The sequence below is a fragment of the Hermetia illucens genome, chromosome 3 (assembly GCF_905115235.1).
Source record: "Hermetia illucens chromosome 3, iHerIll2.2.curated.20191125, whole genome shotgun sequence".
Taxonomy (NCBI): domain Eukaryota; kingdom Metazoa; phylum Arthropoda; class Insecta; order Diptera; family Stratiomyidae; genus Hermetia; species Hermetia illucens.
This window is the reverse complement of record NC_051851.1, coordinates 126,349,113-126,453,419: the sequence shown is the minus strand read 5'-3', so window position 1 is coordinate 126,453,419 and position 104,307 is coordinate 126,349,113. Positions and strand designations below refer to the sequence as shown.

Here is a 104,307-nt window from a genome sequence, read left to right as displayed (position 1 = left end):
CGATTCGTAGGCTCCCATAGTTTACATAGGTATACCAATGATAACGGACTGCGGATTATTCAATTAGCAGCATCGCACGGAATGGTTGTTGGATATACCTGGTTTGCGCGGAAAATGGCCCACAAACATACGGGACCACTTTCAATGAAATTGAGTACGTGCTGATCGAACGCCGTCACCTGTCAGCCTTGATGAATGTCAGCACACATAGGGGGGTCAATATAGACTCGGATCACTATTTCGTTGGCATAGTGCTCCGCGCTCGAATTACGACACCGCCTACAATCCACTCTGACAATCAGGTGAGAGTAAATACTGAAGCCATTTACAACACAGCCCTCCGCGACACCTACAAGTGGGAAATGGATGCCGCAATAACCGCAGTCAACGATCGATAAGCAGGAAATGGATACCGCAATAACCGCAGCTAACAGATGTCCTGGAGATGAAGCATCAAGAAATGACACACAACCACTTGAAGAACATTATCATTGATACGGTCAGAAATATATTTGGCCCTAGTCTGAAGAAAAGTCGGAACGGCTGGTTCAGCGATGGATGAAAGCTACCAACGGAACGAAAGAATGCTGCATACCGGGTAATGTTGCACTCTCAAAGAACGCGGCTTAAAAACCGTAAGCCTCCAGGAGCCGATGGAATTATAGACGAATCGGTTAAATATAGAGGCGACCAGTTACACCTTGGGATTCATCAACTGATGCTCAAAGTATCTGTCCCATACATAAAAAGGGAGATATCACACAGTGCAGCAATTTTAAAGCTATAACGTTGCTGAGCACCATCTATAAGATATCTTGCTGGGCCAGATAGCCCCACACGCCTAAAATATCGCTGGGCCATACCAAAGAGACTTCACTCCAGACAAATCAGCAACAGGTCAGATTTTCGCTCTGCGGCAAGTGATGGAAATGGCCATAAGTTGCCCCAGCTTTTCATCGACTTTAAAGCCGCCGTGTAGAGAAAAACTGTACATGGCCATGAGAGAATTCGATATCCCCACGAAATTCATAAGACTGATTAGGATGACGCTGACCAATGTGCGAGGCCTGATAAAAGCAACAGGATCTCTCTCGAGATCGTTCAACATCAACAACGGCCTTAGACAAGGGGATGTCCTATCATGCGGCCTCTTAGCTGGCCCCGAAGAAAGTGATTCGTGATGCAGATGTAAATGCGAGAGGCACCATCCTCTTCAAGTTCACCCAACCATTAGCCTACGATGACGATATTGACATCATGGGAGAAACAACCTCAGATGTACAGTCTACCTTCATCCAGGCGGCGTGAGTTCTTGGGCTACACATTAATCAGGGCAAGACGAAGTACATGGTGGCAACGTCAACGCCAAAAAAGAAGGAACAACATCGAATCGCACTGGTCAACGGAAAACAATAAAGATAGGAGACTTCAATTTGGAGTCCGTTGAAAATTTCTCCTATGTAGGGCCGAGAATCACCACTGATAGCAGCAATGGCAATGAAATCCGGTTGTTGGCAGCTAACAGAGCCTATTTCAGCTTACAAAGACTGTTTCGCTTAAAACGTCTCACCATTAGGCCAAAGCTCTTACTGTACAAGACAATGATCTTGCCAGTTCTTATGTATTCCTCGGAGACCTGGGTTCTTAGCAAACAAAAATTGTCCTTAGAAAAAAAAAAGTTGCGGGTCGCATTCAAGAGAAGAATTCTGGAAGAAATTTTTGGTCCCCTAGATGAGGTTGGACGATTCCGTAGCCGTAGATAACGACGAACTCTATGAGCGATACCACACCACATCTATGGTAGAAAAAGAAGACAAGGCACCTGGGATGGAGCGATGGCGTAGGCTAGGACCCCAGACAACCTTTAGGGATATCGAATTGGTGGACTTCGGCGCAAAACCGGATACCGGTTGTTGCGCCGTTGATAGTGATGATTTTGGTTTTGGATTTTGACCATCAGCGCGTACACATGGGAACGATAGCGGGAATAGTTATAGCAAATTTCAACGGAAGAATTTGTTGATCCTCCACTTCCAATTCCACCCGTCTGTGCCACTGTGCCACAAAACCTTTCATATCTGAAGCGTCCAGCTTCCGGTTTCCCGACTTGTTTATATTCAAAATGAAAAACAAACCCAAATCAATTTTGTTATTTCATTTCTGAGAAATTATCATTTTAAAAGCACTAAAGGCGCCATTTCCTTCGTCTGCTTCTAGATACTTTGTCGTTATGTGATCAGAGGGTTCGGCAAGAGTAACTTTTTATTATTTTTGCTTTTTGGAGGAAGCGAAAAGCTTTAATAAAAGGAAAGCTTACCTTGTCCATCCAAATATAACAGTTCACCGGAAGTTTTGGGTTGTAGTTTGAGATATCAACCTAGATCGCAGTGTTCACAGTCCACTTGCTAAATGCAAATAATACATATGTATACAAGAGTTTGAGTTTGAAATTTGAAAATTATAAACTCTTAAATAAAAAGCTCAGTACATATAATTAATTGTAAGCTTTTGCGGTCGGAATCGATACGAATATTCGGGTTTTATAACTATTCCTAACGGGTGACAACTAATATGCAATTAAGAGCATTACATTAAATAACATCAATACCCTTCCAGCCCAAATATACTCACATGGAACAATTAAAGTACTTCCGGTATCGTAATCTCAAGTCAAGAAGAGAAACAGTCTTTCTATCAGTCTAAATAAAAGGGAGGTATTCATCTGAATAGGAAAAACGAGTCGAAAACCTAAAATTCGGCACTTCAAATGTGAAAAGTTTTGTTGATTTATTATCTAAAAATATTTGCATATGCGTTGGTTTCATTTGTCACAACTCATAGTGTACAGCCGATATTCATGTATTGATTTTTATCTCTTAGGGAATAATTATTTGACGTAAAAAGGGAGTTTTGACTTGCTCTAACTGTTAATAATAGTAGGATTTGTACCACACGTTCCAGTTCGCTGCTTCACATTAAGACTTATTCTAGTGCAGTGTTTGACGGATTTTGGATGAACCTAAGGGAGGTTTCCATTAAATTTTCAAAATATGATAATATACTATAATTAAGTTAATTTGAACAGATTCTTAACGGCGCGTATTTTGGGGCCTAGCTACCATATATATGGACCATCAATTTCAATCTTTCAGTGGGGTGGTTTCTGAGAATGAATCTTTAAAGTAATTGATCCCTTACGCCCTCCGGCACTCTCTTCCGTTGCACCCAATGTCAAAATTAATACCTGCATCGAAAAGTACTAATCGAGACCTTTCATTTGGTATGTCGCTGGCTATGGTCGGTAAAAAAATGTATCCCCCTCGTTAAGTACAACGGGCAGTAACATAGTTCACCGCATATGTGAGGGTTCACAGTTCCAATCTTTTCACCGAATTTCGCGAATATATGTAGCTTTTAGAATGTGTTACTGGGTCATCAGAACATATTAGGATTCGGCCTCTGGAGAGTACTGGAGCAGAAGTATACTGGAGACCAAGGGACGATGTGAAACAACCCTCTAATGAAATTTTCTATGATGACAAATTTGAAATTGAAAATTACAGACAACGGTTAATCAAGCAACATACTAAAGATAAAATTGTGCCTATTGAGTGTAATATAACAATGCGAGTACTAAGCCACTAACTGTTGAACCAACAAAATCCCCAGCATATATTATTGTATTGCTCTGGGAATGAAAGCAAATCAAGAAAATTGTCCCCGAAACAACATTTTTGCTATACCACTCTGCAGATAAGTTGAAACAGGTCAAGCCAACTGAAACAGCCAAGTCAGGACAACTTCTGATTGGCAAACAAGAACTATAGTGGCAAGTTTTTTTTGCAGGTTATACTATCCCGGTGAGTTGGGCGAGCAAAAGGGATAGCAATTTGCATGCAAATTTTAAAATTACCCTGTCAACGAAACTTCGTAATCACCACTAAGACCTTGCGCTAACGAAAACGGACTATCACTGATTTCTGCAATATGCGCACGATCCTCGACAATGGTATTCACGGTCCCCAAAATGCTCATTTTCTCCAACTCGAGCGAAAATAAACTGGGAATTCTAGGGAAGTAAAACGGTGGGATCTTGGAGAATACGCGTTTCCCTTTTGCGGCAATGTGCTTTTATACTCTGCAAAGCCAAGTGGTGGTAGACGCAAACCCAGTTTCGTACTGTTACTGACCGGGGTCTGACAGATGGTCCACATTAAAAAGCATCAAAACTGTACTGTCCTATGCACCAACGGAGACTTCCGATATAATGGAGAAGAATGCGTAGTTCAAGACAGACTTCCTAAAGGTTAGATTGTGATCTCTGAGAACACGTTGCTCGAGTAGGTGATGTAGAAACACGGTCTTTAGGATCATAACGAAAATGATGGGAGGTTTGTGAATTTCTACAGCTTCCACTTTGTGAATTTCTGCAGCTTCCATAGCCTCGTCTGGAAACTCCTTTCAAGTGCCAAGCTATCTCTGGCGGATATTGAGGGATTATCTGAAAGACCGCTCCCTGTTCTATGAGACGCTAGAGGGCCAGAGGAGGATGGAAATCACGTCGGGAGTAGCGCAGGGATCCATCCGGACCTCTGGAACGCTTCCTACGATAGTCTGGCCAGTGCTCCGTAGTCTTGTACGCATTTGCACGCGTCTGGGCCCAGAGCTCTGGCGGTCTGGTTTTGTTATAAAATGGGCCAAATGCTCTTTGACTTGGCACAGGTTGTAGTGCGAGTAGATTCCGCCCTTCACAGTTTCCAGGGAGACACCAACCGTTCCCGCCGAAGGACTGCCCCACCTGGCCAATCCGTCAGCCCATTCATTCGCCTTTATGTTCACATGATCGGGAACCAGTGGTGGGTGACTCTGAGTTTGCCGCCCAGATTGTCCAGCGTGTTTCCACACTGCTCACCAGCTTGGAGCACGTCGTTGCTGAGTACAAGCCTTAATGGCCGCAGCCATCAACAGACTTCCAGTATCGTGAGTACTTTCTTGGAATACACTAGCGAAACCTGGGAAGTCGTTTGATTCAGATACCCTGTGTGTATTCGAGGAAGCTGCCACACCGACTCCATAGACCATCTTTGATCCATCGGTAAAAAATACCTTGCAACACACGGCGCACTCCTCGCTCATTCTGCTCCTCCTCTGGCGTTCCCCAGGGATTAATACTGGGCCCTTTGTTATTTTTATTTTTTATCAACGACCTCACCCCCCCCCCCCCCCTTACTTGTCCCTATTTGCTCTATGCCGACGACCGTAAGCTGTTTTTCGCTATATCGTCGCCTATGGACTGTGTTCCCCCATTGCCTCGAAGTCACCGATCTAGCAGCAAAATTGTCAAGCTTTATACTTCGTTCCTCCTCTGATTTTGACTCCATCCAACTGTCCTTAGCTCTCTTCAATTCCGCCGTGAGGAATACCCTCGAGTACTGCTCCGTGATCTCCTTGAAAATGTGCAACGCAAATTCTTCCGTTCCCTCTTTTTTAAGAAAAGCTTCCTTCGTGTGCACTACTCCTCCCGCCTCCGCTTTCTGAACTTTCCCTTCCTGCAACAGCGTAGATCCTATCTGAATCTACGCACGTTTTCTAAACTTTCCTCGGGTCTGATGGACTGCTCCGCCGCTAGCGACATCACCTGCCGTCCTGCGTCTTATGACACACGTGGTGCAGATATTTTCAACGTGCCCTTCGCAGAGCTCGAAGTCTACTTCCATTCCCCGAACCCTAGGCTTTGCCGAAATTAAAATGCACAACAGCTTGGTCCTTTTAACTTCTCTACTTAAAGTAGTTATTATTGCTTTCTCCTCCTCCTGTGGGCAATAAGTAATTGTGCCTCTGTTCACAACTCTGGTCAAGTGGTTGCCTCCCAGATCCAACTGGATTGTCCTAGTACTTAGCGTGGATATAATCCATTGTGTAAGATAGTTTCCAATCCAATACTGGCTTGTATCGTTTTGTATTGTACGTTTCCTCTTGACTATTTTATGAAGTACCCCATACTTTCAGTTTCTTTCCTCTTACCTCTATTTCTTCCTCTAATTTCTTTTCATTCAAACTACGCTTTAGTTTCATCATCGTTACATTTACCGCAGTGATAAGCCCACAGCAGCGAAACATCACAAAGAGAAACACAAGCATTCATGATGACCGGAAATCAAATCCGGGAGATCCTTTTCTATACATTACTATAGTACCCAGCATCTCTCTGTTTTCTGGCAAATGCTTCTTTCCCGAGATTTCAATTCCTCTGGAAGGTTTTCGCGGGAAGAATTAAAAATATGCAGTTCTGTACCATCTCACAGTGATTAAGGAGAGCTTCTTATACTTGCGTTAGGAACGCTTGTATATTCCGAGCAGCTCGCAATATGTTGATGGTTTATTTGCTGTCCTACTTTCTGCATAGTACGTAATGCTCACCTTGCTGACTTCCAGCCATGCATTTCATACTTTGTCACTTTTACATGCGGTCAATATGTCAACAAACTTAAGGTGTCTGTAGCATCGTTTTAATGCCATCTCTTTCCTAAACCGACACGTAGCTCAACCTAATTTTACTTTTAAACTTTTCTTTTTAAGGTTTTGTTGAAGACTCCCTTTCTAGGAGTTTCATTAGATTCGATCAAAACAAGCAACAGTCTTCCAGTACAATAATTGAGCGCGATTTTTACTTCAGAATCTTTTGACGAATCTCAAGCTACATCAGAATCTGCAACCACCTAAGAAGTATATCATTAGTATGGCGGTTCGAAATGAAAACCTCGGTACAACTTTTAATATTCCTAAGGATCGCCCAGCCCATATAAATATATACAAATTATTTTAAATCGTCAATTGATTCGACATCATGCAACTTTATTCTTTACTACTATATTATAGGAATATTGGAACTGTTCGCAAAAGCCGAAATAACTATTCAGTGGCGAAGTCCCTGCAGAGTATCACAGACTCACTAAGAGCAACGGGGATACTTTGCACACGCGACCAAACATTACATTAACTCATAAATGGTATTCTATCCCTCAGTATATATCTGACTAAAACACATCGCTCTTGGTTTCAAACTCAGTAGATACCAGCATTAGTAGACAGAGCAAGATAATAGTTAAATTTAGCTGGGGACGTGCTACTTTATTCAGGACATCTGACCTCTGAGGTCAAACCACAATTCCAAATACCAAAGCAATTGAAAACTGATAATTATTTGAAGTTCTGCTGCACCTGGGGTGGTTTTATCAATGCTCTTTCTATCAGTATCAAAAGTACCAGCTTATTGCCCTGGGTGAGTTGAATAGGAAGAAGGGGAGGGGGGGGGGGGGGCTTATTAAGCTGAGGATTCTTACTTAGAAACAATAAAGATTTTTTTTAATGGATTGCACAGTTTTTTTCATTTCCTCTAAACGCAGAAACCCAACTAAGCCATAATAAAAACCGAATTCATTGGACACATACTGATGAAATTATGTGAAAGATTTATAGCTCTAGCGAAAATGATAAAAAGTTTTACGGAAAAATTATTCCTATAAATACTGCATGGCACGTTCGTTAGGGCAGTTTCAACTTCAAACGCAATCTAAGCTAATATGAAGGTGATCGTTTTAGTTTTGGCAACAGTTGCTCTTTGTGGAGCTGCCCGTAGGTTTCATATGTTAATTTTTCGCTTAAACACATCTCGCTTACGTATTTTATTGATTCATGAATATGTTTCTATTTCTAGCCCGGCAGGAAGGTCCAGGATGCCGTGCTCCAAATGGTGGCGGTCTTGTACCGGTTCTTGATGAATTCCTCGCTTTAGTGCCAGTTGAAGAAATCTTGGAAATAGCTTTGACCGCTATCACGTCCGACCCAGAAGTCCAAACGGTCATGGAATACCTTTCTTCCTCTGAATTCTACGGAATAGTTCAATCCGTTCGGTTTGCTCCCGAGTTTGACGGCTTAGTCAAATTCGCTTGTCAAGAGTTGTACTTCGATGCTATCTACTATATCAACATCGCTAACGGCATTCTCGGATTCCCAGAAATAACAAAGAAAAGTGCTCCCCGCGCTGGTGGATTTAATGCCATGCTGCAGGAAATTTTGGCCCTTATCCCACTTGATACTTTGAAATCTCTTCTTGAGGAGAAGTTAGCCAGTGACTACTATGTTCAACTGGCCTTCCAAAAGATTAATTCTGATGAATTCGGCGCCATCATTGAAGGTCTTCAAGCCAATGTTGCCTACGTCGACATGAAGGATCGTCTGCGTGGCTTGGGGGTTGATATTGACGGCATTATCGAGACTATCGGTAAAATCTTCAAACCTTAGATGCAGTAATATCTACAGTAGATGATTTTTGAAAGAGGTTCAAATAAAGATAATTTTCATTAAAATGTGTTTTTTATTTTTTTTTTTATTTTTGTAATTCCATCAATTTGTGTATGTATTTTTAAAAACCTTTCCGACATGGTCCTCTCGGAAGTTTGAAACTAAAATATTGTCAAGGAATAGAATTGGCTCGTCATGAAACAGACAGACCGTCCAACAGTTGTTAGTCATCTCCACTTCATTCAAACGACAAATGAAGGCTATGCGGAGATCGCAGGTGTCTGAATGCTCAGACAATTCCCGACCTATTCCACTCATCCATGATTTCGCGCAATCACTTACAAACTACCGTATTTTCACGACCTTGGATCTAGTCAAGGCGTAACATCAAATCTCTGTTGCCCCCGAAGACATACCGAAAACGACTATCTGCACACCTTTTGGACTCTTCGACTTTTGGCTTCTGAAACGATTCGTAGACATTCCAGAGTTTCGTTTTCTCTGTCCTAAGCACTTAAACTTCTGTTTCGTATTCATGGATGATGTTTTGGCCGCTTCTGCTCCCGAATCTAAAATTTCTTGGTCACAGGAATATCCCTGACGCAGTCCACCTAACTCAGACAAGGTTGCAGCGATTAAGAACTTTCCCCTGCCACCCACGGTGAAGGATATGCGAAGGTTCTTGGGCATGTTAAACGTCTATCCTCCTTTCTTGCTCAAGGAGGCTCATCACCAAGCGATCCTCAACACTTAATTGTCTAGCCAAAACCGAAGACCCCCGAGAGGTTGCGTAGATTACTGAGGCCGCTCAGGCATTTGAAACGGTCGAACAACATCTGTTTTTATGCTACACTGCTGGCATTTCCTTAGCGAGATTATTAGTTGTGCTCGTCGATTCCTCAGACAAAGCGGTAGGAACCGCTCTTCATTAGCAGGAGGATCAAATCTGGCAAGTTTCTTTTCGAAGCAAGTCAACACCTGTACCTCTCCATCGGACACTTCCGTTTCTCCCTTGAAAGCAGGCCGTTCACATTGTTCACGGACCATAAGCCACTCACTTTTTAACCAAAAGAACGCCAAGCAACCTCAACAATTTCGGCACTTATGCTTTTTCAGCCAGTTCAAGAAAAGACAATGTCGTAGACGTAGACTCTTAGGCCAAACAGTGCATCGCGTGCCAGAAGTGCAAAATGAACAAGCACGTAAAAAAGGAAGTAGGCGTGTTCCCTCGGTCGACTAAGCCCTTCCACATCATCCATCTCGACATAATTGGTCCTTTGTGAGTCTCGAACGGATACAAGTATTGCCTCACAATCATCGATAGGTTTACACAGTGGCCTGAAGCAATACGTGTGACTAATAATACGGCACAATTATGTGCTGAGGCCTTTTCTCAAGAGTTGATCCCGCGCTTTGGTGCACTCACAGGCTCTCATTAAGGTGGATGCTGTTCGGAAGCCGCTGCAACCGAGGGTCCTTTTAGAATTCTAGAGCGATGAGAGAACCAGTTCAAACTCGACGTTTGGGCTGGATCTAAGTGAATCTCCTTGTCAAGACTAAAGGCCTTCGATGAGCCGCGGACGCTGCAAAAAAGAGGTCCGTCAAATGTCTGGTTCGCCCAACAACCCTATTGAGAGGATCACATGGTCGGTTTGCTCGGCTGAACCCGCACGGTTTCAGCGGGGGCGAGGTGATGTCGCGGCACATCGAAGGCGCGAACCAAAAATACATTGCCGTCGTGAATTCATCTCTGCCGATGCACTAAACTGCCGCTGACACAGCTGACGGCATAACAGGAGGTCGACCGCAAGAACTTCACTAACTACCTACCCGTTACAGCGATCAGGCGCAGAAAAAGAAAACATAGAGTATACACTGTTCTATGCAGATTGGGCGATTAAAAGATAATAAGAAGAATTTTTAACCCCCTACAAAAGGATGGACGATTCCGTAGTCTACACAATGATGAAATCTATGAGCGATACCATGATCGTCAGGTTGTGGATTAAATCTGGCTCAATAGGTTACAGTGGGCAGGTCACTTAATCCATATGGATGAGGATTATCCAGCCCGGAAAGTCTACAAGGGCAATATCTATGGTAGAAAAAGAAGACGACCCTGCCTAAGATGGAGCGATGGCGTAGGTCAGGACGCCAGACAGCTTTTAGGGATATCGAATTGGTGGACCTCGGCCCAAAACCGGGATGTCTGGAGTTCCCTATTAAGGCAGGCCTAGACCGGATACCGGTTGTTCCGCCGTTGATGATGACGAAGATGAATAACAGCGAATCTTTCGTGTTAAAAAATTGGATACCCTATACCAACTGGTATTCTAGATTTTGAATTGGGTAGGACTGGTAATTCTACCCACAGAACAATTCTTACGAACGGACCCAACATCGAAAAGAGACTAACGATTTCAGTATTTTCTCACGGAAAGTGTGCCGCTGAACAGACCAAGCAACAGATCGGCGTTACAAGAGTTGTGTATGACGGGGATCCGTTTCCAGGAGAAAAGCCACTACACCATAAATTATTGCGCTATCTAGTAAACCATAGCATTGGGATAGGTTTCCTAGTCAGCCAAAAAATTAAATCTGCTTTGAGCGGCTTTGAAAACGTTAACGAACGGCTAAACACTTTGCATTTGAGAGGCGAATTTCGAGGCATACGCCTCATTAACGGTCATGTCCCTGCAGAGACAGCGTGGAAAGAGGTCCACAAATAAACCTGGGCTTCTCCAAACAACGCCACTTTTAATCAAATTGACCACGCACAAATCGAGCACGCGCCAAATGAGCCTTGAATAACTATTTAGTTCACACGGTGCTCTGGACTCAACAATACCACTTCCGATCGCCTCTCTCATTCAATTGAGAGTGAACACTGAAGCCAATCATAATAAAGTCCTCTGCAAAACCTATTAGAGAGAAATGAATGCCGCAATAACCGCTGTCTAGAGAGGTTCTGGAGATGAAACATCGACAAATGGTCTTCACAATCACATGAAGAACATTATCATTGATACGTCACGAGCATACTTGGCCCCAGTCGCAAAAAAATTGAAACGACTGATTCGGCGATGAGTGTAAGCTAGTAAGCCCCCCGTTGAGCGATGAAGCGACTTTACAGACAAACAAGTCAGGAAACTGGAAGCTCGACGCTTCAGGTATGAAAGGTTTTGTTTGTTTCGTCTTGGAGTATATTTAAGAGCAGAACTGTCCCATTTGTACGCAACTCGTTCTGTATATGCATTTAGCATGTCAGACTACTCACTTTAGTGTGAAATTCATATTTAGTACTTTGGGTTGCAGTAAATTTACACGCCAAAGTCAACTTTCAGCTACTGTAACTTTGTTAATAATAGTACGATTTTAATCAAACTTGGAGATAACATGCTTCATACCATGATCTATATTGCAAAAAAAATCTAGGATAAATTTAAGGGTGGTTCTTACTCAATTCACCCAAAAATATAGTAATATACTATTATTAACTTAATTTGAGCGGATATCGATATGGAGAGTATTTTCAGTCCTGAACACGTATAGAAGCAGCTTAATGATTCTTTTTCAGATTTTTCGGTTGGGTAGTTTCTGAGAATGGATCCCTTAGAGAAATCATCACTTTCGACTATTTTGCAAACAAAACCTTAAAAAGGAAGCCTGGAAGAACCAATTGGTCCTTTAACAGGAGAAGTACAGGGAGCAGCTTTACCAGGAGCGAGAAATTGCGTCTTCAATAATACAGTGCGCTAATGAAAACTTACTAGTAAAAATAGGCTTAGACATCCAAGTAGATGAGAAAAGCAGCGATGCTTGATAAAGTGGATTTAAGAAACTTCACCTGAATGAAGCCCAAGTCCGAGAAAAGTTGGCAAACGCGATCTAGACAATCCGACCCTACCAATGAACGAAGCAAGGCTAAAGGAGGAGAACAAGATGCAATTTTGTTGTCAGCGTTAAGTTGTAGTTGCTTCAAAGCAATAGCCGCTATCAACAAGTGTGTAAGCTTTAACTTTACATCAATTCACATGTATGGCGTGTCACCAAATTACCCTTTCCTGACACAATATCTCCTTTAAAATCTTCCAGCTGTATGGATCAAATGCAAGAACAAATTACTTGCCACATAGTTTCGCCCTCAAGAAATTTCCCATTCATTCTTTGAATTATCAAATTATGCACAGTCGAACCCAATTCACTACGGAGCTATTAACTTTCAGAGTTATTTTCTCAATGAAGGATAAATCCCATACTAATGCATCGCTTTCTGATTACCTGCTTTACCGTACTAAGGAGGGAGCTTAGCAAGCATGGATAACCATTTAGGAGAAAATTTTGAAGCTAGATGGCAATCAAACCCCAAACGAAACTGTAATACGACCCGCGCTAACGGTGGAAAAGTGCAGGAATAAATGGTGTCATGAAAGAAGGTTTACAATGATCACTGGACACGTACATTATAAGATACTATTATGCTCATGGGGCCAAATATGGGAAACCAAAAAAACAAAAAGACGATGACAAGCATCCACAAATCCAAGCTTTTCCCAAGGTGACATGAATTCACGGCCCTAGCATGGTGAACAAAGTAGTGGCACACAAACTCTGCGGAAACCGGCATGCAAGCTGGGTGAAAAAGAGCAGATGACGAGGGAGCAATAAAGCAAGCGCAGTCAGGTTCACCATCGACAGTGCGCATGCTTAAAAGCTTCCTTTAAAAGACTGCGAGGCAGAGATAAAACCTGATGCATCAATAACTCGCAGAGAAATCTTCAGATAACTTTGTGCCCCTCTAACAAAATAACTCCGAAGAAAGTGAAAGCAGCTCAGGTGATTTGACTAAGATGTGCAGGTGTGAACTCTGCTTTTGTTTCACTACAAACTTCCTGTTCAGGAGATAATGTTCTAAGAGGATATGGACAGACATATGAAAAGCTATAAGGCCATCGTGCAAATAGGTTTCAAACATTTCAACTGGTGAGGGAAGGGGGTAGTCATCAGCGAAACCATGGTTCTCAGTGGGCAGGATATTGAAGACGTAGAACAATTTGTATATCGCGGCACCAAACTTGATGCAACTCCACGCATAAAGAATGGTAGATCCTCTTTCGCTGTTTCTCTAAAATGTGGAAATAAAGTTTTCTTAACATCAACGCAAAGTTGAAGCATTTCTGTTTTAATGGTGTTTTTGGTTATATTGGAGCAGCAATGAAAAGCAATCCCCACTATGACTCTAAAGTTCCAAGTCTTCATGAACACCTGTCTGCGACGTATCATCGGAATACGGTGACCTGATACTATTTCGAACCAAAAACTTAGTGAGCGCACAGCCCAGTTACCAGTAGACGTTTTAATCAGAAGGCGGAAGTGGTAATGGATTGTCCACTGTTGAGAAAGAGCAACTACTCCACTGCAGGTTACTTCATGCAATGGGCTCCACTATCCCAAGATGGCCACCAAAAACAGAACAGTGAAGGAGGGATGCAAATGGGAACTCACGGGGAGCGGAAAAACATCTCAACAAAATGTCATTGATAGTGCTTAGGGATGATTCATGTGGTATATACCATTAAGGGGTAAATGACATCCAATGTATTGATTACCTTAATAAATATAGGTGTAACATCGTATTTTTTCGATTTATCTCTCTTATTATTTTGAATATTTATTACTTTTTATACAAGGAACAAAATAGCCTTGTCTTATAGATAAACCAGATAATAATTTCCATCCTCTGAAATTAGCTCCGAGTTTTACAATCGCAGAACAGGTGTGGCAATTCACTTTTTAGGCCATTTTTCAACCTTCTAGGAGATGAGTCAATAGTATAAGAAGCGAAATAGGCCAGCGATGTGACTACTATGGTAATTACTAATATCAAAATACACAAAATTATCAAAAAAGTTAATCTATCAAGAAAGCAAGAGAACAGCCTTTATATTTTTTCTAATTGGAATTTGAACCAAACATAAGTCGATATATAACCCACAAATGAATGATTCACCTCAAAGCCACTTCACAATGTCTAACTGATAAGGGCCGATGTCAGGTAAAAGTTGGAGAGTACTTTTAGAATACTCGTTGTCGATTGAATGATGCTGAAAAGTCGAGAAATAAAAAATCACAGTGCAACAAAGGGAGATTGAGAGTAATACCATGATACCTAGAATCATAATAACCGACGACTTACTGACTTTCCATTTCTAAGAAATCGGATAAGAAAATCCACAAGCTTCTTTGATAAGTTCGTGTCTTGGAGTTGCCTAGCGAAATTATTTAGCGGGGGCCATGCTAAACAACCTTTCTAGATAGCGCAAATCTTAGCGTCAGATATTTTTAAAAATCAACTTAGCCATCAACAATGATTATTTATTATTATGCAGCAACAATGCCTATTTTCCTAGATCTTAGTTGCGACATCGGTTACACAATGAGTGAATATGGGGTAAAAAAGTACAAAAGTATGATATCAACGGCACAACACCCTTTCTAAGTCTAAAAGCTGTAAGGTATTCTGATCTAGAACTAACAAAATTATAGCAGGCTAAAGCTACCAATTTCATGCGAATTATCTTATACCATAGAAATGTGATTCTGACGTCATTATTAACAAGAACAGTTAACAATATATAGTAAAGTTCCGAAAATGAAGTACCTACTTTTCCCTAATTCTGTTTAAGGTTTTTTATGAAGCAAAACTTTACTAAAATCGTCTTATTATATGTCTGTCACATGCACTTTTTCCGGAACGGGTAATCCTATTCATAAGAATTTTGGTAAGAAGGTCGGAACTGGAACCACCATGCATACAGTGATTAACATCGTTCTACGTTAAGTTTAAGGCCCCCTAAATGCAACAGTTTGGTGTAAAGTTTGTTTATACCAGATGTGTTATGATGAGTATCAAATGAAAAGGCCTCTATTAATACCTTCCAAAGCTATGTTCCCAGTTCTGACATTTGATGCAGGACAGCGCGGGGACTAGAAAGTAGCCACATTTTTCACGGAACCATCCTCAGAAACTAGCCAACCAAAAAATCTGTGAGAAATTTGGAAGCTGGCACTATGTAGTACGAGTATTTAGGCCCCGAAATACCCTCCATATCGGTAACTATTCAATAATAGTATACTGTTGTATTTTTTTGGAAAATTATTGGGAACACTGTTTAAGTTCATCCCAGTAATATAGAGTATGTTTCTACCAAGTTTTAAGTATTGTACCATTACTCACAAAGTTATAACAGTTCAAAGTTGTCGCTTTTGTCCAATTTGAATGTCAGTATCACACACAAGCGAATTGTCTAACAGAATGCAAGCATACATTACAAGCTGCATACAAATGGGACAAATGCCAATGGTAAACTGCGTTATGAAGTTGCTTCACGCATCAGTGCAACTTGGGTGAAGTGGCGTTCCACAACTGGCGTTCGTTGTAATCAATGCATCAACGAATGTAACAATTCCCAAATTTGCCACAGTGTCGTCCGTACTGTTACCCTCTATGATTCTGTGTTCTAGCGGACTACTAAAGACAACGAATGGTGCCCTGCGCTAATGAGGACAAAGGTGTTGCGTTGGACCAGTGGATAAAAAGCCATGTTAAGTCATTCACGTTGTATTGATACCTGAAGTAATTTCATCACGCAATTCTCAACAAGTCATATGCTTGTTTCATTGGGGTCGATAGTCAATTTTTGACAAATTGTGCGAGCTCAGCTTTGTTATGAGACACTAGGAAAACATCATCTGCATAGATACAGTGAGCAGGGCGCCGTAACAGCTTCCATGATAACAATAAAGAGGAGTGAGGGATGAGGAACCGGATATGATATACCTACCTCTCTTTTGGCCACATAAATCACCGTTAGCTGAACATAATAGACAAATAAGAATTCAACTTCAACTCCGCGACACCTATAAGAGGGAAATGGATGCCGTAATAATCGCAGTCAACAGAGGTCCTGGAGATGAAGGATCAACAAATGATCTTCGCAACCACCTGAAGAACGTTATTATTGATACGGCCACAAACATACTTGGCCCCAGCCGCAAAAAAAGTCGGAACGGCTGGTTTGATGATGAGTGTAAGCTAGCTACGGAACGGAAGAATGCTGCATACCGACTAATGTTGCATTCTCAAAGAACGCGTGCACGCGCAGAGACTTATCACGAACTCCGGCGAGCAGAGAAGCGACTTCACAACCGGAAAAAGGAAGCCTGGGAGAACCAACAAATCTATGAACTAGAAAAGTACAGAGAGCAACCGCACCAGGCGCGGAAGTTTTATCAACAAGCCAGCAGGATGAAGCCTTATACACCTCGATGCTAATCCTGCCGAAACAAAGAGGAAAATCTGATTTCCGACAGAATGGACATATTGGAGTGATGGGTTGAGAATTTTGGTGAGCTACTGAACAACCAGAACATCGGCGATTTGGAGGTCCCCCAACTGAAGACGACGGACAAATACTGCCACCACCGAGCATAGGAGAAACAGCCCGTCGCCAGGAATCGCCGATAGAATTACAGTCGAATTAGTTAAATATGGAGGCGACCAATTACAACAAGTGGATCATCAACTTGTGCTCAAGGTATGGGACAGCGAATCAATGCCTGACGAATAGCAAAGAGGCATTATCTGTTTCATACATAAAAAGGGAGATATCACACAGTGCAACCATTATAGAGGTATCACGTTGCTGAGTACCATCTATAAGATATTCTCCACTATCTTGCTAGGCCGATAGCCCCATACACCCAAAACATTATTTGCCCATACCAAAGAGGCTTCACTTCAGGCAAATCAGCAACAGATCAGATTTTCTCTCTGCGGCAAGTGATGGAAAAACTGTTGGAATATGGGCACCAGTAACACCATCTCGTCATCGACTTTAAAGCCGCCTATGATAGCAAAGCCAGGGGAAACTGTACACAGCCATGAGAGAATTCGATATCCCAACAAAATTGATAAGACTGACTAGGCTGACCCAGTCCAATGTGTGAGACTAGATAAAAGCAGCAGGATCACTCTCAAGACCATTCGACATCAACAACGGTCTACGACAAGGGGATGCCCTATCATGCGTCCTCTTTAATCTGGCCTTCGAGAAAGTGATCCGTGATGCTGAGGTTAATACAGGAGGTACGATCCCCTTTAAGTCCACCCAACTACTGGCCTATGGCTGACGATATCGACGTCATGGGAAGAACGACCCGAGGCGTACAAACTGCCTTCATCCAGATCGAGCAGGTGGCAATCGGCGTGAGATCTCCGGCTGCAGTTCAATGAAGGCAAGACGAAATATATGATGACAACGTCAGCATTGAAAACCAACCAACCAACAACATCAAACCGTACTGATCAAACGGGAAGAATAAAGATAGGAGAATACAACTTTGAGACCTTTGAAAATTTATCCTATTTAGGGTTGAAAATCACAACGGATAACAGCTACGATGATGAAATCCGCGCACGGTTATTGGCAGCCAACAGAGCATATTTCAGCTTACAAAAACTGTTCCACTCGAACCGTCTCACCATAAGGTCAAAGCTCTTACTGTACAAGACAATGATCTTGCCAGTCTTCATGTATTCCTCGGAGACTTGGGTTCCTATCAGGAATTATCGCGAACCCTTGGCCGCGATCGAGAGAAGAATCCTCCGAAGAATTTTTGGCCCCCTACATGAGGATGGACGATTCCGTAGCCTACATAATGACGAAATCTATGAGCGATACCATGACCATCAGGTTGTGGATAAAATCCGGCTCAATAGGTTACTGTGGGCGGGTCACTTTATCCGTATGGATGAGGATGATCCAGCCCGGATATTCAATAAGGTAGGTAAGGTATCTATGGTAGGAAAAGAAGTAGACCCTACTTGGGATGGAGCGATGACGTAGGTCAGGACGCCAGACAACTTTTAGGGATATCGAATTGGTGGACCTCGGTGCAAAACCGGGATGTCTGGAGTTCCTTGTTAAGGCAAGCCTAGACCGGATAGTGGTTGTTGCGCCGTTGATGATGATGATGATGAAAAATTCATCTTTGTAAAGGAATTGCATGAAAAATTTTCTTCTTCCGAAACAGACAATGCTGGAAGAATTTGTACCCAATCAACACTCAGTTTTTCTCTTGTCTTCTATCAAAACACCAAAAAATTTCTTTTCTTGGAATCGTGACGGTGACGAAAGCCCTTTTCGTAAAGCCCACTCATAAACAAACAGCGACAAAATCTTCTTGCGTCGAAATCTCGGCATATGCAGCATCCAAAAGTGTCGATTTCAAACGTTTGCGTTGAAACATATTTACACTCTTGGATAAATTCGCCCGTTAAAAGATTTTTTTCCCAAGCTTCGAAATAAAAAGTTTTTGAAAGAAACTTCTAAAGTAAGTGACCAGAGATAGACTTTTCCCATTCTAAGACGACATTGAAAGCACAATGACCGCATAACGTCTTACTTTTTCCTAGAAAGATTGGAATTTAGTTAAAATAATCTGTAGGATTATTATTTGGAGAGTGTAAAACAATGATGATTTTGGATTCATACAAAATAGAGTAAATTGCGGCTTCGTCAGTGCACTTCTCCAGAATAGATCTACGCGCGGAGGTCTATCCTATATATATTGGCAGAAACTCCGCATGGAAGCTCGCGTTAGCGAAGGAACAACATGGCAGATTCTACCTGCTAATGCTAACCTTTAACGGAAAAGGCAGAAGAGACTTGAATGAATCAGCATCATACAGTCTTCTTCTTTTCTTCAGCCTTTGTCCCGTTCACAAACGGAGTCGGGTCGTCGTGATCCGTTTTTAAATCCCCATCTAGCGTATCAAACCACCGTTTCGGCCTGCCTTTTGGTCGTTTACCATCGGCTTTAATAGTCAGACCAATCTTGGCAAGTAAATTCTCGTTACCACGAATTACATGACCATACCATCGAAGACGTCTCTGCCGCGATTTTTCCACGATCGATGCAAACCCATAACGGTCACAGATATCGTCATTTCGGATGTGATCAAACCGTGTCACGCCACTAGTCCAACGCAACATCTTCGTATCCATTACCGCAAGACGTCGTTCATTGTCTTTTATAGTCGGCCAACACTCAGAACCATAGAGAGCGACAGGACGGACGACATTGCGGCAAATTTTAAATTTGAGACGTTCGTTAATACGTCGATCAGAAGGAACACCAGTTGTGAAACGCCTCTTCATCCAGGTTGCGTTAATGCGTTGACCTTAAATCGCTCAGTTCTGGGTAGATCACTGGTGCGGACAGTGATTGTGCCTGTTTCATGAGGATCGGTCGTCAAAAATTCAGTTTTGTTTAGATTTAATCAGAGACCGTGTTGCATGAGGTGATCATTTCATTTTTGGACAAGTTGCTTGAGATAATTTTTGCTATGTGATGCTAGGAAAACATCACCTTGTGTAGGGTGCTGGACGTTGGATATCCCGTGTGACGGTGTCCATAACAAGAACAAAGAGGAGTGGTGAGAGGGCGCTCCTTTTTGTTCTTGTTATGAACGCCGTCACACGGGATATCCAACGTCCAGCGTCCTACAATAATCCATCCAGTATCATACAGTAATCCATCAGAACCATAATAAGGTGGACTCATATAAACGGATTGGTGAATAGAAACATCTAATTTTTACTGTTTTAAGGTTTTGTTGTACACACAACATTACTGATTGTTTACTCTCTGTTTGTCTGTCTCCCTGTCGGTCTATCACACGCACTTTTCTCAGAAACCACCAAATTTGGTGTGGAGTTGGGAATTGTGAACGCCCACGCACACAGTAAGCTACATCGTTCTACGTGAAACTTAACGGGTGTCTTCATACAGGCGAAAGCAAAGTGTAATTTTTTTTGCACTAAATATAGTTATGCGGGGTATCAAATAAAAAGTTTAAATCAATACTTGGTGCAATGCTGACCTCCGTTCTGACATTTATTGCTAAAGAGCGGAGAGCGAGGGCTGAAAAGTAGTACTGACTGACCTAGAACCTACTTAACCGAAAAATCAGAAAAAAAACGCTGAAGCTGCCACTATATGGTGCCTAGGCTCCGAAATACCGTCCATACCAATATCTACTATGCTATAATTTTTAGTAATTGACTATAAAATCCCCTTTAGTTTATCTTAGAACCATGAAATTTCACAGTAACATAGGCTATAAATCCTAGCATGAGCCACCATGTGTGGTTTAGTTGGGTGGGAAATCACACTGTCACTGACCAAGTTGTAGTAGTTGTCACTTCAGTGTTAATTCTAACACTTTGAATATCAGTAACACACTAACATTACGTTCATTACGTGCTAGGTACAAATGAAAGAAATGTCTCCTCAAATATTTTAGAAATACACAAAAGCTTTCATGCCTGAAGGGCCCGGTTTCCGACTGGTGGCTATTTTTTTATTATTTTTATGTCAGTATCAATTACTTGAAGCATGAGTAGACCGTAGTGGTCCATTGTACTCGCAATCCCCGGATTATCCCAGATCCGTTTGTACATCACATGATTTCCGTAAGTAGCTGCGATGCTGCCCGCTACATTTACATATGCGTCCACAAGCCACATAGGAAATAATCCGTGAATTCCGCTTCCCCATTTAAAGATGAACACGTATCATTTTGGCGAATTCCTCTCCTAATAATATGTCCACCTAGTGAACTGGGGTCAGTCCGAATGACCACAATACTTCCGCAAATTTTCTTGAATAAACTTTTCAGTACGTTTCTCTGGTTCTTTCAGGAAAAGTTCGGTGTGTCAAGGAGCATTTAGGTTCTGCCAATTGCCCTCATGGGGAGATTGTTCCCAGTTTTTGATAGCAATATAAATCAACGCTTTCGACACACCAATCACTGATTCAATTTCCTTTGCACTATAGCTACCTACCAGAGTTTTGCCTCACTTTTACGTAGGCCTAAAGTTGGGAACATATATCCACTTTGCCGAATGAAGCCTAAACCCCATGTCAAGGCAAAGGTCGGTATGCACAGCCCATAAGTTGTGGAACTTCGTTTCTTTTTACCTCTACATATTTGTTCCAAAGAAGATTCTTACCATAAACTACCCCCAGTTTCCCGTTTTTGTAAATAATATCGAAATTTGACGCTTTATTTAACATACTTAGAATTATCCGATTTAAGTCAAATATGCACCGTTTTGTTGGCAAACTTGTTGCCTTATAGAAGGCAACTTCACTATCCCCCTTTACCACCAGGCCGAATTGAGGGTCTGACCATAGCTGAGCAGCTCATAGTGGATGATTCCCTTCCAATTTCACCAAACACACAGCAAAACCTTCCTGGTCGTCAATCCGGGCATGGCGATGGTTCGAGCCGGCTCGTCGGCTTCGACCACGATCTTTTTCGCTTTAGGCTGTCGCACGTGATCCACTTTTCATCACCAGTCACCATCCGCTTCAAAAATTCGTCGAATTCGTTCCGTTTCAACAGTGCATCGCAGGCGTTGATTCGGTCCGAGAGATTTTTTTGCGTGTCACCCAAACATCCAGCTGTTTTTGGAAACCAATCTTCTGGAAATGGTTCCAAACGGTTTCATGGTCTATACACAGTTCCTAGCCAATCAAGCGAATGCTCACATGCCGGTCTACTTGGATGATTTCGACGATTTTGCCAATTTTTTCTACGACGATTGGCCTACCAGTACGGGGTGTTTCTTCAACATCCACTACACCAGAATGAAATCAATCGAACCAACGCTGTGCTATGCGCATCGTATCGCATACAGTATCGGGCCCATAAACCTCACAATTTTTTTTGGTCGCCTTTGTTGCATTTTTACATCTCAGGAAGTAAAAACGTAAAATATGATGAATTTCTTGCTTGGTGGACTCCATCTTTGACGTGCTATAACTTGAGAATGAAACGTACGATCACAACACTGTCAAAGACAGATTAGCACAGATTGTCGTCTTCAAATTGCCGATGCGATAAGTACAACACAAGATATATTTAAGTGTCTCCATCTATTGACAAAATGCGGCATTTCTTTTTCCCTAATCCAATATTTCCACAAGCCGCTCCAAAGCCTCGACCAATAATTGGAATAGTCAATTCATCCGCATAAGCTTGACCGTGTACGAGCAGATTGTACAGTTCGCATAATAGTGTGTCGAGCAACATACTCCATGTTGCAATAGCACACTTCCTTAAGGATAACTTTTCGTTGCTTCTGGCCTCAGGTAACGATCAGCACCTTCCTCGGAACATAGCAATCTCTACTTAACTAAAACGTCATCAACACTGGGCTTCCCGCCGGTATGAATAAGTTTTTGGAAATGTGCATAATCAAAAACCCCTTCAATATTCAATAGCAGCCTCCATTGCTTTCCTCCTTTTTGCATCCTCTATCTTGAAAATCGAGGAATGAAGAGCAGACTTACGAGACCCCCACCCTGCAAGCATGTTTTTTATCTAGTGGCTACGATCTTAGCGCTTTCTCGCGAATGTGAGGCTCAGCAAATCTTTCCAGACCTTTCAACAGGAGTGATGTTGGGCCAATTTGTCTGAAATTTTTTAGGTTTGAATAATTACTTTGCCAAAATTATTATTCACTTTAACTCGAACTTTTCTTGAGGCTTAAATCATAAGTATGTAATGCTCTTTGGGTACATTGGATCCCGTGTGTATACATCGTAATTTTTCTGACGTATGTATCTTTGTGGTTAACTTTCTGCCAAGAAGTATAGATTCCTTAGAATACATTAAAGGTGTTTCATGCCCTTCTTCAGCATCGAAGGACAGATGCCATCCATGCCAGATGCTTTGAAATGCTCACCCGGACTCGGAATCGAAAACGGACTAGCAATTTCCGCACTTCCTCGTGGAACTTGCGCTTCTTGGACAGATTGGATGCTGCCCTACAGCTAGTCAATACCTTCCCCCAATATAAAACTAGTGCAACAGGGCATGCGATGGGAAGGAGGCGCTACATCATATATTGTTAGCGACCGCCCAGTAAACGATGAGTTCGGACTAGGTTTCCTAAACAGCCAAAAAATTAAAAATCTTTGAAAACATAAGCAAAAGGCTATGAACTCACCGTTTGTGAGGCTAATTTTGAAACATAAACCACATTAACGTTCACGTCCCTATAGAGGAGACTACAGAGTTGGACAAGGATACCTTCTGCGAGGTAGTAGAGTGGAGCTAGGAAGTTTGCCACAGTATAATATCAAAATTATACTTGCAGATTTTAAAACCCAACTAGGGATAAAGTTGGCTCCCATAATTCACATAAAAACACCAATGATAACGGGCTGTATTGTATTAGCAGTACCGTAAATAATGATTGTTGGAAGTACCTGGTTTGCGCGGAATGTGGTCCTCAAACAAAAAGGACCTCTCCAGATGAAACGACTTTCAACCAAATTGACGAGTTGTAGATTGAACGCGTGCCTTTTCAGCCTTGAACAAAATATACATATGAACTCGGATCACTATCTGGTTAGCAAGGTGCTCCGGGCTCAACAAAGCCTACAATCCCCTCTGACAATCAGGTGATAGTGAATACTGAAATCATCTACAACAAAGCGCTCCGTTGTACCTATAAGGAGGAAATAAATACCGAAATAACCGCATTTAACAGATGTACTGGAAATGATAAATCGGCAAATGATCTTCACAACCACCGCTATGATTGATATGGCCACAAACATACTTGGCCTCACTCGCAAAAAAAGTCGAAAGGACTGGAACGACGGTGAATGCAGGCTAGCAACGGAACTGAAAAGAGAAAAAAAGCCTGGGAGAAACAACAAGGCAGTGAACTCCAGAAGTACATGGACCAACAACATAAGGCGCGCAAGTTTTACCAACAAATGAGTATCCTTATACACGTCGATGATCATCTTGCTGAGATACAGAAGAAAATCTAGTCTCCGACTGTATGGGCATATTAGAGCGATGAGGTCCCGTCAACTAAAGACGACGGACAAATGCTGCCAAATATGGAAGAAACAATCCGTTCAATTCATCAGTTTAAAAACTATAAGTCGCCAGGAGCCTATGGAATTACAGCCGAATTGGTTGATTACGGAGGTGACCAACTATACCAAGTGGCTGACCAAATAATGGTCGAGGTGTGGGACAGCTAATTAATGTCTGACGTCTGGTATTATTTATCCTATACATAAAAAGGGGATATCATGCAATGTATTAATTAAAAAGGTATCACCGTGCTGCCATATAACTTCCGCTATCTTACTAAACCGGATAGCGTCATCCGCCCAGAATATCACCAGTCCATACTAGAGAGGCTTTACTCCAAGCAAATCAGCAACAGATCAGAATTTCCCTCTGTGACAAGCGATGGAAAAACCATTGGAATATGTCCATCAGTTGCAGACTGACTAGGCTAAACCTGACCAATATGCGAGGCCAGATAAAAGCAGCAGAATCACTTTTGAGACCATTTAACATCAACAGTGACCTAAAGCAAGAGTATGATTAGAGCTGCAGAAGTAAATGCGAGAGGAACCTCTTCAAGTCCACCCAACTACTGACCTACACTGATAATATTCACATTATGGAAGGAACAACCCGACATGTCTACCTTCATCCAGATTGGGACGGCAGGGCGAAATACAGACTGACAAAGTCAGCACCAGAAACCAAAGAAGCAACACTATCAAATAGCACTGGTCAAATAAGAACAACAGTTATAGGAAAATATAACCTTGAGACTGTTGATAATTTCCACTATCTAGGGCCGAAAATTACAACGAAGAACTACGAAAATGAAATCCGCGCGACTTTCCAAAGCGGTTACTGTTCAAGACAGTCCTCATATATTCCTTGGTTCTTAGCAAGAAAAATTGCGAACTCTTGGTCGCGTTCGAGAAAAGAATCCTCCGAAAAATTTCTGGCCCCCTACATGAGGGTGGACGATTCCGTCGTCTAAATAATGACGAAATTTATAAGCGATACCACGACCGTCTGGTTGTGAATAAAATCCGGCACAATATGGGGTTAGGATGATCCAACCCGGATAGGTAGCTTTTAGGAATATGGAATTAGTGAATTTTTGCGCAAAAGCAGAATGTCTGGAGTTCCTTACTAAAGTACCGTACCGGATACCGGTTGTTGCACCGTTGATGATGATGATGATCGCATTTGTTTGCGACAACAATGTCAAAAATAGTTTTAGTCGTGGGACAACTATTGACCAAATACATCGGTTGGTTTGCTCATTAAGAATTTTGTTAATGAGCGAAGTTCGTTACACCTTTTGGTACGGTTCTAAACAAAATAACAGATGTTCGCAGTGTTATTTTGTGAATATCTTTGAAATGTACCTTCGCCGGACTAGTATTCGGAACCTTTGTGTGTGGACTCCGAGATGGTAAATTAGCATCTCTGAAGCAAATCTTGCCTTCTTAGAAAAACCTCTTCCCACTTCGTCTCATTTTTAAGGCTTTGTCTAAAACAAAACCTTATTAAAATCAGTTTACTGTCAGTCTGTCCGTCTATCTGTCTGTTTGTCCGTCACATGCATTTTCCTCGCGACTGTAGCAGCGATTCACACCAAATTTAGTGGAAAAAAGGGAACTGTGAACGCTCACGCACATAGTTCATGCAAAAGAGGGGTGTAATTTTTTTTTTTCTCCAAATATAGTCATGTGCAGTATCAAATGAGAGGTCTCGGTTAGTACTTTCCGAAGCTGGTCTTAGTTGTGACATTTGTTAGAGAGGTCGACTTTTCGGGGGGTCGAAAATTATCATTTATTTAACGGGGCCATGCTCAGAAACTGCCCAACCGATATTCCTTCAAATAAAATTAATAATAGTATATTACCATAATTCTCAGTAATTGGCTGCAGAATCCCCCTGAAGTTCATCCTAGCACCACGAAATTTTGCAGCAATGTTGGCTATAATCCTGCCAAGTTTGGTGGAAATCGCACTATTACTAACAAAGTTATAATAAGTCAAATTTAGCACTTCTTTGGAAATCCAAGATTTTGAATGCCAATATCACCCGAAAGTGGATATCCTCATATAATATATGCGTATATTACCTGTCACGTACTAATAGGGCAAATTCACACTCAAATGTCTTTATAAAAGAAATACACGAAACCTTTCATACCTGAAGCGTCCAGCTTGCGGTTTCCTAACTGGTTTTGGTATGTTGAAAAAAAAAATCGGTTAGTTAGGAGAGGAAGAGCGAGATTACTGGTTAGTATAATTCCCAAATTGAAAATGATGAGATTAGATGAATGTCCCACAGTCAAGTGTGATTACTCAAGGACAATACACGATGCTGGAAATTAATCAAAAAGATAAGTACTACTCCCAAAAGAGAATATACGGGTAAGTCAAACAGATCTATTTAGCGACACATTTGCCGACACTCCCTTATCTACTAACTTAATTTATTTTTCACAGAGCCTTACTTGATGAGCAAAAAGCCACTTCCATTTTAAAACAAATTATACAAATGAAGGTAGATAAGAAGTCGGGAAACTAGAAACTGAACGCTTCGCATAAAGGAAGGTTTTGTATATTGTCTTTACAAGAATATTTAAATATATTTAAACAGTTATCGGTATGGAGGATATTTTGAGATCAAATTCAAATGGGTTAGATAGTTTCTAAGACTCGGCCCTTGACAGAAATGATCATTTTACAGCTCCCGCACTCACCCCTTTTGCATCAAACATCAGAGATGATACTGACTTTGGAACGTAGTCATTGAGACCGTTGACTATATTTGGTGAAAAAAAAAATCACACTTCTATTTTGCATGTATGAGAACCACCCCTTAAACTGCACGTGGAACTACGTTACACTGCATGTGAGGGTATTCCTGGTCATACGTTTCTGCCAAATTTCGTACCAATAGAATTAATTGTTTCCGAGATAATAGCTAGACAGACAAACGTGCTACATGTTTTATGTAACGCACATAAACTGAGTGCGCTCTACAGAAGAACAGCTTTAAAGCTGTGTTCTGACTTCAACGTTCGTCATCTCGAGAAAATTTTCAAATGCTGCAGCAAGCCCTTGGTGGTATCACGAGTGGTTTAAACGGTTCAAGGAAGGCAGAACATCAACGGAAGATGACCTTCGTTCAGAATTCAACCTCAACCTCAATTGACGACTTTCATGTTGGCAAGGTGAATGCTCTTGTGCATCCCAATTGTCATTCGACGTTTGGAGAGATGGCAGAGAAGTTGAAAAAGTTGAAGATGAGAGGGTTTGCAGCCAAGTTCATTCCAAGACTGATGACAGTGGATCAAAAAGCGCATCGCGTGGAAGTTTGTCAGGAGCTCTTGGAAATAGCCAACACTAATAGAAACTTCTTAAAAATCATCATTACATGTGACGAGTCTTGGACTGCTCCTAAAACTCATGTACCCAATGAGAGGACAGCGGTTCCAGACATTGAGGAGTTCAAGGAAAGAACGCTGGAACAGCTGAACAGCATCCATGAAATAGAATTTTCTAGATGCATGAAATAGTGGAAACACCGGTGGGAGAAGTGTATTCGCTTCCAAGGAGGGAAGGGATAAATTCGAACAATTGTCAACATTTGTAATAAAGAGTTACTGAGAAAGTCTTGGAACTTTCTAATCAGAACTCAGAGGTGTGTATATTTAATTAGATATGTATATGGAAAATACAATACATATATATGCAACCATTATATAAAAACAATCAATCAATTACGTTACTTGGAAAAAATCGGGGACTTTTTTCCGTTTCCCAGTCGATGTCGAAGCGACAAATCTGTCAATACTGTACATAATATCGAATGTTGCTTAGCCACTCAAAGAACATTAAAAAAAACGCTACAAAGTAGCTAAGCGTTCTTTTAGGTACTTGTAACTGCTTCTTCAGTGCCAACATCTTCCTCTTCGGAGTCTTCGTTGTCATCTGTTTTGTCACCAGTTACTAAAGCTTCACTGTGGACATTGAAGAAATCTTTAAAAGTAGGAGGTTTGGACGTATAGATGGGCAAGAACTATAAAGCATGTTGTCTTCGACACTTTTCTCTATAGGTTCGATAAACAGACCATCAATGAAATTATGGTACCCTGCTTTTTGTGCAAATTTTATGGCTTCAAGAATGGACACTTCTGGTAGTTTCAATGTGTCCTCTAGTTTCTTCAGGATGTAGTATACTACCGCTTTCCTGTACAAAATCTTGAAATTTTGCATTATACCTTGGTCCAAACGTTGGAGATTGCTGATGGTATTAGCAAGAAAAAACCAGAATTTTGGCGTACTGTAGTTCTGGCAAGTTGGTTTGCACCGAGCAATTGTCTATGAACAACAAGATTTTCCCTTTATCCACTCAATGAAAAGTTCCCGTATCATCCAATCTTCTTTATTGTTTTTATAGCTGTTGTCCCTTTAAAATACCTTGGTGATTTCGACTTACCAATGAGGAGCAAGGAAAATGTGTCCATGACAGTCGCATTGGCACATAACAGTAAAGTAACAACCTCTTTGTTTAGGTTACCCCTGTGATACTCCCTATTTTTTAAGGCAAATGTAGCATTAGGGAGGCATTTGTAAAACAACGCCGTTTCGTCAGCGTTCTAAATATCGTTTTGGGAGTAAACACTCAAAAGGGATGATAGGTGAGCAATCCATTATTTATACACGTCGTCGTCTACAGCTTCACTTTCCCCACAAATCTTTTTGAAGGCATAAATGTTCCTTCTTTTAAACCCCTCTAGCTAACCAATGCTACCAGCAAATGTTATAATGTTTAGTTTTGCCGCGAATTGCAAAACATTTTATGGGAGCATCACTTATCATTTCGCTATGTGCATTCCATAATCCACTCTACTAAGCACCTTTCTAGTTCGCGGAATTTAGCTGTGTGGGATCGTTTCACTTTACCGTGTCGCACGGTACGCTCAGATTCGATTGCGTTTTTCTCTGAATTAGAACAACTTTTTTCAAGCATCTTCAACTGACCCTTTCTTATACAGAGGTGAACGCTGGTAAAAGCTAGCGAAAACCACATTCTTATATAGAGGTAATACAGTTTCTAGTACTCTAGGTTTCGAGGTTTCTGCCCTTCAATGCAAGGGCGAGAAAATTTTTTTCCTGAGCAGAGGTTTTCCTTAAACAGAGGTTCACAAAAACTAAGTTTTGACTGGGGTATTTTTACACAAAGGATAATTCCTACAATTAGGGAGTGGCTGGAGAGAGAACATGAGGAGTTCAATTTTAATTAAAATAGATACCTCAACTGACTGTCCGACCGCGGTGGGGTTCTGGAGAAGCCAGCACACGTATTCTTCCAATCCCCGAGGTTCTTGGAAGAAAGGAGGCACTCTAGGTGCTACCACCGGAAAACTTTGTCCGGAGAATGGTAGTTTGCCAGGAGAATGCGACCAACTCCATAATCGTAACGATCCAAAGTAAATTTGGAAAAGCGGAAGAGATTAGGAAAGCACGGAAATTTAGCTAAAATTATTTAACTCCGCCCCGTGATGCGACACCTAAAGGTGGTTCCAGGGAATTGGAAGGGCGACTCCCTTTTTAGTGGATAAAAATCCCACACATTGGAGTGTCCAGGCCAGTGTCTTTAGAAGATTTCGACCTCTAGAGAGACAGTTAGTAAACCGATTTTAATAAAGTTTTTTTTATACAGAACCTTTAAAAAGAGAATGCTTCAAGGAGAAGCTAAAAACGAATGGATTCTGATAGGATGTCACTAAAATAGCAAGTTTTTATCGATACGCTGGGACTATATTATTGGATGTAGAATGGAATATGAAAAAAAAACTGTACAAATAGAAAAGGACAAGTGGAAGTTGAACATAGTAAGGAACAGTGGTTCGAAGGATTCACTATCATTGTGCATACGGAAAAATGATGGGGATCGATCAGAAGTTTAATCCTAGTTGAATATATATACGAAAGAGGCTAGAGCTGTGCTTCAATTATGAAGTGACAGCGATATTGATCTATCAGGTGCACCCGCGTCAAGTGCAGCTCTTCACAACATCTTGTTTTGCTTTTCGGTTTTTTTTTCTTCTTTCACTGCCATAAATATCGTCTTATCTCAGTTACAAAACACGTCAAACTCCTTTCTTTGTCACCAATATTGCAGTGCACAATATCCAAAATACTGGAATTAATCATTGTCCCCTGGGTCTATGTACAAAATATGCGTCTTTAATAAAAGCTAATGATTAAAGATATTAACAATAAGAATAATTTATTAATTAAGTTTTTTGTAAAGAAGAGATGTAGTAGGCAAATGGATTAATCTGTCCCGCCAATTTAACCCACAATGCTCAAGCGGTGTGATTGTAATTCAATCTAATTCCCAGGCTTATTGCTTATCGACGCAAGATTTATGATACTACGGAGATTACAGAACTGATTAGATAGTCTTCAAATATATAAAGAACAAAACAACTTTACGATTACTCCATTCCAGTTTCAACTTGTAAGGCGGAGTTAATCAATCATGAAGCGGTTCGTTCTTATTTTGGCAGTCATTGCGGTTTGCGGAGCCTATCCACGTAAGTCGAACTTAGATACGTGATATTCGAAGCAGTGAATCGAAACGACATGGAATACCTTTCCCCATGTGTTCCCGAATCATCGCACAAGTTTGCACTTAGCCGCTGGTATTCTTGGATTCCCAGAATTCCGGTCGCAGCGTACTCGCTCTGGTGTTGGTGGTCTGAAAGGCATATTGGATGAGATTGCAGCCCTTATTCCTTTCGATCAATTGAAGGAGCTCCTTGACCAGAAGCTGGCCACTGATCATTACGTACAACTAGCTTTTATAAAATTGAATTCGGATGAGTTCGGTTCTATTGTGGAAACTCTTCAAACTAATCCTGCTTACAATCGTATGAAGGATCGTCTAAGGGACATGGGAGTTCTTGACCAAATTAATGGTATCTTCAGACCATGGCAGTGAAACAAGTTTGGAGCATTTAAAAACGGATTCAAGTATAATTTTCTTGTATAGTCGTTGCGACAGAAATGTTTACTTTGAATGAAAAATAAATGGTCAAAATAAATAAATTCAGTTTTTTTGATACTGCAGTTATCTTCGTTGAGTTTTGTTTATGTATCATAGTTTATTGAACTTATAGTTCATGCTGCGCTTTAAGGAGGGGCTCATGAAACTTATAATGTTAGTCTATCTCCGCTACATGCCGGGTTTGCTCCGTGTTTTTCCAATTGACTTTCCAGAGGTGTATTCGCCTATGACCTTACTGCTAAGTGTAAAATCACTTTTGTCTCAACCAAGGGGAAGTCAATATCTAACATATGGATTATGGTGCGCTTATTAATTTCAGGTAGATTTACCTGGAACAAGCAAATCGAGAACTTGCTTAATTAGCTTAATTTCTTTCTTTTCAGCGAAGTGATCTTGTTTTTTTAAAATTACTCTTATACAAGTCATCTGATGAATTCTTAAAGTATAATGAACTGCCAACGTTGGTATTTGTGTAAACAAAGCGATCCATTATAGTCAAAGGGTAATAAAGGGGCCAGGATGAAACTTGGATTGGTATACACAATAAATCATAAAACCTGCAAAAGCCTGCTGAGCCAACAGCAACAGCTCTACAACGAAACCTTATCTCCATATCTACGTGGTGACTGCTGGAGTTCCTTCTCAATGAAAACTAGCAATTAGTCCTCTAGGTTGACCTATACGGAAAACCGAAGTTACAGAGTCATGAAAGGAACGTCGGACTGAACGGATTTTACAACGACGGACCCGGGAACGACGACGAACGAGCCATATGCGTATTTTGTCATGGAACGTGCGCTCCCGGTATATACCGAAAATTGCTCACCAGCTGGCCGATATCCTGCCCCTATATGCGGCTGAGGTAACAGCGATATAAGAGTGCGCTGGACAGGAATCGGTTTCCTGGAGAGGAGCCACTAGATAATATATTATAAAGCCATCCAGTAACAACGTGCTCGGAATAGGCTTTTTAGTCAGCCGAAAAATGAAACCTACTGATATCAGCTGTGAAAATATAAGTGAACCGCTATGCACTTTGCATTTGCGAGGCAGATTTCGAAGTATAAGCGTTATTACCGTTCACGCCCTACAGAGTAGACTGCACAGTTGGAGAAAGAAACGGTCCCACGAGTCAATTGAACGAAGCCTGCCCAAGGTATGACAACCATACTCGGAGATTTTGTCAACCAAGTAGGGGCGGAATTCAGGTAATACGTCGGCTCCCATAATTACCAATGATCATGGACTGCAGATTATCCGACTGGCAGCATTGCACGAAATATTTGTTGAAAGTACCTGCTTTATGCGAAAAGCAGCCCATAAACTTACATGGGCCTCTCCACTTTAAACCAAATTGACCACGTGCTAATTGAGCACTGCTACATCACAGCCTCGATGAAAGTCAGAACATATAAGGGGACCAATATAGACTCGTTGATATGGTGCTCCGAGCTTGAATAACAACACCACCTACAATCCCTTTCTGGGGTCCTAGAAATGAAGCATCGACAAAATATCTTCACAAACCGCTGAAAAACATTATTATTGGTACGGCCGCAAACATACTTGAGCTCAATCGCAAAGAGTTCGGACAAATTGGTTCAATATATTTATATCGCTCCGTCCTGGGTAGATCACAGTAATTGTGCCTGATTCATGTGGATTGGTCGTCGAAAATTCAGTTTTATTTAGATTCAATCTGAGATCTTGTTGTTATTGTTGAGGCGATCATTCCAATTTTGGAAATGTTGCTCGAGATCATTCTTGCTATTAGACGCTAGGAAAGCATAACCTACACACAGAAATGTATAGGACGCTTGACGTTGGATGTCCGGTGTGATTCTGATATACCCCCCACATTTCGAACTTTACTTTTCGGATAGTGGTAGAGCAATTGAACCCAGCGCACGAGCTCTTCTGGCACTAAGTGTTCTCGTGGGGCATACCAGACGAGTTCGTGTGGCACACTGTCAAACGGTTTCTCTAGATCCAGAAATGCAATGTAAAGAGGGCGATGCTTCTCACCGTGTTTCTCCATGAGTAATCGCGCAGCGTGTATTGCGCCTGTAGTTCCGCAGTTCCGATTAAAGGATTCATTGGGCCACAGTGTTAGGTGCTGGCTCTTCGCTGTCCAGAGCTCATATCCGATGTTGTCAGGTCCTGTTGCTTTCCTCGATTTCATTAGTTTTATTGCCTCCTCAACTTCAGTTGTGCTGACTGGTAGAACTGCTCGAAATGTCGGCAATGATTGTGGAAGTGGAGGATGAAGAAATTCTTCAGGTGCAATTTGTTCAAAATATTCTCGCGAACTATCCGTCGGCTCGACGATCCCTAAGCATTAACGCAACAGCAGCGTTTAATATCCTGTATGCGTTCGTTTCGGTTTTTGGCAAGTCAGTATAGATCTCCCTCGTCATCCCGTAAAAATTTTTGTAATGGACCGGTGGAGTGACAGAAATCGCTTTCTTTGCTTCCCGGTTGGCAATTAGCCAGCGTTTTATTGTCGAGAAACTTGTGGTAGAAGCGTTTCTTTTCACGGACCTTCATTTCAACATCGTCCTTCCAAAGCCAAGTATCTCGGTTGATGTACCGCTTACCTGGCTTGGTCACCCCGATGGTTGCAGAGATCGCTTTGTGGATCGTATCTCTAATTTTATTACACGATTCTTCCACATTCGTAATGATTTAACCGCGTAAGTGAGATTATTTCTTCTTTCTTCTCACGAAATCGCCGCCATTTATTTTGACGCGGGCTAGTTCGTTCCTCATCCTATTTTATTGGTGGCTTAGTTCACAGGACGGCAACCAACGATCGATGTTGAGATGCGATGGTCTCATAGGGAACGACTTTGCAATCGGTAACAGTGGTAAAGTGTCGGTGTTTTATGATAATATAATTGATTCGCGTTTTACTGTTCCTACTATAAAATGTAGGAAGATGTAGATTTGATGAACCATGTAGTCAAAAGTACAAAGTCGTGGGTGTCCGCAAAGTCGATTATACGCTCGCCACTCTCACTGTGCGCTCCATACTCCCATGGCACCTATTACCGTCTGCCTTTTCATCCACATTACCATTAAGGTCGCCGGCTATGACGATATAGTCATCAGCAGGAACGTTACAAGCATTTTCTTCGAGAAGTTGCCAGAAGGCATCATTCTCGGCTTCAAGTTGACCTGTCTGTGGTGCATACGCGGTGAAGAAGTGAATATTGCGATCAGCTGATATAATGGTGAGCTTCATCAGCTGAACATCATAGTCATATTTACCGCGTTCGGGTTCTATCTCGCTGGTTTTGGCACCAGACCATCGGGTTTCTTGCAGAGCGCAGATATCAATACGGCTTTTCCGAAAGGCTCTTACGAGTTCCTCGGTCTTATCAATTAAGATGCTAATATTTAGCGTATTTGTTTTGCTCCTAACTAACGTCCTGACGCGGTCCATGCATCAACTGAGGTGAAACCCTAGCTTTTTTCCGAGGATTGTTACCCGATCGGATCATCTTGTTTCTAACGACATTGGATACAGTTTATCGCGTGACCTATCACCAGAAGAGGTCAGGTATAATGGTGGTGGAATAAGTCCAACTATAGCCAATTTATCTCTTTCCCTGATCTCAGCATTTTATTTTTGTTTTACTGAGGATAGTACAAAATACTTTACCTTTAAATAGTACTTAATAGAGAACAGCTGAACATCTACGTTTCGATGTGTATAAGGTAAATCGCATCACTGTCAATAATGGCCATATTTCCCGTGCGTTGACAGTAGTCCCCACTAAACTCTCAACTCTCACTTTTCAAAAAAAAACATCAACGCATCAGTTGGTGACTATACAATCTGAGCTCTACAATGCACCTAATACTATGCAAGGGCTAACAAATTAAATTTATCACAGAAGACCCGTAACAGTTTACTTCTACGCTAAGTATTTCGGCAACATGAATATGAAAGTTTTGGATTTAAACTTTAAGTCATAGACTTCGAATCCACCCGGGATTATGAGCAATCAGGTCGCGGTCGAGGTATGGATTTTTGAGGCCTCACCAAATTCATATCCGCTAATGGAGAAATCTGTGGAAGGCATAGTTTTCAACTCAATGGAAAGCTTGCATTTAATGCCTACAGCGCAGGATACACACTTTCAGGACGTTGTACCGGGAAGTGATCAAATCCACGATAGAGATCTCAACGAAGCTGATCCCTCCCGTAGGAATACGGATAGGAAGGCGAGAAAGAAGTATGCGCAAGTTGCAGCCTCATTTCTGGCCACTGCCGTCTGAATTTCCTCCAAGGATGGTAAAATGTCTGATGAACAATTTACCATTCTTTGGGAGTATAGCGATGTGCTGCTTCATATGGAGTACACTGATAAGGCCATCTTAAAGTGCTTCTAGCAGGCAATCCTAACCTTGGGTTCTGGCGGTCAGCCCAAGTTCACCTTTGTAAATACCGAGCTGTGTAGGACAATACCTGGCGGTCAAAAGAAGGCAAGGGCATCATATGCATGCTGGGTGAACAGAACCCTGACATTGATATCGGGCACTGGAGGGTTTTCAACTTGTTGTTCGAGCTAGACCAAAAGAGTCTGCAAATGTTCAAGAATCAACGAAAGATGCTCCGCTTTTCCTGAGTAGATTGAAATTCAATCAGATCAGGAAACCGTAGAGTATCATTATTTTGAGAGCGAACAAGAATGATTGTCTTCAACTCAAAATACATCAAATTGAAGCCTCTACACAATGGAACTGGGCGTATACTGCGACACAACCCCCGTATAGAGAGGAGAGACACTGGCGAAGGGACTACCCGGTAAATCCTACCTGTCAGAAAATTCTCTTATACCTTCTACGGAACAAGCGGAAGAAAGGGAGAATAGAAGAATGCAAAACACAAGAATGTTCTGCAAGAGAGGGAGAGATCTTATATAGATCAGGACAAAGGCACTGTTGCACCTTCAATTCCGATGATGCGATACAGTGCAAGATAATTTAGTTCCACACCAGCCGTTGCATACGTACGTAATGTTCTCTATTACATATTACACTGAACTTCCGTTGAAAACATCAAATTTGGTCAAACTAACTTATAGCATGCCAAAACCTCCTTTCATTTACTGGTTTCAAGGCCGTAAAAGCTACAGGAGTTTTCCGGTAAGAGCCATGAGTTAGATTTAATAAAAACTATGGAATTCGATTAATAAGGGGGTAAGATTCATAAGACCGGGAGCTTGCTGTGCCTCTGCTTACTTACTCTTTGACTCTTTGTGTCCTTCATAGATACAAGAACTAAGGAATCTTATAGCGTATGTAGAACTCTCTCGAACTCTTAATAATATGCGATGCGGACGCTCAACATAATTGTTGCGGAGGTAGCAAATGCAATCTTTGGGGAGAAAAACTATTTAATTCCATGACTACAAACGAAGAGTACAACCCTACAGCCGCACGCAAGTGAAGTGAAGTGATTGACCTAACAACCTGCGCTGCAAAGGCGTTAGAGTGGATTACAAACTGGCAAGCGCTAGAAAAAGTCTCACTTTCAGATCACCGGTATTTAGAATTCAATCTAACTATTACATGTAATACAAAAGACTGGACAAATTTTAATGAATTTCTGGGCAATAAAGCTCCTTAGGTGACTAAAGACGCCTTGCCGATAGAATAGCAATTGGAAAATCTGAATCGCACATTTTTAGAGGGCTGTGATAAGGTTGAACCTACTCTCTGAGGCAGACGTGGTGAAACGTTGCCCAGTGAAACCGACAACTGCAAATACTGTGCAAATCCACCGGATGACTTCTGAATTGTGCTCGTAAACCCAATGGAAAGGAAACTGGTTACACTTCTGGAAGAACTGTTCCGCTCGAAACGTCTCACCATAGGTTAAAGCTGCGACTGTACAAGACAATGATCTTGCCAGTCCTCATGTATTCCCAGGAGACTTGGGTTCTTAGCGAGAAAACTCTCGAACTCTTGGCCGCGTTCGAGAGAAGAATCGTCCGAAGAATTTTTGGCCCCCTACATGAGGATGGACGTTTCCGTAGTCTACGTAACGACGAAATCTATTAGCGCTACCATCACCGTCAAGTTGTGGATAAAATCCGGATCAATAGGTTACGGTGGGCGGGCCATTTAATCCGTATGGATGAGAATGATCCCACCCGGAAAGTCTATAAGGGCAATATCTATGGTAGAAAAAGAAGACGAGGCAGACCCTGCCTAAGATGGAGCGATGGCGTAGGCCAGGATGCCAGACAGCTTTTAGGGATATCGAATTGTTGGACCTCGGCGCAAAGCCGGGATGTCTGGAGTTCCTTATTAAGGCAGGCCTAGACCGGATACCGGTTGTTGCGCCGTTGATGATGATTATGAATGCGTCTAGCGCCACCATCACTAGAAATAACGATACTTAGATATATAAGTTGTTCGTCGCCCCCAATATTCAACCAATATAAAAAGAGTGCGATGGCTAGTCACACTGAGAATCTTAGTTATTTTGGTATTTATCTTTAGTGAATTTATGAGAGAGCAGGCATATGTCACGGGCGAAGTGTTTGAGGAAGCGTGATAGCGTCCATTGTCCTCCATGTCATCCAGCCAAGGTAGCAAGAAGTATGTCACCAATAATGTTTAACTAACCAGCAACTTCCATCTGACAAGATAGTCCACATGGCAACCAGCAATGCGGAATAAGAGAGACAATAACATCCCCTCCAACAAAATCATCAGCTCATGATTGCTTGCCTTCTGTTGCGTATTGCGTCTAAATTTAACTACAGGAAGGAGCGAGGCCATCGAATATTGACACTGACCACGTCCCAAAAAGAAACCATAAGATGTAGGTGATTGCTGAAACTTGGAAGCGAATGGATGAACGTAAGGAACTGAAGACTCTTATTGCCGTTGGGAGTGTGGACCAGTACGCTGTGCTTGAACTTCAGCACTACAGCGTAGTATGCACCATAGAAAAAGAAAGTCTATTCTTACTTTTTTTTAGAGAGGCAGAAGCTGCGGCGAGTGATAATGTTTCAGAACCGTCAAGTCCTTTTACAGTCCAGTTAGGGCCGTTAATGTTTGGTTCTTCGTGCACTACGAGGAGCAGCTTAAAAGGTAGAAGGACATTTCACCCCAGTTCTAAACCGTATAACATCCGATTTGAAATGACTAGTCGCCGTAGTTTGCAAGTATGGACTGCTCTATAATTTTGAAGCCAACTTCGCTATTAATACGATTTTTTTTTATTTTTATTTTTTTGTATTTACGCATTTACGCACACAGTGTTCGGTACGTCGTCAGACTACCAACTAAACACCTCCCCATCGTCAGAGAGCTAGCCTGAAACCGTTTGTCGCACTACTTCGGATTAGTCCCCGAACCCTCCCACCTTGCGGAGCCTTCAAATCAGGGAATTCTTTTCACCAACGGGAGGGGAGACGAGGAAGGAAACTGCCAGTTCAAGGAACCCCCTGCCATCCGGCTCCTCCACCGGTCAAGCTCTATCTTCTTAGCAACGAGAAGGGCCCGCACGTAATGGGCAACGCGGCTCCACCTGTCAGCACTCCTCAGCATCTTTTCGACAATGTTGTCTGGACAGAAATCCTCTGTATTTAAATAGAGCTGCTGACGAACCCCATCCTACCTTCCACAAGAAAAAAAAGTGTGGTGGGCGTCGTCCACAACTCCATTGCAAAACACGCAACCCGGAGATCGCGCCTTTCCAATCTTGTGCAGAAAAGACTGAAAACTTCCATGGCCACTTAAAAATTGGGTAAGGAAATAGTCAGTCTCACCATACTTCCGATTCAGCCACGCACCTAAGTCGCCGATGAGCCGCGAAGTCCATCTGCCTCTAGTCTCATTTTGCCACGAGAGCTGCCACTCGTCTAGAGTGCGTTGCCGTTCTTCGCGAGCAACCACCTCCCTTGGCTCATCTCCCTTGAGCTTGTATATGGCTTGACGCTCCTTAACAAGAAGGGCAACGGAGATCACTCCTGCGATCACCATCACGGCCGGTTCAGAAACAGCGCGGTACGCAGACGCCACCCGCAAACCTCCCCATCTCTGTACTTGCGCGAGACGTTTACGATATACCTACTTGCTAAGATTGTCAGCCTATACCTCTGCGCCGTATAGCAGGACAGACTGCGTTGAACTCATCAGGAGACGTCGCCTACTAGACGTAGGACCGCCAATGTTTGCCATTAGCCTACTTAACGCCGAAACTCCAGCTGCAGCCTCGTTCGCTGCTGCTTTGATTTGCTCAAAAAAACTCATCTTTCAGTCAAGAGTCAACCCGAGGTACTTTACCGCCGATATTGACTCGATTATCGACTCGCCGAACGATATGGAACGCAGGGTCGGAATTCTCTTTTTAGTCAGGATGACTACTTCGGTTTTTTCCAATGCAAAGTTGAAACCATGAGTAGTCATCCATCCGTCGCATCCCGTCGCATCAATATGCTGAGTCTGCTCTGCGCCTGTTCGTGCGTCCAGCAACAAGCGCTGCGACATCATCTGCATAGCCGACCAGGCGCGACTCTTCTGGCATGCCGAGTTTAAGTAGACTGTCATAGCGTTCCAGAGGTCCGGCCCTAGGATGGATTCCTGTGCTAGCGCCGACGTGACCTCCATCCTCCTTTGACCCTCTAGTGTTTCATATTCATATCAATACGCTTTGCGTGTGACAATAGGAGCGGCATTTGTGGACTCCCTATCATCGCAAAGAAACTCGCTAAAATCCCCCTGGAACGTAAGAAGGAAAACTTCGAAAGTTTGATCGACATAAACCCTCCGGTACCAGCCACATTTACACCCTTCGGATCATTATGCAGCAGTCACTGAGAAAACTCTCGGCAGCATGAACAGATAAGAAGTTTATTTGGAGTGCTATGTGCTGGAGGGACCTTCCGGAGAAACTAACAGATGTTACTGAAGCGACATTGTCTCCGAAAGGTTGAATTTTTGCTGCCTTCTTGATGACGTTCTCCAAGCTGCTTCGTCCAAAAACACCTCGACTGCACTGTTTACTTTCAACGATTTCAACGGATTTTGGCAAAAGAAGTTAGGATTTGGAGAATACACCATTTTATCATCAAATAAAATGAGAGCTGCTTCAGCTTGGACATTTCACCCGGCATCGCCTGCATAATTAACCATAAGATTCTTCCACTGCCGTTTCAATGGTTCAATATCAGAATATGTTTCCTGTTAAGGTAATGATATAGAGTACACCAAGCTACTTCTGAATAAATTTAGAATGGAACCTATTTAAGGGTCTACAGTAGACGCTCTCTGCAATGTATACGCATTGCATATGTACCGAATATGGGGGCAATAGCTTTCCAATATTTGCACCAATTGTGAGTTTTATATTTCTAGCTCTCCACTAAATCGTAGAATTTCTGCAAAAAGGAGAATCTTGATTGATTCAATCTTGATTGTATTCAGAACAAATTCAATTTCATTTTTGTATGATCTCTGATTAGTGTTTTCATTTTCAATTGTGGAATTTCTTATCTAATCGAATACTGGTGAAGGGCAGGTATTATTGCATCGGAATTTCAAGATTCCAATAATTTGATTTATAGTATCAAAATCAAAATAAGTAATCTTTACCCTTGCCCTATTGTACCTTGCGATTGAGTAATCAAACCCTACGAAACGGAAGCGAGGTTTCTGAAGACTATAAATACGAAATGGGCAAGCGAAAAGAAATATTCAGTTTTGTTCACTAGCTAGTCATAATACCATTATGAAGATATTAGCCTGTCTTGCGGTTTTGTTCGTAGGCTCTTGCCAGGGGCATAGTTTGGGTAAGTCTCTATTTCTTTCTATCTTTTGAATTTTAATTATTTCTCTTAATGTCAGAAAAACTTCCAGCCAGAGCGACCCTAACACAATGTCAGGCGCCCAATGGCGGTGGATTGGAGCCAGTAATTGGAGAAATACTAGAAATGGTCATGCAAGAAAAAGTTCTCAGCATAATTCTCACGGCAATGACAAATGATAAACAAGTGCAGGACGTTTTGACTTACATTACATCTGATGATGGTCTCAACCACATTGAAAAAATTCTGGAATCTTATGAAATTCATCGAATAATTGACTTCTCGTGCAAGGAGTTACATTTAGATCTAGTTTTCTACATAAACGAAGCAGGTCATTACTTAGGTCTACCACCATTTGACCAGCGGAACATAAAGCGCTCTACTTCGACCATACAGCGGACTGGCATTCAGGGAGTAATCCGCGACGTTATTGATGCGATTGGAGTAGACAAACTTAAGACGTTTGCCAAAGATAAATTAGACAACGACGAGTATGTTCGTTTGGCTATAAAGACACTACATTCAGACGAAGGACAAAGAATATTCAAAAATTTGCTAGAAAATATGGACATAAAAAAGCTTCTGGAAGATTTAGTGAAATTAGGTTTGGATCTGCTTGCTGTTATTGAAGATATAAAAAAATTATTCGGATGGTGAACGACAAGCAATTTGAAATTTTATGTAATTAAGCCAAGAGAATTTCCAGACAGTTGTTGGGAACTACATAAATCAACTTTGCAATCCGAAATTTTAGCATATTTTGCATTTCTTTATTCCCGACACAATCAGGCACTATTAAAAAATCAATCGCTTTCTTTACTGAACAAAAGTTTTTTATTTGGTTCCAATTACGTTGCAACGCTATCGACAGAATGCTGCATATTTGGAAACAATTGTCTCTCTATCTGCTCTGGACAGTTAGGTGAGGCTACATCATATCAGAAGGTACTTCTTGTAGCTCGAAAGATAAGACACATCTGGACACAAGGGAAACATACAAAATACCGCAAGACTCAGACATGAGGATGTACACTGAGGAAGCCGAAAGAACTATCAACCCTTGTGTATGCAAGCATTATATCAGAGTGGCTAGACGGGTCCAATGTCCTGCTGTGGAATGTCATGTATAATACTCGCTTGATCTTGTCGCCTCAGATAAGTCTACTGGTTGTAGTTGTTACAGCAAAGCACCCAGAGGATATAGAGGTCTACCCGACGGATACAGTGGGAGGGAGAAGTGCTGGCCGGAAAAATCGTACTGAGTCTGGCGAGAAGAAAGATTCATAGAAAGAAGAACACTGTCAACGTGGAAGTCGGCAGACATACAGTGACCTCAAAGCCGGTTATCAAATACATACGGGTAATGATTGAAGCGAAACTGAGATTTAATATGCACCTACTGCAAACGTGTCAAAAAACAGCAAATGACACCGAGGCATTTGTAAAAATCTTGCCGAATGCTACCAGGCCGATTGCTTCTAGCTGGACTGGTACGATCCATTCTGTTTTACGCATCATCTCTGTGAGCGGAGACGCTGTCAGAGATGGACGCAGATAACTTCGGTTCATCAATTTATGACTTTGAAGGTTTGGAGCGGGTCTAGAATAACATCATGTGAAGCAGCAATGGTGGTGGCGGGCATGATCCCTGTCGATATTGTTGGGATACAAATCAGTGTGTTGTATCACGCAAAATGTATGGAGGGGCATACAGAACACAAGAATGCAACAAAGGCAGGGTCGTATGATCTGTCAACATAGATGAGACGAGTCTGCGAAGTGTCGCTAGACGGACTCACACACATCCCAACATGATTTCAGCGGAAACACGAATTGTCGTGGATGGGGTTTCACAGCGGAGGATTCAGAGCATGTGATATTTCACTGCACAAGGTCCGCGAAGAACAGAAGGAATCTGAATCAAGCGCTAGAGAATATATTTTTGAAGATTTGCATTTTTGAGATTTTTACACCTGCGTGTGGGGGTAAACATTGTTCTTCATTCGAAAGAAAATTAATCGTAAAGCTACGAAAGGAGAAACTATAAAGCAGATAGTAGATAAGGTTCAATTTATTGTTGTGGCGTGTATCGATAAGGCCTTCAAGAAAGGGGATTAGCTTGAAAGAGCTCCAGGGTACTCTTTTTGTGCAAAAGAACTTAAAGTCAAGGTTGAAATTCGTCCGGAAACATATTCGAGACGTAAATTGGGAAAAAGCACTTTGCCTCAACGAAACCAAAATAAATTTGTTTGTATCAGACGGAAAACACTATGTTCGGTATGCTGACGGTAAGGTGTTCGACCAAAAGCATACCATGGAACCAGTAAAGTTAAGCGACTAATCAATCATGATTTCTGGTTGCTTTTCAGCTGCTCGTACTAACCTTCTCTGTTTGGAGAAGAAGAGAACGCATGCTAGAGACTACCTACACACTCAGAAAAGAAAATGGTACATTCTGTCTAGAAAGAAATGATAATAAGAGAGAGTACATGTACGACAGTTTCGGGAGTACACTGTAAGTAAAACTGCTGAAAGCTTGGCGTAATCAATGAAAGTTCCATTTATGGAATAGTCCACCAGTTTTTAGACTTTAACTTCGTAGAACGCTTATAGGGTTCTTTGAAAAAGTCTATAGAAACTAACAGGTATAAAAATAAAGATGAATTGTGAGGAAAAGTTCAGTAATCATGATGCAGTATCCTTAAGGGGGTCATCCAGTGAGAAAGCCGTTTTTTGGCTTTTTTAGATTTTTTTTGTGAAGAACTGGATAAAGATACAAATACGAATTTTTCACCATAGATTTATTAATATCTTGAGCGTGCGCAGTAATTTTTCCACCCCGATCGCATAGCTCGTTGTTGAAATACAGGGCAATTTATACACCCATTTCCAAAAAAGGTGCTTTTCTGCTGCCAAGCTAGAGAGTACTGTGATCATCTTAAAGAAAAAAAAAGAAAACGGCATTTTAACGTATAAACTTAACTACGGTCCGCAAACTAGGATTATTAAAAAATATTAAAAATTGAATTTTTGTTGGCGTGTTAAACTTTTTTTTACGAATTCTGGTGTTTTTCACGGCTTCTTCAATGAATAAAAAAACAACTCGGGAAACCGGTAGCTTGACGCTTCAGGTATAAAAGGTTTTGTGTTTCCCTATGTGAGGAGCATAACGTAGTTCTCCATTGGCTTATAGCATTGACCGGAGATATTGAAATCGTCCAGTTCTGGCCAGGTTACTGCCATTGCCAGAACTGAGCGATTTAAATATCTCGAAGGGCAGGTTACCGACATTGCCAAAACTCAGCGATTTAAATATCTCGAGGGGCAGGTTACTGCCATTACCAGAACTCAGCGATTTAAATATCTCGAGTCAATGCTATCTGCCCATGGAGAACTGCGTAATGAAATTATTTCACACATTAATGCAACCTGGATGAAGTGGCATTCCCCAACTAGTGTTCTTTATGATCGACGTATCAGTGCACGGCCCAAATCTAAAATTTACTGCAATGTCGTCCGCGTGCCCCTCTCTATAGTTTTGAGTATTAGCCGACTGTAAAGGTCAATGAACGGCGTTTTGCTGTAATTGGGACGAAGATGTTGCATTGCACTGGCGGCGTGACACGTTTTGGTTACGTCTGAAATGAGAATTTCCGCGATTGCACGGGTTTGCACCGATCGTGGGAAAACTGCAAGAGAGGCGTTTTCGATGGTCGTGGTCACGTAATTCACACTAACGAGAATTCAACAACCAGTATTGGTCAGAACATCGAAAGCAATGGTAAGCAACCAAAAGCCGGCCAAAACAATGGTGGCTTGATATGTTGGATGGGGATTTAAAGGTCTCAAGATTACATCCTGATCAGGCATTTATAAAATGACGAAACCGATCACCACAGGCCGACCCCGCTTGCGAACTAATGGCTGAACAAAAAGAAAAAGATGTGAGGAGCGACGAGTGCACGACAGCTCCGTGTAATATAGCTAAAAATTCCATTGCCCTCTATTTTCTAGAAAGCGATTTAAATAAATCATTTGATGGAAAGCCCTGTGTTGTTAATGGTCAACCTCATACGCCTCACACCCTGAGTTTAATATTATTAGCAAATGCCAACAATTTAACCAACATCAAATATAATAAAAACCTTAAAAAGGGCTAGGGAGAATTAGATTCTTCTTGAATGGAATTTTAATATTTCACTCGAATTTCAATTATTCTCGTTAATTATGACGTCAGCATCTTATTTGTATGGCTTAGGATGCTGTTAATTAGCACGAAAGTGATAAGTTTGAACTTCTATAACTTTGACACTAATAGTTGGATTTTCATGGAACTTGCATGTGCATCTGTATGCACGAGACTGTCCTCTATGCCGGTGCAATTTGGTACACCTAGGATGAGCTTAAGGGGAGTTTTTTAGTCAATTTCTAAAAGCTGATAATATACTATTAGTAAATTTATTTGAGCAGATACCGGAATGGGACATCTCTCGAAGATTAGATTTCACATAAGTGTTTTACACAAAACCATAAAAAGGGCTGCAGACTCATAAATGCGACTTTAATATTCCACGCGAATGTCAATTATTCCGGGTAATTGTGACGTCAGCATCTGATTTGCATGGCTTTGGAAGCAGTAAACGCACCCGGAATTGCTAAGTTTGAACTGCTATAACTTTGGCGTTAATTGCCTGATTTCCATGAAATTTAGCGCATATATACGAAATATTGTGCCCTATGCTGGTATAGAAGTGCTAAAATGAATTTAAGGGGGGCTTTTCAGTAAATTTCTAAAAAGTAGTAATATACTATTAGTAAGTTTATTTGAGTAGATATCGGAATGGGACATACTTTGAGGCCTAGATTTCATCTAGACGCACCACCCTGATTTTTTTCGGATTTTTAGGTTGGGTAGTTTCCGAAAATAAGTCCTGTCTCACTTCAAGTGCGTACATTTTGACTCCTTACTCATGCACCTTACAATTTATGCCAAAACTAATGCCAATTTCGGAAAGTACAAATTGAGACCTTTCATTTGATACCCTACACAACTATATCCGGTGAAAAAATTTTTTAAATCCCCCCTTTGCATGTATGGGGAGCCCCCCTTTAAACTCCACCTAAATTTATGCCACTCGCCACTGCCCGAATATCAAAAAATCACTTTGCCCATATATTCTACACTATATCTAGATATAATTGATGCCAACAAAAAATTTGATTCCGCGAATTCGACACACGGGATGACCCCCTTAATGAAATAAGTCCCGAATTTGTCAATTGTATGTCGCAGCTCTTTGACATTTTCTAAGGCAAAAACTCCTTAAGATGAAGGGAATTAATTAATAATGTTTTTTTACTTAAATCAAAAGAATTTATGTAAATATGCCTTATTTGTTCACTCTGAAAAATATAATTATGTGTCCAATAGTTGCAAAGGTACAATGCCGGCAGTTTACAGTGTCACTGGAATATGATCTGGGGTTTTATATATACGCAAAGAAGCAGTAAATTTATGCAAATTAGACAATTTTGACCTACTGTGACACTGTCCTTTGAGTTGAAACTTAAAAATACACTCAATATCATCCATCCTTGCGGTAAGGAATGATGAAGGGATATGGGAATTTGTGAGCAAGTAACCTGCAAATTTTGAAATATTATGTCTATTGAAACACCAAAAAAGCCTAAGATACTTCACGCCGAAGACTTTTGGCTATCGAAAGCGGATTATTGGTTTCTTCAATGTGCACACAATCCTCGCTTTTTACCTAACCTAACCTAACCAGGAGTTCCAACGGTATAAGCTGGCTTAAGCGAAATAAGATGGTGGGACTCTGGAAAGTACTCCTCCCCCTCTTGCCATACTAATGGGAATGTGCTTCGCTAAAAGTACCGTTTGGGTTAGAAAACACCTTGCTCGGACAGGTGGTGGAGGACGACCGTAAGGATAATGGTGGGAAGTTTGCAGATTTCTGCAGTAACCATCGGGTCATCATTGCTGACTCAATCATGGAGCACCAAGCCTGGCGTAAGGCCAGTTGGTTTTTGCCTTGGGTGCTACGCAGGTTGTCGGCCAAGTCTCGAAGGGGAGTCATAAGAGCTGGTGGGCTGCGTAATCGTGGAAGCAGTTCGATGAACGGAAGTGGTTAAAAATTCTACTGGCCGCTACCAGTGGTGACGGGTGCGACGCGTTCGAACTCCAATACCTAGCGAAATCCCGGGTAGTGTGAGCCATGATAAAAGGGAATTTGCTATTACATGGATCAGGGAATCGGCAGATACGACAGAACACAACGATTTCAAAACTGTACACCGCATTACATCGGATGATGCGCTCCTTTTGTGGATGAAATGGTTAGCCATCATAACATGCGGATACGGACTGTTCCCCAAATAGAAAGAAATTATTTCGTCAATCAAACGCAGTAAAGCTGCAGAGCTGACGGTCTCTCTATAGATCTATCTATTTATCCCTGTATCTGCAGTTACTGTAGATCTGCTTCTTTCGCACACTTTTCGGAATCTGAGACCTTTCCAAGAGAATGAAAGAACGGCATGATCGTTAAGATTTCAGAGGAAGATTCCTTATAAAGATGATAGCTAAAATAATTCTAGAACACATTAAAGAATATCTCGAAGGCTTGACCGACAGAATGCAGGCTGGTTTCCTACATTGCCAAGGGCATTCCGGAGAAACTAATAGCTATTATCAGAGCGGTATATGATGGCGTAAAATGTCACATGCTACATCGAGGTAAAATCTCAGAGGATTTTGGGGTCCAGTTTGTATCTTGTCGCCGATATTATTTCTTCTTGCTATCGGTGACGTTCTTCATGCTGCCGAAGGACGTGGAGGAGTTCAATGGGGGATGAAATCTTTCCTCAAACATTTCGACTACGCAAATGACATCGGTTTGCTGTCACACCGGGTCATGGACCTTGACGAAATGGCTCTGGATTTGGGCAGAGAGGCAAATAGAGTTTGAATAAAGATAAATACCAAAAAATTAAGGTTCTCAGTCTAGCGGCTCATCCCATTCTCCCTATCTGCATTAATAGACCGGGCATCGAAGACGTCGATCAATTTGTATACCTACTGAAGATGGCACCGAACTGGATGTTGCCCCCCTGAAAATGTGAAAATGCAGTTATCTCAACAACAAGATTAAGTCGAAGTTGTTCTACGCTAGTACCCTCTTTATGTTCGTATATGGAAATAGCACTTTTAAAGTGACCCCCATTGTTACTCAAAAACTCCAAACCTTCGTCAACACCTATCTGTGTGGTAACATCCAGCTACACTGGCCTGAAACTATCTCAAACGAAGAATTTGATCGGTAATAGCAAATTTCCTGAAACGTGTACCCAATGCGATCGGAAGCCGAAAATGGCAGTGGATATATGATATATATAATATTATCTGTTAATTTTGTTTGCCTAGATATCGGTAAAACTGAGTAGTTCCTGCGAATGGCCCTATAAATTAGGTAAGCTCTGATAGACATACAAGCGCATAAATGGACAGTAAACCGATTCGAGTAAGGTTTTGTTTTGTACAAGGCTAAAACAATGAAAATAAGATATTCCCATACTCGTACATATGACCTTTTAAGTGTATATATATCGCAAAATGCCCACGAGCCCTGTTCCAGGTCAAACGGACCGAGGGGCTACCAACCTAAGGATGAACTGAAGGCAAAGCCCGCATCACAGCGATGATGCGTTTTGAAGCAAAGTTTGTGCGACCATGCAAAAATGTATTGCTACATTGCCGATTGTCGTAGACACTTCAAACAATCATGCGGTGTTTCTTCGCAACAGAGAGATGACAGTGCAAATCTAGATTAGAGCCCAGTAGACCATACTGTTACCGAACAACCCAAGCATCTTCAGCTCTCTACGTAAATTTTGCAGTACCAATCCTGCCGCTGAAATTATAACTACCGAATCTTTTGTAGCCTCCATGTTTGCTTTATGAGGTTTTCTTTGAGAAACAGTCCTCCACCCAATTAAATCAAGCTACCGTTGCCATATCCAAACTTCCGAAAAATGGCTCACTAACGGTATACTATTTGACGAAATAGAAGCATTTCTTACTTCAATTTGGGATCCTAACAAATTATAACAAATGATGTATATGACTCCACAATTACCAACTCCAGTTGTAGATTATGCAATTATGAAAAAGGTACCATCCATCCAGCAGATAACATCTCCGTACAGGATGCTGAGCAGTACCGAGTACACAAGCCATCATAACTCCATTTAGAAAATTTTCCATCAAAGTGTTGGGTTGAAATAAAATTTGGTGGGAAACTACCATCGCTTTTATAAGAATACACCGGAAGGAATAAAGGAAAATGGTCGGGTCAATCTACTGTCTCCACAGTTAGCGTTAATCACAATAAGCCGAATCTAGTACTGCTTCCCAAGTAAGAATAAGCATATTTCATAATGGTTGTAGCATTTTACAGGAGCATTGTTGAAAAACAACAAAAAAGATCCGGAACTACGGCCCTTTGGAGTGAATACACATGAAATAAAAAACTTAGATTCACTGTGATATTATTAGCAATGGGAGGATATCTTTCACGCTTCGCAGTATTTATTTATTTATTTGCCAGTTTATTATAACATAAGTAGTAGTAATAGTAATTTCTATTCCTATTATCATTTAAACTTATATTCCCAGGGTGATCCTAATGGAGTTTTTTGAGAAATTTCCAAAATATAGTAAAATACCAGTACAGTAAAGCTTCGTTACAACGTTCTTATACGGTTCAGAAAGATGAGCGCTTGAACTGGGAAAGCGTTATAACCGAGGAAAGAAAACCTGATGAGCAAAAAAAGAACAAAAATAAATTTGTTTCCCTTAAGTGTTACATATGATTACATTATTATCTATTTTATTTTGCTTAAGGCACTGTATCGATTTACTTAAAACGATGTTTTCCAGTTTCACAATTGCATTAAAAACATCGTCATCTTCTACTGCTCTATATTAGGAAAAGGGTACGGAATGTCTTCAATGCTTCCGTAGCATCGCTTATTAAGGTTTTATGTAAAACAAAACCGGTTTACTGTCCGCCTGCCTGTCACACGCATTTTTCTCAGAAATGGTTATATCAATAGACACCCAATTTGGTGGGAAAAAGGGAAGTATGAACGCCAACGCACATGGTTCTACGTAAAATTTGATGGGGGTTCTCCCCAAATGCAAAAGGAGAGGTGTAAAATTTGTTACACCGAATATAGTTTTACACGGTATCAAATGAAAGATCTCGATCTGTCATTTTCAAAGCTGGTCTCATTTCTTAAACCTAATGCAAAAAAGGCAAGGGCGACGGCTGAAAAGTAGTAATTTCGTTCACGGCCTCATTCTCAGAACCTACCCAACCGAAAAATTTGAAGAAATCACGAATCTGCCACTATACGATGTTTAAACTCCGAAGTGCCCTCCATACCGATATCTGTTCAAATAAAGTTAATAATATTGGTGTATTTGTTTTAGTAATATAGGTTATAATACAAAGCATGGTCCCACCAAGTTTGTTGGAAACCACATTATTAGTAACAAAGTTATAATAGGTCAAAGTTTCCGCTTCAGTGCAATTCTTACGACTTTGGATGTCAGTAACATGTGAAAGTGAGTATTCTGATAGAATATACACATAAGCTTCTCTATGAGAAATACACAAGACAATTTTTACCAGAAGCGTCCAGCTTCTGGTTTCCCGACAACCACTGTTTCATCTTATGATACATACATTTCAGGTTTTAAGGTTTCATGTAAACAAAATCTGGAAAACGCCTACTGAAGCAACACCGACAACTCTACCATCAAACCCTATCCTTTACCCTATTACAACAACGGAACCGTCAAAACGGTCGAAAGATTTGTGCATTTTCTCAAGGAACGTGCGCTCCAGAGACAGATCGAATATTGCCTAGCAATTAGCTAATACCCTGACAGTGTTACAAAAGATGCGTTGGACGGGGACCAGTTTCCTAAGGAAGGGAAACTACACCATAAATTATCGTCGTCATCCAGTAAACCATATGCTCGGAGTAGATTTCTTAGTGAACTAAAAAAATAATACCTTTGATTATCAGTTTGAGAACGTTTCCAAGGCAAATTTCAAAATATAATTAAAGTTCACTTTATTTTTATTTTTTTTAAAACAATTTATTTAACTGTCATGCGTATGTTTTAACTTAGTTTAAAGCAGAAGCAAAAGCCGTGACGAGATCTATTTTTCTTGCCAGACTCAGGCAGACTATTTATTCTACCTGGTTGCTCTGCAGGCCTCGCGACTGTCAACCTGTCGTCAACAGATAGGCGAGCCACTCAGGCGGAAGAGTTTCCAGCCGTGGTGAGTTTCGCTAACCTGGTGTGGAGCTCGGAACAATCTCTACTAAGCGGCTCCACACTATAGCGCCTTCACACTACCCCATACTGGGTTTCAACGATAAAACCCCGACTCCTGGCCCGCCAAATCTAGGGGTGCAGATCAAGTCTCACCCACCAGAGCCGGAGAAGAATACATTCCACGAGGCAATAGAATGTGCCCTCGAAGCCTGTCCCGAGTAGAGTATTAAGATCATACTTGGGCATTTTATCAGGCAAGTAGGGATGGTGCCCGTATTCAGGTGACACTGCAGCCTCCAGAGCTTACCTAAAAAGATCATTGATAACGGACTGCCGATTATTCAGTCAGACGTGTCGCAAGAAATCGTTATTGGAAATACTGTGTAGTGCACGGAAAGCGGTCCACAAACATACGTTGGCCTCTCCAGACAGGACACTTCCAACTAAATTAATCACGTGTTGATTACTTCACCGCCTTGAAGAATGTATGAAAATATAGGGGGGCCAATATAAAGTCGGATCATTATTTCGTTGGGATAATGCTCCGGGCTTAAACTACAACACCGCCTAGAATCTTGACTGAGTGGAAAATGGATGCCGCAATAACCGCCGTCAATAGAGGCCCAGAAAATGAAACATGGACAAATGATCATCATAATTACGTAAAGAACTTTATCATTGATACGGGTTGACAATGAATATAAGCCAACAAGGGAATGGAAGAATGCTGCGTACCGGCAATGCTGCACTCACGGGCACAGAGATTTATCCTGAACTCAGCGGGACGGAGAAGAGACTTAACAGACAGAAACAGGAAACCTTAAAGAACCAAGAAATCTGTGAACTCGGGAGGTACAGGGAGCAACCACACCAGGCTTGAAAATTTTACAAACAAGTCAGCAGAATGAAGTCCTCTACACGTCAATCCTCATTCTGCCGAGATAAAGAGGGAAATTTGATTTTCGACCTTACAAGTGCTTTGATGAGCTGCTCAGCAAGCAGAATATCGGCGAGTTGGAGGTCCTACCAACTGGAGACGACGGACAAATACTGTCAGTCCGTGCAATTCATCGGCTTCAAAATCATAAGTCACCAGAAGCCAATGGAATTAGAGTCGAACTAATGAAATATGGAGGCGATAAACTACACCAAGCAGTTTATGAACTGTTGCTCAAGGTATGGGACAACGAATCAATGCCTGACGATGCCTGGCAATGAGGCATTATCTGACCCATACTTAAAAAGTGCAGTGCGGCAATTATAGAGGTATCACGTTGCTGAATACCACCTATAAGACATTTTCCGCTATCTTGCTGGGACGGACAGCCCCATATGGTCAGAACATCATCGGCCAATACCAGAGAGGCTCTATTCAGCTCAAATCAGCAACAGATCAGATATTTTCTCTGCGCAAAATGAATATGACCATCAATGGCACCATTTTCTCATCGACTTCAAAGCCGTCCATCATGCATCCCTTTTAATCTCGCCTTGGATAAAGTGATCCGCGATGTTGGCGTTAATACGTGGGACACCATCCTGTTCATAGACATGAATGATGACATTATTGACATTATGGAAAAACAGCTTGTAATGTATAGTCTACCTCCATTCAGTTCCAACAGGGGAGATCGTGGGCTGCACATTTATGAAGGAAACATAAAAGTACCACGAAGCGCCAACAGCATCGAATAGCACAATGAAAACATTGAAGATAGGAGACAACAGACTACACTCTGACCGACCATAATTCATTAACTGGACATATGTTCAGAATGGGAATGGCTCAGAGGCAATAACTCCTTCCCTACCACAAAGAAACACACACACACATAGGGTCGAGAATCCCAACCAATAACAGCTACGACGATGAAATTTGCGCACGGTTGTTGGTTGCCAACAGAGGGTATTTCAGCGTACAAAAACTACTTCATTCCGAGCATCTTACCATAGGATAAAAGCTCTTACGGTACACGACAGTGATCTTGCCAGTCCTCATGTGTTTCTCGAAGGCAAAGGGTAGTATAGGTCTCAGGGCGAAATGAAGATTGGTACCCACGATGGAGCATAAAACCTGGGAAACGCCTGCTGTACCAAACCCTATCTCCACCTCCACGTGGTGACCGATGGAAACTTTCTTAACGAAAAGCTACAGACGGAGAATGATGAAGGCGAGTCTCCCGCGCCTAAAAACGGGACAAATTGTACCAACTAGTCCACGTTGGGGGTTGGGTAGGGCTGACAACCCAACACGGAAAACCGAAGTAACGAAGCCACAACAGGAGCCTCGGACTGGGCGGATAAGACAACGACGAACCCGACAACGACAAAGGAACAACAATTTGCGTATTTTCTCATGGAACGGGGCTCCCTATACAAAGATGAAGCTGCCAAGCAGTTAGCCGATACCCTGTTCCAATGTAGGGCTGATGTAACAGCGTTACAGGAGATGCGTTGGACAGGAACCGGTTTCCTGGAGAAGAGTCGCTACACCATATATTATAGCGGCCATCCAGTAAAACATCTGCTCGGAGTAAGTTTCCTAGTCAGCCAAAAAATGAAACCTGATGTTATCGTCTTTGTAAAGATAAGCGAGCGGCTATGCACTTTGCGCTTACGAGGCAAATTTAGCAATTTAAGCCTCATTAACGTTCACGCCCTTATAGAGGAGACTGCAGAGTCGGAGAAGGATAGATATGATATCAAAATCATGCTTGGGGATTTTAACAGCCAAGTAGGGACGGAGCCCGTATTCAGGCAATACGTTGGCTCCCATAGCTTACATCAAAACACAAACGATAATGAACTGCGCAAGCAGTGTCACACGAAATGGTTTCCGCGGAAAGCGATCCACAAACATACGTTTACTTCTCCAGACGGGACCATTTTCAACCAAATTGAACACGTACTGATCGAAAGCCATCGCCTCTCGACCTCGATGAATGTCAGCGCATATAGAGGGGCCAATATAGACTCGGATCACTATCTCATTGGCATGGTGCTCCGAGCTCGAATAGCAATACCACCCAGAATCCCCCCTCACGATCAGGTGAGAATTAACACTGAAGCCATCCACAACACAACCCTCCGCGACACCTATAAAAGGGAAATGAATGCCGCAATAACCGCAGTCAACAGAGGACCTGGAGATGAAGCATCAACAAATGATCTTCACAATCACCTGAAGAACGTTATCATGGATACGGCCACAAGCATACTTGGCCCCAGCTGCAAAAGGAGTCGGAACGGCTGGTTTGACGATGAATGTAAGCTAGCAACGGAACGGAAGAATGCCGCATAACGAGTAATGTTGCATTCTCAAAGAACGCGGGCACGCGCAGAGACTTATCACGAACTCCGCCGAGTGGAGAAGCGACTTCACAGACGGAAAAAGGAAGCGTGGGAGAACCAACAAGTCAGCAGGATGAAGCCTTACACACCTCGATGTTCATCCTGCCGAGACAAAGAGGGAAATCTAGACATTGGCATATTGGAACAATGGGTTAAGTACTTTGATGAACTACTGAACAACCAGAACATTGGCGAATTGGAGGTCCCGCCAACTTAAGACGACGGGCAAATACTGCCACCTGCAAGTATAGAAGAAACAGTTCGTGCAATTCATCGGCTTAAAAATCATAAGTCGTCAGGAGCCGATGGAATTACAGCCGAATTGATTAAATATGGTGGCCACCAATTACAGCAAGTGGTTCGTCAGCTTGTGCTCAAGGTGTGGGACAGCAAATCAATGCCTGACGACTGGCAAAGAGGCGTCATCTGTCTCATACATAAAAAGGGAGATATCACACAATGCAGCAATTATAGACGTGTCACATTGCTGAGTACCATCTATAAGATATTCTACGATATCTTGCTAGGCCGGATAGGCCCATACGCCCAGAACATCATTGGCCCATACCAAAGAGGCTTCAATCCAGGCAAATCAGCAACAGATCAGATTTTCTCTCTGCGACAAGCGATGGAAAAACTGTTGGAATATGGACATCAGTTGCGCCATCTCTTTATCGATTTTAAAGCCGCCTATGCTAGCATAGCCAGGGTAAAACTGTATACGGCCATGAGAAAATTCGATATCCTGACGAAATTGATAAGACTGACTGGGCTGATCCTGACCAATGTGCGAGGCCAGATAAAAGCGTCATGCGTCCTCTTTAACCTGGTCCTCGAGAAAGTGATCCGTGATGCTGAGGTAAACGCAAGAGGTACGATCCTCTTTAAGTCCACCCAACTACTGGCCTATGCTGATGATATCGACGTCATGAGTAGAACGACCCGAGACGTACAAACTGCCTTCATCCAGATGGAGCAGGCGGCGCGAGATCTTGGGCTGCACATTACTGAAGGCAGGACAAAGTTCGCAACATCAAACCGCACTGGTCAAACGGGAAGAATAAGGATAGGAGAATACAACTTTGAGACCGTTGGTAATTACTCCTATCTAGGGTCAAAAATCACCAGCGGTAACAGCTACGATGATGAAATCCGCGCACGGTTGTTGTCAGCCAACAGAGCCTATTTCAGCTTACACAAACTGTTCCGCACGAAATGTCTCACCATAGGGTCAAAGCTCTTACTGTACAAGGCAGTGATCTTGCCAGTCCTCATGTATTCCTAGGAGACTTGGGTTCTTGGCAAGAAGAATTGCGAACTCTTGGCCGCGTTCGAGAGAAGAATCCTCTGAAGAATTTCCCCACTACATAAGGATGGACGATTCCGTAGCCTACATAATGACGAAATCTATGAGCGATACCATGACCACCAGGTTGTGGATAAAATGCGACTCAATAGGTTACGGTGGGCGGGTCACTTAATCCGTATGGATGAGGATGAGCCCGGAAAGTCTATAAGGGCAATATCTATGGTAGAAAAAGAAGACGAGGCAGACCCTGCCTAGGATGGAGCGATGGCGTAGGTCAGGACGCCAGACAGCTTTTAGGGATATCGAATTGGTGGACCTCTTTGCAAAACAGAGATGTCTTGGGTTCCTTACTAAGGCAGGCCTAGACCGGATACCGATTGTTGCGCCGTTGATGATGATGATGGGTTCTTAGCGAGACAAATTGCGAACTATTAGCGGCGTTTGAGAAAAGAATTTTCCGAGGAATTTTCGGAAATTCGATACCACTATCGTCTGGTTTTGGATATCATTCGAGTCAATAGGTAGCGGAGGTTACTTAATCCATTTAGCTGAGGATGATTCAGAACGGCAAGTTTATAAGGGCAATATCTATGGTAGAAAAGTAAAGGTAGGAGACCCTGTGTCAAGTGGAGTGATAGCGTAGCCCGAGATGCCAGGCAGCGTTTAGACATCGGCACAAAACCGGGATGTCTGGAGTTCCCCGTTAAGGCAGACCTAGACCGAATACGACTTGTTGCTCCGCTGATAGTGATGAAGATGCTTTCCAACGTGGAAAATCCTGTTAGTCTGCTCTTCACACTTTGATTTCAAAGCAGGAAGACACGACTCTGAAAGGGGAGAATGCATTGAGGAAGTTCAGATATTGAACGGGTAACGCGAAGATTGATGTATGTTGAAGTTGGCGTTGGACGAAGGTATGAAATTAAGCTCACCCTTTAATACTCTAGACGAACCGGCTCTGTTACTGAACAAAATAGCGGCAAGAGGATGAATTGCATTCTCGATTGCGAGTATATTTAATTGTTGTGTAGCATTTTATCCACATAAATTACTTGGTAGTTATTTTGTTAAGTTCTTATTATACCGTGTAAACAGGTAGATTCATTTTTTGTAACCTTCTTGTTCTTTTCGTGATTAGGCACCCGCAAACGTTATTAGTCGGATGTTTTATTCAGTATAGATTTTTGATGTTGTTCCATAAACCAAGTGCCGAACTACCTTAATTTAGAATAAAAAATAAAGTTTAAGTAAGAATACGAAGTAAGAAAGCAATGGGTCAGTTTGATGTTTTTAAGCAAAAAATATTAGAATAGTAACCATGATGGCATCATATTCCAAAATGGGCCAGAAAATCAAAAATGGGTTACCAGCTGCAGCAGACAACTGTGTGGTAATCAGAATGTATAGGAGTATTAGGAAACCATAAAGAAAAAAATATAACTTCACAAGTTCCAAACAGGAGAGGACAAAACTCGACACAATTTACAAGAGAATATTTTAAAAAATTGTTATGACTTCAAAATTGGTAAATTTTTTAAAGGCAATGTTTAGTGATTGATGAATTGGTGCCTGTACAAAGGATACATTGTCGGGCCGCCGGGACTTATCGCGTTTGCGACCAAAGCAGGTTGCATTGAGGAAGACGTTGCTCAAACTTTGTGAGAAGATGCCAAAAAATGCCGTTGTAGATTCATATTTATCTGATCGCGGAATTGATTAAAACCAATATTAAAAAATCTTAATTTGAAATGTATAAGGGACAGGTCGGTGCATAGGTGGCCACCTAGTCGATCACCAACTTAATAATAATATTATTGTAAACACCCTTTGCAGCCGAACATAAGCTAGCATAAGAATATTAACTTTCGCAAATAAAATAACTTCAATTGGAATTGACATCACCCTGGGCACACACACCAACCAAAGATTTTAATCGAAATGAGAAAGCAGCACTTTGTGGATCCTCCTGAATGCTGACGAAAAAGCTCGTGAGAAGGAAATAGCCGCCAAAAATATTGCTCCAAAGTTTTCACTAAAAATTAAATTATGTTAGCTTTTTTTCAGGAAGTTTTTCCATCTTGACTGCTTCATTTTACATGTTGGACCTTCATGCACTCGTGCCGAGGTTCAAAATTATTCTTACGTTCCCTTTTGGAATTTGGCTTCAGCACGAAGAAAAAATGAAATTTCTTCCCCAGAGCAGTAGCAGAAAAAAATGAATATTTTGTACTTACCAACTTTACCTCGAACTCAAAACTCCGCCATTCCCAGTTCACTGTTACTTCACACCAATATTTAACACTCGCGTTTCAGTACTTCCGGCCATTTTGCAATTGAAAATAAACTCAAGAGAATTCACAAGAAAAAGTGCTTTGATGCTGCGCGTACCACACGACGATCGGTCAACTTCCTTCTGTTCTCGCGGCCGAGAGGAAGCGTCTATCACCGAAATTTCGAATTTCTCCCGAAAGCTCAGTTAAGCTCAGGATTTGGATAGGATTTCCGGTCCTGCCAGGAAAAGCTTTCGGCGTTGTTCACAGTCCACGAAAAAACGTGAGATCGAATTCGCCTTCAAATTCGAAAGTGCTCGCTATCTAAATCTTGTGCAAATGCACCGTAAATTCTCCACAAATTTGTGTAGCCCAACTAGCGTTGTCATCAGAGTCAAATAAACCAAAACCAGATTCAAGTTTCGTTGAATTTATTAAAAGTAGGTAGGCAGGAAATTTAGTGTATTTGTTAGTAACGCCCGTAAGTAGGCAATTAGAGGTCGGTGGTTATTTGGGAGATATTTGTCCGTTTTCCTTGATCACATACCACTCCTTTGAAGAATACGCTTTATTAATAATGAAGTAACGTCCGTGGCACCTTTTCTTTATTTGTTATCGCGCTACATCCATTTCTGGACTTTTATAATACAGTTATGAAAGGTTTTGTTAATCTTTCACTTAATAATAACCGAGGGGACGATGGTTTCTTTTAAACATAACTCGTAGGGCATATACGTCTATCGTACCCGATATTCAATCCACACAAAGTGCCGGACTCTTGTCTCAGACAGACTACCGGCTAACACACCGAGCTGAACCGGCTAGGACACTAACCGAAAACCGTTTGGCACATTACCTCATGCCAGGCCTATTCAGTACAGGAGCAAAACCCCAAAGATTCAGGGGGCCTGATATTCCTCCTATCCATCCTCCTCTTTCTCGCTCTCCAGCATGGCCTCAATTATGACATCGAGAGGCGCAAGGCACCCTCCCATCGAAAGGTGATGACGATGGCGTTCCCACCTTCTGCAGAAGAAAAAAGTGTGGCAGGCACCATGTCCTTCCAATAAATGTAGTGGGATGAACGTGATTTTCCGATTGTGAACAAGCAAGATTGAAAATACCCATGACCGCTGAGAAGCTGGGTTAGGTAATAGCCAGCCGCAACTTGCTTCCGATTGAACCACGGCCACACGTCTTTCATGTGATGCGCGGTCCATCTATGTATCTATCTGAAATCTCTTTCCCTAAATTTGCTGCCATCCCCAGAGAGTACGAGCTTCCTTTTCATAAACGACAGCTTCCTGATTTCCCTCACCTTTTCTGAGGTGTGCGCTCGGCAGCATGGAGAGCGATCGGAATAACTCCCGCGATCACCAGTACAGCTGGCTCCGAGACAATACGATACTCGAACACAAATACTTGTGCTAGGCGCTTACAGTACATTTCCTTACTGAGGGAGTCGGCCAATGCAAGGAACTGAACCGCGTTTATCTGCAAGCGGCACCTGCTGGATAAGGGACTTCCAACAATGGACATCAGGCGGAAAATTGCAAACATTCTAGCCTCAGCCTTTTCTGTGGTATTGCGAAAAAGCTCACCTTCCACCGCCGGCTTTGACAAGACCATGGTTTCACCCACCTGAATAAGGAGGACTGTAGGAACCCTCTCCTTGGTCAGCACAACGACTCCAGTTTTCTCCAGAGCTAGGAAAAATCCATGCTCAGCCATCCATCTTACCCACCGCATCACCATTCCTAGTGTAAGTTGGCCGTACCTGCGGTATCCAGTGCTTCATCCGTTTACCTGATAGGATGCAATTCATCAGGCATACGGCGTTCCAACGGTCCGGACCAAGGATAGATCCCTTAGTCGCCCCGATGTTACCCTCATTCGCTGCTGTCCTTCCCGGGTCTCGGAGAATAAGGCACGGTCCTTTAAATAATCCCTCAATATCCACGATGGGTGGCCACCGTCAAACATGCGTTAAATGCGTCGAGTAGTAAGTTTATACAAGTTCAGTACTTCGTTGGAAATACATCTCATCCTGGTGTTTTTTGTCCTTTATACATAGGACCGCCTCCTCTAGTTCTTTTGCAATGAAGAGTGGGCATTCCCCAGTGCTCATTCCTTCAACGGCAGCTTCAGTTCGGATGAGGTGCACTGGGAAAAGTGCCTGCAGAATTTCGTCCATTTTCGCTGCTTTCATAGAACAGAGTGATAGATAAGCACCGTGTTTTACCCGTGGTCACGTCGCTCTCTGTTTACGTTGTTGATTAGCTCCGCAATTCCCTTTTGGAAGCCGATGAATTTCTAGATGCCGTGATAAGGCTCATTGTTGAATTAACTAGCGATTCAGCTGCGGTCCTTCCGTTTGCGCCTGGGGCTTGTCGGTGATTTACCCTTCTTGTGAGAGCTTCGACAAATTTCGCAACATGGATTTTCTGGATGTTCTACCCGGTACGTATTGGCCGGACCGCAGAATATTGGGAAAAGCTGTTTGTCACTTCGAAGGAAATATGCTAATGATGAATGGCCGTGAAGTTTTCCAGTACCTTCCATCGTTGGACCTCCGGCATCGCTGCAACAGTTACGTGAAGGATAGTGCCTTTGCAAGAGAGAGAGCGTCGAAATGTGGGAGTGCTACCGGTATTTAGGACAATAATTCCTGACCTCCCAGTCATCTCCAAAATATGTGTGTCTCGAGAATCTGGTGGAGGCATACCCCATTCGAGGACTTTGGCGTTAAAATTTTCTGCGACCAGAATTCTCCTTTCTGTTTTTTTCTTAAATCTCGGCCTCCATGGCGGCGAACCTTTTCTAAAAACTTTTATAAGGTGTAAGGTAAATGCTGCAAAATGTCACTGCTCCACAACGAACCTAAACGAATCCGTCTCCTCGACCATGGGCCCGCACTCGCAAGTTAATCGTATCTCTCACCGAAATGGCAGCAGTGTCAGATATATCGGCATGCGACGATGGTGAGCAGGAACGAGTGACCTCTTTTTCCTTGCGCCATCTGCTTCATCAGGTCAGTAGGCAGTAGCACTCCTGTGTAACACAAAGTGTTCTGTCCTGCCCCTTGCAAGTCCCTGCTATATGTCGGTATTCCCAACATTTAAAACAGAGGGTTGGAACTGCGCAAGTAGACACAAATCCTTATGGGAGTTTGTAGTCAGAGCCGGGATCAGGCGCTAGTCAGGAATCTATCTCAACTAAACCTGCACTGCCAACTTAATGGTCTCATAGCTTTGAACGTGCTTGCAGACCTTCCCAGGTTATTATCGGGACGGGGGCAGCTGTAACATTAACAGGTAACAGAATTCCACAGCTATCAGCTCACGTGCAACCTATTTAAAAACTATTGCCAAATCATAAATCAATGCTATCCCCACTCGTCATCGTTGTCGCCGCTCACGTTAGTTCACCACCAGGTTGACTAGTGGTTATCAGCAAATATGCCCTGTCTGTCCGAACTCGTTTGGCCCCTCGCAGATACTGGTAGCCTTGAAATCATATAGAGGCGTCATTATGATTCAGATTTTTCAGATTTTTCTGGAGAATGGCCCCTTAATTTAAATGACCCTTTATAACCCTCTGACTCACCGCTTCGCAATCACCGAATGCTTTCATTTGATACTACATTAGTGTATACGCTGAAAAAAAGATGTTACACCCCCTTTCATCTTTTAGGCAATTATTTTAGTTTTAATATATCCATATATAAATCATGTAGGCAAACAATTTTTCGCCTTTAGGGGAGTATTGAATTTTATCAGTTGATTAATTTCGTCCTTTATTTTTAAGATTTCCAAGTCACCGTGGATATTGCACTTTCTGTAACTTCTGTACTTCATATAGTTTACCTCGGTGTGCTAGGTATTGCTATCCTACCAGAAATTTTCCACCCGAAGACAGTATTCTGCAGTACTGGAAGACCTCGACAAAACGTATTTGCCCCAAACTTAGTAGTTCGTAGTATATCTCTGTTCCCAGAAGTACGGCTTGGGTGGTTGAATTAGTGGTCAATATCTTTCGGTGTAGCCCAAGCTTATTGTCTATCTTGTGCGATGGTTGCGCTTAGATTATATGCGGTGGCACTACGGGATCTAACTCTGGCATAAAGGTTGCTAATCTTGATTTTGGAGTTAACTTGACCCTTTGTTGCGATTGCTGAGCTGATACCCCTCATTTCTGGTAGGCAAAAGCCATTCAACTTCCTCCTTTTATTATTTACAATTTATATGATTGAGGTTTTATTTGGATTTACTGGAACGTCATGTCTGAGGGACCAACTGTCAATCAAATCAACGGTACGCTACACATTTCTACACACCGTTCCGAGATCTCGACCTACAGCTAGCACAGCCACTTCATCCGCATGTGGTAAGCTTGGGTGTGTATTGACTAATTTTGCAGTTTGCATAGTAGTGATAATCAACATACTTTTCAGAAGTGCGGTAGAGGCAGCTTTTCCTTGCTTCTATTGTTAAATAGTGACCAACCCTTACTTCTGTAACAATCTCTACGTTAGCATTATTTAGATCGACTTGATTATAGTAGCATCGAAACCATGCTCTCTGGCAGCATTATAAAATTTCAGGAGAGGCTCACGGTCAAAGACCCCTTCAATATCCACGAACCAGCATCACATACTCAGCTTTCAAAGTTACGTCCGCTATCTTTGAAACAAAGAATGGATAACAGACTCCGAGACTTTCCACGCTGACGCGACTATCATTTAATGGGTTTCCTTGCTGCAAATATGAAGCTCAACCGATTCCTTCAAATATTTCAGCAAGAATGATGTTAAGCTGATTTGTCTGAAGTCCTTTGGATTGGAATAATTATTTTCGCTGGGCTTTAATATGAAAACTACCTCAACCTACAGCCGACAGGTAGGCATGCAGCGCAAAGCAAGATATATTCCAAAAATATTTCTTAGAATTTGCCCTAGTGCTTTATACCCCCCTTTAGCGTTGATACCTATATTATTCCAGTTTTGCTCTTATTTGAAATTTTTATAATTGCTTTAATTGTCCCGTAGATGTTCAGTGTGTATGGCACCTGGTAATTGAGGCTGAGTTTCGAGCCTTCTGGGTACGTTATACAAAGTCCAATTTTTAAAACAAATTTTCGAACAATGCTTCGGGTGGTCATATTTCTTCAACAGAAACTTGTCGGAAATCCCCAATTTTTTGTATACATGCTTTAAAAATTCTTTTCCAGAATGCTCAAAGAAACGAGTTTATCCATGACACCGCCTATAAATTCAAGGTTTTCCACCCCAGCTGCCACTATACAACCCCACACCATCTAAGAACTACCTTCAAATTTAACCGTAGGTTGTAAGTTTTCTTTGTCAATCTCTTGTCCTGGTTCTCTCCATACACGCTTGCATCTAGATGACTGAAACATTCGAAAAACATTTTCCCAATAGCCGATCGGTTAGTCTACATGTTCTTTTGCGGATGACATATGTTTCCCCCTACTCACTTTATTCACTCACGGTTTTTTACACAAAGAGCGACCACGAAGACCACTATTGCTTATAGTTCGTCGAACAGTTTCCACACCAACGCTTTTGCTAATAATTCCTTGCTCTCTCCTCTTCTTTACCTTACTTGGACAGCGTTGACGAAGTTAATATTTTTGAAAAGGGCTATAGCTCCTCCTAACGCCGTTTATGGATTAAGAACTTTTGCTCATTTCTTAATACAACGGCGGCCTGGACTGTCGCGTCGATCAAGGCGTGCATCCGTCTGAGGCTTGTTAAAAAGAATGACCAGCCTGTGTTTTCTGCACTGACATGTCACGATGGAGATTCAGTGGAGTTTAGCATCGTGAGGCAACTTCATCCCTTTATCTCTATCCCTGATCTTTATTTGGGAACATTTGAAACTTTCCAAGATAAAGGTACCAATGATTGCCGTGTGATTGAACTATTATACGTATATATAGGTTGCCACTTACCCGTGGGTGGTGTGTAGTACGTCAACCACGCCTACGCTCCATCGTGTGTTAGAACGCTTTATTCAAGACGGTACACTACAGAATTACTGAGGTACTCATTCATAACCAAGCCAATTGGTATCCGAGCTCAAATCACGATACAAATTCCACTGCTACCAATGAGATTTGAATCGCGACCTTACATACGGTAGCCTTGTGCTCTAGCTGCTCAAATCCGAGTGCCGTGATTGAAAGTGAGGATCCCCGACGGATCACATCCTCGATATTGGAGGAAGTGCTCAAGTCAAAGAGATAAGAGAAATAAATCATGTCGAAAGGGAATATTAATTCGTAAGGAAATAAATCAAAATAATGAAAAGGAAAACAAAAAATAAGATAAAACAAAAAAAAATTATATAATCGAAAAATTATTTAATCTCCTGAAAAGACTGAAAATCCCTCATCTAGGGCTCAAGGATTGGTTTACACAAATCTAATAACATCACAAACTAAACGAAAATCTAGCCGAAAACCTTAAACAATAAAAACGCTCGAAACTTGGAGTTTCAAATGAATCAAACTAGTTGACTGAAAGGGAAACCTTTACATTTGCTTTTCGCGCTTTAGTTGTTCAAAACGAACTCATTAAAACAAAATGTGATGTAGAATGATGTATTTTAATAGCTTAACTCATCCGGCATACACTTGTGGCGCAGCAGGATTCGCAGCAGAATGTTGCGAATACGATCTGATAGACTCGCACGGTCAGGCAATAGTTGTAGCCTCACAATCATTGACAGGTTCACGCGGTGGCCTGAGGCAATACCTCTGATAGACATTACGGCGCAATCTTGTACCGAAGTCCTCTGTCGAGAGTGGCTCCCTCGATTTGGCGTCCTTGCAGTGGCCATCACTGACCAGGGAATGCAATTTGAGTCCACCCTTTTCTCGGAGTTAGGCAAACTCTTGGGTTTTAAACGCCAGCGGACTACTGCATACCACCCGCAATCCAATGGGATGTTAGAACGTTGGCACCGGACGCTGAAAGCCGCCATTATGTCACGCGACGACCCGTCCTGGACTCAAGTCTTGCCTCTCGTCCTACTCGGCCTACGTGCAACACGCCGAAAGGAATTTGCTGCCAGCCCCGCGGAGCTGGTTTACGGGGAGAACCCAAGACTACCAAGCGATCCGGTCTTCGACAAGATATCGGGTCTCACAGATTCGGGGTTGGTGCGTCTGCTGAGAGACAAACTCCGACGCATCAAAGCCACACCACCCACCCGACACTCGTCCGCATCTGCCTGTGCGCCCAAGGAGCTGGACACGTGCACGCACGTCCTGGTCAAGACGGATGCCGTCCGAAAGCCGCTGCAGCCTCCTTATGAAGGTCCGTACCGCGTTCTCGAGCGGGGAGAACATTTCTTCCAGCTCGAGATCGAGGGTCGCAAAAAGGCGGTCTCTCTGTCCAGGCTGAAACACGTGTGCGCCCGGAAACAACGTCGCGTTCGCTTCGCGGACTGATGGAGAACGCAGTTCCGGGTCAATCGCTGAAACCCCCTAGGTTTCATCTGGGGTCGGAGTGATGTGGCCCAGCAGGATTCGCAGCATTCGAAATTTATTTCGAATGTTGCGAATACGAGCGGATAGATGGCGTACGGAACTTTCCACGTCTTTAGAACTCGCCACGGGAGTGGAGAGCTAGCGGTGAGAATGTGCGGTTGGTTGAGGGCAGAAGGTCCGCTTGGAGACGAACCGGTCTCTTCTGCCACCAGCTGTGACCGTGAATAGTCCAAAATACGCTCGACATCCCTTTTACATAATTTTTATAATTTCATATTACCACTAAATGTATTAAATAATAATTAAAAATAAATAGTAGGTAAATACCTAAAAATTAGTAAAATTATTTATTTGGAAACTTGGATGTAGCGTATAAATCAAAGGCGGGATGTGAATTATGATATTGAGAACAGTAACTGAAAAAAGCTAAGGGGTGCAAAAAAATGTGAGAGAAAAGGGAATTTTACACATTACTGAATGCATTCTCTTGTCAGATTGACTTTCTAAGGTCAATCAAGAGAATGAAATACCGCAATTGTCACTCTCAAATGGGGCCCCGTCTTTAGAATCTTAACAATTATGCAATTCTTCCATTTTCTAGGATAGCTGTCGGTTTTCCAAGATTGTTTTTTAAGCACAACAAATATTAATGAAATATTTTAAATTAATACGAATTGAGAGCAATACGTAAGTATTGAGCGCACCAGCAAATCAATTTCGGGATTTTTCGAACCAATCCAAATTGGGGAGAGCGCTAAAGTGCAAAAAGAGAAATATCGTTGTCGTTGCCCATCCTGTAAGTAATGATCGGGGTCCTGGTTAACTGATTACAAAGTCCATGGCAGTTTTGGTATAGTATACAAATCATTTTGATGAGAAGCTCTCAACACTGAGGCAAATGCTGTTCTGTGGATAATAGACATTTTGTATGGTACTAGTTAGTTCAGTTGAATATTGAATTAGATTTGCGATTTCGGATTTCATCATAACTAAATGAATTCCTGGGGTGTTTGGAATTACTGCATTTGATTTGAATCTCGGGGGTTCGTTCTATACATTTGGTTGGAGAAGGTAAAATATATAGATGCTGTCAATACTATCAAAGGAAGGACATTCTGAGTCAATGTAAATTCCATGTGAATGCGTGGGATTAGATACAAAGGAAGAGGATGGAATCAGGTTCAAAGAATGTAGATATTTTCCCATTTCATTTTTATAAAGCATCACAACATAGGAAATATTTAAGCAATAAGTGGTCCCATGAATTCCAACAGTGCTCCCCCGCCGTTCAACCCGTCGTTTGTACTTTGGTTGATTTTAGCAAACATGAAAATACAGGAATAATAATAAGCTACCAGTAGGTCATTGGTAAGTAAACAATCTCAACTTTTTTGATGGCACTTTGCTATAATCATATTCAGGGAAGATTACTTTTAAGTTCATAGCCCCATTCTCAATTTGTTTGCAGCTGAGAAGGTCTGATATCCATTTTGTGTAGAAAGAAAATTGATTTCAGAGAAAGCAGGATAACTACATAGTTACGTATGTGTCAGACATAATCAATTCAATCATAATCAAATTCCATTATTGAGAACCCGAAAAATTTCGTGGTAGGCACCCATATGGTGTGAATATTCTTATTTCAAGCAATATCTTTTACATTTATATATTTATTTATTTAATGAGGACAATACATGGAAAACAAATTCCTTATTACATATTGTCCTCAGATGGAGGAGCAAATAGAGTCAAAGGACCCAAGCTGTAGGGCGTTGTAGGACCGGCATTGCCTCGGGACTGGAGAGTGGAAGTAAATCGAGCTCCGCGAAGGGTACATCAAAAATGTCCGCAGTAATATCCGAGTTGGCGGAGCAGTCCATCAGATAATTGCAGAGTTTGAAAAGAGTACACATATCAAGGAAGATACGGCGTTGTTGTAGGGAGGGGAGATTGAGGGTGCGGAGTCGTGACGGATAATCAACCCGTGGAAGGTTTTTTTGTAAAAGAGGGCCCGGGTGAATTTGCGTTGTACAGCTTCAAGACCGCGGCAGTCACGAATGCGGAAGGGGGACTAGACTACACAACAATATTCAAGGATGTTTCTGACAAGGGAGTAGAAGAGTGTTAAAATAGGAAGTCGGAGGAGGAACGCAGGATAGACATTTTGAAAGCTCTATTGATGATTGACATTTTGAAAGCTCTATTGATGATGTCAACGTAGGGAATTGAAACGAAGTTTGTCGTCGAATATTACACCCAGGTTTTTGGAAGGAGGTTAGCAGTGAGAGGGGTTGTCCACTGAGAGAATAGGAAAAGGATGTTGGGGAGGGTTTAAGTGAATAGCACATCCAGTGGCATTTGTTGACATTCAATGTTAGCTTGTTGACCGAACACTAACGGACTAAATTATCAAGGTTGGACTGTAAGAGAGCACAGTTCAGCGGATACGAAACAGAACAAACAATTTAATGTCGTCTGCGTAAAGCAAATACGGGCAGGTGAGGATGGAGGCGAGGTCGTTGGTAAAAAACAGGAAGAGTATTGGACCAAGAATAGAGCCTTGGGAAACGAGCACCAGAGAAAGGAGAGAAGGAACGAGATGAATAACCATGAAAAGAAACTTTGCAGGAACGGTATGGGATATAGGAGGAAAGCCAAGAGATGACTGAGGGAGGGAAGTCTCGTAATGAAAGTTTAGAGAGGAGAATGTTATGGTCAACGGTATCAAAGGCTTTGGAGACATCGGTATAAATAGCACATACCTCCTGTCGTGAAGTCAAGCATTTAGCAACAAACTTGGTAAAGACCAAAAGAAAAAAAGTCAGGCTATGACGGCTTTACGGTTTCTTACCAGGACAGAGGCAAATCGTCAGACGCTGGCTCACTTCTGCTCTGGGAGCAGCGTGACCGAAGTCTGTCGCCGATGTTAAGAATTCCTTTATATAATTTACATAACACAACATGACTACGAATTATATTGAGCGCAAATCCATTTTTTGAGAATTGTGCGGTCCTAAGTACGCATCAACTTAATCCCAGAAGGTTTGAAGCAGTGCTGCTCTTTGACAATGAGGTGACCGAAGTGAGCAATCAACCAGTCGTTGACGTATTTTTCGAGGATTTTTGAACAGGAAAGAAGAGAAATGGGGCGGTAGTTCACAGCAAGAGAAGGGTCTTGAGGATAGGGATGATAAGGGCCTCTTTCCAGAGACGGGGAAAGTAGCATTCATCTAGACTTTTGTTGTAGATTATACTAAGCGGGAGAGAAATGTGTTTTCTCCAGTCAAGGAAAAAGAGGTTAGGAAGCACATTGGGGCCAGGACCGACATTGGGGTCAAGATTACCAATAAAGAACTCAACCAAGGAAGGCGTAAGGAGAAGAATGGCCAGAGATTCGGAGTAGTCTGCAGTAGTGACAGATGGTGGAATGATTATTGTGGGGAGTTGGCAATGGAGTCTGATGAAAAAGGGAGAGAATGAGTGGGATTACGAGAATTGCAAGCGTGAGGTCAAAAGGGTTTTAAGTTACTACAGGTAAGGGCGGCTTCGACGCTCAACAAGTACCGTTTACGTGCGTTTCTGACCATTTACTTCATAGTAGAGCGTATAGCCTTAAAGTGAGCAAGATCGGCGTCATTCATAGAAGCCCGAAACTACTTCCGCAGTGTATGTCTCAGGTGAATGTTAGTAAGAATTTCCGTTCTGAACCAAGTTAGGTAGGAACGTAGGCAAGGAGGGGAAGAAGGGACATAACAGGAGAGGAGATGTTTAAAGCTTACTTGGAATCAACATTTAATATTAATATCACTTTAAGTAGGGAATCTGGCACTCAATCTAAATTGACCACTGCCAGATTGGGGTTTGTCTATATGCGTTTTTATGTACGTCACATTATTCTGGGATTAGCACAGGTAGAGATGGAAATGCAATATTGCCGAAAACATCAATTATACTAATCAGATGGTTTGTGTCGCTATTGATAAAATATGGATATTCAGAAATAGACATTGCAAAAATCCACGAGTGTAATTTAAACGTCGTACAAAACCAAACGAAGAGTAATGAATCATTTGTTATCAAATTTGTCACAGATGTCTGCCAATTTTGATGAAAATTGCACGATTTAAATTAAAAACTGGTCTCAATGTTTAGACACAGTAATATTAAATATAATCGGATAATCGGAGCGACCAATTTTGGAGGACTACGGTGGGTGAGTCAAAACATCCTAGCCAATAATTTTCTATGAGTCTGCAAACTTGCAATGAAGTCTGACGTTGTTGTGTGAAAAACGATAACTTTCATTGTTTTTGGGTAGCAATTCCCTGATGGAAACGCGTTTTATACAATTTTTTTTGGATAAATTGTGTGTTATCCTAACATTAAGCTTCATCGTCATTTGGAGTTTCATTGCATGTTTGAAAACAGTTGACTGCTGCGATCCTCCCAACTATAATTTACGGACCAAAATCGATTACAAATGTTATTTAAGCAAAATGAGGTCGGTTTTGTTGTTTTTCTTGAATGAAATTTGGCAAACCACATGGCATAGACATTCATTTGCATCATCCTTTCCGTATACGGGACATATTTTTTTCAGAGCTTGTATCGCATTCTTAAAATCAACAATCAATAATGCATCGTGAAAACATATTACTTACTTCCATCTTCAAACTTATGTCAAGAGGGATGTCCGTATTTAATTTGAATAATTAAATCGCTCAATACGCTTCAGAATATTGCTGATCAAAATACTTATTCACATCGCATTAACATAACGTTTCTTAACTGAGGGTTTGAATGCTATCTATTAGGAAATCAACAGGGAATATCTGGACAAGTGATCACAAAAAAGTTTAACTGTTGAGCGGTGCTGATTGCACTCTTCATGTGCCTTGACAAAGCCTGGCGCCAAGAATAGCAAAGTACATGGATAGAAAACAAAGACACATGTATAGGGAATTTAGTCGAACTTCGCGGTCGTAAGCCCTGTTGGAAACAATGAACAGTAGGTTAAGTGGGAAAACCACATTAGAAGGCCTTTTCACCTAACTGATTTTCTGAAAATATAAACCTCAATGCCGACGAAATTGATTAGACCGACTAGGCTGACCCTGACCAGTGTGCGAGGCCAGATAAAAGCAGCAAGATCACTCTCAAAAACATTCGACATCAGAAACGGTCTACGACAAGGGGATCCCCTATCATACCTTCTCTTTAACCTGGCCCTGGAGAAAGTGATCCGTGCTGCTGAGGTAAATGCAAGGGGTACGATCCCCTTTAAGTCTACCCAACTACTAGTCTATGCTAGCGATATCGACTTCATGGTAAGAACGACCTAAGACGTATAAACGTGGATAAAATTCGGCACAACATGTTACAGTGGGCGGGTCACTTACTCCGTATGAATGAGGATGATCCTCCGGGCTGGATCTATAAGCCTATAAGGACAATACTTATGGTAGAAAAAGAAAACGAGGCAGACCCTGCCTGAGATAGAGCGATGGCGTAGGTCAGGACGCCAGACAGCTTTTAGGGATAACTAATTGGTTATCAAAACCAGACATCCTCGAGTTCCTTATTAAGGCAGGTCTAGACCGGATACCATTGTTACGCCGTTGTTGATTATGATTATGCGGCGCAACGTGATTAACAATATTCGAAATTTGTTTGGAATGTTGTTAACTCGATTGACAGTGGTGACCATCGGTGTTTTCCGTGGCGGAGCAGGTCGTGATTTAAAAAAAAATAATGAAATTTGTAAAATGAATTTAGTGTGTTGTCAGTACGAGGAAAAGAGTCGCGATAGGGCGGAGAGTTGTCTTGCAATTTATTGTTTCAATTGTATTTGCTCAAAATATAGTGAATTAGTTAAAAGCCGTCAATTTCATTTCAAACATTGCTGATATAACAGAGAATTTAGATTAATCCGTAACCAAATATGAAATAAAGTGGTGATAAACTAAAATGATAAACCTCAATGCAGCTGTAAGTAGTAAAAGTCAATTTTTTTTGTTTATATTTCAAATTTTTACCACTTTTTTCGCTAATTATGTAAAAAAACAGCCTTTGAAAAATGATATCGTCCCAAATGTTGATTCATCATCACCATAGATAGATAGATATTGCCCTTATAGACCTTCCGGGCTGGATCATCCTCATCCATACGAATTAAGTGACCCGCCCACCGTAACCTATTGAACAACCTCATACATTCGAATTAAGTGACCCGTCCACCGTAACCTATTGAGCCGGATTTTATCCACAACCTGACGGTCATAGTATCGCTCAGATATTCCGTCGTTATGTAGGCTACGGAATCGTGCATCCTCATGTAGGGGGCCAAGAATTCTGCGGAAGATTCTTCTCTCGAACGCGACCAAGAGTTCGAAACTTTTCTTGCTAAGAACCCAAGTCTCCGAGTAATAAATGAGGACTGGCAAGATCATTGTCTTGTACTGTCTCACCCTATGATGAAATGTTTCGAGCGGAACAATCTTCTTCATCATAGGCCAGTAGTTGGGTGGACATAAAGAGGATCGTACCCCTGGCATTTACCTCAGCATCACGGATCACTCTCTCCAGGGCCAGGTTAAAGAGGATGTTGTTGATATCGAATGGACTTGAGAGTGATCTAGCTGCTTTTATCTGGCCTCGCACATTGGTCAGGGTCAGCCTAGTCAATCTTATCAATTTCGTCGGGATACCGAATTCTCTCATGGCGGTGTGCACTTTTACCCTGGCTATGCTATGATAGGCGGATTTAAAGTCGATGGAAAGATGGTGCAACTGGTGTCCATATTCCAACAGTTTTTCCAACGCTCGCCCCAGAGAGAAAATCTGATCTGTTGCTGATTTGTCTGGAAGATAGCAGAGAAAATCTTATAGATGTTACTCAGCAACGTGATACTTCTGTAATTGCTGCACTGAGTGATATCTTCCTTTTTATGTATGGGACAGATACAGGTCCAGTCGTCAGGTATTGATTCGCTGTCCCCTCACCTTGAGCACAAGCTCGTGAAACACTTGGTGTAATTGGCCGCCTCCATATTTAACCGATTCGGCTGTAATTCCAGCGGCTGTTGGTTCATATTTTTTCGGAATTCCGGAAAATGTGGACAATGTCATTTTGAGAAAAACGCGTTTGAAAAAAAATTCTTTGGAAGATCCCCTTTGAATATTTCAGCACGAGTGGAAGTAGCAGATTTGCAGGAATTGCAGATGCAGCGATAAATAATTTTGTGGGAAAACCGTCAAGTTTAGTGGATTTTATTCCATTTGAGTGCATTGATGGCAAATTTCCTTCTGTCACGGTGCCCACTAAGTTGAAGTTCCAGGGATCTCGCCCGGTATTGGAGTTAGAGCGTATTATGCCCACCATCGCTCGTAGCGGTCAACAGAGCCTTGAACATCTTCTCCTCATCAATCCGCTTTCACGATTCCGCAGTCAACCAGATCTTAGCACGTGAGAAAGGATCATTTTTGATGGATGGATCATACAAACGGTCGATATTAAATTTGGGAGTCGCAACCCTCCAACCCTGCGAGAAGTGGCGGATACAACACGCAAGTAAACGTAGACGACCTTGAAATAGTAATTCCTAGGCCGATATCAGCACTTCTTTTATTGCGCACATCGTACGATGCCAGTTAGATGAAACCCAACGTTTCGGTAGCGTAATTGCTGCTGCTTTATAGTTTCAAAAATTAGCAGGTTGCTAGCGCACAAATGTCTATCTCTTTTGGTCGTTTTTTACCACAAGCAGGGAAGAATTTGAGAGTATTCTTATACCCTACCTCGCAGGACCGGAGGTAAAACCATTGTGATATCATAAATAGAAATGACGCATGGATTGCAGAAGAGTGGGTTGAACGTAATTAATTTGGTTTTAGCTCCCAAATCCCAGTGTCATTTCATCTCTAATGATATTGATTGCAGAATATATTACTGGAATTTTATGCAAATTAAGTAGGCAGTAAACAATTATATCAAATTATCTTAGATTAGGAAAACGACGAGAAAAAGAGCAAGTTCTTTCCGATATCCAATTTCCCAAATTAATTTGGATGTCACTTTTTCTTACAAGAAACAACGCGGAAGTCAATATTTTTAGTTAGAAAGTTTTATAGAAAGTTTTATATTTTCCTAATTATCTTTTAATAAATGAAATCAAAATTGTATGTGCATACTTATGGGCGACACAGATTAAATATAATCCTGGGTAGCCTCTAGATAAGTTTATATTTTCCGATAAGCAAAATTTCCATTCAGAATTCGTTCCTTAATGGTTGGCCTTTCCGAGTACTAAAATATTAAATAAAACATCTTCAATCCGGCTTGAACTTTCTGGCCAAAACGCAGTGATTCCATATGGAGGGAAAGCTTACCACTCTTGGTTGGTTAATTTTACTCCGAAAGCTTCCATCGGTTCACCCCGCGGACTTTGCCGTGATCCTGAACTTACCGCTAACCAGTGCTTTCTTGAGCTTTTCGGGTACAGACAGAGTCGGTGCTTTGGTAAGGAGAATTGTATGGCGTCGATTTGTTTCCGGCGCAGAGAACACGAAACCAGTACAAGTGATCGCTTTAGAATTATGTAATTTTGTTAAATCTGGAGTTTTTTCGAGTGCAAAATGTCCAGTAGATATTGAAGCTCGCAAATCAAGTGTAAATTGCTATCGGGGAGTGAAATTCGCCAAGTGGCAGCGGTGCTTCCGGGAGACAAATCCGAACAGATTTTGAGGTTATGTGGGTGAGTACAAAATATTTATTTTATTCTGTAACAGGTAAATTTTTTGTGTTTCCTGGAAAATTTTTACTTTTGAGAAATGCTGTATTCTGTCGGAGGTGAAGTATAGGTGCCGCATCCTTTTTCCCCAAAGTAAAAAATAAGAGACTTTATAAGGTGCTGCTCACAGGGTTACCACTTCATGGTTGGTAGCATTAATTAACATAAAAATATTAGCAATCTGTTATCCTCGTATGATAATCTTTAGTGATGAATAAATTGAAGGATAATACTCTGCGGGATTCGCCGCCCAGAATTGGGAACTATTTAATTCACTTTTTTACAATACTATAGCTGTTACAAAGCACTACTTCTCGAAGCGAATTGCTGTTTATGCCGTCGTCTCGGGATTTTTGAATTTTTCTCTCAGAACCATAAATTCTTTTACATAATATTTCAGAGCCTTGTCTTAACATTTTACATTTACAATTTTAGAAAATCGTCCACCAATGATATTTTTATATAATTGACGTAATTTTAGCAGGAATCAAATCAAACAAAGCTATCTTAAAGGAAAAACAACCATTACACTGCGTTACAAATGATAAAAAATTACCAGTACCAGTACCAGCTTTGAAATGTTACGTTTTCTTATTTACTCCTACCGTTTATATATATATATATATTCTTTCCATCAGATCTATTTCTTTTACATGAGGATGTACCAAATTAAAATATAGTTTGAAGAAATCTAATAATATTGACCAGAATTTTTTACATTAATCAAGTTTGCTTTTACCATTTAAATATAAAAAATACGATAAAATTCAGTATATAAAATTTCAGCCCGGAATATCTTCAAATTTTAACTTTTTCTTTTGTGCTTTGAAGGGTTTTCTTACTTTAAACGCCAACAGTAACTCCTAGCGCAGTTGTGCCCCAACCGCCTTAAAACATTCTTCAAAGTTCTTTACATCCTAGTGGAACCTTTCACCCTCCACATCACTAACCGCGCCAAGATAAGATGGAAACAAAGAAAACTGGGAGCGAAGAAAGTAAATTTTTGACGACATTCTACAACTCAATTTGCCGTGTGATTTTGACATTCGTTAATTAGGTGGTCCATATCCTCATCATCTCGGTTCTGTGGTTCCCTAAAAACCATTTTATAACTGCTTTCAGGGATAACTAAGCATCAAGTTCCTTGTCAGTATGCTTTTTGTCGAAATTCCGACTTTTCATCAATGTCCATATTTGTGGTCTCACACATATTCCTTTTTTGAGTTCTGCGTCACTTAACTTTGAAAATACAGTTTCTGAACATAAAAAACCATTTCCCTCCTTATTCATAGCCTTGACAAAAAGCAGAATTTAATGTGGAGTGATGTTAAAATGACATTTTTAGAATCTTTTAACGGTGGAGGGCATAATTCACATTAGATCTTCCGTAAACAAGCTCTGACCTTTCAATATAGTGGCTTTCAGAGGCATTACCCTTCCACATATAAAGAAAATGACAGTATTTGGTAAAATCACCCTGTAGTCCGAGTAAAATAGCTTTAATTTTGAGATCAGCGCATACTTTACAGCTGTAATCTTTGTATTTTTACTCTCCTTCGAACTTTCTGAAGTCTTCATCATTCAGAAAAGTTCTTGTGACAAACAGACATTTTAATAAGGTTTTATTTTAAAGTCAAAACTGTTTCTTATACGCTTAAAGTGAAGGCAGTTGAAATACTGATTCACATGTACCTCGAAAACTATACGTGATGAATAACACATATGCTTGGAATTTTTCATCTATGACTCATAACCTATTCATTCCAGCTATCATCCAGGCGTCTGGCTCCATCTTAGGTAGGGTCTTCCTGGTCTTATTTTCTACCATAGATATTCCTCTATAGACTTTTCGGGCTGGATCATCCTCATCCATGCGGGATTAAGTGACCTCCATGCTGCAACCTGTTGAGCCGGATTTTATCCACAACCAGTCGGTCGTCCATCCTCACGTAGGGGGCCAAAAATTCTTCGGATGGTTCTTCTCTCGACCGCGGCCAAGAGTTCGCAATTTCTTTTGCTAAGAACCCAGGTTTCCGAGGAATACATGAGGACTGGCAAGATCATTGTCTTGTACAGTAAGAGCTTTGACCCTATGGTGAAACGTTTCGAGCGAAACAGTTTTTGTAAACCGAAATAGGCTCTGTTTCCAGCCAACAACCGTGCGCGGATTTCAGCATCATAGCTGTTATCGGTTGTGATTTTCGACACTAGATATTATAAATTTTCAATGGTCCCAAAGTTGTAGTCTTCTATTTTTATGGTTTTTGTTTGACCAGTGCGATTCGATTTTGTTCGTTCTTTGGTTTTTGGTGCTGAAGTTGCCACTATGTACTTCGTTTTCTTTTAATTAATGCGCATCCCGAGACCTCGCCCCGTCTGCTCGATCTGGATGAGGGTAGACTGTACATCTCGGGTTGTTCTTCCGATAATATCAATATCGTCAGTTGAACTGAGGTTGGTGCCTCCAGAATTGACATTTGCATCACGAATCAGCTAAAGAGGACGCATGATAGGACATTCCCTTTCCTTAGACGTTGTTCATTTTGAAAGGTATCGAGAGTGATGCTGCTGCTTTAATCTGGCCTCACACATTGGTCAGGATCAGCCTAGTCAGTCTTATTAATTTCGTCCGAATAATTCTGGCTATGCTAAAATAGGCGGCTTTAAAGTCGATAAAAGTATGGTGCAACTGATGGTCATATACCAACAGTTTTTTCATCGCTTGCCGCAGAGAGAAAATCTGACCTGTTGCTGATTTGCCTGGAGTGAAGCCTCTTAGGTATGGGCCTAGCAAAATAATGGAGAATGTCTTATAGATAGTTCACCTCTATAATCGCTACGCTGCGTAATATCCTTCTTTTTATGTATGGGTCAGATAATGCCTCGTTGCCAGTCGTCAGGCATCGATTCGCTGTCTCACACCTTAAGCATTAGTTGATGAACTGCTTATTTATTTAACCAATTCGGCCACAATTTCATGGGCTTCTGGCGGCTTATGGTTTTTAAGCCGATGGATTGCACGAACTATTTCCTCCATGCTTGGTGGTGCCAGCATTTGTTCGTCGCCTTCATTTGGCATGATCTCAAACCCGCTGGTATTTTTGTGGTCGATCAGTTCATCAAAATACTCAACCCATCGGAAATCAGATTTCTCTCTTTGTCTCGGCAGGAGGAAACTTGCGCGTCTAGTTCCGTTACTCCTTGTAATTTCCGAGTTCACAGATCTTTTGGTTCTTTCGGGCTTCCTTTTTCCGTCTGCTTCCCCGCTCGCCGGAGTTCGTGATAAGTCTCCGCGCGTGCCCGCATCCTTTGAGATTGCAACATTACTCGATATGCAGCATTCTTCCGTTCCGTTGCCAGTTTACATTCATCGTCAAAGCAGCCGCTCTGACTCCTTTTCTTCTGGGGTTAAGTGTGTTTGTGGCCGTATTTATGATAACGTTCTTCAAGTGATTGAATGATCATTTGTTGATGCTTCATCTCCAAGATCTCTGTTGACTGCGGTTATTGCGACATTTGTTTTCCCCTTATAGGTGCTGCGGAAGGCCGCGCTGTGGATAGCTTCAGTGTTAACTCTCAGCTGATTGACAGAGGTAGTGTTGTTGATCCGAGTCTATTTTGGCCCCCTATATGTTCTGACATTCATCAAGGCTAAGAGGAGGCAGCGTTCAATCAGCACAAGTTCAATTTGGTTAAAAGTGGTCCCGTCTGGAGAGACCCACGCTTGTTTGTGGATGGTTTTCTGCGCAAACCAGGTACTTCCAGGAACCATTTCGTGTGTCACTGCTAACTGAATAATCCGCAATCCGTTATCATTTGTATTTTCGTGTAAGCTATGGGAGCCAACGTATCGTCTGAATACGGACTACGGTCCCTAGTTGGTTGTTAGAATCCTCAAGTAGGATTTTGATGTCATACCTAGGATAGCCTTCGAGGGCTCGTTCTACTGCCTAGTAGAAGGTATCTTTCTCCGACTCTACAGTCTCCTCTGTAGGGGCGTGAACGTTAATTTGCACCGTCGTTCGCTTATGTTTTCAAAGCCGATAACAACAGACTTCCTTTTTTGGTTGACTAAGAAACCTACTCCCAGCACATGGCTTACTGGATGGCCGCTATAATATATAGTGTAGAGACTCTTCTCCAGGAAACCGGTCCCTGTCCAATGAATCTCCTACAATGCTATTACATTAGCCCTTTGTTGGGACAGCGTATCGGCTAGCTGCTTGGCAGCTCCATTTCTGTACAGGGAACGCATGTTCCATGAGGAAATGCGCAAATCGTTATTTCGTTTTCGTTGACGGGGTTTCCGTTGTGTAGGCAACCTAGTCCGAAAAGCAGGCTTCGTAACAGGTTGTTTTCAGAGCCCGGTTGTCAGCTTTACCCAACCCTTAACCTGGAGGACCAGTTAGTACAATTTGGCCCGGGAGACCCGCCTGCATCCTTCTCCGTATGCAGTTTTTCTTTAAGAAAGAGCTCTCAGCGGTCACCACGAGGAGGTGCTGTGGGTTAAACAGGCGTTTCCTAAGTTTTATATTCCATGATCGGTACCAATCCACGGTTCGCCCTGGAACCTATACTACCCTTTGACCACCAATTATAAATATTTAATTTAAATAGCGCTACTATATTACGTCACGGCACAAAGCGACTACCACCTGAGCATTCGAACTTGAGCCTGTACCCAATAATCGCTCGGTTTTCGCTCATAAAATCTAAAAGAACACAAATTCTGCTTTGAAATTGCAGCGCATTCTGGGATTCTGGGGAGCTATGCGATTTATGCAATAAAAAATATGGATTTTGAAAATCTGCTAAGGTGGTTTCTCCGCAAGCCAATAGTCCCAGCATTCAATAGTTTTGTCATACCCTTTGTCAGAATTGTAGTTTCACTTTATTTAATATGGGCTAAGAAAACAGTATACATATGCTTTTGCGGTGCGGGGCTGCCTACACTATAATGAATAACGCCGCTTTCTTGCCTTGCCGCTATATTTCCGACGAGGTGTTTTTGCTCTCGTAATTCGTATAGAGTGCGGTCAAATCGGTCTCACTCTAACGCTTAACATGAGTGGAAGTCTCAACCAAAACGCATCGAATAAGTAGTATCCACATTCAGTGAACTGGAATGCAGTGCGTTTCGCTTCAGTGAATATACTTCTGATGAACTTTCCGAGCACTATTTCAGCAGTGTCAGGCAAAAAAAGTAGGCGGTATGAAGAAGGCAAATCGGGGTCGTCTTTCTCTTTGCTGATCAGCGCAAGCCTCGCCACTTTCCAACGAGCGGGGAAAATGCCCTATTTCAGGCAAATGTTGAATGCGCCGAGTAGTAGATCTGCCCGGTGTTGTAATACCAGTTTGTTTACCTCCACTGGAATACCATCGGGTCCTAGCGCCTTTTTGTTTGTAATAGAGAGGACTACTTGTTCCAACTCGTTTATAGAGAAAAGTGGACAGCCCTCCGCACTCTCCTTTTGGCTGATTTGTACTCCGTCAATATGGTACATGCCTCCTCCCAGCCGCTTAGATGTTGTGCTAAGCAGCGGAGCCTGTGACACTCTTTCCGGAGCTTTGCAATTTCCACCGTCCACCAATACATAGAAGGTTTGCCACATCCCGATGCCTTCCTAGGCTGGGAGGCTCCGCAGGCCGTCGTTATCAGATTCATAACTGAATTTACGACAGTGTCAGCTTCAGCGCCACCACCGCCAGGGGTACCCTCCGGCACGGCGCCACCTATTCCAAAAGATTCGACAAACCTCCCGGTGTTCATCTTTGCAACGTTCCATGTACAGAAAGAGGGCCGGGCCGCACATACCGAGAGTTTGTGTCGACCACTTCGAAGGCAATATATTGATGGTCGCTTGCGAGAAGTCTTCCAGAACTCGCCACCAGTCCACTAGCGACACCAGTGACTCCGACGCGAAGGTTACGTCTGGAATGCTTCCCTCGCAGCCATATCCTAAACAATTACGTTAAAATTGTTTAAGATATCAAGCTTGTCCACTCGAAGCAGGATTGCTCGAGGAAGGTTTTTCTGCGTGGAGATTCCTTTTTGCGTAGTGACAGCTCATCGGTAAGGATACAGGATACATCGATTGGAGGCTCGTGCCAGCCATGTTAGCAATGTCGCTTTACTTTGGTTCGCTTGTTGAGGACTAGGAACCAATACCGTGGGTCGGATAGATTCCCAGTTCTTGCAGGAAACCTGAGGCGGCTCCGCATACATATGAAAGGGGGGTGCACATTTGTTTTTGTCATATGCTACTCAGATAAACTTAATAATTGAAGATTGTCAGTTTTTTATATGACCGGATATACTAGGGCCGCATGAGAACATTCTATTTTCATGCTTTTATTTTCTTAAGGTTTTGTGTAAAAGAATTGGCTCTCTGTCAAAAAAGACTTGATCGATTGCATCATCGCTCCGTCAAAGGTTTGTTTAGGTCGGCCTTTTGGTCATTTCGGTTCAGACCAACCCTGGCAAACGAATTCTCGTTAGCGCGAACTGTATGACCAAGCCATCGAAGACGCCTTTCTCACAATTTTTCCACGTTCGGATATTTTCATTTCGGATGTGATCATGACGTGTAATGCCACTGGTCCAACGTAACATTTTCGTCTCCAGTATTAAGAGGCGCTGTTCATACTTTTTGATAGTCCGTCATTGCCCAGAATCACAGAGGGCGGACGACACTGCGATGAGTTTTTCATTTGCGACGTTCGTTGATACGTTGACCACAAATATCACTAGTTGTGGACCACGGCTTCATCCAGGTTGTGCTAATGCGTGAAGAATTTCATAACGCAGTTCATCATTGGCTGATAGTATTGTTGCGAGCTATTGAAATCATGCCTATGTCATTTTGATCAGTCGCCAAAAATTCTTAGACCGTGTTTCATGAGGCGATTATTCCATTTTTGAAGAGTTGTTCTAGATCAGCTTTGCTATGAGCCGCTAGGAATTCATCATTTGCATAAACCACGTTTGATATTCCGTGTGACAGTGCCCATAACAAAAAGAAAGAAGAATGGTGAGCGGATCCATCCTTGATGAACACCGGCAGAGACACGCACCAGAGCAAATCAGATGAGTTCGTGTAGCACACGGTCAAAGGCCTTCTTTTGATCCAGAAATGCAATGTAAAGAGAGTGATGCTTATCGCTCGCAGCATGTATTAAGGCAGTAGTCAGCAGTTCTTGACAAACGTCACTTGATTCACGGTTATTTAAAAGAGTTTGCGAATACTGTTGTGAAGAATGCGTTAAAAAATCTGCATGGTATGGGATAGAAACCGGATCTGACGGCAATTTAAACATTCTGCTGGACTACCTTCTTTTTGCCTTATTGGAACGCTGGTACTTTCTTGCCGGGTATATGGTGTTGCACCTGGTCCGATTGAGGAATTCACTCAGCCATACTGTTGGGTTCCAGCTGTTCGACATTATATAATGGGGAGCGTCATTAGCCGGCATCAAATGGTTCGACTCCTTTAACAGCATCACGGAAACCCTCAGAGACGGCGAGGCTAACACCATTTGCATGTTGTAGGGATAAAAAAGAAGACGTTTTAGACCGGGTTCATTATTATGAACCCGAGTCTAAACAAGACAACAGGCCGTGGCACAAAAAGGCTCGCTTAAGGTGTATTGTTTTTACATCATATTTCATTTTTCTTTAGTCTTCATTCCCTGAATTGCCACAATCCCTATTGATAACTAACTTTATAAAAGCAGACAGATAAGAAAACAGTAAGTCGATTCTGACTAGGTGTAGCTTTTGGGACGAGTCATCGTAGATAACCAAGTGTGGGGTTTTTATGCATTCGTTCAGTTCACCAGGTGTGTATTCGCAAGATAACTTTCATTTCCAGCAACTTCCCGGCAATACTTTATCAAAGTCATTGTAAATCACTTGTCATGCACCGATCAGATTCTGTTGAATATAAATCATTAAAGTAATCCTAAAATATTAGCTTATCAAATGCAAGAATTCTTGTATATTCAAAAACAATAATATGCTTTAAATTATGCCACATATTTTGCTTTGCAATTATCCTCTGAAGATATAACTTTGATAAGAAGAAACAACGATTTAATTTTGTTGATAATTTATTGCATTCATGTGGTTTGGTCACGAAAAACGTTCCTCGATTGTGAAAATTAACAACGATTAGAGAGACTGTCCACTTGGAAGCTCTATTCCGAAGAGGGAGATGTTTAATGCAATTCACGATGTATTAATGAGCTAGTATCTTCAATTCGGGGAGTGAATTTACCTAAAACAAAATATATATAACCTCAGCCAATTATGGCCAAAAGCATCATTAGTGTGGCGACTAATTCTGTAAATTTACCTAAGGTAAGTAGACATCATAAAACCTGCGTGTGGTTGGCCAAAGCGCGTGATACTATAATTGAAAAGATATATTGTATAGCAACATATGGGATTAACATCCATCAAAGCTATTCTTACTCTCCTGCCTCTATCACGGCGAAGGATTATTCCCAGAAAGGGAATTAATTTATCCACCCATCCGGTACGTCGGGTAGATTGATGTCCTCCTGTTGAACTCTTTGCAAAGGCGCACAGCGGATTATCGTTCATATACCTTGTTCATTCGAATTTTGTAGACAGTGCTTTTGCTTGCAGCAGTTTCGCTAGGAATCATTCTTCCAGCTATTCAGGTTTTCGCTTGCTCTTAGGAAAAGTTTCCTCGTTCGAAGACAAGGCGGGTTCAAAAATGATATTTCCTGCTTCCACCAATGGTTTAGTTTTCTGCTGTGGGAAAGATGCTATTGTGGCAATGCAATTAAATTGGATCTAGGCTTTCAAGTATGTTAGAGTGCTTCAATCAAGGCGATATTGGTATACTACTACTACTGATTTGACTCAGGTACTCATTCACAGCTTGGCCGTCTGCGATTGATACTTGATGTCCAGTCATTATGTAAATCTCTCCGTCACCAGTGGGATTTTAACCGCGAACTTGCGTTGCGACAGCCTAGTGCTCTAACCATTAGGTCATCCGAACGTGATCGCACAGTTATCTCACTTTTTTCATTTGCATTTCTTTAAGGTCGTAATCTTTTTTTAGCGCCGTAAGAAATGCCTCATACTCCAAAGCTACGGTGAATTAGCTAATAACTCTAGTCTTTATTACTCCCAGTTCGCCCTAGGGTGTCGTTTCCACTTATGTTGAGAGAGCGATAGCATACTGGTCGCTGTGGATGTCGTGCATACTCACAAGGTAGACCATTTCTCTTACCAACGGGATATTGCGGAATGTGAGAGGGACGATCGAGCCTAACTCCTCACCTTGGAAGTTGACCACACGTTCAGCTTTCCAAAGTTTGCTAGTAGGAATTCACCGTGTTCATCCCAGTTCTTGACGTGTTCATCCCTCGGTTTCCCTACTTAGGGCTATAATCACCAACTTTTGATGTTTAACCGCCTGATATTCCATTATGAGGATCACAACAACTGTAAATGAAGACATTAAGTTTGCCTGTACCAAACCGTCCCGGCATTTCCTGCATCTTTTGAACGTACCACGTTTTTGAGATATTTGCTCTCTGACTTTGAACACTTTAACCTACTTTTAATTTGCCTGTGATAGGCAATTTACCCGCTGCTTCTACTTCCTGTCGTCTTCTTCAATTTTTTAATGCTATTTGTTCTATGTTGGTAAGATTAAATTGCTCTTTAGTGGAACGGAAATATCTTTCCGTGAAATAATCTTTTGGTCCTTATGACCAATTATTATTTCCTGCTCTCGGGCTTATTTGCTCAACGCCTTTTCTATTTTGTTGCGGAAACTATCATTGACTTCTTGTGTGTTCGTCTGATACATTTCACAGTATTGTCTGAGTTCGTCAGTTTCGAATCTGCTTTCATATTTCGAAGCATGTTGGCGTAAAACATAGCGGATTGCTGGAAACCTAGGGGTAAGCTGATACTACCCCCTACTTCGGTTCCATACTTTTCAGCCTACCTTATTTTGAGGAAGTGACGTTTTTCTTGTGCAATGTCTTTATATAGGACAATTTAATGTCCTGTATTAAAACCCCGAAGTATCCACCGTCCACTTTGTCGCTGTTCTGATTTGCCCCGTTTCCAGCAAAAATCCGATTCCGATTCCTGCGATGAATCTAATTAAAAAAATCTGAAATCTGGTAGAGTAAAGGTTTCCTTTTCTGTTTAATTCAAAACCCGAAAAGGGGTTTAGACATGAGTGGTCGAGAGAGAGCCCGCTATCTTCTGAAGAGTGGACCTCTCAAGTTAGTGCGGCCTGCCATTAGTAGATGGCACCTCAGGACCATTGGAGTACAGTGAATTCACCTGAAATACAAAACTTGGACTTTCCATAACTTGGTGGCGGAGCGACCAACTTGCGTGTCGGACATCCGCAAGTGCGAATCGTGATGGCCATAACATTGAAAAACAATTTTTGACAGTTGAAATTGTTGGTTTTAATTCATGTCGGAGCAGATATTTTAAATGTTGTAATCGATCCGGGACAATTACGAATAAAGATAAAAACACAACTTTGATGAAATGATAACTTCTAACTGATCGCCACATACAACCAATAAGCCTGATGTGCTGTTAGCTGACAAGACGGTTGCTCTGCGTATATTATTGATGTTGCTTTCCCCCATAAAAGCAACATTGGACGGAAATACGTGAAGAAGAAAGTGAACTATGAGCCACAGGCTCGGGAAATTCAAGAAATTTGGCGTCTTGAGAGGGTATTTGTAGTTCCCATATTATTCTCAACAATTCCCTTACTGCTTGATGCCTTGATGTTCTGGGACTCTCACATACTCTGGTTCGGCTTTATCGCGCCCCTTTATCTTTTAAGTAGGTAGGATCGTCTGAGACTGAATGCTTGGCAGTTAGTGCTAGTATTAGGTGAAATCTGACATCTGCCGAGATTTTGATAGCTCAAGAAATAATAATAATTCTTGGCGCGACAATTCAATCGGATCTGGGGCTTGCAGCGTGTTATAGTACTTCATTCAAGACTATAATCGTATGCTGTAAGGCTATGTTACCCTGTAGGAGGAAATGTGGTGAACGTTGCGCCGTTGTCCGATTGCTGATGAAAGCTAGGCGAAAGTAATATTCATTGAAGTCGATTTTTACCATCTGGTGGTATGGCAAGTTTGATTTTATCAGTACTGGATTCAGCCAATTAATTTTAGTGGCTCTCCATGGTACAACTGGGGAGTAGCACTTCTGTATTCTGTATTGACTAGTCCTCTTAATTTTTTGGGCATATCTCTTAAGGTACTACATAATACGATATTGCGGGAATGGGATAGTTTGCTCATGAAGTCATAAAGTCTCCGGATAGCTGAAAAGTTAGAACATAAAGCTGTCGTACGGAAGGTCGCGGTTCAAACCGCACTGGTGACAGTGGGATTTATATCATGATTTGACGCAGGATACCAGTACTCAGCTGTGAATGAGTATCTGAGTCAAATCAGGGTACTACAGTGTACCGTTACAGTCTTGAATGAAGTGCTCTAACACACTTCAAGGCCCTGATTCAATATGGATTGTTGCGCGAACGATTATTACTATTATAGATCGTTAACTTAGCTATCCTAAAAGATGTTGCAAAAAATTCAAAGGTAAATTTCTTTAGATTTTATTATCGTGAAACGGAGAGATTCGTGGGTACAGGCTCAGGCTCGAGCGCCTAAGAGGTAGTCGCTTTATTTCCTTACATTTTAAACCAATGATCATGAAATTGGGAGGTTTGATCCTTTATTGGATTTACATCACTAAAAGTAAAAAATCCCCAAATAATACGTGTATGGTTGATGTGATTATCCTTTTAACATCCTACTAAACACTACTTAGCGATTATTATAGGCCATGTATTGATTTCCTAGTGCAGATGGTTTTGGGGTGAAATCAGGAGGTAGCTGTTATTTAACAAAGTACCATATAAGTTAGGAGACCATCAGTAGTAGAAATTTGTCTAGTGACTTACAATTTTCCAGTTAGTTTTTCTTTAGGTGTGGTTAATTAGTTTCTGACGAGGTACTAGCTAGTCAACTTAGTGGCAACAATGCGGATAAACCATTGAAGCATTCAAGTGATATAAATCATATAGAATCACTTTAATTGCGTTGGTAATCATCGTCACCAGCTCAACAATTGGCCACTCCAGACCTGCCATGATCAGAAATCCCGCTTCTACGTCGATGTCTACCAATTCGATAATTCATAACTGGGAGAGTCAGGGTTGGCTTGTTATGTGGGTTTCAGGAAGGAAGAACACCATCTGACTGGCAAGAAAGTACCACTGTTCCAATATGGAAAAAGAAAGGTAGCCCAGCAGAATTTTCAAATTACCGCCTGTCCGCTGCGCGGTTGCTCATGGAGAAACACCGTGAGAAGCATCGGCCTCTTTACATTGCCTTTCTGGATCTAGAGAAAGCGTTTGACCGTGTACCACATGAACTCATCTGGTATGCTTTACGACAACACTTCGTGCCAGAAGAACTCTTGCGTTGGGTTCAATTGCTCTACCATGGTCCGAAAAGTAAAGTTCGAAATATGACGGGTGTATCAAAACCGCTTCGTGTCTCTGTTGGTGTTCATCAAGGAAGCGCCCTCTCATCACTCCTCTTTGTTCTTGTTACACGGGATATCCAACGTCCAGCGCCCTACACACTGCTTTATGCAGATGATGTTTTCCTAGCATTTGATAGCAAAAATGATCTCGAGCAACTTCTTCAAAAATGGAATGATCGCCTCATGCAATTCGGTCTCAGATTGAATTTAAACAAAACTGAATTTTTGACGACCGATCCTCATGAAACAGGCACAATCACTGTCAGCGGCAGTGATCTGCCCAGAACTGAGCGATTTAAATACCTCGGGTCAACGCTATCAGTCAATGGAGAACTGCGTTCTGAAATTGCTTCACGCATTAACGCAACCTGGATGAAATGGCGTTCCACAACTGGTGTTCTTTGTGATCGACATATCAACGAACGTCTCAATTCTAAAATTTACTGCAATGTCGTACGTGCAGTTGCTCTTTATGCTTCTGAGTGTTGGCCGACTATAAAAGATAATGAACGGCGTCTTGCGGTAATGGAGACGAAGATGTTACGTTGGACCAGTGGCGTCACACGTTTAGATCACATCCGAAATGAGGATATCCGCGTTTGTTATGTGGTTGCACCGATCGTGGAAAAGTTGCGAGAGAGGCGTCTTCGATGGTATGGTCACGCAATTCGTGCCAACGAGAATTCACTTGCCAAGATTGGTCTGAACATCGAAGTCGATGGTAAAAGACCAAAATAATAATAATAATAACCATGTGTGCCTTTCAGGATGGCGTGGTCACCACCCGAGCTTATAAAACGCTCATCATGAAAGAACGGGTGGAGAACGACCAGTGCAGAATGTGTGGTTCGGCGTTAGAGACGTTGGACCATCTCATTTCTGGCTGTACTGTTATGGCACCGGTGCAATACATCACCAGGCATAATGCTGTATGTAAGGTTATCCATCAAAATCTTGCATACAAGCATGGGCTGATCACGGGGACATGTCCGGTTTACCGATATGAGCCGCAAGCAGTACTTGATAGTTCTGCTTACAACATGTATTGGGACCGGCAAGTTCTGACTGATCGCCATACCGCACACAACAAGCCTGACGTACTGTTAGTTGACAAGACGGGTCGCTCCGCGTATATTATTGATGTTGCTATCCCCCATAATAGCAACATTGAACGGAAATACGTGGAGAAGAAAGTGAACTATGAGCCATTGGCTCGGGAAATCAAAGAAATTTGGACGTCTCGAGCGGGTGGTTGTAGTTCCCATAATATTGTCAGCTACAGGTATTGTACCTAAATCCCTCACGGCTTCCCTTGATGTACCTGGGACTTTCGCACAGTCTGGTTCAAGCCATGCAGAAGTACACCATTCTGCATACGTGCTCGATGTTGCGGGGAGTACTCGACGGATTCTCCCACTGACCTACCATCGACCACCACCACCAGTGCCCCTTTAGTTTTTAAGTAGGTAGGATCGTCCGAGCCTAAATGCTTGGCACTTAGTGCTAGTATTAGGTAAAATCCGGCGTCTGCCGAGATTGTGATAACTCGGAAATAATAATAATAACCGTTGGCACAACAATCCATATTGGATCAGGGCCTTGAAGTGTGTTAGAGCACTTCATTCATGACCGTAACGGTACACTACAGAACACTGTAGGAGGCAATGTGGTCAGCATTACGCTCGCCCGAGATTATTACCCTAATTTTACTCAGGTACTCATTCACAGCTGAGTCGACTGGTATCCGACGTCAAATCACGATATAAATCCCACTGCCACCAGCGAGATTTGAACCGCGACCTTCCGTACGACAGCCTTGTGCTATAACCACTCAGCTATCCGGAGCCAAAAGGCAGACCTAAACAACGGTGGCTTGATACGCTAGATGGGGATTTGAAAGCTTGGAGATTGCACCCAGATCAAGCATTCGATAGAGCTAAATGGCGAAGCCGATCACGACGAGCCAACCCCGCCTGTGAACGGAACAAAGGCTGAAAAAAAAGAAGATGGTGGTTGTGGTAACGCCCATATCGCGGGCAAAATCCAGTGGGCTCAATGCGTAGAGTAGCTTGGAATACACTGGCGAAACCTCACAGACCATACGACTCGGATATACTGTATGTATTCGAGAAAAACCCCCGCGCGGACTCTACGGTAAAGAATACTGTGTCATAACTTTGCAACACGCCACCAGTATTCCACTCTGCCCTAGATGGAAAGTTTCTCGTGAAGTTCAGCTTGCGTGTAGCATAGTCCGTGGGGAACGCCCAGTTTTCCCGAGGTATTTCGTCTAGGATGTTACTGTGGCCGTAGGGCTTCGCTGTTCAGCATCCGGACTCACGTAGTCTAACGGCACTGCACTTTTCTAGGATACTCTGTGTGTTAGTACTTTCTCATTTTGAGGAAAAACTTCTGAAGAAGATTAAGGTTAGACCCTAAAGAAGCTCGTCAGTACATAAAACTAGCTTTCATAACTTGAACGAAATAATTCAGCGTATCGGAGGTTCTTCGAGTAAACACCACATCAATAATATCCATACATCTAATCCCATGATCTAACACGTGACTACATACAAAAATTTATTTAATTTATTCAAAATTGTGTAAAACAAAACTTTACTAAAACCCGTTTACTGTCTGTCTATCTGCCTATTTTTCTTCTTTTATTTGTTTGGTAGGCGGAAGGCTTCAAAATCTATCGCTGGCTTCTGCCATACGGTTATATCGGACCTTTGCCCATTAAAATCACCTCCTTAATCCACTCTCCCCGTGAGACTGCCATATGACACTACGTCGCGGGGCTGAATCAGTACTTAACTGTTATTCGCGATGGTGATCCTCTCCCGTTCTTTCCTCCTTCTGAACTCCTCCTGGCGTAGCAATCCGGGGATATTCTTTATTGCTTGTTCCACCGCTTTCCACACCTCAATCGAAATCAACATATTCTCCACTATTTGTTCCGCTGATAAGTGGATATTACCTACTACTTCTATTTCCGTTCAATATGATGCGAACCTTGGGCAATAGAAGAGTACAAGCTCCGCATCCACCCTTATGCACTCGCAGTTCGGAGAATCATCATGATTAAATCGGTGGAGATATCCTCGATAACAGCTATGTCCGCCTTGAAAATGTGTTAAGTCATGCCTCCATTTACTCCAGATTGCAACATTCGGCATCAACCTATGATTCTGCCGTCCTTTCTTGCCCTCGTCCCTTCTACCAACGATAGATCCTTTGATGACTGTCATCGAGCCGCATTAAGTTTACCAATGTTGACAATCCGTAGGGGTTCAATCGCCAAGACATGGATAGGCATCATCCCAGCTATTATATTTTACATGCTGCGTCGTCGGATATCATTCGGTAAACGGAATATGTTCATCATCATCATCATCAACGGCGCAACAACCGGTATCCGGTCTAGGCCTGCCTTATTAAGGAACTCCAGACATCCCGGTTTTGCGCCGAGGTCCAACAATTCGATATCCCTAAAAGCTGTCTAGGCGTCCTGACCCTTGCCATCGCTCCATCTTAGGCAGGGTCTGCCTCGTCTTCTTTTTCTACCATAGATATTGCCCTTATAGACTTTCCAGGTGGGATCATCCTCATCCATACGGATTAAGTGACCCGCCCACCGTAACCGGCGGATTTTATCTACAACCGGACGGTCATGGTATCGCTCATAGATTTCGTCATTGTGTAGGCTACGGAATCGTCCATCCTCATGTAGGGGGCCAAAAATTCTTCGGAGGATTCTTCTCTCGAACTGCGGCCAAGAGTTCGCAATTTTTCTTGCTAAGAACCCAAGTTTCCGAGGAATACATGAGGACTGGCAAGATCATAGTCTTGTACAGTAAGAGCTCTGACCCTATGGTGAGACGTTTCGAGCGGAACAGTCTTTGTAAGCTGAAATAGGCTCTGTTGGCTGACAACAACCGTGCGCGGATTTCATCATCGTAGTTGTTATCGGTTGTGATTTTCGACCCTAGATAGGAGAAATTGTCATTTTCTCTCTGCGGCAAGCGATGGAAAAACTGTTGGAATATGGACAACAGTTGCACCATCTGTTCATCGACTTTAAAGGCGCCTATGATAGCATAGCCAGGGTAAAACTGTACACGGCCATGAGAGAATTCGGTATCCCGACGAAATTAATAAGACTAACTAGGCTGACCCTGACCAATGTGCGAGGCCAGATAAAAGCAGCAGGATCTGTTGCTGATTTGCCTGGAGTGAAGCCTCTTTGGTATGGGCCAATGATGTTCTGAGCGTATGGGGCTATCCGGCCTAGCAAAATAGTGGAGAATATCTTATAGATGGTACTCAGCAACGTGATACCTCTATAGTTGCTGCACTGTGTGATATCTCCCTTTTATTATATGTATGAGACAGATAATGCCTCGTTGCCAATCGTCAGGCATTGATTCGCTGTCCCATACCTTGAGCACAAGTTGATGAACCACTTGGTGTAACTGGTCGCCTCCATATTTAACCGATTCGGCTGTAATTCCACCGACTCCTGGCGACTTATGATTTTTTAGCCGATGAATTGCACGGACTGTTTCTCCTAAACTTGGTGGTGGCAGTATTTGTCCGTCGTCTTCAGTTGGCGGGACCTCCAACTCGCCGATGTTCTGGTTGTTCAGTAGCTCATCAAAGTACTCAACCCATCGCTCACAAATCAGATTTCCCTCTTTCTCTCGGCAGGATGAGCATCGAGGTGTATAAGGTTTCATCCTGCTGACTTGTTGGTAAAACTTCCGCGCCTGGTGCGGTTGCTCCCTGTACTTTTCTAGTTCACAGACTTGTTGGTTCTCCCAGGCTTCCTTTTTCCGTCTGTGAAGTCGCTTCTCCGCTCGACGGAGTTCGTGATAAGTCTCTGCGCGTGCCCGCGTTCTTTGAGAATGCAACATTATTCGGTATGCGGCCTTCTTCCGTTCTGTTGCTAGCTTACATTCATCGTCAAACCAGCCGTTCCGACTACTTTTGCGGCTGGGGCCAAGTATGTTTGTGGCCGTAGCCATGATAAAGTTCTTCAGGTGATAGTGAAGATTGATGCTTCATCTCCAGGTCCTCTGTTGACTGTGGTTATTGCGGCATGCATTTCCCTCTTATAGGTGTCGCGGAGGGTTGTGTTGTGGATGGCTTCAGTGTTCACTCTCACCTGATTGTCAGAGGGGATTCTAGGTGGTATTGTTATTCGAGCTCGGAGCACCATGCCAACGTGATAGTGATCCGAGTCTATATTGGCCCCCCTATATGTTCTGACATTCATCAAGGCTGAGAGGTGGCGGCGTTCGATCAACACGTGGTCAATTTGGTTGAAAGTGGTCCCGTCTGGAGAGGCCCACGTATGTTTGTGGACCGCTTTCCGCGCAAACCAGGTACTTCCAACAACCATTTCGTGTGACCCTGCTAATTGAATAATCCGCAGTCCGTTATCATTTGTTTTTTCGTGTAAGCTATGGGAGCCAACGTATCGCCTGGATACGGGCTCCTTCCCTACTTGGCTGTTAAAATCCCAAGTATGATTTTGATATCATCTGGGACAGGCTTCGAGGGTTCGTTCTACTGCCTCGTAGAAGGTATCCTCTGTAGGGGCGTGAACGTTTATGAGGCTTATATTTCTAAACTAGCCTCGCAAGCGCAGAGTGCATAGCCGTTCACTTATGTTTTCAAAGCCGATAACAGTAGGTTTCATTTTTTGGCTGACTAAGAAACCTACTCCGAGCACATGGTTTACTGGATGACCGCTATAATATATGGTGTAGTGGCTCTTCTCCAGGAAACAAGAGAATCTCTTGCAACGCTGTTATATCAGCCCTATATTGGGACAGGGTATCGGCTAGCTGCTCGTCAGCTTCATCTCTGTACAGGGAGCGCACGTTCCATGAGAAAATACGCAAATCGTTATTCCGTGTTCGTTGCCGGGTCCGTCGTTTTAAAATCCGTCCTGTCCGAGGCTCCTGTTGTGGCTTCGTAACAAGTTGTTTTCCGTGTAGGGTTGTCAGCCCTACCCAACCCCCAACCTGGAGGACCAGTTGGTACAATTTGTCCCGTTTTTAGGCGCGGGAGACTCGCCTTCATCCTTCTTCGTCTGCAGCTTTTCGTTAAGAAAGAGCTCCCAGCGGTCACCACGTGGAGGTGGAGATAGGGTTTGGTAGTAGAGCTGTTGGTGTTGGTTCAGCAGGCATTTCCCAGGTTTTATGCTCCATCGTGGGTACCAATCCACGTTTCGCCCTGGGACCTATACTACCCTTTGACCACCTATTATGTTCGGAGGGCACTAAGTCGACAAGCCGCTGCTATTTTGTTCTATTATTTATATTACCTACTACAATAACCCACACAGGTGCTGCGTCCAATAACACCGAAGTAACCACTATTGAAATGAGTTGTCGACGGCTTTGTCTTGGGGCTCGTATATTCGATAGCATTCTTGCTATCCATGAGCTGATGTTAGACGCGTTTTTCGCTGCATATTGCAGATGTTAATTGAAGTTCATTCATTATCCCGAGATATTTGAGAACAGACTGAAATTGTATGACTCTGTCTCCAACTTTAATTTTTATAGACGTTTTCTTCGTGCGCTTAGTGGTCAGTACCAATTCTGTTTTGTGCCCTGGGAGTGATAGTCGCGTCTTTTCTAACCACTTTATATTTCGATGTCGTCAACATAGGGTGCTACGATAGTTATTCCGATGTCGTCAAACCAATGGAGGCGACACCGCCAGGGTGACGCAACGTTAGCTCTCCGTTATACATTATTTTCCACAATAAAGGGCGAGGGCTGATCCTTGTGACACAAAACAGATTGTTCGGTATTCATTAGGACCCTCATCTGAGTCGCAACAAAGCTGCCTTTCTGTCAGAAACTCGAGAACATTACGTGTGAGTTACGTCGCTGCACCAAGCTTGGCTACTACCTTAATGATTTCATTCCACCCCGCCGGGTTAAATGTGTTTTTTACATCGAGGGTTACCATCGCACAACATTAATTTCCTTCAATAGCTGATTTCGCCAGATTTCTCACCGCATTCACCGCATCGATCGTTGATTTTGCTTTCCGGAATCCAAATTGCCTCTCTGAAAGATCACCTTCCTTTTCCGCTATTGGGAGTAACCTATTATAAAGCTTGTCGTTGGTATTTAAGACGCATATTAGCTTGTACGAAGAAGGTTCGCCTTCGTGGTTTGTTTCATTTTGGGATGGGAATCAATTTTTGTTTCTTCCACCGTGCAGGGAAGATACCTTTTTAAGGTTTTGTGTAAAACAAAACCTTATTAAAATCGATTCAATGTCTGTCTGTCTGTCTGTCACACGCATTTTTCTCCAAAACGGCTAAACCGATCCGAACGAAATTTGGTGGGTAGATGGGAACTATGAAATCCCACGCATACAGTGAGTGGTATAAATTTAGGTAGAGTTTAAAGGGAGACTCCCCATACATGCAAAGGGGGGATTCAAAAATTTTTTTCACCGGATATAGTTGCGTAGGGTATCAAATGAAAGGTCTCGATTTGTACTTTCCGAAACTGATGTTAGTTTTGGCATAAACAGCAAAGTGCGTGCGTAATGATTCAAAATGTACGCACTTGAAGTGAGACAGGACTCATTTTCGTAAACTACCCAACCTAAAAATCCAAAAAAAATCGGAGTGGTGCGCCTAGATGAAATCTAGGCCTCAAAATATGTCCCATTCCAATATCTGCTCAAATAATCTTGCTAATAGTATATTACTACTTTTTAGAAATTTACTGAAAAACCCCCTTAGATTCATCCTAGGACTTCCGAATTTTGTACCAACATACAGGACAATATTTTGTATTTACATGCAAAATTTCGTAGAAATCTGGCAATTAACGCCAAAGTTATAGCAGTTCAAACTTAGCAATTTCGCGCGAATTTACCGCTTCCAAAGCCATGCAAATCAGATGCTGACGTCATAATTACCCGGAATAATTGACATTCGCGTGAAATATTAAAGTCACATTTATGAAGAATCTACTTATCTGCAGCACTTTCTAAGATTTTGTGTAAAACATTTAAGTGAAATCTAATCTTCGAGAGATGTCCTATTCCGGTATCTGCTCAAAAAATTTACTAATAGTATATTATCAACTTTTAGAAATTGACTAAAAAACTCCCCTTAAGTTCATCCTAAGTGTACTAACCTCGTACTAGTACTAGTACTAGCTTCGTGGATACACATGCCAAGTTTCATGAAAATCCAACTATTATTGGGAAAGTTATAGCAGTTCAAACTTATCAATTTCATGCTAATTAACAGCATCCTAAGCCATACAAATAAGATGCTAACGTCATAATTAACGAGAATAATTGAAATTCGAGTGAAATATTAAAATTCCATTCAAGAAGAATCTAATTCTCCCTAGCCCTTTTTAAGGTTTTTATTATATTTGATGTTGGTTAAATTGTTGGCATTTGCTAATAATAGTAAACTCAGAGCGTGAAGCCTATGATGTTGACCATTATCAATACAGGGCTTTCCATGAAAAGATTTATTTAAATCGCTTTCTAGATAATTGAGGGCGATGGAATTTTTCGCTATATTACAGGGAGCTGTCGTGCACTCGTCGCTCCTCACATCTTTTTCTTTTTCTTCAGCCTTCAGTTCACAAGCGGGGTCAGCTCGTGGTGATCGGGTTCGTCATTTTATTTTATCAAATGCCTGATCAAGATATAATTGCGAGACCTTTAAATCCCCGTCCAGCGTATCAAGCCACCATTGTTTTGGCCGGCTTTTTGGTTGCTCACCATTGCTTTCGATATTCTGACCAATACTGGTTGTTGAATTCTTGTTAGCGTGAATTACGTGACCACACCATCGGTAAACGCCTCTCTTGCAGTTTTTCCACGATCGATGCAAACCCATATCGATCGCGGATATTCTCACTTCAGACGTAATCAAAACGTCTCACCCCGCAAGACGCCGTTCATTGTCCTTTATAGTCGGCCAACATTCAGAACTATAGAGAGCGGCAGACAGACGACATTGCAGTAATTTTTAGATTTGGGACGTGCGCTGATACGTCGATCACAAAGAACACCAGTTGGGGATGCCACTTCATCCAGGTTGCATTAATGCGTGAAACAATTTCATTACGCAGTTCTCCATTGGCTGATATCGTTGACTCGAGATTTTTAAATCGCTGAGTTCTGGCAATGGCAGTAACCTGCCCTTCGAGATACTTAAATCGCTCAATTCTGGCAATGGCAGTAACCTGCCCAGAACTGAACGATTTCAATATCTCGGGTCAATGCTATAAGCCAATGGAGAACTACGTTATGCTCCTCACATAGGGAAACACAAAACCTTTTATACCTGAAGCGTCAAGCTTCCGGTTTCCCGATTTGTTTCAAGAATAAAGTAAACACTTGCACGAAAGTTTTTGATACTATCCTTACTGCCACAATGTTCGGTATGCCATCTAAGTCTGGAGCCTTGTTGACTTTGATGTTCTTGGCTGCTTCCAATACCTCTTCCTCGCTTATCGATTTTCGTTGTGGTTGGTTTGAACGCTCGGAGGGTCGGTTTTAATATTCTGAGGGAATAGGACGTTAATTATGTCGTTCAGTGACTTGGGACACGTAATGCACCGCATCAAGGGTCAGAGTCAGTTTCCCTACAGAGCTGCTTGTCTGTCTGTTTGTCACACGGACTTTTTATTGCACCGATTATTGCCAAATATGGTGAGTAGGTGGGAACTGTGACCGCACCCGCAAGTACTGAGTTGCAGTTCCATCGTTCTACTTGGAATTTAAGGGGAGGGGGTCTTCATACATGTAAAATGGAATACACATTTTTTTCCTCCGAATATAGTCATGTCGGGTATCAAATGAAAGGTCTCGATTAGTACTTTTCAAAGGTAATCTCAATGTAGACATTTAACGTACTAGGTGGGAAGGCGGGAGCTGAAAAGTGATAGTTTTTTCAGGTACTCATTTTCAGAACTTACCTATTCAAAAATGTGAAAATATCACAAAGCTGCCACTACATGGTGCCTAAGCTCCGAAATATCTTCCCATATCCTGTCCATATTCTAATCTAAGTTTTCCCATCGCTTCCCGATCTGATTTGTTGCTGATTTGCTTGGAGTGAAGCGTCATTGGTATGGACCGATGATGCTTTGAATGTATGGGACTATCCGACCTAGTAAGATAGCGGAGAATATCTTATAGATGAAACTTAGCAAGGCCTTTTCTCTCCTTTTCTTCTGAGCAGTGGGGACCGACACTGACAGAACAGAACTTGCCTCCAATCACAGTCCAGTCACATCATTCCAATGCTCACTTCAACCTTTTTCGAGCATAGCCTTCGTTAAAATCGGCATTTTTGCTGGTCATCCAAATTTTAAAGCAAACTAATGCTGAACTAAACCTGACAATCCTTTTATAACACCACCATTTAACTTTAATTCCCGAATCAGAGGTATTAGGCGGGGTTAAACGCTGTCTAGACGTAATTAAAACGGGACAATCATAAAAGTGAACAATTCCTAAAAAATATCATTTGCACATCTATGGTTCTTCGCTTCCAATGGAACCGTTATTAAATTTCCCTATTGGTAGGCACTTCAATATGGAAAAAATGTTCCTTGGAAGAATTTGGACGTGTATTGAACAGTGTCCGTGCTAACGCTTGTTGCTGGTAATGAATATTCGGTTAGCGAAGGTATAAAAGAATAATTTGGTGTATGAAGCGCTCTGTGCTGGACACGTTATCTACTAGTAAGTATCCATGAGCTTTAGGGTGCAATGAATTAGCACGAAATATGAAATTTTCACTTTCTATAAATTTGTTAGTAAAATTTGATTTGCCTTCGAAGCCAGCAAAATTATGTCTTATATTATCATTTATAGAGATGCCAAATTTTGTACTTCTAGCAAGGTCGTAAGGGGGCTCTTGGGTAAATTTCTAAAATATAGTAATATAAGTTATCTCCGAGTTATCATAATTTCAGCGGATGCCGGATTTTACCTAATACTAGCACTAAGTGCCAAGCATTTAGGCTCGGACGATCCTACTTACTTAAAAAGTAAAGGGGCGTTGGCGATAGTGGCCGGTGGTAGGTTAATGGGAGAATCCGTCGAGAACTCCCCGCAACATCGAGCACGTATTCAGAATGGTGTACTTCTGCATGTGTGCGAAAGTTCAATGATATCAAGGGAAGCCTTGAGGGATTTAGGTGACAATATTATGGGAACTACAACCACCCGCTCGAGACGCCAAATTTCATGATGAGCTTTCTATAAGCTCGGGTGGCGACTACGCCGTCCTGGATGGCACACATCAACCCCTCCGTTTCAGCAAAGCAGCTGTTCGACAAATGCAACACAACCATCTGTTCGACAAATGCAAATCGACAAATGGCTGCCAAAGACAATTCACGTGTTTACCGTGCATTGCCTTCAACTTCCATTCATTGATCCGCTCTTGGTCCGACTTCACCCCACTCAGAGGATTGAAAGATCGATCCTTCAAGGTAAGTGGAGTCAGTCCACAGTCTGCCTTACAGACAGCCGCATGCAAGGGACTCGCCTGCTCTTTGCTGTAAAAATAAGTGCGCAGCGAGTCGATTTGGCGATGATGTTGTGTCGCAATGTCAACCACTCCCCTACCTCCGATGTCACGAGGCAGGTTCATCCGCTCCACGGCAGACTTTGGATGATGCCTTCGGAATTGGACATAGTTGTCTGTATCTGCCGCTGGACGTTTTCCAAATCGGTCTTCGTCCACGGCAACATTCCGAATGCATAAGCCAGTGAAGGAATAGCGAGTATATTCAACGCGTTTATTCTATTCTTCCCCGAGAGATGCGATTTCAGTACCAGCTCGCAGGAATTCGGGCAGCAGAGCATCCTTCAGATCACTAACTCGAGCATGGGTTCCTTGCAGAATTCCTAGGTACTTGTAGAAGTCTGTCTCGGTCATACCTTCGATGTAGAGGTCACCAATGCTATGTCCGGCAAGCGGCTCGTGATACTCTTTGCGGATATCTTGGATTCGACACTTATCCAATCCAAACTCCATCCGAATATCACGACTGAACATGTCTATTATTCGCAACAGACTTCTAAGGCGGTCGTCAGTCCCAGCATACAGCTTGATGTCATTTAAGTACATCAAGTGTGTCAGCTCGCACTTAATACGTACGCCATACTTTATTGCAAAACCATGCCTTCTAGCTTCATTCAGTAGCCATAAAAGGCGGTTCAGTGCCATACAAAACCAAAGGGAACTCAATGAGTTCCTGGAAGATGCCCCTCCGTATATGGATGGGCTCTGAGGTATTCGCACCCTCAGATGTACGCACTGATAAGGTGGTATGTCACCCTTCCATGACTGTCGCCAAAAACTTTATTAGTTTCGGATCAATGCGATACAGATGTAGGATACCAGCCAGGTATGCGGAATGCTATCAAAAGCCTTGGTGTAATCGATATAGCAACTAAAGGGGTTTCTTTGGCCTCTAGTTACTTGTCCAATAACTACCGACTCGATAATGAGTTGCTCTTTGCAACCCCTTGACCCAACTCGGCAGGCCTTCTGCTCCTCGGACAGAATGTTGTTGGTCTCGAGGTGCGCATTGATCTTTCCACTAATAATGAACGTGATGAATTTGTAGAGGGTTGGTAAGCAAGTAATCGGTCTTGTGCCTGGGGGGTCCTGCACCGTGTCCTTTTTAGGGATAAGGTAGGTAATCCCCGCAGTGAGGAAGGATGCAAATTCCTCCGGCCGAATCATGACCTCATTTATACTGCGTGCCAACCGACTGTGTATGCTGGTAAATTTCTTATAGCAGAAATTCTGCACCCGATCCAGACCTAGACGGTAACATCTGCAAAATTCATGCCAGACGTATTGGAATGGCGGGTGCCTTCCGCGGTGATCCACTCAGCATGCGCAGCATACTGGGCGGGTAACCCCCAAAGTCAACCCTAATACTCTTTCGCTTCCGTCACCGAAAACTGTAGTTTCTGGACGCTCTGTTGGGATTCGTTGAGAGATCTGAAAAAGCTCCGCTGGTTCCTCGCGTATGTTGCATTTTGGACACGTCTGGAATGACCATACCGGCCATACCGTCGTAACCGACTGCATATGAGAGAAAGTTTCTGCTTCAGTGTGTCCAGAATTTCAACTACGGATGTCTCACTGCGGATGGCATAGTTTCGGTAAACCCTCTGCACTTTACTTCTCATCCGTCTGCTGGAATTGCCAGTGCTGATCTTAATCTGTCTAGCAATGTCCTGCCTTAGTGAGTCCTGCCGACGTTCCAGACGAATTTTCCATGGTGGATCTCTTTAGTCACTCAAACCAATAACACGGAAGCGAATCTTCTGACCATGCAATCTGATAGTCGTAACTGCACTGCAATACACAAGTGATTGTAGTTGCTGCAGCGATATATCAGCACACAGCCGAGATGCTGGAGATGCATAGAGCCTGGGAATGCCTGGTCTATGCAAAGGATCCATATCCGAGAATTCTATACACACTCTTTAGAATTCGTCCCGAACCTCAGCCGAAACCTCAGCTGGACGGTGGAGAAGAATGCTTCGGCGAGTACTGAAACTGTTACCTGCAGTGCGGCGTGGTGTTGTTGATGTCGTTGCCTCTGCTCCCATCAACTCTCGGTCACCAGTTTCCCCGATGACCTCAAGTCGAACACGCTCTCTGATGGTGGCCGGGATTGTGTCGCTGCGAGTAAGAAAGCGGTACTGGTCTGCGGACTCGCTGCACAGTCACGTGCGCGAATTGCGGGAAACGCTCGACGAATCTCTGGTGCAACAAGGGGCGGTAAGATGTTGTACCCGCCATTATTTCGTAGTAGGAGCGGATGATGAAGAGGTTTATTTCTTCAGTCTTTTTAATCCGCTGCCTACGCGATCCTACTGAAGTGGTCGCCACAGATTGTGGCGAAACAGCTGTAGCAGGCGAAGCAATGCTCCTGGTCTTCGCGGCGCCTAGACGTCGAAACGCCCCACGACTAGCGGTTTCGATGCCGTATTGTCCATTATGGGAGCCCGACCGAGTCATTAAGTCAGACGACTGCCGCCGGTTATCCGTACCGGACCTTAAATTCCTTCTTCTTCTCATAGTTGGATTTGCATTTTATACCTAACTGCCAGGTGTAGGGATAGCTTCCTCAGCGAGTAATCTGCAGGGCTGCAAAGTTCTCGCACTTTCCTCACCTACCCCCTGAGACGGTGCGGTGGCGTACAGCCATTCAGACTGAAGCTATGCATCCCTCCTCCTTCCACAACTGGGCTTAGGACCGGCTACGGTGGACTAACTTTCTATGGATGCACTTTTGAGATTTTGTTTTTAGTTTTTCGTTTGAATAGTTTCTGAGAATCAGACCTGTTTCACTTTTTGGTACATACATTTTAGCTCTCACTCCCATATGTTATACCTGGTACCAGAAATAATCATCAGTTTCGAAAAGTAAGTAATTGAGCCATATCATTTGATACTCTATGTGACCATATTCTGTGAAAAGAAATGTGTCATCCGCTTTTCGCGTGTATGCGAAATAATGACACTCGTTGAATGTATAGGGTTTCACAGACTATATATTCTCACCAAATTTCGTGACGATAGCTTCACCCGTTTCTGAGTAAAGTATGTGTGGCAGACAAACAGACTGTCAGTCGGGCAGGTGAAAACAAAACCTTAAAAACCTATTACCAATTAAATATTCGAGCTAAAATAATTGGGCTCATATCCTGTCTCCCAAGGCATAGCAACATCTGGTCTTTTAATATCACAATTAATTATCGACCTTATCAATGCATTTATCTAAACATGATCTTGATTTGAAATCTCTGGGATCCTATTCAGTGATAAAAGCATGATTTCTAAATCCCTTAAATCTAATATCGAGCTGATAGTGTAGCCAGTAGCCTACCTTCCTGCCGAAAACGAATAAATTGGCTGGACAGAATAGAAAATATCAGTTTTATTGTCAGTGGGGCGATAGTAACAGCAACAGTAAAATGAAGTGGATTTTGATTGGATTCGCACTTATCGCGGCTTCAGGAGTTTCCAATGGCGATATCATAAGTGAGTGCATTCTGAAATAGAAGAGTATGTTCAGTATTCGTTACCTAACTGATACCTGTTTCAGTTCCTCCTCCACCTGGTGACCAATGTAATGGTCCTGTTCCTGGTGAAGGTCTTGGTGAAGCGCTACGTGAACTTATCGACTTGCTTCCAATTGAGAAGCTCCTGGAAATTTTTATGACATGGGTGACCAATGACGAGGAGGTTATGGCTGCCATGGAATACGTCGGATCCCCCGATTTCACACACATTGTCACTGTAATGCAAAAGACCCCAGAATTCGGTGATATTATGGAGTACTTGTGTTTGGAGTGCTACTTCGATGCCTACTACTACTTGAATGCATTAGGTGGACTCTTCAATTTCCCACCAATGCTTCGGCCATACCAACTCCGTATAAGTTTTGATGGATTGACTGGGTTCCGTGGAATGATGCGCCAGTTGGGAGACGCACTCCCATTAGATGAATTGAGGGAAATCCATCAACGCCGTTTGGCTACAGATAAATACTACAAACTTGCACTGGATAAAATTGGATCACAGGAATTCCGTGATGTTGGTTGTGCTATTCAAGCTACTAAGGAATATGATGAATTGATCGAAAAATTGGAGAACATTGGCGTTGATACTAATGCGGTGCTTGACGCACTTTTTGCTTTCTTCCACTGGCCTGTTGACTGTTAAATGAGTTAAAAATTGTGTCCAGTAAAGATATAATATGATCAGTCGCATTAACGATGAGTTTATTGCCCATTTAGGTTAGAAGGTGGTATTAGCATATGACGTTTACTCACGTATCGATTTCCTTAATGTTGCCTCTACTCTTCGAATATAAGTGTAGAAAACTTAAGCCAAACACTCCTTTCTAGAAACAAGAAAGGTATATGTACACGTATTACATTGCGCAATTTCATTTCATTGAAAACCCATCAAGGTTGGAAGCTGAACTAGTTGTGAACTAAAGAATGGAATTTCCTTCACTCGTATCGCGGCCACGTTCGCCCGTAAAAGCTCTGTTCTGTATCTTCAATCATGGATGAATGACAGCTTTCCACACAGTAATTGAAGAGTACAGTAATCAACAAAGTAAGTAACCTTTGGTATCCTTCGGTTAATCCAACCATAGAACATATGGATAACGATTAAGAAAAACTGGGTTAGGTGCCAAAAAACAGACAAGTTAAGGAACGTATCGGGTTTGTGATTTACTTTGAATAAGGAACTTGAAACGGGAGATTTGAAGTGACTCTTTCACAGAATTGAAAAATGATCCAACTGTGCAAACTTGAAGGTAAGCGTTTACTAAAGGCAGTTAAGATCCTACGGATAAACCTAATAAAAGGGCATCATTTCTATCCCCCAAACTGGTCATGCGTTATTCCTCATGATTTGTGCAGTTTATCATATGTACAAATAAGGACCGTTATCAGAATGTTGATTTACTTCATTTTCCCGCCGGAAAAGATCGCAAAGTGTGCTTATTTATTAGGCTGCTACATTGGTTCAACTCCTTAATGTCATTTGTTTGGTGAGAGATCGCAGTTATGGTGAGAACGGGGGTATACTTTGATTTTCGGTTCACTTTCTTGAAAAGCCCATTTGGAACTACACGTATTAGACGTCTCTCCTAATGCGAATAAAGGAGTATTCAGCAGATGCGGATGAACATTCGACTGTACGCATCCAAAGATGTATGGGGATGGCTATCTTCATATGGGTAAGTAGAAATATATAATTTTCGCAGTATAGCGCCGTCCGAAGTAAATAATTCTACACTTCAATCTCAACTACTATTATACTACAAACTACTGTAATTAAGTAAAATTGCATGAAAAGTAAAAATAAAACTTTCATCTGGTTCTCCATTTATCATCAA

The 104,307-nt window shown here is 42.2% G+C and overlaps 2 protein-coding genes across 2 annotated transcripts; both read left to right on the top strand.

The window, feature by feature from the left end:
* The first annotated feature begins 7,477 nt into the window (after nt 1-7,477).
* On the top strand, nt 7,478-8,369 carry LOC119651475. Its single transcript, XM_038055085.1, has 2 exons — nt 7,478-7,635; nt 7,718-8,369. Exons 1-2 carry the CDS (start codon nt 7,584-7,586, stop codon nt 8,302-8,304), a joined length of 639 nt encoding a protein of 212 aa, XP_037911013.1. The 5' UTR covers nt 7,478-7,583; the 3' UTR covers nt 8,305-8,369.
* A 22,353-nt stretch (nt 8,370-30,722) lies between these two features.
* On the top strand, nt 30,723-103,166 carry LOC119652126. Its single transcript, XM_038056066.1, has 7 exons — nt 30,723-30,839; nt 30,966-31,243; nt 41,037-41,127; nt 41,183-41,795; nt 42,101-42,266; nt 102,272-102,431; nt 102,496-103,166. The coding sequence occupies exons 1-7, from the start codon at nt 30,785-30,787 to the stop codon at nt 103,113-103,115; spliced, it is 1,983 nt and encodes a 660-aa protein (XP_037911994.1). The 5' UTR covers nt 30,723-30,784; the 3' UTR covers nt 103,116-103,166.
* Nucleotides 103,167-104,307: the final 1,141 nt, after the last annotated feature.

Excerpts from the sequence above, each read along its gene's own strand:
- LOC119651475 (XM_038055085.1), top strand. The coding sequence starts at position 7,584 with ATGAAGGTGATCGTTTTAGTTTTGGCAACAGTTGCTCTTTGTGGAGCT. Across the intron at positions 7,636-7,717 it reads TGCTCTTTGTGGAGCTGCCC|CCCGGCAGGAAGGTCCAGGA; the intron begins GTAGGTTTCATA and ends TTCTATTTCTAG.
- LOC119652126 (XM_038056066.1), top strand. The coding sequence starts at position 30,785 with ATGAAGCGGTTCGTTCTTATTTTGGCAGTCATTGCGGTTTGCGGAGCC. Across the intron at positions 41,128-41,182 it reads TTGCCAGGGGCATAGTTTGG|AAAAACTTCCAGCCAGAGCG; the intron begins GTAAGTCTCTAT and ends TCTTAATGTCAG. Across the intron at positions 41,796-42,100 it reads ATAAAAAAATTATTCGGATG|CTCGAAAGATAAGACACATC; the intron begins GTGAACGACAAG and ends TACTTCTTGTAG.